Source organism: Primulina tabacum, chromosome 7 (assembly GCF_025594145.1).
Source record: "Primulina tabacum isolate GXHZ01 chromosome 7, ASM2559414v2, whole genome shotgun sequence".
In the NCBI taxonomy this organism is placed as follows: Eukaryota; Viridiplantae; Streptophyta; class Magnoliopsida; order Lamiales; family Gesneriaceae; genus Primulina; species Primulina tabacum.
This window is the reverse complement of record NC_134556.1, coordinates 40,149,318-40,289,847: the sequence shown is the minus strand read 5'-3', so window position 1 is coordinate 40,289,847 and position 140,530 is coordinate 40,149,318. Positions and strand designations below refer to the sequence as shown.

At 34.1% G+C, this 140,530-nt stretch overlaps 20 protein-coding genes, 1 long non-coding RNA gene and 4 pseudogenes across 26 annotated transcripts; 11 read left to right on the top strand and 14 right to left on the bottom strand.

Annotated features, from left to right (window-relative positions):
• LOC142550795 (zeatin O-glucosyltransferase-like) overlaps positions 1-1,096 on the top strand; it is a 3,585-nt pseudogene extending 2,489 nt beyond the window's left edge.
• Positions 1,097-1,784: 688 nt separating this feature from the next.
• Positions 1,785-3,319, top strand: LOC142551016 (zeatin O-xylosyltransferase-like; annotated as a pseudogene).
• Positions 3,320-3,477: 158 nt separating this feature from the next.
• On the bottom strand, positions 3,478-6,889 carry LOC142550794 (cytokinin dehydrogenase 1-like; annotated as a pseudogene).
• A 6,632-nt stretch (positions 6,890-13,521) lies between these two features.
• LOC142552071 (putative inactive purple acid phosphatase 16) lies at positions 13,522-17,013 on the bottom strand. The gene is made up of 5 exons (XM_075661673.1): positions 16,505-17,013; positions 15,457-15,681; positions 14,693-14,984; positions 14,403-14,571; positions 13,522-14,027 (listed from the first exon to the last, which is right to left on the bottom strand). The coding sequence occupies exons 1-5, from the start codon at positions 16,776-16,778 to the stop codon at positions 13,815-13,817; spliced, it is 1,173 nt and encodes a 390-aa protein (XP_075517788.1). The 5' UTR covers positions 16,779-17,013; the 3' UTR covers positions 13,522-13,814.
• Positions 17,014-24,866: 7,853 nt separating this feature from the next.
• Positions 24,867-28,132, bottom strand: LOC142552068 (calmodulin binding protein PICBP-like). Its single transcript, XM_075661670.1, has 2 exons — positions 26,764-28,132; positions 24,867-26,666 (listed from the first exon to the last, which is right to left on the bottom strand). The coding sequence occupies exons 1-2, from the start codon at positions 28,016-28,018 to the stop codon at positions 25,255-25,257; spliced, it is 2,667 nt and encodes an 888-aa protein (XP_075517785.1). The 5' UTR covers positions 28,019-28,132; the 3' UTR covers positions 24,867-25,254.
• Positions 28,133-31,167: 3,035 nt separating this feature from the next.
• Positions 31,168-33,625, top strand: LOC142552070 (uncharacterized). The gene is made up of 3 exons (XM_075661672.1): positions 31,168-31,415; positions 31,585-31,694; positions 32,488-33,625. Exons 2-3 carry the CDS (start codon positions 31,610-31,612, stop codon positions 33,423-33,425), a joined length of 1,023 nt encoding a protein of 340 aa, XP_075517787.1. The 5' UTR covers positions 31,168-31,415; positions 31,585-31,609; the 3' UTR covers positions 33,426-33,625.
• A 1,032-nt stretch (positions 33,626-34,657) lies between these two features.
• LOC142552069 (AAA-ATPase ASD, mitochondrial-like) lies at positions 34,658-36,251 on the top strand. The gene has a single exon (XM_075661671.1). It carries the CDS (start codon positions 34,791-34,793, stop codon positions 36,132-36,134), a length of 1,344 nt encoding a protein of 447 aa, XP_075517786.1. The 5' UTR covers positions 34,658-34,790; the 3' UTR covers positions 36,135-36,251.
• A 2,026-nt stretch (positions 36,252-38,277) lies between these two features.
• On the top strand, positions 38,278-39,090 carry LOC142550793 (putative protein phosphatase 2C 55). Its single transcript, XM_075659848.1, has one exon. It carries the CDS (start codon positions 38,278-38,280, stop codon positions 39,088-39,090), a length of 813 nt encoding a protein of 270 aa, XP_075515963.1.
• A 3,553-nt stretch (positions 39,091-42,643) lies between these two features.
• Positions 42,644-47,089, bottom strand: LOC142552067 (uncharacterized). 2 transcript variants are annotated; one of them, XR_012821681.1, is made up of 4 exons: positions 46,462-47,089; positions 44,333-46,172; positions 42,760-44,235; positions 42,644-42,669 (listed from the first exon to the last, which is right to left on the bottom strand). XR_012821681.1 is itself a non-coding variant. In XM_075661668.1 (3 exons), exons 1-3 carry the CDS (start codon positions 46,534-46,536, stop codon positions 42,824-42,826), a joined length of 3,327 nt encoding a protein of 1,108 aa, XP_075517783.1. In that variant the 5' UTR covers positions 46,537-47,088; the 3' UTR covers positions 42,644-42,823. The 2 variants fall into 2 exon arrangements, 1 of the variants encoding a protein (XP_075517783.1); XM_075661668.1 differs by having other exon boundaries at positions 42,644-44,235; positions 46,462-47,088.
• Positions 47,090-49,590: 2,501 nt separating this feature from the next.
• LOC142552066 (triacylglycerol lipase SDP1-like) lies at positions 49,591-53,750 on the top strand. Its single transcript, XM_075661667.1, is given in 4 exon segments — positions 49,591-51,815; positions 52,207-52,350; positions 52,557-53,117; positions 53,119-53,750. Coding segments are annotated over 4 exon segments (2,547 nt in total). The 5' UTR covers positions 49,591-50,384; the 3' UTR covers positions 53,530-53,750.
• Positions 53,751-56,898: 3,148 nt separating this feature from the next.
• LOC142552063 (putative calcium-binding protein CML35) lies at positions 56,899-57,764 on the top strand. The gene has a single exon (XM_075661666.1). The coding sequence runs from the start codon at positions 56,988-56,990 to the stop codon at positions 57,636-57,638; it is 651 nt and encodes a 216-aa protein (XP_075517781.1). The 5' UTR covers positions 56,899-56,987; the 3' UTR covers positions 57,639-57,764.
• Positions 57,765-58,634: 870 nt separating this feature from the next.
• LOC142552060 (L-2-hydroxyglutarate dehydrogenase, mitochondrial) lies at positions 58,635-62,053 on the bottom strand. 2 transcript variants are annotated; one of them, XM_075661663.1, is made up of 6 exons: positions 61,924-62,053; positions 61,350-61,581; positions 60,122-60,403; positions 59,613-60,049; positions 59,349-59,508; positions 58,635-59,060 (listed from the first exon to the last, which is right to left on the bottom strand). In XM_075661663.1, the coding sequence occupies exons 2-6, from the start codon at positions 61,467-61,469 to the stop codon at positions 58,947-58,949; spliced, it is 1,113 nt and encodes a 370-aa protein (XP_075517778.1). In that variant the 5' UTR covers positions 61,470-61,581; positions 61,924-62,053; the 3' UTR covers positions 58,635-58,946. The 2 variants fall into 2 exon arrangements, with proteins under 2 accessions (XP_075517778.1, XP_075517777.1); XM_075661662.1 differs by lacking the exon at positions 61,924-62,053 and having other exon boundaries at positions 61,350-61,903.
• Positions 62,054-62,628: 575 nt separating this feature from the next.
• On the top strand, positions 62,629-65,869 carry LOC142552065 (uncharacterized). 3 transcript variants are annotated; one of them, XR_012821680.1, is made up of 4 exons: positions 62,629-63,523; positions 64,348-64,533; positions 64,613-64,706; positions 64,898-65,208. It is a non-coding gene; the product is annotated as an uncharacterized LOC142552065 (long non-coding RNA). The 3 variants fall into 3 exon arrangements; XR_012821679.1 differs by having other exon boundaries at positions 63,509-63,523; positions 64,319-64,533; XR_012821678.1 differs by lacking the exon at positions 62,629-63,523 and adding an exon at positions 65,855-65,869 and having other exon boundaries at positions 64,162-64,533; positions 64,898-65,517.
• A 55-nt stretch (positions 65,870-65,924) lies between these two features.
• LOC142552062 (uncharacterized) lies at positions 65,925-68,779 on the bottom strand. The gene is made up of 3 exons (XM_075661665.1): positions 68,036-68,779; positions 66,824-67,088; positions 65,925-66,434 (listed from the first exon to the last, which is right to left on the bottom strand). Exons 1-3 carry the CDS (start codon positions 68,286-68,288, stop codon positions 66,227-66,229), a joined length of 726 nt encoding a protein of 241 aa, XP_075517780.1. The 5' UTR covers positions 68,289-68,779; the 3' UTR covers positions 65,925-66,226.
• Positions 68,780-68,997: 218 nt separating this feature from the next.
• On the bottom strand, positions 68,998-70,626 carry LOC142552061 (uncharacterized protein At5g39865-like). Its single transcript, XM_075661664.1, has one exon. It carries the CDS (start codon positions 70,306-70,308, stop codon positions 69,151-69,153), a length of 1,158 nt encoding a protein of 385 aa, XP_075517779.1. The 5' UTR covers positions 70,309-70,626; the 3' UTR covers positions 68,998-69,150.
• A 1,714-nt stretch (positions 70,627-72,340) lies between these two features.
• Positions 72,341-77,184, top strand: LOC142550792 (cystathionine beta-lyase, chloroplastic-like; the record flags this gene model as incomplete). Its single annotated transcript, XM_075659847.1, is given in 13 exon segments — positions 72,341-72,509; positions 72,611-72,744; positions 73,470-73,540; positions 73,644-73,735; positions 73,908-73,995; positions 74,096-74,207; positions 74,572-74,668; positions 74,750-74,828; positions 75,876-75,993; positions 76,382-76,489; positions 76,659-76,719; positions 76,722-76,760; positions 76,954-77,184. Coding segments are annotated over 13 exon segments (1,344 nt in total), but the record flags the coding sequence as incomplete, so codon positions are not given.
• An 898-nt stretch (positions 77,185-78,082) lies between these two features.
• LOC142552059 (two-component response regulator ARR9-like) lies at positions 78,083-80,008 on the bottom strand. The gene is given in 6 exon segments (XM_075661661.1): positions 78,083-78,477; positions 78,479-78,643; positions 78,782-78,852; positions 78,996-79,073; positions 79,343-79,443; positions 79,560-80,008. Coding segments are annotated over 6 exon segments (696 nt in total). The 5' UTR covers positions 79,666-80,008; the 3' UTR covers positions 78,083-78,302.
• A 9,200-nt stretch (positions 80,009-89,208) lies between these two features.
• Positions 89,209-91,811, bottom strand: LOC142550791 (transcription factor bHLH101-like). The gene is made up of 4 exons (XM_075659846.1): positions 91,639-91,811; positions 90,019-90,310; positions 89,555-89,929; positions 89,209-89,443 (listed from the first exon to the last, which is right to left on the bottom strand). Exons 1-4 carry the CDS (start codon positions 91,809-91,811, stop codon positions 89,363-89,365), a joined length of 921 nt encoding a protein of 306 aa, XP_075515961.1. The 3' UTR covers positions 89,209-89,362.
• Positions 91,812-93,861: 2,050 nt separating this feature from the next.
• LOC142552058 (uncharacterized) lies at positions 93,862-96,979 on the bottom strand. Of its 2 annotated transcripts, none has more exons than XM_075661658.1 (2): positions 96,192-96,979; positions 93,862-95,569 (listed from the first exon to the last, which is right to left on the bottom strand). In XM_075661658.1, exon 1 carries the CDS (start codon positions 96,728-96,730, stop codon positions 96,197-96,199), a length of 534 nt encoding a protein of 177 aa, XP_075517773.1. In that variant the 5' UTR covers positions 96,731-96,979; the 3' UTR covers positions 93,862-95,569; positions 96,192-96,196. The 2 variants fall into 2 exon arrangements, with proteins under 2 accessions (XP_075517773.1, XP_075517775.1); XM_075661660.1 differs by having other exon boundaries at positions 93,873-94,576.
• Positions 96,980-104,632: 7,653 nt separating this feature from the next.
• On the top strand, positions 104,633-110,858 carry LOC142550789 (microtubule-associated protein 70-1-like; annotated as a pseudogene).
• A 1,663-nt stretch (positions 110,859-112,521) lies between these two features.
• Positions 112,522-116,660, bottom strand: LOC142552057 (pentatricopeptide repeat-containing protein At1g80270, mitochondrial-like). Its single transcript, XM_075661657.1, has 3 exons — positions 116,482-116,660; positions 114,714-115,356; positions 112,522-113,936 (listed from the first exon to the last, which is right to left on the bottom strand). The coding sequence occupies exons 1-3, from the start codon at positions 116,514-116,516 to the stop codon at positions 112,689-112,691; spliced, it is 1,926 nt and encodes a 641-aa protein (XP_075517772.1). The 5' UTR covers positions 116,517-116,660; the 3' UTR covers positions 112,522-112,688.
• Positions 116,661-117,266: 606 nt separating this feature from the next.
• LOC142551015 (pyrophosphate--fructose 6-phosphate 1-phosphotransferase subunit beta-like) lies at positions 117,267-123,759 on the top strand. Its single transcript, XM_075660063.1, has 16 exons — positions 117,267-117,523; positions 118,617-118,778; positions 118,870-118,991; positions 119,552-119,605; positions 120,211-120,317; positions 120,402-120,507; positions 121,372-121,435; positions 121,527-121,615; positions 121,777-121,908; positions 122,040-122,210; positions 122,360-122,475; positions 122,641-122,752; positions 122,882-122,966; positions 123,050-123,094; positions 123,199-123,268; positions 123,553-123,759. Exons 1-16 carry the CDS (start codon positions 117,367-117,369, stop codon positions 123,626-123,628), a joined length of 1,668 nt encoding a protein of 555 aa, XP_075516178.1. The 5' UTR covers positions 117,267-117,366; the 3' UTR covers positions 123,629-123,759.
• A 690-nt stretch (positions 123,760-124,449) lies between these two features.
• Positions 124,450-130,748, bottom strand: LOC142552056 (cytochrome P450 98A3-like). The gene is made up of 3 exons (XM_075661656.1): positions 130,204-130,748; positions 125,470-125,867; positions 124,450-125,254 (listed from the first exon to the last, which is right to left on the bottom strand). Exons 1-3 carry the CDS (start codon positions 130,685-130,687, stop codon positions 124,607-124,609), a joined length of 1,530 nt encoding a protein of 509 aa, XP_075517771.1. The 5' UTR covers positions 130,688-130,748; the 3' UTR covers positions 124,450-124,606.
• Positions 130,749-131,961: 1,213 nt separating this feature from the next.
• LOC142552054 (cytochrome P450 98A2-like) lies at positions 131,962-134,246 on the bottom strand. Its single transcript, XM_075661655.1, has 3 exons — positions 133,713-134,246; positions 132,866-133,263; positions 131,962-132,776 (listed from the first exon to the last, which is right to left on the bottom strand). The coding sequence occupies exons 1-3, from the start codon at positions 134,188-134,190 to the stop codon at positions 132,141-132,143; spliced, it is 1,512 nt and encodes a 503-aa protein (XP_075517770.1). The 5' UTR covers positions 134,191-134,246; the 3' UTR covers positions 131,962-132,140.
• Positions 134,247-137,722: 3,476 nt separating this feature from the next.
• LOC142552053 (WAT1-related protein At5g07050-like) lies at positions 137,723-140,249 on the bottom strand. Its single transcript, XM_075661654.1, has 7 exons — positions 139,951-140,249; positions 139,795-139,857; positions 139,569-139,685; positions 138,971-139,226; positions 138,700-138,858; positions 138,399-138,550; positions 137,723-138,308 (listed from the first exon to the last, which is right to left on the bottom strand). The coding sequence occupies exons 1-7, from the start codon at positions 140,151-140,153 to the stop codon at positions 138,068-138,070; spliced, it is 1,191 nt and encodes a 396-aa protein (XP_075517769.1). The 5' UTR covers positions 140,154-140,249; the 3' UTR covers positions 137,723-138,067.
• Positions 140,250-140,530: the final 281 nt, after the last annotated feature.

The window sequence follows — 140,530 nt, the reverse complement described above, 5'->3', positions numbered from 1 at the left end:
ATCTTTTGATTAATCATGAATCAAAAGAAAATTAGTTAAATATAGCAACAAAGACGTCAATCAACACATAAGTAAACAGACCAAAAATAATATTTGATTTCAATGTGCGGTTTTAAGCAAAAACTGTAATTCCACAAAAATTCAATGCATTTAGATATAATTAAATTTAATTAAGAATAATAGGTATGTTAGATTTAAATAGGTTCATTAACTTGATGAATCGTTTAATAAATAATAGGGATTTCATTGTGATTGTCAATAATTAAATAATTAATTAACATGTGTCAGCATAGTAGAGTTCAGTATTGTTATGTGTCTTGGTGCTTTATTTAAAGTTGAATCTCTCGTTGATCTTTGAATTCATCGTTTTTTATTACAATTATTTTATTTAATAGTTTTGATTAATAATTCATTTATCTTTTTTATTTATTTATTTTGTCTAGTTTAAGTTAAGTGACAAAATAAAAATTATAATAATTAAATATTAGTCCTATGTATGATTTATAATTGAACTAATCATCTATTTACTATAGCGTGATCTAAATTTTGTTTGATTTATTTCTTCGACCATCACTCTACAATCTGAGCCTTCGCAGTACAGAGCTGGAGATATATACTCCACCTCCAGGCTAATAGGACCTTACTTGGACGTTATGGTGAATAGAGAGATTGCCAGTGATAGAAAAATTGGGCTATTGGACCAATAATCCCAACCAATTTCCATTCACGTTACATCCCACCGAAATGTTTACAGTGGTTTGATCAACAGAAGCCAAGTTCTGTCATTTACGTCACATTTGGGACAACAACTTCTCTTTCCAATGAAGAGATAAAAGAGTTGGCAATGGGATGAGAACAAAGCGGACAGAAGTTTATTCGGGTTCTAAGAGATGCGGATAAAGGTGACATTTTTGCCGGAGAAGCGATGCGAGCAGAATTGCCAAATTAAAGGTTCGAAGAGAGGGTGGAAAGGGCTGGAATTGTGGTGCGAGATTGAGAGCGCATCCAGCGACAGGTGGATTCATGAATCATGAGCCGTTGCGGATGGAATTCGTGCATCGAAAGTGTTCAATGCACTCAGACCAACCAATCCTAACAAGTAACAATACGCATATACATGGAATTTTGTTGGTCAATCAGTAATAATTTATTACTGATGTTAAGTTGGTATTATACAATTATAACGTTGATATAACGCTGACGTGTATAGCAGTAGTATTTCCAAGAAAAAATGACCAATTGCAAAATATTGAAAGATACAGACTAAAAATGAAATTTAAATTACATAAAACCAAAATCAAAATGAAAAAAATACGTGAACAAAACAAATTTCCCTAATAATAATAACCTGGGCCATTCCTAAACCATCGTGGTCACATGGACGATGATATCTGCAGCTTCGGCAGGAGAAGAAAAATCCAGCTTGCATACATACTTTGCGATAATAACTTCATTGATTTTTTCAATGGAGGGTTCATGCATGAGACACAGTCTGTGCATGTGTATCAAATTAAGAAACAAACAATAATAGCACGGTACCAACGCCGTGCAAAATTCCTCTGTCCCCTTTTCTATATTTAATTAGTTTAATTTAATTTAATGTGAAGTTTATCAGATTGGGTTTGATATCAAAATAATATTTATTATAAGATAAGATATCATATTGAACAACGTTAAAATTTCAAAAATGCTGCAAAAAGAAATTACAAGAAACTCAAAACTAGAACGAGACAAAAAAGAATTTTCCAGGGATATATATAATATGAGTTCCCAGCCATCCCCCACAACTCATTTCATTTCCGGGCATAAAAAAACTAACTTCATCGATCAATTGAAAATGGGAAGCTTGATCAATCGAAATGATGCATCAGCTCGAGTTGCAGTGATAATGGTGCCATTTCCTGCTCAAGGGCATATCAATCAGCTCATGCAACTCTCTTGCTTGCTGTCCAGAGATGGACTTCAAGTATACTACATCGGATCTTCCGTCCACAAGCGCCAGGCCAGAGTTCGGGTCAATGGATTAAGTCCCCAGGATTTATCCGAGATCCGTTTTCATGACATCCCAACTCCTAGTTTTGAATCTCCTTCTCCGAATCCTGATTCTTCCCGCAAATTCCCTGGCCAGCTCCAACCGGCCTGGGATGCCTCGCTGAGCCAACGACAACCGATTTTTGAATTTCTGCGAGAACTCGCCAAGAAATATAAGAGGATTGTTGTCATACACGACCCTATGATGGCTTTAGTAGTCCAGGATGTTGCTTCTATACCAAACGCAGAGTCCTATGTTTTCAACTGTTTCTCTGTCTTTACTCAGGCAACTCATACCCTCGAAAGAATGGGGAAACGGTTTCCGTTAGAGCTGCCGAAAGAGATGCCACCTTTTGAAGGGTGTGCATCAAATGAGGCCATTGATTTTTTAGCTCGACAATCTGAACATTTGAAGTATAGAGCTGGAGATATATACAACTCCTCCAGATTGATGGAAGGACCGTATTTGGACCTTTTGGCGAATATAGAGATTGTTGGTGATCGAAAAAGTTGGGCCATTGGACCAATAATCCCACCCAAATTACCTTCAAGTGACAGCCCACCAAAATGTTTACAGTGGCTTGGATCAACAGGAGTCGAATTCTGTCATCTATGTATCCTTTGGGACTACAACTTCTCTTTCAGATGAAGAGATAAAAGAGCTGGCGTTGGGATTAGAACAAAGCGGACAGAAGTTTATCTGGGTTCTAAGAGATGCGGATAAAGGAGACATATTTTCTGGAGAAATGAGGCAAGCAGAATTGCCAAAAGGGTTTGAAGAGAGGGTGGGCGGGGCTGGAATTGTGGTGCGAGATTGGGCGCCACAGCCAGAAATTCTTGCTCATCGAGCAACAGGCGGGTTTTCATGTGCCACTGCGGGTGGAATTCGTGCATTGAAAGCGTTACAATGGGTGTGCCAATAGCAGCATGGCCAATGCACTCGGACCAACCAAGAAATGCTTTCCTCATAACCGAGATATTGAAAGTGGGGATTGTTGTGAGGGAATGGGATCCAAGTGGAGAAGTGGTGAGGGCTTCTGCTATTGCGGATGTCGTGAAGACATTGATGGCATCAGAAGATGGGGGAGAGATAAGGAAGAGAGCTGAGAAGTTGGGTGCTGCCATGCGACAGTCGACCGAGGAAGGTGGTGTTTCTCGACTCGAGCTCGATTCATTCGTTGCTCATATCAATAGTGTCAAGTAATTGTAGCCAATGAGTAAATGTTTAAGAATTAGTTTGGAGTTAATTGTTATTGTTATCCCTAATAAAAAAAATCGATTTTCCTCTAGACACAAGTAACCTTTATCATCGTATCTGCTATAGCTAAAGATTACTAGCCTCTCCAGCGTTAGATTGACAAATGACATGTCAGGAGGCTGGAATTACATGTTATATGATTTAGACGATAATTAAAATTACATGTCAGGAGGCTGGAATTACAGGACTGCATGACTGCTTTGTTCAAGTTAATATCATTAAAATACGATATTTTTCACCAGGATATCCGCTTGTAACGTCCTACCAAAATAATACATAATATATTTGATTTTCCTCAATTACCTTCATTCTACCACCAAAAAATGTAAGGGGAAGCTCAACTTTGACTCGTCTCCAGTACATCGGTCCGGTAACCTTCTTCCGCAGCCAGTGTTCAATATACGAAACTAGGAAGTTTAGATTGGAGTATCCCCTGTACTGGTTCAGGGAACTGGTGTGATTTGATTCTGGTCTTGAAATACTGGAGGGATAGCTGTAAATGCAGGCTCAATGGTTTCATTTAAGCTCTTTGTTGGTCTTTTCAACCTCTTAGGTCTTTGCTGCTGTAGGGTGTCAATGTTTTGTGTTGGAACATCGTGTTCATAGTCCATTATCATTGAGTTCGGAGAAGATAAGCCAACCGTTTTAGAACTCTATTGTGGCCTTGATTTTTGCTCAGCCTGCTTGTCCGTTGCAGCTTTCCTCCGCATATGCATCTAGGCCTTAAGAAAATATATAAAACACATGCAGAAATTAATCAATTCTGAATTACTCTTAGATATCTCAAGATATCAAGAAAACCGGTAACAAATGGTAACTTAGAAGACGAGAACTTATAAATTACAATAAAAATTCAAAATGATGTTGGATGTCACCTTTTTGTTGGTAGGTTTTGGTTTATCGCACTCAGGAAGCTCAGATTCACTACCATATCCAGGGTTTGTAAAATCCTCAATAGATGCACCACCTCCTTCGGCATCAACTCGTATGCCCTTTGTTCCACCTTTCTTCTTTTGCCTGTCTTTAGCCTGGTCACAGAATAAAGCACGAGTACTTCAATATCATCACAAGTGCTTTTGAATTTAAGCAGAGTAATTTCAAGGCGTTATTTCCCACCTGTTGCGAAACTTCCTTTAATTTTTGTTCGAGTTGAGCATCATCAATCAATAATGATACAACATCTTCAGGAGCCAAAAGATCACCCTGAACATGACCATCTGTCATGACAAGCTGCTGCAACGGCGCGAAAACCCCAAGCCTGTGATGGGCATTTGGGGAGAAAATTTTAACCAAGACAAATTATTGGTGCGGAGAGAATACGGCGGATTATAGAGAGAATACGAAGACAACCCTAACCCTACTGAGAAAATAGAGCGACACTTGAGAGAGGAGAAGAAGTAGAGGGAAGCGTGGACACAGGTACAGTTGTTCACGGGTGCGTGCTAAAATGAGCCTGTGGGTTGCTGTGTTTTAACGTGCGCCAACTGCTACAGTCTGCTTCTACTTCAGATTTTTTTTTAAAAAAATTCTATTTTCTTTTTCCCCTTCTGTTCTTGCTTCAGGTTTGTTGTAGGCTACTGAACTTGTGGTGAGTCTTCCATTCTTCTTGATTGTAATAATGGGGCAAGTACTGTTTGATCCCGAGACGACGCCTTTCACAAAATTGTAGTATTTTGTTATGTTGGGCAAAAATGTGTTCGAGGCCATCCTTCCTGTGGAAGATGGCATTGCTGAAAATAGGAAGGCAACTATGTAGAAAACCTCCTCCTCGGGCGTGATCAGGGACATTCTATTTTTCCATCTGGGATAAAAGAACGAGATTGAATCAGATTATCGTAGGAAAAATGCATTAAAAGAGAGTTATGTTCACGAGATTAAGTACCTCGACTTTTCCATGGGATAGATTAGGACAGGACCATTGCTGGTATCTCTAACAATGTTACCAAAAACTTCCTCTGAAAACTCATGAATCCTGCTTCTTGGAACAAAAAGATTCAGCCATGGGTGCGACACCTCCCACAACCCTTTTTCTCTAAGCTTCATTTCAGATAGATGGCACTCGGTCCAAAAAATCCAGATAAGCGACTTCTGACATGAATACAGTGGACTCGATGTAACTCAATTTTGATAAGAGGGTATCAATGTCCTGCATGACCAGAAACAGGGGTGAAAATGTTCGTAAGTGCAGCAGTTGAAGACATTATGTAGATATTCGAAGTCTCACTTTATCAATGTGTTTGTTTTCTTGGGGATCGAAGTGTTTCGCGACTTCCAGACAAAACAGAATCCTTCCATCAAAGATGAAGTGGTTTGCTCCAACAGGGTCTTTTGGTTTAAAAGTTGATCTCCAAGAATTTAATATACCAGTTCTATTAATAATGGCGAACCCTTCTATGAAATCAAAAGAATCATTTGAAGATATTAGCTTCTCCTGATCTTTGGTGAATGTAGAAATGTCTGAATAAAGTGCTCTGATCCATTTAACCTGTGAAAAGCCAGTAGTCGTCACAACTCGCAAATGGATGTCTGGTGCTGTGACATTAGCTTTTGTAATATGTTAAAAATCTATTGACCTTTTTGGGGGCTCGCTCTAAGGCAATTCTTGCCTCGGTGATGATCCCAAACTGTCCTAATCCTCCAAGAACTGCATGGAAGAGATCAGCGTTACGCTCCTCTGAACAAGTGACAATTTCTCCTCTACCTGCACAGTATGACTAAGATTATTGCCATCTGTCTTTGATTGTTTTGAGGCATTTGATTTTCCAAATGATATCTGGCAAATATTTTTTTTATATGAAGGCCAATTGTTCTTTTCTTCTTAACATATGATGTCCCTAGGCATGCATTACATACATGTCAAAACAAACTTTTAAGTTTTAACCATATTTCCATTAGATTGCGGGATAATGGGAAAATACTCAGAAGTCGAGCTTAAGTATCAAAATGCTTTTCGAGTTGAGCTCCTGCAGTAAGGTTCTACTCAAGCTCAAATCAGCTCGATAGTGTCGGAACTTTTGATAACCAACCTGTGACCACTTTTAGTCGGTGGACGTTGTTGATCTGCGGTCCATGTCGGAATGCTTGGCCACTGATTCCAGCATTTGATAACGTTCCCCCAACTGTGAGATGGGGGTAATCAGTCCAGGATTTTGGTGATAGCCCATGTTTAAGACTCTCATGCAGTATATTTATCCAAAGTTCACCAGCTGATACATCAATGTAGGGCAATGTCCCAGCCTGAATGTTCATTGCCGGCACACTTAGTGATTCCATGTTGATAACAACACCCTGGTATGCCTGTGCTTGACCTTTTAGGGAGTGACCATGGCCTCGTGCAGCAACTGTAAGTTCTGAAGTCGAGCCCATATCAAAAATATATTTTATAGCGGACGAAATATCAAAAACTGATTTTGGGTGTAAAACTGCAGAAGGCATGAGGTGGTATATATTGCCAAAATCCTTAGCTACATGTTGAATGTTGTCAAAGCTTAGGTTCCCATCAAATGTAATATTTGTTAAGGATGAATGCATGATTGATGGAACTGAGTGAGGAGATGCTGTAGGGAGGTTCTCTCTATTGATTGCAAAACAAAGTACAAATTAAAGGCTAAAAGAGACCTCGCTGGTGCGAAGAAACTTTGAGGCTGTTCCGTGATCATCTCTAATGCGTCCGAAGATTAAAATGGATTTTCTGAGTGCGTGCTCCGAGTTCTAGTGACAAAAGAATTTATAGAGAGTGAGTGGATAGAGTTTGAGATCATGATTTCCTTTCCCAACCCTTTAATTAAATTTATGAGTGGATCGAGATATGTACAGAGAAATGAGAATTTTTATTAGTACTCAAATATTATAATCACCCGTTTTTCAGATTCTTGTCGCTGTCCTGTTGATCTTACTACTACTTTTGGACCAACCAACAGAGAGTTCACATTACTTAGCTTCCATATTTTCAGAGCCAAATGTTATCTACAGGTTGTAGTCCATGCACAGGAAACCAACAAAGAGTTTCAACACATCAAACTACGATGGCCAAATTCAAAAATAGGGAAGCAATTTTACCATGTTAATCGAGCTGATGATTTCTACCGTCATTCTACTCAGACCAAAATATTGCTCTAGAGTCTGATCTGCATATTTATCGAGCTAAAATATCTATGCCAAATTATGTTATAAACAACTATATCCTTATATATTGCCTCAAAAATATATATATATATATGCATACAAATACTAGAAACTCTTGACACGCGATGCAAACAATTACTTAATTTTTTTGTTTTTCGAAAATGTTTGTAAATTCAGAAATTATACTAAATTTAGAAAAGTAAAAAATTTTAAAAATATTATATGATATTTTAAATAATAAGTGATATGATAATTTAAGCTTGAATAAGACTTAAATAAGATTAATATAGTTTTAATAATATGGATTTTTTTTCAACACCTAAAATAAGGGTTTTTTGAGTATTAAATAAAACTTTTGTTTCATGTTTCCTTAAGAGCAGTGGTGATGTATCATAAAACTCATCAAGTTCTTAAATTCTCCTTCTATTATCAACACACATATTTCTTGATTAACTAGTTTCTCCATGCACAACATTGTATATAAAAGAAAGAAGACATGAAATGTGAATTTATACACTAAAATGCTAAAGCATCCCAAAAATCGCTCACATAGGATTATGACCAGACACATCTACTTTAAATAATTGCCTACGAATGTTGCGATGTCATATGATCTTTCCAGTTGATGAAATAACATCTTATTGTCCAAGAAATAACGATATTGTCCCTAAAGAAATATTAATATTTCATATATTGGAAACTTTACGAGGGCATCCCTTTTAGATTTTTGAGTTGGATTAGATTGATTGATTGAGTTTTGTTGAAAATTTATTATTTTTAATTAAATAGCTTTTATTTCTTTCTTCTTCGAAAACTATTGAACAAATATCAAAAAAGAAAAATAATAATTCAAAATTTTCATCAACCAAATAGCCATGTGAAATTAGGCAAACCGATCACCACGTGAAAAAAAAAAAGAGGTAATAATTCAAGGTTCACATTAATCACTTTCAAAAAAAGAAAAGAAAGATATTAGAATTGTTACACGCTTTAACTTTAGATAAATATGCTTTATTCATTTACATTCATTTACATACTCTGCTACTATAAATAGGATTTATTGTATGGTGCTTGGATGCGCTGTAATAGCATGGTCATCTCCTGGATCCTTAATTCAGTTTCTCGTGAAATTGCGGATAGTTTAATGTACATTGATACTGCACATGAAATTTGGATTGATTTGCGTGATCGCTTTCATCAAAGTAATGCTCCACGTATATTTCAGATTAATAAACTATTGAACGGTTTGCAGCAAGGATCGATGGATATCAGTGGATATTATACCCGTATGAGAACTCTTGGGATGAATTGAAGGACTTCCAGCCGATTTCTGTATGTACATGTGGCTCGATGAAAGAATGAATGAATTATCAAAATCAGGATTGTGTTTTATAATTCCTGATGGGATTAAATGATTCCTATGCTCAGATACGAGCTCAAATTTTAATGATGGATCCACTTCCCGTCATTTCTAAGATTTTTTCACTTGTGGTACAGGAGAAAAGGCAGAGATCGATACATAAAGAAGCTTATGGTGGTTCTGGTTCTACTAATTCACAATCACCTATACACCAATCTCTTGCCGCAACCTTTGTTAAAGGGTCTTCACATGGTGAAGGGAATAAAAATGATAAACAAATGATTTGTTCCTATTGTCATTATACAGGGCACACAGCAGACAAATGCTATCAACTTCATGGGTATCCACCTAGTCATCCCAAGTACAAGCAAAAGCAAAGTGAAGACCGCAACCGAGTCAATCAAGTTCGAGCTTCCACTTCTGCTTCTACTGATGTTGCTCAAGTCTGTCATTCCAGTGACAAAGGCTCAAGTGTTTTGAGTGATTCACTTAGCCCTGAGCATTGCAAGCAGCTCATTGCCTTCCTTAGTTCTCAACTCCAACTTGGATATGGCCCCAATTCGGCTGCACAACAGCATGAGCCTTCTGTTTCCTGTTTCAGTGGTATAAACCCCTTATCTTTTGCTTTTACTTCAATTCTAAATTGTGATTGAGTGTTGGATACTGGGGCAACACACCATATTTGTTGTTCTCTATCACTTTACTCTTCATATGTCTCTCTTGCTTCCACTGTCACATTGCCAAATAATTCCACTGCCCCAGCCACACATATTGGTTCGGTCACTTTGTCCTGTGATCTTGTTCTGGAAAATGTTTTATTTGTTCCTCAATTTCATTTCAACTTGTTGTCAATTAGTTCACTCACAACTAATCTTCCTTGCTCAGTTTCCTTTACTTCTGACTCTTGTCAAATTCAGGCGCTCAACGAGAACAAGATGATTGGGATGGGTAGAAGAGTTGGCAATCTCTATGTGTTAAGCAACTCCAGGATGGTACCACAGGTTTCTCCACCATTGTCTACTGTTTGTAATGCTTCCGTAACTCAATGTAAACTTTGGCACTTTAGAATGGGTCATCCATCTCCTTCCAGATTATCTGTCATAGGCAAAGATTTAGCTCTTGGGAACTTATGTCCAGCAAAGGAGTTTGAATGTCATGTCTGTCCATTGTCTAAGCAGAAACGTTTGCCTTTTGTCTCAAATAATTCAATTAGTGACAATTTGTTCGATCTAGTACATCTTGATGTTTGGGGTCCTTTTTCCACTTTGAGTATTGAAGGTTATAGGTACTTTCTCACTATTGTGGATGATCATTCACGATTCACTTGGGTTTATTTTCTCAAAGCTAAGTCTGATGTATCTGACATATTCCTTATTTTCTTCAAGATGATTTACACCCAATTTGAATGTAAAATCAAGGTCCGTTCGAACTGACAATGCTCCTGAGCTTGAATTTTCTAATTTCTTTCGTAGCGTAGGCATTATTTCTCAACACTCGTGCGTTGAACGACCACAACAAAATTCAGTTGTGGAAAGAAAACATCAACATATACTCAATGTAGCACGTGCTTTGTTTTTTCAGTCGAGCATTCCCTTGGTTTATTGGAGTGATTGTGTTCAAACTGTTGTGCATTTGATCAATCGAACTCCTTCTCCTCGACTTTCACATAAAACTCCATTTGAACTTTTGCATTTCAAACCACCTTCATATTCTCACTTAAAAGTCTTTGGTTGTTTGTGTTATGGTTCCACCTCTTTGAGCCATCGTACTAAGTTTTCACCTCGTGCCATTAAGTCTGTGTTTTTGGGTTATCCATTGGGTTTCAAGGCATACAAACTCCTTAACCTAGCTACAAATGAGATATACATTTCTCGTGATGTGATTTTCCATGAGACCATTTTTCCTTTTTACAGTGAGTCCTCTCTTTCACATTTGGATTCCTTTTTTGAAAATGTCTTACCAACACAATTTGAATCCTCTCATGTCCTTACTCAACATAACCCGATACATTCAAGTCGTTCTAATAGAATAATCAAACCTCCAAGTCATTTGAGTGATTTTCATTGTTATACCACTACTGCCCTCGTCTTTTAATTGCACAGCTCACCCGATGTCTTCTGTCCTTAGTGATCATCGATTGTCCCCAGCTCACAAAGTTTTTGTTCATGCTATATCATCCATCATCGAACCAAATACCTTCTCTCAGGCTGTTGTGCAACCTGAATGGAGACAAGCCATGTCTGAGGAGTTAAGAGCTTTGGAACGTAATGGAACTTGGTCCATTGTGTCTTTGCCACCTAACAAACGTGTTGTAGGCTGTAGATGGGTGTATAAAGCAAAGTTCTTTGCTGATGGACGTTTAGAACGTTATAAGGCAAGGCTCGTAGCTAAGGGATACATGCAACAAGAGGGAATTGATTATCTTGAGACATTCTCTCCTATCGCAAAGTTGGTAACCGTGAGAACTTTGTTGGCTTTGGCTTCCATTCATGGCTGGTTTTTAATACAGCTGAATGTCAATAATGCATTCTTGCATGGTGACCTATCTGAAGAGGTGTATATGTCGTTGCCTCCGGGATATCAACGACAGGGGGAGACATTGCCTTCGAATGCAGTTTGCAAGTTGCACAAGTCTTTATATGGTTTGAAACAAGCCTCTAGGCAATGGTTTGCCAAGTTCTCTTCTACATTGCTTCGTATTGGTTTTATTCAATCTCATGCAGATAATTCATTGTTTATTCGCAATCGAGGAAATGTGTTTCTGGCTTTAGTAGTATATGTGGACGATATAGTCATCGTCACGAACAATGAAGAAGAAGCCATTTATTTGAAAACATTTCTGGACAATCAATTCAAACTAAAAGACTTGGGTGACCTCAAATATTTTCTTGGAATTGAAGTGGCACGTTCATCACAAGGCATTTCTATATGTCAACGGCAATATGCTCTCCAATTGCTTGCTGATACGGGGCTCACTGGCTGTAAGCCGCGTACTGCACCATTGGATGTGGGCTTGAAGCTCAGTGCAGAAGAGGGTGAATTGCTTTCAGATCCTTCCGTATATAGACGTCTGGTTGGTAGGCTCCTTTACCTTACTGTTACACGTCCTGACTTAGCATACTCAGTTAACAAGCTAAGTCAATTTGTTTCCAAGCCAAGAAACACTCATTTGCAAGCTATACACTCAGTGCTGAAATATGTTAAAGGGACAGTGAGTCAAGGCTTGTTTTACAGCTCCTCATCCAACCTCAAGCTCAGTTTGTTCTCTGATTCTGACTGGGCAGCTTGCCCCGATACAAGACGTTCAATCTCTGGTTTTTGTGTGCTTCTGGAAAAGTCACTGATATCTTGGAAATCGAAGAGAACAACATACTGTTTCCAGGTCGTCTTCCGAAGCAGAGTATCGATCAATGGCGAATGCAACGTGTGAAGTGGTCTGGTTACTTTCACTACTCAATGATTTTCAAGTACGCTGTGATGTTCCAGTACCTTTGTTTTGTGATAACCAGACAGCACTGCATATTGCTTCCAATCCGGTATTTCATGAGCGTACTAAACACATCGAAATAGATTGCCATGTGGTGCGGGAAATGTTACAAGCTGGGATCATCAAAGTATTATATGTGGCCTCAAGTTTGCAGCTTGCTGATTTGTTTACAAAATCTCTCTTCCCCACACAGTTTCGAGATCTCTTGTCCAAGATGGCTATTCACAATATTCATTCTCCATCTTGAGGGAGAGTATTAGAATTGTTACACGCTTTAGCTTTAGAGAAATACGCTTTATTCATTTACATTCATTTACATACTCTGCTACTATAAATAGGACATTTCCCTGTATTCTACAGACACAATTCTTCAATATATTCATTTGAGTTTTTCTGGAGTTTATCTTTCGTTCGTGAAGGTTTGTTCGCTAATAAAAGATAAAACAGTTTTTATATATTTGAACTGTTTGATGGGAACATGAAGAGCCCTGAAGTCGAGAAAAATTGGGGCCCTTTTTATCCCAATAAACAGCCTAAACATAACTTCACATTTCATTAAAATATAAACTTATACAAATAATTCTGATCTCTATGGGAATAATTTTGGGTCAGACTGCATGGTCCATCGATGTATCAGAAACTTGAGTAAAATAATTTTGAAGTACGTCTTTTGAATTTATCATCTTTATCACTGTAGTTTTCATAGGTGAATGCCAGGATTTGTCGGAAGGAACGATTATTTTTCCTGTTTTCACTGTATGTCTTTGTGGCAGTCCGAGACATACATTCGATTTCTGTGAATTACAAATTAAAGAAACTATCAGGGGTGGAATTAATACGGAACAACAATTGAGTCTATTATCTTATATATTCAATAATCGAAATATGACACTTGAGCATTTATAAATGTATGTTAGTAGGTAGAAATTAAAATCAAATAAATATTTTTATTTATTTTTATATATTATATAATATGATAATTATATAAATGAATTCGAGATAATTATATAAATAATTTTTATAAATATCAATAAAATTATTAGTATCACTCGATTAACCTTAAAAATTGATATTTGACTTGATTCACTAAATCAAGGGCTCAATTATCATATTATATATTATATATAAAATTAGATGAAAATAAATAAATCATGCAAGCACTATCGGCGCATGAACAGATAAAAAAAATGAACTCAAGCAACAACTTTGAAATTATAAAATTTATTATGATAAGGTTAATTTTGTCATTACAATCTAATATATAAATTTAATCACTCTTATTAAAATCATACCAAACATTAAATATAATATCATACATCTTATTTAACTTATCCTTATATCATATATCACATGTTTATCATATCATGTGTATCAAATTATGCCATATAGTTTAAATTTATATAATTTAAATTGTATTATTATTATCAACTATAAATTTTGCTTACTAAATATTTGGATTCAACGGCTTTAGAAATATATATCAAACTACACAATTGATTCATGGCCTGTCTTCCTCTTCGTTTGTTCGCCTCGTTGAGTTTCCTCGTATAAAGTCAGGGGCTCAAGATTACTTCACTGTGTGTGTGCCCATCTTCCATCCTAATCCATGATTTTAGAGAGAACGGCTGGTGATTGATCTCAAGAATCCGAGCTCCCCTTGGCCAGTTTCCATATCCACCGTAACCAGTATGCCGAGCGAAGCATAGCCAGAGATTCTTGGAAGGGCAGCACCAGTCCAATCCATGGTTGTGGCCTACAAAAACAGCCTGCTTTCCCCACAAAACATTTCAGAAACAATATATATAATCACTACGGGACCATGATATTTCCTTTGTTCAACGCAAATGAATAGTTGTCTAGGCAGAGGACAATCAATTAGGCCAGTGGCGGAACTTTGGTCTTGGTTTGAGGCTTTGAGCCACATCGGTGTGTGGGTAAAATTTTAAGAAAAAACCTCATCGGAAAAACAGATTCTCAAACATCTGACACCAAAACAACAAGGAGATTGAGGAAATTATTCATGCATTTGAGGAACCACGACTCCAGTGTGATAAATTCATGAAGTGTGAATTTTTTGTTTTTAGAAAATACTACACGACACAACCAAAACTCGTACCGAATACACACCCTTTAGCACTTACCTTGACTGAAAGTCTTTCTTCAAGAACTTTCATGATACCCATTTCAGCTTCTTGTGCAGCAACATCCTCCAAGAAAATCGAGCCAACGCAACGCTTACGTACCAAAAAACTAGGAGCCGCTTTCTTAAATGCTTTGGTTGGAATGTGCCAAAAAATTATTTCAGGCACCCTAGGGAGAAAATAAATAAAATAGTTCTCCATTCAAATTAATAGTCGGAGCAATTAATTCATTGGTAATGCTGTCTTCTTAAAGAAAAAAAATACAAAATAAAATTTTACAAAGTTCTAACCTCGAGTCTGGATTGATCTCTTCAGACTTCTGATTAAACCACTTCACTTGAGCATCAGAGATAACTTGGGGGTACGATCCTCCACCAGAGTCAAAGAAGTACATGAAAGCTGAGGCTTCTTCGGAATTACTTGATGAAGCAAGTTTAAGGACATAGTTGGAAACACTAGGCCATAGACTTTTGGGACCTTTCTTAGAATACGACAATATGTTTTGCTTGATCTCATCACTCATCAACTGCAAACGCGAAGTCCCTTTGAAGCTGCATTCTTCACCACATGATGCAAAAGGTCCTGGAAAAGTATATGAAATGAATTAAGGTGTTGCTTTTATTTTTCTAAATTGTGCCTCCTTAAGTCTTGAAAATGAAATTGAACTGGACTAAATTATTAGAATACTCATCATGCTGAATCTTGACTTTGGAGGCAGAGCAGATTAAAGAAAAGTGACGAGTGACCATTGTTGAAATTAAAAAAAGAATTGACATAAAAGATGTTATGAAGCTGAGAGATACACAAAAAATGGACTCAAAAAAAGGGTAGACGACGAATTAATGTCATCTGCTTCGAAGTTATAGTAGCTGATAACAGTGAAACTCGAATTTTTTAAATCTCACGTAACCAAATGTTACTTGTCAAATATTGCGCAGTATTGACAGCCACACATGACAAGTATAATTGTTGTTCCTCCTAAGAATATGAGAAAGTGAACTTATGTATCTCTCTCTCTCCTCCAATCTATGATAATTTTAATCGCAAGAGTCACCTGCATCAGAGGTATTTGCATCAGGACAATGAAGCTTCGGAATCCCTGTTGCCGTAAACCAGTCCATCGGCCATTCAAATGGAGCATCATCGTGGTTCCCAAAAACACTAGCCCACGGTATTCCACGCGATCTTGTCGGGGACACTGCCTCATCCCAATGTAAGCTTGCATTTTCAATCATTATGTTATTGGCCGTGATCACATCCCCCAGATAAACCACAAAATCTGCAGTAAATTTTCCAGTTAATTGTGATATGCAGTAGACTAGAACACAATATGCTGATCATCATGCGAAATGTTCATATTTTGCTAGTATATCACAACCTTAAGATTAGTGATGTTTTTGTGAGTCATGAATAATGGGACACCCAAATCGAGCCCCATTTTGGATGTGAGATGCCTCAAATATCATCACGTTGATCAATAAAAATTTCCGCATTTCACTATCAACAAACTATAGGATACATCAACACGTGATGATGTAGAAAATTATAGTACTATTAAATTATCTCCAGGTTTACACCAAATGAAAAGTACTCAAACAGTTCTAGAATGGGAGGATTACTAAAATTATATCAATTAGTCCATTAAACTATTAGGTTCATTATACAAACAGAATCACTTGAAAAAGTAACAGTTGCATAAGATTCCGACAGACTATTGACTTGAGATTTTCAACTAAAATTATTCATGTTGACTTCAGATTACAAAAGTACAACGAAAAGAATAATTTTTTTTTGTGAAAATTACGCCATGAAACTGAGCTAACTTCAATCGATACTTTAAAATCCCCTACTCCGCGTGAACAACCCAAATTAGCAAAACAAAAAAGTTGTGAATAAATACAAATTCTGACCACTTAACATAATTATTTTTAAATTCCTGTATATTTGGATTGATCCAGGATTTCGAATTCTATCTCCTTTCAATAACTCTCATTATTATTGATGTATTTGAAATCAAGATCAAATCTTTTCTTTCAAATGATGGAAATGCAACTTTAAAATACCTTACACGAAACTTTGTTTTGGATAACGTCCACACGCACCTGGTTCCTCTTTGTCCAGCACGGTGGACATGACTCTCGCGGAACCAACATCCTGGAGCGGACCCCAATCCGTCCACGCGTCCTCGCCAAAGTGAAGGTCGGCGAAAAGAGCGATCTTGAACGGCGAGCCCTCTCGCACCCGGATAATATTTCCCGACGGCGCTCCACGGAGGATCAGCCCCGGATCATCTGAACGTACGGCTGAGATTAATGATAAACACATGATTACGGCGCATTGGACTGAGTATTGCTTTTGGGTTGAAGAGGTGGACATGAATGAACATCGACTATTAAGTCAAAGCAAATTAGTAACGGGCGGAAGAAGAGATGATCAATGAGCGCTAACAATGTTGCTGTACTATTAAAGTTCCCTCGTTAATGGCCTTTGTGGGTGGTCACAACTCACAAGGTTTTCCATTCACGTACATCCAAAGTTGAGTATATAAACGTCTCTTATTCGAGGATTCGAACTCGAGCTAAAATATTATTGGTATATATGATAAAGATAATTACTAGAAAATCAAGAACGCCAAAATTTGTTTGGTTTCTTTAGTAATTCGGCAAAAGGTATATCTGATGGCATATTTCCGAATACGGGTAGCTTCGATGCTACATGTGTAGCATTGCCCCATGATTTGGATGGACAAGATTCACACACATATGTGATTTTAAAAAAAAATTAATGAACCCCATGTATGTGTGGCTAAATTTGAGCCCTTGATTCTATCATGTGGCAGTGCCCTTACATATATGATTAATCAATCCCGAATACGATGTGGACCATGTAATGTTTAGATAGTTGCAAGTAAGAATAATGTAATATTCCTTACAATATTCCATAACATATAGCAAAAACTGTTACTATTAGATTAAATATTCTAATTTCCATTTTCAGTATCGTTGCTCACTTGCTCTTGATGATTTCGAAATAATAATAATAATAATAATAATAATAATAATAATAATAATAATTTTGGTTATCATATCTTTTATAAAATATTTGTATTTAACTGTTTGCATGCAATTGGTACCATTCAAATCTATCTCGATCAATTTGAATGGTACTGTTTTAAAAATTATAATTAATTTTACATAAAATGAATATTGGGAATCATCTGGAGTATGGGTTTAAAATCAAACCTCTCCGGTGAAAAACTTAATATTTTTTTTACATAAAAACGTATATAAATATAAAGGGTTCATACACTATTAAATAATTTAAAAATTATTAATTTATTTATGTTATCATATCTGTTAAAAATTATTGAAATAGTATAATTTGTTTAATTTAAAATTTTATGTTAGTATGTAAATATTTAGTCATATATTTTATATATGTTTCCAACTAAGGCTGAATTCTTGAATTGCATTAATTGCTATGATATTGTCGATATTTGGATTGGCTTCACGGGATTTGTGCAGGCAACTTTTAGTGCTACACACCAATAAATCAAAATATCAATGTTAAAATCTGAGCCTCTATGATATAATATGGTAACTGATAGTAACATTACAAAATAATATGCTTTGTTCTATAAAATCAAATTGAGAAAATTGAAATTTTGATGTTGTATGTTTGTTTCTCTTTAATTGTAATTTTTATCATATATATTGTCAAATTTCAGTTTTATTGATATATTTGATTTATAATTTTTTTTTTTTTTGCAATTTTAGTCATTTTTTCACATGACAGCAATGTATGTAGTTAATATATCAACACTTCCACAAAAAAAATATTAAAACACAGAACAAATGATTAAATTTGCCGAAATTTTTATAATACATGATCCAATTTCGACAAATATAAATGTGATTCGTCAAACAAAATATGTCATCTCAGTCGTTATACATTTCAAAAATATAAAAATCCTTGTTATTCGTTTTGGTTTGGATTTTTGTGTGCGATATTACGTCAATAGTATTTGTATCTTTTCGAATTCTTTACAAACAAAGACATATCTTGTAGAAGATAAAGATCCTTTTCGTGCTCTAATTTCGGAGGTATGCAATCTTCTTGCGTCTCCTATTTTCATCTCCTTACAACACATATCAAGATCGACTAATGATGTTACCAATACGCTTGCTCGTGAAATTCTTTTGTCCTCAGTCTAGTTTGGAATGGTTGTATAGTAGTTTTCCTAAATGGTTTTCTAATATTGTATTTTGGATTTTCGAAATTTATATTAATGTAAGTTTTTTTATTCAAAAAAAGAAAGTATACGACATTATATTCAGTTTTATAATTGATATAAAAAAAAAATCAATATTACATATTCGATTTCTGAGACTTGGGATCAGAATGAGGAATCTGATACGTGGCTTTGTTTTACCAAACTTTTCCTTAGTGGCTTTCGCACACATGGAGGTTATTGGTTTCCAGCCTATATACCATATTCAACTCTGATTGAGCTAAGAAAATGAAAAATTTAAATCTCAGAATAATAATGAATATAAGATTCATATTTGGAACTTTTACAAAACATAAAAGGATTTATAAAAGATATACCAAATAAATTAAACAACAGAGGATTTTACCGAGGTCCACCTCAGAATCATAAATTCATAAAAATCACCCATGAACGCCTTAAACGCCATCTCTCGGCTAAGCAACTAAAGGGCTACAACATGAATTTATTTTTCCTGGTTAAACTCGAACCTTGTGTTTACCATTTCCTGGTTCATCCTTTTACCTTATGTTCTAACCAAAGACTCTTATATTACATTAAATTCCAAAAATTTAAATAGATATTTTATTATCTCAATCTGATCTCAAGAACAAATAAATATAGATCATGTCATAGTAAGGTAATAATTTAGCACGAATGGTTTAGCCTGTCATACAAGCTCAACTAATGAAATATAAAAATTTAAAACAGTAAATAAAAACAGAAAATAAAAATAGTAAGAACTTACAAATTTGTTACCAGAACTTCAAACTTTTATTGATATAATTCAGAAGGGTTTTTACAAGAGAGAAATGAGATGGGAGCAAACTCAACCGTGTCCTCCTAAAGACACAGAATGAACCTATAAATAGATAGAAGAGCCGGACATGAAACCCCGGATTCCATCTAAAATAAAAACAGTACAATAATTTATTAAAGTAAATAATACAATGCATTATTAATGCAAATAGTAGTCAAAAAGTCTACAGTGATATGATATTTCACCCGATATGCCATGATGTGATATTCCACCAACTGCACCAGCTGCAAATTCTTTTTCTGACGATTTTAATCATCTTTAACATTGTCTTTTAAAGAATTTTTCAAATTCTCAAAAATGTCATCTATCTGAGAAAATTGAGGAATATCATCCTCAGGGTCTTGAGCATCATGCATCTTCATAAGATGAATAAATTGATTTTCACTAGATTCGGACGCCATAGATTTATCTGATTTTGAATCAGCACCTCCAATATTCTGGAAAAGATCTTTTTTCATTTCTTCAATATAGATCTCGATCATTTTTTCTTTTGAATATATTTCAGAATATTTCTGAGTAAGAATCTTGAAAGGACTCATAGAGGCTTTTTCTTTTTTTTGTTGATTATTAATTTCTTTCTGATATAAAGAAATTTTTTCTTCCATTTGATGAAGAGTTTCATAACCATATGGTTTTCCAGTTTCTGGATCATCTCTTAATAATTTGTCCCAAAATTTTGTGGAACTAACCCTCCATATGCAAGGGATGCCTTCATCTGTGTAACCGAATTCTGGCTGCCATCTCCAGATCCATGGGATTCCAAATTCCATGAAAAATAGACATATAGTCTTTCCATCAATCCAATGTTCAGAAAATGATTTTTTAATAATTGGAGAAACATTTAACCAAGTATTCATGGGTTTTATAAAAATCTCTGGCAAAATCTTTGCGGATGGACCAAATATCTTCCACCATATTAAAAACCAATTTGGAACTGGATAGTGAAAAACATTTTCAAAAATTTTTAAAAACCAAGTATGTTTTCTTTTTTCATTTTCATAAAACAAGGTTTTATTAAAACTTTCAATATAATCCCAAAAATTGAATTTAAAACTCATTTATGATTTTCAGAATAAAATTCTTTTTCAACTAATGGAGATATACCCCATTCTTCAATAGATATGATCTTCTTGATGATAAACTTTGAAAAGTTATAACTTCCTTTCTGCTGAGTATTACTGAAAAAGTGAGTTATGTCAACACTTTTTGTAGATATCATAAGATTTTCATAAAATCCTCTTTGCTTATAAGAACCATATACATATGATGTATTGTTTAAATATATTTCCATTATAGTCCATGGAGTTTTTTCCCATTGGGTATCTCTTTCTTCTATAAGAAGAATCAATTCTCGATGTTTTGTCTCTGTATATAGAGCTGAATCATTATCATCCTCTTTGATAATATTAGCATATGATGCTGAAGATTGAGAATATGTATTACTTCTTGCTTTTGTTTCAAGAATTCTTGAAATTCATTGTATAACTCATTATTTTGCTCAGTATTACTGGCTGATGAACTGGATAAGTTCTGGGCTATTAGCCTCTGTTTACCTATGCTGTGCAATGATATTAGGGGGTTTTCCCCTACCACATCGCCCTCTATAAGAGGACTCTCCTCTTCCTCCTCGGGAATACATATTTGTAGATAAAAACATTAGGATAAATATTCTCGAGTTAAGAAATCTGGTAAGTGATTATCTTCACCTTTTTTATAAATTATTTCAAAATCAAAAGGAGCTAAATGAGCCTGCCATCTTGCAAACATTTGTTTAGAAACATCATGTTTAAAATCTTATTAAACATAAATTTTGCAGATTTACAGTCAGTTTTTATAATAAACTTTTGATTATATAAATCATCTTGAAATTTCAAAATACATCTGACAATAGCTAAAATTTCTTTTGCTACTGTGGAGTAATTTTTCTGGGCATTATTCCATTTCCCAGAATAAAATCTAATAAGATATTCTTGTTTATTTTGAGGATCTTTCTGTTTTAAGATTCCTCCAAAACCTATATCTGAGTCATCAGTTTCAACTATTTTATTCCATTGGGGATTAGCAAGCATAAGACAATGAAGATTTTTAACCTTTTTCTTAATATTTTTAACAGCTATTGTATGTCTTTCAGACCAAGGTAAAGGATTTTTCTTTAACCTATCATATAAGATAGCAGAATCTTTAGTAAGATTTTTAATATAGGGAGAAATATAATTTAAACTTCCTAAAAATCTCTGTAACTGAGTTTTATTAGTTATAATATCAGGAAATTTTGAACCAAATTCTATACTTCTCTGTATAGGAATTATTTTTCCTTTCTCAATCATATGACCGAGAAATCTAATATTGGTTTGAAATAAAATCATTTTAGATTTTGAGATAACAAGTCCATTTTGAATAACAATATTTTTAAACATATTTAAATGTTTAAAATGTATTTCAATATCATTAGAAAATACTAAGATATCATCAATATAAACAATTATAAAATTGCTGTAATTATAAAAAAATATCATTCATGATATGTTGAAATTCAGAAGGGGCATTTTTAAGGCCAAATGACATTACTGTCCATTCATAATGTCCTATTGGAACATTAAAAGCAGTTTTATATCTATCAGATTCTTTTACCTGAATCTGCCAAAATCCTGATTTTAAATCAAATTTTGAAAATATGATAGCATTTACAAGTCTATCTAATAAATCTTTTTTATTAGGAATAGGATGTCTAATCCATTTTAAAACCTTATTAAGAGGTTTATAATTTATGATTAATCTTGGAACACCTCTTTCCTGTTCAGAATGTTTATTAACATAAAAAGCAGTACATGACCAAGGAGATTGAGAAGGCTTTATCAAACCTTTTTCTAATAAAGAATGAATTTCATTCTTACATAATTCTAAATATTCAGAATTCATTTGACAAGGACGAGCCTTGGTAGGAATATTTTTTTCATCAAAATTCTCTTCATATGGAAGAGATATAATATGCTTCTTTCTATTCCAAAAAGCATTAGGAAGATCATTACATATTTCTAATGAAAACTTATTATAAATAAGTTTAATTTTTTCCTGTAATTTAGGATTTTGTAATTTATCATCTATAGTTAATATATTAACTTCTTCTTTTAAAGAATTAATCTGAAAAGTTTTCCTATCAATCTTTTCTTGTAATTCATTAAGAATTCTATGAACAGGTTTAGTTATGAATTTAAAGGAAATAGGATTACCTTGAAAAGTTCATATAATACCTGTTTCATCAACATAAGTTAAAGGATAAATTTGATAAATAAAAAGAAGACCAAGTATAAGTTGGCTAGAAATATCTTTTGCTATTAAAAAAACTGGTTTGAATACAGTTTTTATCTTTGCAAATATAAACTTTTGGTAATTTATAATTTATTTCTAATGGTTCTCCTTCTGCATGAGAGAGAGAATGAGTAGTTTTATGAAAATATTTCGTAGGAATTAATCCTTCCTGTATAACATTTAAGTCTGCACCATCAATCATAGCAATGAAATTCTTTTTATAAGAATTTTCAATTAATAAAGTTATATTGGTATACCATTTTTGAGATATAATCATGCTTAAAACAGATAAATGTTTTTTATCTGGATCAGGAAAAGAAATATCTTGTAGATTATCAAAACTATCAGAATTATTAACTGAATTATTATTATTAGTTTCAATGATTGAAACACGATAATTTAAACTATTATTATTGTGTTGTAAAATTTTTACTTGTTCTTTAAGATTTTCTATTTCTTTAACTAAATCATGTATAGTAACTGGATTCTGTTTACTATATTTCTGTTGAAGAAGATTTTTAACTTCTTTCATAGAGTAAGCTTGTTCTTGTTTAACAAAAATATTATTATTATTATTGCTAGTTGAAGCAGTATTCTCCATTTGATCAATAATTGTGGATTTTAATACTGGATCCTTAATCATTTTAAGAAATTCTAAAATATTATTGTTAGTTAACACATTAATATTTAAATCATTGAATTGAGACATTAGTTTATAAAATTCATCATTTTTATCTTCTATATGATTTAAACAAGATTTTTCTTGTATACAATTATTACATTCATTTAAATCATCAGAAATATCTGATTCACTATCTATTATTTCTTCTGAAATATAAGATTCTGAAGAATTCTCAGTTTCACTGTCAGAATTATTATTTGAATCCATTATTATTTTAAATAATGTTTTTTTTAGATTATCATCTATATTTAAATTATTAATTTTATTTTTAGCCCAACATTGATTAGCATAATGTCCTGGCTTTTTACATTTTCTACAAATTATTAATTTATTTTTGTATTTTTCTTCTTTCCGTAAATCACGACTTTCTTTTCTTTTCTTCTTTTTATCTCTTTGTCTATCAGACAAATGTCTTTTCTTTCTATAAAATTTTTCATCTTTTTCTTTAATTTTTTTCTTACCTTTATTAGGTAAGTCCATACCAAATTGATCACAAAATTTACCTAATTGTTTTTTCTCAAGTAAATTCTGTCTTTTAATTTGATTATTTAATTTTAATTCATTACAGAGAGCTAAACCCTCTTTAATGCAAGTATTAATTAAATTTCCATAAGTATAATTATCATATGGAATATTAATCTTATCTTTTCTTAATACTTTTCTAATTCTTTCAGCAAATAGAAAAGGTAAACCATCTATAAATTTAGCTTTCCAGAAACTATTATTACAATCTGGTATCTCATATATACGAGATAAAAAGGTATCTTTATACCATCTAAAATCAGTAAGTGTTTTACATTTTAGATTACTTAATAAAGTACGAATCTTTTCACTATCATCAGCGAATTTACCAGTAAAATGTTCAATCATAGTCATTATTAATGAATATACAACATTTTCTGATTGAATATTATTCTCTATCTTTATAGAATTAATAATATCTTCTTTTTGGAATTGATTTAAATAATTATCCCACCAACCTTTAAGTTGACCAGTAAAACCTGATATAATCATCTTAGCGATATTTTTATTAGTTCATCATTAGATTAGGTTATAAAATAAAGGTATGTAAATAAATAAATGTGTTATCAAGAAGAAGTGTTCTCTTGTGAGATGGTCTCACGAATCTTTAACTGTAAGATCGGTCAACCCTACCGATATTCACAATAAAAAGCAATGCTCTTAGCATAAAAAAGTAATATTATTTCATGGATGACCCAAATAAGAAATCTGTATCACAAAATACGACCCGTGAGACCGTCTCACACAAGTTTTTGCCATCACGAAGAGTTCACAAGGTAAGTCTAATTGTTTTTTTCAAACAGGAACCAATTTGAAGGAATTTCTGAGTACTCTGTTGATTAACAATGAGTAAGAACACAGAAGTCAACATAAAATAATATGGATATATACTTGTTACAATTACATCAAACATCTAAGATACATTCAAATACCAGATTTTATGATATATTTAACATATATTATACATATACAAATATGTTGATTGCATAGAGATTCAAAATCCTCCTTCAGTAAGAACTTCACAAAACATGCACTCCATATATACCAGAAAGATTCAAACAAACACTCATCCTTCGAAAATGATTTGCAATTATTTATCTGGGATTGTAAAATCATAGCTTAAATTTCTTTCCAAATGTAAGCAAGTCTCAAATGAGTAACTGCTTAATCAGATCACAAGAACTTTACGTTGATGAACACAATCTAATGATTTTGACGGACTTGTGTAACTTTGGACGGACCTTCATAGTATTCAGATTTCTGGAAATGGAACCACTGCTTCGAAGGCTTCGACTAGCATGTACACCCTTCTTTTCCGAGCTGGATTGAGTTTCGTGACAATGTGTTGAACAGCATAATCCAGCATCCACTGTTCAGCCTTTTTCTTCTCATCCATTATTTGACGTTTTAAGTCAATTCGCCCTGGTCCTGAATCGGGCTCCTGGGTGAGGAGTTCATGAGCTTGAGTGCGTTTTCTAGCTTTCTCCAATGCCTTGATCGATTTTTTGAGGAGTAATTGCTTTTTCAGCTTCTTCCAGTTTTCAGGTTTTGATTTTTCTTCTTCTCCAGCTTCCCTGATATTTTCCTCAGAGATCTCTTTCTCTGTAGAAACAGATAGAGCATCCGAGGTATTGCCTTGAGTATCAGGAAGAAGAATCTCATCGACCGCCTCTTTTACAAGTTTGAGAGCATCTGATTTAGTGAACCCACTTCCGGGATTGTTGGATACACGATTTTCTTTACTTGTGCCCGGTGATTTATCACCTCCATCGTCTGAACCATCAAGAAGTTGGCTTCCCATTTTTTCGGCAATAACACACAGCACATGCTGATATATCATATGCCACATGTTTATATGATCTTTCCTGTTTACTTGGTCATCTACATCCCCATTTGTATCTTTGTGTTCAGATGTGTTCTCTTCTCGAGGAATTTTGACATCTGGCTCAGCCAGTATCACTTTCTCGGTTACTATTGATTTCCCCATATCGTCGATGATCAGGCTTTTAGTAGCAACAGATGGATCACTATCACCACACTCTGATTTGCTGACATTCTGATTTGAAGTTGAAAGATTACTATACTTCTCGATCAGTGTAGCGCTTCTTTCTTGTCTTGCAGTAACTAGGCCTGAAACTTTATCATTGCCAAGTAGCGTTCCTTTTCCTTCAACGGGTGCTACATTTTTGTCTCTTCGGCGCAGAGATTGATTATCTTCCGGGGGTGGAACAACAGTTTCAAATGCTTTTACAAGCAATGCGACTTTTCTTTTTTGAGTTGGGGCTAGTTCATTCACTGCCTGACGAAGTGCATAATCGAGCATCCATCCTTCTCCTCTTTTCTTCTCATCTAATGCTAGAGGTCTCAGATTGACCTTTTCTGCCTCTAGATCAGGACTTAACGGCAGCTGCCGAGGCTTCCTGGGGTTAAATTTTCTCACTTTCTCCAATTCTCTGATGAATCTTTGAAGTAGAATCCACTTCTTGAGATTACTCCAGTGCTTAGGTGCTTTCTTATCAGATTTTCTTATAGCCGATTCTCCGGCTTTCACCACCTTCATACTAAAAGAATCTTCAGCGATGGGGCCCATCTCTTCGGGGGTCGAGGGCACGCAGCCTTTGCCCTTGTCAGCACACGGATCTCCACAACTTTCTTCAGTGCAATCTGTAGAAAATAAGATGACTCGTATAAAAATAAAATATACATATAATGATATAAATACACACAAACACACACACGCACCCCCACACACATACTCTACCTTCATTTTGCTTCTTTTCAGCGTCTTCTTTTGGAGAGATGTTTTCACTTGTAACAGACAGGTCATCTTGAACCTCTGGAAGAAGAATCTTCTCAATTGCTTCTCGAACTAGCTTGATAGCAAAAAGTTTTCGGATTTCAATCTCCTGAGTTTCTGAGCCATTTTCCGCACCTATATTGGAATCAGAAAAATCCGGGCTTGCAACCCAACTTTCCTTCAGAAGAAATGAAGTTTTATTATCAACAAAATCTTGATCTTCAGCAGATGGAAATGGCTTGTTTACAGCTTCTGTAGCCAACTCTGAGGCCATATGCTGATGTATCAAGTGCCACATGCTCATGTGCCTCGGCTTGCTGAATTGAAGTTTGTTGCCTTCACTTGCAGATGCGTCATTCTCAGAGACTGGAATTTGCACTACTTCACTGGTAATAGAATTTTCGGTGATAGAAGATACAGTTGTAAGCTCTCCTTCAACCTCAGAATTGTTATCACTTAAAGTTGGGCTATCTGAAAGTGATGAGGACACACTTCTGTCTTTGATTCCTTCATCAAAGACAACTGGAGTTTCTGGGAAATCATTGCTGGATGTTCCATTTTCACATTCGCCTGTAATGAAACTTGCATGATCCTCAACGTGAATTTTTAGTTCTCTGGAATTCTCGAAGTGGGCTAATGGGTGTGTATCCAAAACATCAGCATCCCTGTTCGGAAGGATCACATAATTATTGTCCTTGTCAAGATTTGAATTGGTAGCATGATCAGAACCCCTGGGAGTTGACAAACTTTGTTCTGTAATGTTGCCAGAGCACTTCAAACAATACCCGATTTGTTGGTCCTGAGGAGAATACTTCCTCATTATGATCAGATTCTCCTCATAACTTCGCTCGGGAAATGAGGTTTCGCCAAAAGCAATTTCAAGAAAATCAAACTCTTGAATGCCACCATATCCCTCTACATGTGCCTCAGAATTCTGTTCATCATTGAATGGTAGGTAAAGATCCATCCCCTTAACCATTTCCCCCTCTTGAACTGATGATTTTGTAATAGAAACCATTTGGGATTTCTCGTGATTCTTCATTTTCCCATGATGATCTTTCGTTTCACAGCTACATTGACCGGATTTCACTACCTCGTTCTTCGGCTTTATAGAAGGCTGCCTCTTTTTGTGTAGGAATCGTTTAGGAGGTGAAACAGAGTCGTGATCCTCCCGACAATGGCCATGGAGAGAACAACGATGATACCGGCAAACTTTCATCCCCGAGTTCTTTCCGGATTGTGTTTCTCCGAAAGAAATCTCAACTGGCTGGGGAAACTTCGAGTCCTTTACAGTTGAAGAATATGTCGCTCTATCAACAGCAAGATACTCAGAAACAGTAAGTGTTTTACGTTTTAGATTACTTAATAAAGTACGAATTTTTTCACTATCATCAGTGAATTTACCAGTAAAATGTTCAATAATAGTCATTATTAATGAATATACAACATTTTCTGATTGAATATTATTCTCTATCTTTATAAAATTAATAATATCTTCTTTTTGGAATTGATTTAAATAATTATCCCACCAACCTTTAAGTTGACCAGTAAAACCTGATATAATCATCTTAGCGATATTTTTATTAGTATTGCCAGAAGTTTTACACACAGTACTATACATAAGCATTCTGTGAGCAGTATTATAAATTTGTTTATCACTAAAACCATCAATATTCCATTCATAAATACTTTTCCCATTATAACTATTAGCAAATATATATTCTTGTTCTTCAATAAGAACGTCCATGGGAGTAGGTCTATTATAATAATATTTATTTTGGTTAGGTCTATCTGCCCATTTAATTTTATTAATTTCTTCATCAGAATGATTCTCATTATTATCTAACTCTTTATTGAGAGTATTTAAATTAAGATTTCTAAATTTTCCTTCTAGTAATTTTTCTATATCAGAAAAAGAATATTTAAATTTAAAATCCTTTATATCTGGAGGGGATTGAATAGAAGAAGTAGCAATAGAAACAATATTAGTTTCTTCTTCTTTTGTTTGAATATGAACATCTGGTTTAATTTGATTGATGGCCAGAATTATTTTATCAATACGATCCTTAAGAAAAACTATCTCTTCTCCTATTATCGTAAGATACAAATTTGTATAATTCTGTTTTTCAATTATCTGATTAATATGTTTAACAGTTATTTGTAATATATCATTTTCAAATAATTTAGAAAAAGCAGTAAAATTTAAAATTTTATTATTCTTTTCTATAATAAAAGATTGTTGAGGAGGATAAACAGATTTTTGAATCTGTCCAGAAGAAAGTTTATAATTTCTTTCAAGAATAGAAATATAATCTATAATAAATGTTTTAAAAAACCAAGGAACAAAATGAATTAATTTATTCTGGTTTTCACAATATGTATAAAATTTCGAAACAATATACTCAAATTCTTCTTCAGAAAAACTTTTAAAATACCAATTTCTGAAAGATTCCCATTTGGGTAAATAAAATTCTGCATTGATCCTTGCTCTAGCAAGAGATCCTTTAGTAAAATCAATTTTAGATTTACTATCCATTAAATACTAAAATTCATTTCTGAAACGGTATCAGTTTCTCTAACTTTTTGAAAGTTACTTTTATGCACAATATTATTCTGATTAATAATTAATTCATCTACTGTATCTTGTACAGGAGACTCAACATCTTCTCTTATCTGAGAAGTAGAAGCTTTAGAAGTTTGAGGAATATCCACTAAATAATCTAAAGGCGAAATAAAAGAATGACTGGATCTTGATCTAGTATAGATAGAAGATGACAATAATCTTCTTTGTTCATTATTAAACTGTATTTGAACAGATCCTTCATTATTTTGTATAACCTGTTGTAAATCTCTATTTATTATAGGATTTCTAGGAACAGCTTGTTCAATTATCCAGCTTTCTGGAAATTCAATTTCTTCCCATTTTATAGATCTACGGGTTGTAATATTAGATCTATTAAAATTAGTTTCTACAAGAATAGTTTCATTTAATTTTTTATCTCTTCTTTTACACATAGGATTCAGTGTAAATAATGGTTTATAATAAAAATTATTAATAAAAATATTATTTTATGGTCTTATTACGATGATAACATGATATTTTTATTGACATGATCGTAGCTTCAAATAATTGGAAGACATCGTCCATGTTTTTTCACTTGTTAAATGGGTAGCAGTGAATCGATCGTACATATGTAACAACTTGTAATCATATAGTAGAGAATATTCTAAAATAATCATTTCGTCACGATATTGCCAAAATGTAGAAAGAAAGACCCGTTAGTGCTAAAATTGTCAAGATCGGTGGAGTTCCAATTTAGAATGGAAGTTGGGTTTAGTAATTCGAAGTTCTTTATTTGACTTTTGTCGTTGGTCAACCCTCCCAACAAATGAGAATAAGCGGCTTAGTATATCAAATACGATACTACGAGTAGAAGCAAGGGTATCAAGAATAACAAGGAGACCACCAACACTAAAACAATTATATAATTAGGATAAAATTAATGAGTAGGTCTTTTGTGAGACGGTCTCACAAATATTTATATGTGAGACGGATTTACATTACCGATAGTCACAATAGAAAATAATACTTTTTCATGTATGACTAATGACTCAAATAAGAAATCTGTCTCCCAAAATACGATCCGTGAGACCGTCTCACACAAGTTTTTGCCAAAATTAATTTACATTTTTATGAAATTATTTAAATGTTGGGCTATGCCATTAAATTTTAGTCATATAAGTTTGTTATTTTGGGTTTTAATCATATAATTTGTCGGAGTTTAGTTTTCATACAATAACTTGAATTTTTTTGTTTTGATATCTTTCTTTGCCCGAAACCACTTAATTCATCGAATATGATTTATTTGACACTGATTTTCTGCTCTCACATGTTTGGGGATAATTAAGCACATATTACTCAAATTAAAATTCATTTTATCAATTGAAAATAAAAAAAATAAAGCAAAATAACATTTCAATACTTCAAAATAGGAGGAAAAAGGTTTGTTGTTGCTCTCATGGTTTTTGTTTATGTATATTTAATATGTGTAATATAATATTTATTCTTATCATATCAATTTCCAATGAAATTAGTGATTTTGGACACAAAAAAATAAAAAGATTACAAAAACATGGTAAAATATGAAAAGAACACCAAATGCATTTTTGTACATATTAATATATAATATAGATTTACGTAAATTCAAAAAAAAATACTAAATAACGATTTTAAGCGGACCAAACCAGCACAGTAGTTTATGACCAAAACCTGTGGCTGTAATTAAAAAATGAAATTTAACTAACATTTATTTATTTATTTATTTTTCTAACGATTTTAAGGTTTGAACGGTTTAATGAAAACTCTCCCTTTCGAAATCCCCATCCCTTTCCCCTCCTAATAAATTTGCTACACACCGATCACATCATTATAGTCTCTCCTCTGACAACAATTTGCTGCCCTTTTCTTTGATTTTTTCCCTGCTTGGCAAGTTCTTATTCGCCTTCCGTCTTTGTACGGTGTCTTGTGAAGTAGCCACTGCAACAACAAGCAGACAGAAACTCAGCTCCCAAATCTCTCCCGCGACTCTTTTTAGGGATTTTACGCGAAATCTGAGGTGCCCGTTTTTTCTTTTCTCGGTTTCGGCATTGAATTTTCCTTGTTTGTTTCTTGAGGTTATGGGGTTCTTTTTTTTTTTTAAGAAATAAAAGTTTATTTTGGAATTTTTAGGTTTCTTTCTTGGTTGACTTACTTGAACTTTTCGTTGTTTGTATGACTGCTTTTAGTATTTTTTTTTTGGGTGCTGTCATCATGGAGAATGGGAGGAGGCTAAACTGGGATAACTGCAGACAGGAGGTGCCGAGGAGAAGATCGCAGGGTAAAAAGCCACCTCGCGGTACGTTCGATTTTTTTTTTAAATTTCTGATTTATTTGTTGATTTCTCGTTTTTTTTTCGTTGCTGGCACTTTAATTGAAGTGGGTTTCTTGATGTAAATTTTCTATCTTGAAATCGTGTGAATTTTCTTTCTGAGTTGAATGTGAAAATACTGATCTTTAATTGTTTTATGTTCTCGATGATTCCATTATTAAATGGAGGACCCTTTAACTTTGAATACTATATGTATGTATATTTGTAGCTGTAGCTGGAAGAACACGAATTTTCACTTTTTATTAAAACAATAAAAATCGAAGACTTTCTCTTTGAACTGATTTGATATGTGCCCTATCATTCGAAATGTCTCAGCTACGTACATTTTCTTCCTTTCAAATGTTTAGAGTGAAGATCATGAGGTTAAGCGGATCAAATCATGTTGTAAACATTGATGCATAGAGCATGAAGCTGGAAATTCGTACTTGGATTACAACGATCATTCGTTGTCGATCTATTATGCAAGTTGATTGTATTTATTATGTTCGCAAGTTGATTGTATTTATTATGTTCCTGTTTCCATGTCTGTAATTTGATGTTGTATTTCGTTGTCACTGTCTCTCCAACTTTTTGTTCCTGTCTTTGATCAGTCTAATTTTTTGGTCCATGAACCCAATCATTATAAAGACAAGCATTGAAGAAAATATTCCATTGTTGAAGTATCAACTCACTCACACAGAAACAGTTCTTTCAATTCTACCTGTCATGTTTGCAATTTGTTTAATTTAATTTGCACAGATACATTGGTTATTTTCTACAGGCAGTTGGCAGCCGACTGTGCCTTCATGGGAGAAAGAATTTTGCAAAGTCGTTGGTTCCCTGGATTGGGAAACATTACTGCAATTGAAGAAATTTACACACCTCTGTGATAACGTGGTCATGTGGAACGACTCGGCAGGGGAAGAGGCGTTTTGTAATGCTAAAAGACGATTCTGGGCTCAAATAAATGGCTTTCCATGTGAAGTTGAATTACCCAATCCTGACCTCTATATTGACGACATAAAATGGGATATGGAAACTGATCCCGAGCTGTCATTAAACCTTGATACCAAACCTGCAATTCCTTATATCGAAGAAAACATTGGTACTGTCGTATTTTTTGGTGATTCTCTCGTTTCAAACCAAGAATTTTCGCCCTCAGGCTGGGGAGACGAGGAAGAGAATGTTAAAGTACCGGATAACTTATATTCCGCCAATAATGCTAATTCTTGGGAGAATAACTGGGACAATTCATTCAATAACGAAGCTGCAGTTGCATGGTCGGGTTTCTGTGATAACGTGTGGCATTTCAGTAATGGAATTGAGCAAACAGGATACATGCCGCGGGCAAGTGGTTGGGATAACTCGTGGGGATGGAATTATGACAATAATCTTGGCAATTACGAAGTTGGGCATGAAATCTTGCCAGACAATAGAGCTTGTGAAGAACAGCACGACTACAATTTTCCCAGTGTAAATTCTGGTAGAAACTCGTTGAGTAACAAGACGTGGATGGCTACAAAGAACGACCTATGTATGAATGATTTCCCAAAAGACGGGAAGGGTTGGCGTAAACCTGTCCACCGGGGAGAGCAATCTGCAATGGCGGGGAGATCCAACTCAAGAAAGTTGAATCCGTATAATTCATGTGTGCCAGTTACCAATCATACTGGAATCACTTTGGAGCGAACATGGAACAAGGGAAAACATGTCTCCTGAACTCAAAATGGAAAGGTGCAATTTATTTCATTATATTTAATTTGTTCTTTACATTCTGTACACAATATCGAACTTGGGGATGAGTATCATATTTCGTTGAGTTTCGACATCATAATTTATAGTTTCCCCAAAAAATTTACGGCAATGCCTGATATTGGGGTGGTTGTTGTGTTATATATAAGCTAGCATTTTGTGTGTCCGTTCGAATTTTGTCGGAGGTTCTATGTATGTATAGGTATTGTTAGAGTTTCCGGTGTGGCATGTCTTTGTATAAATATTCGTAGTCTTTTTTGTGCTATATACTCATACGTGCCATTTAACGATTCTTGGTTTTACGATCAGAGTTCCCATTCGTCTCCAAGCGTCTGAGACAGTAAAATATCGAAAAACATAAAACCCTCCATTTTAAATTAAAACTATTTTATAAAATAGGCACGTTTATTTCATTTGTGTGGGAATTTATGTCTAATTTTTAAAAATACAGAGACCATTAATTTTTTATAAGCGATTATATATATTTTTTGGGTTTTCAAATCGGTGTTGTATAGTAATATATACCATTTCCTATATAATCTTATTTTCCTGAAACATCCATTAGGAAATGGTATAACTTCTAAATAAGACAATTTAATACCCATACAGCGAGACTGGTTGTGGATCCAAGAAGAATATCCAGCGTTTTAACGGCTTGTTTGGTTGAGATGATGACAAGTCTCAACAAACAAGTGGTATACTTATCGTGTCGATCCACCGCCACATGCACGTACAAATCAGACACGTAATTAATCCGTAATTCTCAAACTATGTTCGGGTTTGATATATTATTGTACAAAAAATTGTTATTCTTGTGAAATTTGTTCGAGGAAGACATTTGTCCTAAATCTATTCATCTCAAATATATAATCTAATTTTTATATTTAATATTATTTTTGTATTATTTTATCAATATACTCTTATCATTAAATATATTAACTAATTTCAGTAAAAAATTATGTTATTAGAACACTCATTAAATTATGACAAAAAATAGAAAACAGAGCACTTGAATTTCTACGGTAGACACAAAAACAGGACCTGATTCATCGCATAAATGTTATCATTGTATCATATTTTAATATAATTTGTTGTACTAAATGATACAGTAATACAATATGTACGTTAAAAAATATCTATTTCTCCGTTATTTTATTATTTAAAAAAAAACACTCACACAGAGACCACAAAAGCACAAAAAATATAGCTCAGTCTGCCTCTACATTTGTCGTAAGAATTTGTTATCCACGTTGCACAAGCCCAACATGACAATGTGGTGCCTCAAATGTTTCGAATGAAGAACTAATCTGGCATTCCAAAAAATTTAAAAAAATGAAGATGGGAGAAATCTTTACACAATTTGGATCCTTAGTTGCAACTCTAATGTTTGCGAGAGCAATTCTTGAACGATATGTCCCTCCCCAACTAAAAGCTTTTCTTGAAAAACATTTCATAAAAGCCTTCAATTTCCTCTCTCCGTACATCCAAGTAACCTTCAATGAATTCACCGGCGAACGTCTGATGCGCAGCGAGGCTTACTCTGCCATCGAGACCTACCTGAGCTCCATTTCATCCTCCCAGGCCCGGCGGATGAAGGCGGATGTCCTGAAAAACAGCAGCCACCCACTGGTGCTCACCATGGACGATAATGAAGAAGTGGCTGATGCCTACGAAGGAGTCCAGATTTGGTGGGCTTCAGGTAAAAATATTTCCAAGGTTCAGACCTTGTCTTTCCAACATATTAACGATGAAAAGAGGTATTACAAGCTGAAATTTCACAAAAAAGACAGGGATTTCGTCGTAAATTTTTACTTGGATCATGTGATGAAAGAGGGCAAGGCCATAAGAGTGAAAAACAGGCAGAGAAAGCTTTACACCAACAGTGGTCCTTCTTGGAGCCATGTTTTATTTGAGCATCCAGCAACTTTTCAAACATTAGCAATGGATTTGGATAAGAAAAGGGGCATTATAGATGATTTATTGGCATTTAGTAATGGTGAAAGTTTCTATTCAAGGATCGGAAGGGCCTGGAAAAGGGGCTATCTTCTTTATGGTCCTCCGGGGACTGGAAAATCCACTATGATAGCTGCAATGGCTAATCTCTTAAGATATGATGTATATGATCTTGAGTTAACTTCCATAAAAGATAACACAGAGCTTAAGAAGCTACTGATTGCTACTTCCAGTAAGTCGATTATCGTGATCGAAGATATTGATTGTTCCGTAGATTTAACAGCCCAGAGAGGGAAGAAAAGAGCCAAAAAAGAACATGAGCAAGAGGAACCAGCTGATAACTCAAGGAACATGAGTAATGTTACTCTTTCAGGGCTTTTGAATTTCATAGATGGGATTTGGTCAGCTTGTGGAGGTGAAAGACTCATTGTTTTCACGACAAATCATGTGGATAAATTGGATCCAGCTTTGATCAGAAGAGGGCGAATGGATAAACATATTGAGCTTTCATATTGCAGCTTTGAAGGGTTCAAAATTTTGGCTAAGAATTATCTTGGCTTGGAGGATCATGATTTGTTTGGGAGGATTGAGGTTCTGTTAGGAGAAATCAAGATTACTCCAGCTGATGTTGCCGAGAATTTGATGCCGAAAGGTGTGGGTGGAAATGTAGAAACTTGCTTGAAGAGTTTGATTTATGTTCTTGAGCAAGAAAGGATTGCGTGATCCTGAGGTGAATCCAAAAAGATTAATGTGCTGTATTAATTCATGAACTTGCAATTTGCGCATTGTATATACATACATTTTTTACGCCAGTTACCACTTACATTTTCTAGCAGAAGCCATCTCTTTTGATTTTTTTATAAGCTATAATTAATCTAATCTTGCTTCTTTATTGAATTCCTTGTGTATTTTATTATGGTTATTTAGTAAGATACATGATTTGAGTAATTTTATTGTAACTTTATGGATTTCCAGTCCTACACATATTTCAAAATAATATAATAATATGTTAAAAGTGAGACTTGGTGTAATTAATTTTATCTACACTTTCTTGCACATATGCGCTAAGTTACATATTAGATGACAAAAGAAAATGTGTCGAGTACGGTCCTAAGAACCTCATCAACGCACGCATATCTCCGACTCACTATACTCAAGATCATATTCTCCACCACCTTCCCGCCACTCTCCCGGATCCCCACCCTCAACTCCACCACCAACACGTTGGCGCCGCCGCCTGAGCAACACGCCCTTCCAATCCAATTACGAAGCTACCCTCTCCCTCATAATCCATCATTAAAAAGAAAATTTACAAACTCGGATCGCAATGCACACTGGAAAACGAAAAATAGAGGGACAAAAATCTGAAATTGAGTGGATTCGAGTCCATAAACATCAGCTTGCAGACACTATACCGTCCTATGGGATCGAATGTTATATTATATGCTTTTGTTTTTTAATTTTTAATTTCAAGTCTTTTCCAACCAAACATTTGTTAAGAAATTTACTTTTTTTAAAAAAATAATAATTGGATTAATTTAAGAGTACACATAATTAATTAGGTTTTAAAAACTAGCTATCCTGTACACATGATACATATTTTTCCAGGCAATTGATTAATTTTTTTTAAGAAAATATATTTTATTTAAAAAGATAGAGGCAACAACTCTGTATTTGGACCACGTGAATTAGATAGAAGGAAAGATGGCAACAACCACTGTAGTATCATCATATTTGCCTCCGAAGTGCTGAACCCCAGCTTCGCGGGCTCTTATCTCAAATGGTGGGCGCCTATTTTTAATCCAAGGAGTTCAGCCGGGCAACCGTAGCCAAATCGAAAGCCACCAGATTTGGCTTATTCCTTTCCTCCGGCTCCAAACTCTGCTTTACCACGGCTTCTATATCTTCATGAAACATATATATTATCGAAAAGCCCATCGGTCCCGGCGATAACTATGTCATAAAACTCTGCCGACATCATGATCACCTCTGCTTTCTCCAGCATATCGCCACCCTACATTTTGTGCTGCTGTACGGGTGAAGTGTACACAATCTTTCCTCTCCTCATAACCATGAAACCACTGTCACCCAATTTTGCCGCGCGGATGTCACCAAACTATTTATATATAATTATATATAGATTATATACACATAAATCATGATTTTAGTGTGTTAGATAATTAATCGGTTATATCAAAACCATAAAATCTGCGATCCTAGATAAGATTTAAAATATTATTTTATTTTAATAAAGTTCAATATAGTTTGAATTTTAATATAATCGGGTTATAGAGCTAATTTATATAGCATAATTTGTTATAGTTAAATCACATTATATTGTTATATGAATTGATTTTGTAAAGATTCTACGATTATTTTTTTTAAATGTAAAAATAATTAATAATCAGTACATTAATAGATATCAAGTGAATGGCTAAAAGAATCTCCGCTGTTCCGAGCAGGATATGTGTAGATCTTGAGAAAGAAATGGGAAAAAATGTATATATAATTTCTTTTTGGATTCTGATGGAAAACAACAAAATATTTAAAAAAGAATTTATTTGGGTTTTGATTTAATTGAAGTGGCGCATCAACTAAACAAATACGTTTCTAACTTTAATAAAAAATAATCCGAATTGTGGATAAAAAATAATCTGAATTATGTGCTCATTCAGTAACTGTGAAAACGTGATTGGTACGAACTGATCAGGGTTTTCCAAGATACGGGGGATCCTTGATATTACCTACCTTTTGTAGGCATGTAGAATCATATATGTGTGTGTGTATATATATATATATGGTCAAATTATATCTTATAATCATACACAAACCTATAATTTTTCATTAGAATATTAGAGAAAACACAATGATGATCGACGAGAAACGCAAATTCAGGAGGTTCGTCTGTAAACATGATCCCATGATGTCGATGATCGCCGGATCCTTCTGCTTACCCAAAGAAAACAACTCAAAACCCCTGGGCGAAGATGCTCACTTCATCTTGGAGGAGGCCAACGCCATTGGAGTGGCGGACGGCGTGGGCGGATGGTCAAAGAGAGGCATCGACTCAGGAGAGTACTCGAGAGAACTGATGCGCAACGTCATCACGGCAATCAAGAACCGCCGCCGCAGGGGGGCCGTGGACCCCAAGTGCGTTCTTAATGAAGCTTTCTTGAAGACGCAGGCGAAGGGTTCTTCCACCGCCTGCATCCTCACCCTCGCCGGCAGAACGCTCCGCGCGGTGAACGTGGGCGATAGTGGATTCTTGGTTATAAGGGGAGGAAAGATTGTGTACAGTTCACCCACACAGCAGCGCAAATTCAACCATCCTTATCAGTTGGGGAAGAGTTCTCGGTGCGATACCCCGGACGTGGCGGAAGAGATAACGATGACCGTAGAGAGTCACGATGTCATAATCGCGGCGACCGACGGGCTTTTTGATAACGTGTTTGCTGAGGATATAGAGGAAGTGGCGAGGCTGTGTCTGGAGAATGAGCCGGAGTTGGTGGCTTGGGCATTGGCTAAGGTGGCGCGCCACAAGTCTTTGGATAAAAATAGTTGCACCCCATTCGAGATTGCTGCCCAAGAGGCCGGGGTTCAGCACTTTGGTGGGAAATACGATGATGTTACAGTCGCCGTTGCCTACGTTGTCCCAGCTGTCATTAGAATATCAATGTAGTTCACTTCTCTCTGATTACTATATATGTTTTCAAGAATCTTTTATTTGTTGATTCACTACATATATTTGTGTATCATTTGTAGGAAAACTAAATTTGAAACAATTTTATGAATTGAATTTTGGTCTTATGTTCGCATAACTTTTTTCCTGGGGTTACCATGGCAAGAAAAAGTTTGATGTATATCTTGAGATTCATCAATATTTGTCAGTAGCTCTTAAGATTTTCTTGATTCAAGATTAATGGATGCATGTGAAAGTTGTTCATAGGTTAATTTGGTTTTATTAATATTCTCTCATATGGTTGATTATTGTAACCGAATGAGTTTCTTCGAAGAGAAAATCCAAGTCCATCTACACAATTTTCAAAAACTTAATTTTACCGATGTGTGACATTAACGTGGTCTAAATATCTAAATAATTATCAAAAGGTAGGTATGGTATTTATTATTTTCTCGGCTTAATCTATCTTCTAGAAACTCCTTCAAAAAGTTAGTTCAATCAAAATTTATTTAATTGGGTAATATTGGTTTAACATTATAAAACATTAAATGGCATAAATATTAAAAAATTGTTAAATAACAAAATTTGCTTTTGAAACTAACTAATAACAGAATTTTAAAAAATAAATTTTAATTTAATAACATGCATGATGAAAATGTCAATTTAATTATTTTAAATAGAAATTTTTTTCTAAAAATGATCGATAAATATAATTCATGCCACGATGTGGGCGTCTTCAATTTCTATTATGACAAGGTTTTTTCAACAAACAAGATTAATTTCGGGAAAATATTTATAAACATCATATGAGAACTACTAATATAAAATATAGTAATTCATTTAAACAATTTAGATTGGTTATTTTTAATATATTAATATTATTTTAAAATGATTGAAATAAAAAATCATGTGCGAACACAATTGAAGCACGGTTACAATGTGTGCATTAATTGGAGTTAGAGAAAGCCTTGGACAAGTCAATATTGACAGCTCGAGGAACATAAAATAATCAACAAGAGAACCATCAAATAAATAATTTTCTTGTCAAATTAATACAAAAAAGGATATTTGCTAATTAATTAATACTATATTTAATTTTTAAACATTGAAATTGCAAAAGTGAAGATGAAAAAACATACAGAGGTCTGTTTATGCTGATCTGAAGCCTCCACAAAATTCTCAAAAGGAAAAAAACATGGAAAAATGGGTTCGATCCGTGCATATGACTATTTCCATATAACATCGATCAGCTCTGGTTGATTTATTGAGCATCTATATATACAGGATTCGAGTGTAACGAAAAGCTCTATATATATATTACTGTGATATATAATCTAACTCATGGCTCAATATGCTTGTTTTTTCTTGTGACTTTTTGTTGTCGGTGATGATGGGATTGGCTTCACAATCTTGCCGTTGGTCATGGCTATGGAATTAGGCTGCTTCGACCCTTCGGACAAGTCGATATCTCGTGTTGATCTGACCGGCGAAACAGCGTGGGACGAGCCGTCTCCTCCGCCAGTGGCCGCCGCCGCCTGACTGTTGGAGAGGGAAGAAGAAGTCCGTTGGAAAGAATTTGTATTGCATCCCTGCCATTGAAACTTTGGAAAGATACTTTGGTGTGACATAAGTGCACTAGCTCTTCATATTTATAGAGGAAATAATAGGTTTTAATTTGGTGAGGTTTGGTCAAATTTAATTTTCCTTTCGCCTTTTATTTTCTTTTGTTTTTTTCTAGCTTTGTGGTTTGCTATTTTTTGTGCAAGGGAATATTCTATTTTTTGGCCCGAGATATGCAATGTAGGTAACCAGAAGGCGGCGATATATTTAATATATATACAGTTAGTCTTATTGAATTTCTGCGCGTGTGAATCTTTTTCATGGCTCATTTAACACATTTTCTATTCTAGAATCCAGAGTAGGTCTCACAAGATTAGGTCTTAGGTCTTCTGTGAGACGATCTCACCAATCTTTATATGTGATATGGGTCAACCATACCGATATTCACAATAAAAAATAATACTCTTAGCATAAAAAGTAATATTTTTTCATGAATGATCCAAATAAGAGATCTGTCTCACAAAATACGATCCGTGAGACAGTCTCACACAAGTTTTTACCCCAGAATCAATGTATATATTTGAATTAAGGTTTTGAGATAATACTGTTAATTCATGATTATTGTCGTTAAATTAACTAGCTACTTTCAACAAATGTTTTATATCATTATTATTTATCGAAACGCTCACAAGACATTTGTTTATATAATTTGTTTTCCAACGAATTTCTTAACTCAAGTGGTAAAAGAAACAACTCTACATAATTGAGAAATTCGTTCATATTAGATTTTTATTATTTTCAGATCCTTCGGTTCCTGAAACTAAATTGCTCCGAATTAGTCCAGAATCGAGTCGGGTTTGACCCATTATGGGAGAAAATTAGATCTCTCAAATATTGATTATCAACGTGACCTTTAATTTGACCTTGATTCAGCAAACATTTGAGATTCAAAGGTAAAAAAAATTTGTGATTTACCCGAATATTTTTCAAGAAAATTACATTAATTAAGAGATGATATATCTTCATGTACAAAATCTAGATATCAAACTATACATCGAAATTTGGATTTAAATGGTTTAGAACTTGTATTATATTTATATTATTTTATGTTATATATCATTCTCATTTTAATAAAATAAAAATTAGAGGTGCTGGTGGTTAAATTATCTAAATAGAAATTATCTAAATAAATTTTTTTTCTATTGAACATCAATGGACAGGGGAGATCCTAGCGTGAAAATTAAGTTAACCAAGTAAATCGCACTAGGTAAAATTTGTACAATAGACTCGTAAGAGATTGTATAGGTAGGGAAATGAAATAAATAAGATTTTTTTTTATGTGTATAACCCAAAAACTGAACTTATAAAAAAAACATAAAAATAATAGAAAATGAACTTAAAAAGGAAAGAAAATATTTTTTAATCAACACTAGTTCATCATTAGATTAGGTTATAAAATAAAGGTATGTAAATAAATAAATGTGTTATCAAGAAGAAGTGTTCTCTTGTGAGATGGTATCACGAATCTTTAACTGTAAGATCGGTCAACCCTACCGATATTCACAATAAAAAGCAATGCTCTTAGCATAAAAAAGTAATATTATTTCATGGATGACCCAAATAAGAAATCTGTATCACAAAATACGACCCGTGAGACCGTCTCACACAAGTTTTTGCCATCGCGAAGAGTTCACAAGGTAAGTCTAATTGTTTTTTTCAAACAGGAACCAATTTGAAGGAATTTCTGAGTACTCTGTTGATTAACAATGAGTAAGAACACAGAAGTCAACATAAAATAATATGGATATATACTTGTTACAATTACATCAAACATCTAAGATACATTCAAATACCAGATTTTATGATATATTTAACATATTTTATACATATACAAATATGTTGATTGCATAGAGATTCAAAATCCTCCTTCAGTAAGAACTTCACAAAACATGCACTCCATATATACCAGAAAGATTCAAACAAACACTCATCCTTCGAAAATGATTTGCAATTATTTATCTGGGATTGTAAAATCATAGCTTAAATTTCTTTCCAAATGTAAGCAAGTCTCAAATGAGTAACTGCTTAATCAGATCACAAGAACTTTACGTTGATGAACACAATCTAATGATTTTGACGGACTTGTGTAACTTTGGACGGACCTTCATAGTATTCAGATTTCTGGAAATGGAACCACTGCTTCGAAGGCTTCGACTAGCATGTACACCCTTCTTTTCCGAGCTGGATTGAGTTTCGTGACAATGTGTTGAACAGCATAATCCAGCATCCACTGTTCAGCCTTTTTCTTCTCATCCATTATTTGACGTTTTAAGTCAATTCGCCCTGGTCCTGAATCGGGCTCCTGGGTGAGGAGTTCATGAGCTTGAGTGCGTTTTCTAGCTTTCTCCAATGCCTTGATCGATTTTTTGAGGAGTAATTGCTTTTTCAGCTTCTTCCAGTTTTCAGGTTTTGATTTTTCTTCTTCTCCAGCTTCCCTGATATTTTCCTCAGAGATCTCTTTCTCTGTAGAAACAGATAGAGCATCCGAGGTATTGCCTTGAGTATCAGGAAGAAGAATCTCATCGACCGCCTCTTTTACAAGTTTGAGAGCATCTGATTTAGTGAACCCACTTCCGGGATTGTTGGATACACGATTTTCTTTACTTGTGCCCGGTGATTTATCACCTCCATCGTCTGAACCATCAAGAAGTTGGCTTCCCATTTTTTCGGCAATAACACACAGCACATGCTGATATATCATATGCCACATGTTTATATGATCTTTCCTGTTTACTTGGTCATCTACATCCCCATTTGTATCTTTGTGTTCAGATGTGTTCTCTTCTCGAGGAATTTTGACATCTGGCTCAGCCAGTATCACTTTCTCGGTTACTATTGATTTCCCCATATCGTCGATGATCAGGCTTTTAGTAGCAACAGATGGATCACTATCACCACACTCTGATTTGCTGACATTCTGATTAGAAGTTAAAAGATTACTATACTTCTCGATCAGTGTAGCGCTTCTTTCTTGTCTTGCAGTAACTAGGCCTGAAACTTTATCATTGCCAAGTAGCGTTCCTTTTCCTTCAACGGGTGCTACATTTTTGTCTCTTCGGCGCAGAGATTGATTATCTTCCGGGGGTGGAACAACAGTTTCAAATGCTTTTACAAGCAATGCGACTTTTCTTTTTTGAGTTGGGGCTAGTTCATTCACTGCCTGACGAAGTGCATAATCGAGCATCCATCCTTCTCCTCTTTTCTTCTCATCTAATGCTAGAGGTCTCAGATTGACCTTTTCTGCCTCTAGATCAGGACTTAACGGCAGCTGCCGAGGCTTCCTGGGGTTAAATTTTCTCACTTTCTCCAATTCTCTGATGAATCTTTGAAGTAGAATCCACTTCTTGAGATTACTCCAGTGCTTAGGTGCTTTCTTATCAGATTTTCTTATAGCCGATTCTCCGGCTTTCACCACCTTCATACTAAAAGAATCTTCAGCGATGGGGCCCATCTCTTCGGGGGTCGAGGGCACGCAGCCTTTGCCCTTGTCAGCACACGGATCTCCACAACTTTCTTCAGTGCAATCTGTAGAAAATAAGATGACTCGTATAAAAATAAAATATACATATAATGATATAAATACACACAAACACACACACGCACCCCCACACACATACTCTACCTTCATTTTGCTTCTTTTCAGCGTCTTCTTTTGGAGAGATGTTTTCACTTGTAACAGACAGGTCATCTTGAACCTCTGGAAGAAGAATCTTCTCAATTGCTTCTCGAACTAGCTTGATAGCAAAAAGTTTTCGGATTTCAATCTCCTGAGTTTCTGAGCCATTTTCCGCACCTATATTGGAATCAGAAAAATCCGGGCTTGCAACCAAACTTTCCTTCAGAAGAAATGAAGTTTTATCATCAACAAAATCTTGATCTTCAGCAGATGGAAATGGCTTGTTTACAGCTTCTGTAGCCAACTCTGAGGCCATATGCTGATGTATCAAGTGCCACATGCTCATGTGCCTCGGCTTGCTGAATTGAAGTTTGTTGCCTTCACTTGCAGATGCGTCATTCTCAGAGACTGGAATTTGCACTACTTCACTGGTAATAAAATTTTCGGTGATAGAAGATACAGTTGTAAGCTCTCCTTCAACCTCAGAATTGTTATCACTTAAAGTTGGGCTATCTGAAAGTGATGAGGACACACTTCTGTCTTTGATTCCTTCATCAAAGACAACTGGAGTTTCTGGGAAATCATTGCTGGATGTTCCATTTTCACATTCGCCTGTAATGAAACTTGCATGATCCTCAACGTGAATTTTTAGTTCTCTGGAATTCTCGAAGTGGGCTAATGGGTGTGTATCCAAAACATCAGCATCCCTGTTCGGAAGGATCACATAATTATTGTCCTTGTCAAGATTTGAATTGGTAGCATGATCAGAACCCCTGGGAGTTGACAAACTTTGTTCTGTAATGTTGCCAGAGCACTTCAAACAATACCCGATTTGTTGGTCCTGAGGAGAATACTTCCTCATTATGATCAGATTCTCCTCATAACTTCGCTCGGGAAATGAGGTTTCGCCAAAAGCAATTTCAAGAAAATCAAACTCTTGAATGCCACCATATCCCTCTACATGTGCCTCAGAATTCTGTTCATCATTGAATGGTAGGTAAAGATCCATCCCCTTAACCATTTCCCCCTCTTGAACTGATGATTTTGTAATAGAAACCATTTGGGATTTCTCGTGATTCTTCATTTTCCCATGATGATCTTTCGTTTCACAGCTACATTGACCAGATTTCACTACCTCGTTCTTCGGCTTTATAGAAGGCTGCCTCTTTTTGTGTAGGAATCGTTTAGGAGGTGAAACAGAGTCGTGATCCTCCCGACAATGGCCATGGAGAGAACAACGATGATACCGGCAAACTTTCATCCCCGAGTTCTTTCCGGATTGTGTTTCTCCGAAAGAAATCTCAACTGGCTGGGGAAACTTCGAGTCCTTTACAGTTGAAGAATATGTCGCTCTATCAACAGCAAGATCCTCAGAAACAGTGTCATCGAACAAAGGCCTCCTCGGTTTAAAGCAAGTTTTCTTTATCAAAATCCCCACATTTTTAATGCTTGATGTTCTTGACATAGTTTTAAATGCTCTACGACGAGAAGAAGGCAACTTTGATCCCAAAAAAGTCGAACAGCTTCCATCAGTACTTGATCGAGAATTCATTTTCATGCCTTGGGAACAGCTTGTTGACTTCAAATAATGAGTTGACGCTTCAGATGCATCAACTAAAGATTCGCGGCAAGAGGCTGAAGTATTATCAGGCATTTCAATAGGCTGAAGAATTCTTGATTTCGCCCTTCTCCGGAGTGACTTCGCATTGCCTAAACTTTTCGGCGTCTTCTTATTGTTAGTTCTGTAGTGGATTCCATATTTAACCCGTGGAGCATATTGTCCATTAATTGGTGATCCAACAGTTGAAGAACTGACTGAAAAGGTGTCCTCGAGTTCAGTTTCTCCCTGTAATAAATAGAATAGAAAATTCCAAACCTTTGAGCTTCTCCTTAAACTACGCATAATTTCTCAAGATTTGCAATTCACTGAAGAAATATCAAAACAGAAAAACAAACAAAACTGACAAGTTTTTTTATTTAATTACAACTTTAGCTTCCCTATACATGAAACTTAGTTATTTCGAGTCGGTCCATACCAGTCGGTAAATCTATAAAAAAATATATGGGGAAAATATAGTAATAAATATATTATTATGTAAGAAAATGAAATTCATACTGAATAGTCGGAAACTCACCGGAGAGTTTTCTTTCTTCGTATGAGAACTGCTTGTAGCCTTCATATAATTCAGCGATGAATCAGAAAACTCCATTGAATCTACCTTCCGCTACTTCTGAATAATATCACTGAAATGGACAGAACAACCCAAAAAAATCAAACTGGGATTTCAAAATTAAGTTTGATCGACCACTGATTTCAGAATTCTCTGCTTCTCATTCAAGTCCAACTCCTCTGTTTTCTGCCAAAATCTTTTAAAAAAAAAAAAAAACAAAAGAATCCGAGGAGTCAACTGCACTCAAAGCCTCCCCAGATTACATACATTTCAACAGATCACAATAGCCAACTCAGTAGATATTTTCCAAAGCAAACTACTGGACAATTTTTTTAACAGATTCAAGAAACAGGGGATTTGCTGAATCTGGTGGGATTTGCTAAGTCTGAAGTGGCAAAAGATTTGTTAGTATTTGGAGTAAAAATTTTGAGTTGTCCTTGTTTGACAAAGCTATAGGAATTTAACAAAAGAAATGGCAATAATTACTGCGAAATTACAGATAGATTCCAAAACTTTGGTCTCGTGTTTACGAAGACCAGCCAGCAGCTTACTTTCTAGATTAATATGAAGGTGGGCAAAACCGGTGCCTTGACTTGGCCTTGTTTTCTTCCCTTGACTTTGTCTTAACAAATACTACCATAAATAATATTTATGATCATTTTGATTTTGTAAATACTAAATATGCCGACAAATGAATTGTACGTAGCCATTTTCGAAGGAAAAAAATAAAAGATTGAAAGTAATTATTATGGAATGAATAATAAGTACGTCCCCACGAGTAAGTCTTTTGTGAGACGGTCACACGAATCTTTATCTGTGAGACGGGTCAACTCTACCGATATTCACAATAAAAAGTAATACTCTTAGCATAAAAGGTTAAACTTTTTTTATGGATGACTTAAATAAGAGATCTGTCTCACGAAATACGACCTGTGAGATCGTCTCACACAAATTTTTATCACGTCCCACCTGGATATGCATTTCGTGTAACATGAAGTAGCTCAGAAAAACGTGTGGACCAACAGTTCGCTCTTTACAGTAAGATCGGTGTTGCTATTTTCTTCGATAGACGAGCTTGAATTTGAGCTCGAGTTTGCAAGGAAGTGTTGTATTTTTTAGAAGGAAAAACCGAATATTGATATAATATTTAGGAAGACCCACATCTATGTAATTGTAAATTCGAACTATTTTACTAATATTTATTTATTTATAGAAAAAAAATATTATAGTTGTTGAACTGAGTCTGAGCCGAGTTTGGATAGAAACTTGTTTCTATATATGAAAGTTTATTTGCACGAACCTGACTTTCTTGCATTTCAGTCCTAATTAATTTGACTTTCATGAAATTTCATAAATTTGATTTGATTTGATTTTTAAAACTTTAAGTTTGACAGGTAACTCCATATGGTTGTGTGTTAATGAACCTGCATATAAAAAATAAAAACATTTTATCTGTAATATATTGAACGAGAGAGGAAATCATATTTAAAACTCGAACTTAGATTTAGTTCAAGGTAACCGGAAGAAGAAAAAAAAATCTCCATGATCTTTCTTCTCTAAAAAAACTGAGTTTTATTAAAATATATAATATTTAGGAGATAATTTTAATTTTATTTATTTTAGTTCAATTTTATATCATATGCTAAATAATAATAATAAAACGAGTTTTCTCCAAAAAGAATTATGATTAAAATTATAGGGCTAAAAAACCATAAATTTTGACTAATTTCGAGAGTGAACAGAAAGCCTTATACCGTTATTTGAAAGTTATTGGGCTCTCTCTAAAAAAGGTCATTGGGCATATCCAATAGCCTAAAGTCCAAGAGCCATTTCCTTTTCTTTTCTTTTCAAAAAGGTAAAAAGTCACCGTAAAAAATACAAACAAAAAAAAATTTGCGTAAGACGATTTCACATGTCGTATTTTGTGAGATTGATATCTTATTTGGGTCATCTATGAAAAAATATTATTTTTTATGTTAAAAATATTATTTATTGTCAATATCGATAGGATTGACCGTCTCACAAATAAAAATTAGTGCGACCATCTTACCATAGACTTACTCATAAATTTATACATTGCTTTGGAAAAGTTGACTTGTACAAACCCCACGTTTTTAATGCCAACGATTGCAACTTAAGATAACAAATCCACGCGCTATAAATTTATTTTTTCGCGTGCTCATGCGTTTTGGAACACACGATTTTATATATTTGTCAAATCTATTAATGGAGCTTTTAAAAGTGATTTATTCGATAAATTGTTAGAATCAATTGTTTTTTTGTGCTCTATTAGTTTATTACCGGATGCTTAATTTTATTTCCGTATGGTCCGGACAATACAAAACCTCATGCTAAACAATAAACATACATGTTATTTGTGTTAAGATTGGAACTTATACCTAACTCAAGTCCATATATACAACTCCAAGGTTATTTATTCAACCGACGTGGGACAATTAACACACCCTTCTCACGCCCAGGAATGAACATATGGAGCGTGCAGTTTACAAATGACCCAATTATGGGCAGAACGGGTGGCCTAATTATATATAGGCAATCCAACGCATAACGGTGGAATCCGGACTCTGAAATAATGTTAAGATTGGAATTTGAACATAACTCAACCCCAAAAGCTAGCTCAAGGAAGGAGGATTGTCCAAGCCCATATATACAACTCCAAGGTTATCTATCCAACCGATATGAGACAATTAACAGTTGTATATACTTGGGCATCAATTGGTTGGATTATTTGAGACGCACGAGTCCGGAGAAAAGTGTGTTTTATTTGTCTTGTAATACTTAAATATCAGTCTTATTATTTCTTATTGTTGACGTCATATTCTTCATATATTGATTTTACTCTGATGTATTTTTGTTTATCGTTCATACAACCAATCAAATCATACAACAATATCATTAACTAAAAAACAGCTTATTATATGGATTTTCTCAAAGATCACTCGTCTCAAAACTTCATGTTTAACCCAACCGAAATTAATTTTATAATAAGTCCAAGATTGGTCTTTGAATTAATATTAAATGGGAAATAGAAACCAAAATAATTACGTGTCTAACAAAATAAAATAAAATAAAAAATTTAAGACGAAGACATAAATCACAAGAAAAAGAATGGTAATGCTGGAGGTAAACATCAAACCAAGAACGAAGGTCGTGATGGTATATGTTTAATCTCGATTCCGCAATTATCAATCGCCAGACGTCACCTTGTAACCGCAAAACGGTGTCGTGATCGGATCTTATCCAGACTCAGATTTTGCAAATCCCTATGCTTTGGTTGGATTATCATTTATTGTTCCATCTTCCGCGTTGGCTTTGACCGTACGCATTTAATTCGTTGTTGATTCTTCGGGTTGCTGCTTCATAATTCACCTTTCTCGGGAACAAAGGATAATCGTGTTCCGGGAAATTTGTTTTCATTGGGGTTGAAGTTTTTGTAGCTTATTAATTTGACTCGTGGGTTTTCCGCGGAATGGTTGTGGAAAGTCGTTTGACAATTAATTAGTTTAGAAGAATTCAAAATCGGATTGAGACGTCTTTTCATTTATATTTTTGATGATTCTGTGTATAGAGCTGGATTTTCCCCCCTAAATTTGTTATCCAAGATTTGAAATTTGGAGGTTCTGATATTGCTTTCTTCAGCTTGTTTTTCGTTTCTTAAGCTGTTGATTATTTTTATTTCTCGTTTTTTTGTTGCACATCGAGATTTCTCTGTATGGGATTGTTTATGAGTTGTAGTTATCTTGATCACTTTTTCCGAGAGAAGAGCAAGTGGCTTCTTGCATAATACTGATATTAGCTAGGAAATTGTCAATCCAATCTTGAGGTTCCCAAAATATAGTTTACACTAAAATTTGACACTGCACGACATGGATATAAGTAATGATGCAAGTGTTGATCCATTCTCGATCGGACCTTCGACTCTGTTTGGTCGAATGATTGCTTTCAGAATTCTCTTTTGCAAGTCTCTATCACATTTTAGGCACCAAATCTTTCAAACGCTGTTAATATGCTTTTACAAATCGAGGAACATTTTGAGGGAGTTTCTAGCACCGGTAGTCTCATGGTTTCATCCTCGAAATCCACAAGGGATTTTAGTTATGGTGACGGTGATTGCTTTTTCGTTGAAGCGATACACTAATCTGAAAATGAGGGCGGAAATGGCCTATAAGAGGAAGTTTTGGAGGAATATGATGAGATCTGCTTTGACCTATGACGAGTGGGCGCATGCTGCTAAGATGCTTGATAAGGAGACGTTTAGAATGAACGAATCGGATCTCTATGATGAGGAGCTTGTAAGAAATAAACTTCAAGAGCTCCGCCACCGTCGTCAAGATGGTTCCCTTCGAGATATTATGTTTTGTATGAGGGCTGACCTCGTGCGAAATCTTGGTAATATGTGCAACCCCGAGCTTCACAAGGAGAGGCTACAGGTACCGAGACTCATAAAGGAGTATATAGATGAGGTCACAACCCAATTAAGAATGGTCTGTGACTTTGATTCAGAAGAGCTTCTATTGGAGGAGAAGCTTGCTTTTATGCATGAGACTAGACATGCCTTTGGTAGAACCGCTTTGCTATTAAGTGGTGGGGCTTCTTTGGGAGCTTTTCATGTGGGGGTTGTCAAAACTTTGGTAGAGCACAAACTTTTGCCTCGGATAATTGCCGGCTCTAGTGTGGGATCGGTGATGTGTTCTGTTGTTGCCACTAGATCTTGGCCAGAGCTTCAAAGTTTCTTTGAGGATTCTTGGCATTCTATTCAATTTTTTGACCAGTTGGGTGGGATTTTTACGGTTTCCAAAAGGATTGTGACGCAAGGTGCTGTTCATGAGATTAGGCAATTGCAGATGATGCTGAGGCATCTTACAAACAATCTAACTTTTCAAGAAGCTTATGACCTGACAGGGAGGATCTTGGGCATTACAGTTTGCTCCCCCAGAAAGCATGAACCACCGAGATGCCTCAATTACTTGACTTCACCTCATGTCGTTATATGGAGTGCAGTGACAGCTTCTTGTGCTTTTCCTGGTCTATTTGAAGCTCAAGAACTAATGGCCAAGGATAGGTCTGGTGAAATTGTGCCTTACCATCCACCCTTTCATTTGGAACCTGATGTGGCTTCTGGTGCAGCATCGCGTCGCTGGCGGGATGGTAGCTTGGAGATTGATTTGCCGATGATGCAGTTGAAAGAACTCTTCAATGTCAATCATTTTATTGTGAGTCAGGCAAATCCTCATATCGCACCTTTACTGAGGGTGAAAGAGATTGTTAGAGCTTATGGAGGCAACTTTGCTGCAAAGGTATATTTGATTGGTTTCCGATGTGCATATCTAATCAATTAAATGATTTAACCTGCATACATGGAAGCTATTGTAATATGCTTGATTTGTTTTTGTTTATGATGTTGTTTAAAGGAACAATGAGCTCGGTTGTATTAGTATAATCTGTATGCCACTATTGGATAACTTGTCGCTAGTTTGGGTCAGATTCTTGATGTTACTTGAATACTGTTGCCGCTTACATTTTTGAAATAAACAAAGATGGAAGCTAGGCAGATGGTTGTTTGATGCTCAGGTTGATTAATGATTATAGGGGATGTCAATCCTTCTATTCACCTAGAATTTCCTTCATGTTTGCATTATCTTTTATGTGAATGAGTAACTGACAGATGGAGTTATTTTACCCTCGCAGTTTGCCCAACTAGTTGAGATGGAGGTGAAACACAGATGCAATCAAATATTGGAGCTTGGTTTTCCATTGGGGGGAATTGCCAAGCTTTTTGCTCAGGACTGGGAGGGTGATGTAACTGTTGTAATGCCTGTAACTCTTGCTCAGGTATATGCTGGATTAAACTCTTATCATCTCATTTAGTCAAATTAAATCTCATAGTTCAGGATAATAGCTCGATATTATTTCTTCACTTTTTTTCTGCTAATAAAGATATAGTCTTGAATCACATATAGTAGAGGAAGCTCCTTTTACGTGAATTTGTAGTTTGTTTAGTTGTCCGGCTTCTCAAATTCTTTGCATTGTGATTGCAGTTAGCAAAAATTATACAGAACCCATCGTACGTTGAACTTCAAAAGGCAGCAAACCAAGGCAGAAGATGCGTCTGGGAGAAGCTGTCAGCGATAAAAGCCAACTGTGCAATCGAGCTTGCTCTTGACGAGTGTGTTGCCATACTTAACCATATGCGAAGGTTGAAGAGAAGTGCTGAAAGAGCAGCTGCCGCTTCTCATGGTCTAGCCAGCACAGTCCGATTCAATGCATCCAAAAGAATCCCTTCTTGGAACGTCATTGCTCGAGAAAATTCAACGGGCTCCCTGGAAGATGACCTTCTGGCAGATGTCGAGTCATCTTTTCACCAAGTAGTTGGCACAAGCAGAAACGTGGCTGCACACCATAGCACCCATGACGGAAGTGACAGTGAATCTGAAAGCATTGATCTCAACACTTGGACACGATCTGGCGGTCCCTTGATGAGAACAACTTCGGCAGACAAGTTTGTCGACTTTGTACAGAATCTTGAGACTGATTCAAGGATGAACAGAAACTACCTTCGAGTCCAGATTTCGGGAAGAGATCAAATTCCATCTATGCTCGAGTGTTACAACACCGGATAGAACATCTGATACGGAATTTGATCAAATAGATTTGAATAACCGAGCTCTTCCTGGCACCGGTACTTCAAGCATTATGGTGGCCGAAGGAGATTTTTTGCAGCCTGAAAGAATTCACAACGGTATAGTGTTCAATGTCGTGAGAAAGGAATCCTTGACACCATCAAATAAGAGTAGTCATGATTCAGACCATAATAGCTCGCCACACGATTCAGTTGCAGAGTGTGTGCAACTCGACTCTCCGGAAAAGGAGATGGATATTAGCTCGGTTTCTGAAAATGAGGACGATGTAAGAGAAGGCCACCTTTATGTAGATGATGTTGATTCGAGCGGTATCCCAAATGATCATAATTCCAGTGGCAGTATCTGTGATAAGCATGCTATGGATGGTTGAGGTTGTATAACACCCCCTCCCCCCCTGTTCTTGTTGTTTACTATGTAAAAATCACAATTTGGTCCATACGGTTACGACTCCCTGATTAGAAAGGAGTTGTCTATCGCGAAAAAATAGAATAATAGACACAAACAAGCACTGATACATTTTCTTCTATGAATCTGTTGTAGTAAGCATATTTGGATGAAGGGCAACCATTTTTCTTTTTTAAGTCATCTCAAGGGAATATCTTGTGGCAACTTTTGGATCATATTTGAAGATTTTTATTTATGTATCTAACAATTTTCAGAAAACGACAAACTAAAATAACCAAGTTTTATGTTTGGATGGAATGATTGGGATTTGAGAAAAAAATTGATCGAATTATTTAAAATAATTTTATGTCGTGATACATTTAAAATTCATCGTAATTACATGAAAAATAGTTGCTTGTTATTTTAAATTCATTGTAAAATTGATTGGCAAAAATTTGTGTGAGACTATCTCACGTACTTTGTGATACAGATATCTTATTTGTGTCATCTATGAAAAATTATTATTTTTTATGCCAAGAGTATTACTTTTTATTGTGAATATCGATAGGTTTGAACTGTCTAATAGATAAAGATTTGTGAGACAATCTCACAATAGACTTATTCAAATTGAATTTATCAAACAAACCAAATATGAAATTTCTAGATTCAGTCATGAATCCAAATTTAAAAGAATTACGTGGATTTTGTTGAGAAATTTCTTTATTATAAATAAGCAACGACACAGGCCTCGACGATGACGTGTCCATGATGAAAAGCCAAGGAAATTTCGAAGAAAAGTAGTAGTTGATACTGAAACATTAATAATGGAGGCAACCACAATTGAATTTGCAAATTTTTTTTTTTTTACAAAAAAAAAACCCAAAAGGGAAAATGACAATGGAAGTCGGTATTTCTCAAGTGGTATATTGGATGGGCGGCCGGGCACGGATCTAGTCGAGTCGAGTCGAGTCGAGCCGAGCCGAACTCTTGAATGTTTGAGCTTGGTTCGTTTATAATCGAGCCGAGCTCCAGCTTTATTTAACGAATATATGCATGGCTCACGAGCTTATTCAAGCCTTTATCGAGCCTAAACAAGCTTAATAAATATGAATTATACATTTAAATTTTCATTAAATTAATTAAAAAGTAAATTATATATTTAAAGAAAAATATATTATTCTTATTAAAATTTGTAAATTTATTATAATAAATAAATTTAATAGATTTTTCTATATATTTCATAAATAATATGCAAAATCAATAAATCAAATATCAAAACTATTATTTTTTCGTCTAAAAGATTACTCATGAACTTACCAACGAACATGTTCACGAGCTAACGAGCCGAATACTGTAAAGTTTGAGTTTGATTTGTTTATCTTAACGAGCCTCATTAAACGAGCTCAAACGAGCTTTTATCGAATCGAGCTTCGAATAGCTCACGAACAGTTTGGTTCGTTTACATCCCTATGGATGGCCCTATATGAGCCAACTTGAGCTACACCACACATATAAATTATATAAGGCAAAAACTTGTGTAAGACGATCTCACAGGTCGTATTTTGTGAGACGAATATCTTATTTGGGTCATCCATGAAAAATATTACTTTTTATGCTAAGGGTATTACTTTTTATTGTGACTATCGATAGGGTTGACCCGTCTCACAGATAAAAATTCGTGAGATCGTCTCACAAGAGACCTACTCATTATAATATTTTTAAATATTACACATTAAAAAATTGTATTTTCTCTGTATAGACTGTAGTTAATAAATTGAATGTTTTTTCAAATATTTTATTTCTTATATAATTGTGTTTTGGATATTTCAGATCAAGTATTCGTTGACATATACCATTTTGATGATTAAATAAATACATTGTTAATAATTTTTATAAATTTAAAGTATGAGGCATAAACTTTTATATGTTATTTTCACTAATTTCAACACTAACAAATTAATTTGGCTGTTTACCATAATTATCGTAATATTTGATTGATTGGCCGATATGATATTTATACCTATTTATTATTTATAAATAATGAGAAACAAAAAACACCGATATTTTTTCAACCAATCAAAACATGAGAAAAATGGGGTCTCATATACCTTTCGAATATACATGAGCTCAAGTCATTTGTCAAATATACCGTGGAAATAATTTAATTAGTATACGATATTGGATATTAATTTCTCTCAAATAAAATAAAAAAATATTTTTGATATAAAAAATAATATTTTAAAATTTGATTTATATTTAAAATAAAAATATTTTTGATATAAAAAATAATATTTTAAATAAAACGGATAAGATAATAGATATATCTTATAAAATTAATATATTTATAGTATCTATATTTTTTTATTAAATTTGAGTCCATTAGAGTAACTATGGTAGATGACATCGAAATATTTAATTCTATAATTATCTTTTTGGCAAAAATTTGTGTGAGACGGTCTCATGGGTCGTATTTTGTGAGACGGATATCTTATTTGGGTCATCCAAGAAAAAATATCACTTTTTATTGTGAATATCGGTAGAGTTGACACGTCTCACATATAAAGATTCGTGAGACCGTCTCACAAAAGACTTACTCTTTTTGTGACAAAAATTTGTATGAGACGGTCTCACGGATCGTATTTTGTGAGACGGATCTCTTATTTGGGTCATCCATGAAAAAATATTATTTTTTATGTTAAGCGTATTACTTTTTATTGTGAGACGGTCTCACGAATCTTTATCCGTGAGACGAGTCAACCCTATCGCTATTCACAATAAAAAGTAATACTCTTAGCATAAAAAATAATATTTTTTCATGGATTACCCAAATAAGAGATCCGTCTCACAAAGTACGACCCGTGAGACCGTCTCACACAAGTTTTTGCTTACTTTTTATTGTGAATATCGGTAGGATTGACCCGTGTCACATACAAAGATTCGTGAGATCCTCTTAAAAAAAACCTAATCATTTTTGTAAGATAACACTGTTTGAATTTCGAAAAAGTACAAATTTAAATGGTATTTTATTGGAATAAACTGTAATTTTACTCTTTGAAACGTAAAGAAGAAACAAAAGAGAAGTAATGAACACTATAAAAGCTGTAACCAACGGGGTTAGGTCCGATGATTGATAACAATTTTGTCAAAAATATTTTAAAAATATGTTTCGACGAATATATATTAATTATGATATAAAATATTAATAATTATATTTTAAAATAATAAATTATGGAATAAAACGGATTCAACCGACTTTAAACTATAACCTATTTCCACGTAAAACCGAACTACCCATTCTCGACTCGCCGCCCTTTCTCTCTCTAGGAAACTTCCTGGAAGCTTACGCATGGATTTGGTTATAAGCCCCGCAAGCTCCCTCTTCCCCTTCAAATCACAAGACCTTTCTCTTCGCAATTCTTGTTATTTCTTGTTCCAGTTTCCATCATGAAACTCACCAAGATCATCCCCACCAAGATTTTCAAGAGACACAAGAAATCTCGCTCCGTTTCCAGATCCGAAACGGACCCGTCATCTTTCGGATCCTCTTCATCCGACGACGACGGATCATTCAAGAAGCCCCGCGGATTATCCACATCCACGAGCGTTATCCCATTATCGTCACCGGAGATCCAATCCAGCGAGTGGTTTGAGGGCTCACCTGATGTTTACCTCGAACTCAAACAAGCGTTCGAGATGATCGACAGAGGCCGGGAAGGGAAGGTGAAGAAGGAGCAGCTGGTGGCCTTGCTCAGCCGTCTGGGAGCCGAGCCGCCGAGCGACGAGGAGCTGGACATGATGTTGAGTGAGGTGGATAGAGATGGGGATGGGTGCATCTCTTTGGAGGAGTTCTACGCGATCGGCTCGGCTTTTGCGAAGCCGGCTTGCGACTTGGAGCTGAGGGAGGTATTCGCTTTTTTCGACTCCGATGGAGATGGGCAGATATCTGCAGAGGAGCTTTACAAAGTCTTCGAAATAATCGGCGACGCGCGGTGCACTGTGGAAGACTGCCGACGGATGATCGGAGATGTGGACCGGAACAGGGACGGATTTGTGTGCTTCGAGGATTTCAGCCGTATGATGGAGCAGCAAAGATGAATCTCAATTTTCTTTGTTTTATCAAAAAATTTAGCAAAATTACAAGAAGTATTCTATCATTGGCTTGTTTCGATGCTCAAGAAATGAAAGCATTTATATTTTTATTTGAAATATTTGGTTTCTTGATTTTTGGATTCGATGTCATTCTCTTGAAGTTTAGATTGGAAATAAAGATTGAATTTTTAATTTAGAATTTAAAGATCAAATTTTTTAACAAAAACAAAAATAAAAAGCCTAACTACTTCTAAGTAACATTGTCGCTTAAGCTGGCTGACTCGAAAACAATTGATGATCGATAACTGCAATGTCGTCATTAATTAGATTAATTTTGTCATTAAGCAGATTAAATATGAAGCGCGAAGAAATCACAACTTAATAACTGAAAGAGAAAACCGCATATATATATTTAGTTTTAATACTATATTAAATATTATTTAATAAAATAAGATATTTTATTCCTGTCGATTTCCAGTTGGGTTTCGAACTCGAGCATGTATTTTCGTTGGGCTGCCCAACTGGAGCTCCAAGGGTCTCGGTCTTCGCGTGGGTGGTGGCATGGCATTACTTTTTACAGTAATTCATTAATGGTTCACGTTTTCTTTTTTAATTATTCTGACTTGTGCCAAAGTTATGCGACGGCCGTGTGCGTTTTGGACTTGCGACGATATTATAATCAAATAGTGTAATTTCGTCGAAGTTTCAGAGGATTTCAGCTTCTACGGACAAGTATAAAGCCGCATTCTTTAAATTTCGATGCATTATCAAAAAGATAGTGCAACTTATCTTTACTAAAAGTCGTTGCCTGTGGCGTCTAACTTGTTTGAAACATAGATGGAGTTGAAAAAAAATTGAATATTAGTACTCTCCTTGACAGTAACAACTATTACTTATCAACCATCAAGCAACTCCTCGTACCAATCATAGAATTGAGCGTCTGCTCCAGTCGGCCACCATCTCCTTTATCCTCCGATACTACGTGGACATGACAAATTTAAATTATAAAATATAAGCAATAGATTCCAAACACCAGTTTTGATATCCGATGAACATGATAAGAAATAATCGTGTCCCTGTCTTCTACACCTTTCTCACAATAAAAGCGAAAAAATATCCATCCATATCACAATAATATCAACTTTGGTGCCACTTTCCTCACACGTAAATCCAACATCTCCATACATTCAATTTAGAAGCAACGTCGGTGAAAAGGGTGTGATTGGATATACCACATAGCTCCTTTCGGTCCTATGCAATTGCCTCTCAAACTGTCGGGTGTCGTCTCCTCCCATGAACCATGTGAGAGAAGATTTATTTTGATAATGTGGCAGTGATATGGTCTGCAATGGCCATACTTGAAGTGAGCCCAGGTGATTCTATACCAAGAAGGTTAATGAGACCTGGTATACCATGAATCTCCTCTCCCTGTAGAAAAGACGAATGAATGCTTATGAGGGATTTGCAATAACTCAAAACTGATCAAAAGTTATATTACTTTGTCGAATGAAACAGCAAAATGGTAATTTTCATGGCCACTTTGGTCATTTATCTGTGCTACTCTCATTTTTATTCATGGAAGTATATGTAACTAGAGTTGCTACCACAAGAAGTTGGAGAGGGGAAACCAATTTTGAAGATGAAGATTGCATTTAAAGTCAAGTTAAATGCAATGTACTGGCAACAAAAGAAGAAATTGGCATATATTATTATCACCTGTATCACAAAATCAGTGGGACTCTGTCCCGGCCCACAAAGTTTTGGTCGAATGCCAGCATAGCCTGGTTCCAATGATCCATCCTTCAAACTAGGGTAGTACCTTCTTATCTCAGAACAAAATCGGTTTGCACGATCTCTGGGCACTGAATAATCAAACCTTTGTAGACAGAAACACGAGAGGAGCTTTATTTTCTTGAACTAAAACCTGTAAAAGAGAAGTTAAATCTTCGCCATATAACACATTAACTTGAGATATCTTACAAGTTAAAGAAGCTTGAGACATCATCTGCACCATTAATCCATTCAACATTGGGACCGAATTTGACCTGTCCGTTCAAATCCAATGTAACATGGATGCCAATGCCACCATCTTCTGGGATGGGATAGATCAAATGTTGAAACGGGGGAGTTTTAACATTTGATAGTGTGAAATAGCAACCACGAGCAAAATAGGGTCTGGGAATGGTTCCTTCGTTTATGCCTTGCATTCTCTTACAAAGAGCCAAGGCACCAAGGCCAGCACAGTTCACGACAAGCCTGGGCGTGAGAATGAGATCTGGCTTTAGCCTAGATTTTTTATCCCAGTTTTGAAGGGATTTGCTCTCGGAAATGTGCAGATTGATACCATCATCTCCACGGTGACCGCCAATTACAGTGGTACTGTAAGAGAAAATTGTGCCATGGGTTTCAGCTTCCCCCTAGATTGACACGATAAATTCTTGATTTTTATGAGATCCAGTTAAATGGATGTCACAAGATAAGATATATACCAATAACGATAGCATAAATGAATGGCTGTCGACTATCCCAGAAACGGGTGATAGTAAGGCTTTCATGCATTGTAATTCAGGTTCCATTCTTGCAGCTTCGTGACCTTCCATCATCCTTAGTCCTTCAACCCCATTTTCAACTCCTCGAGTCATCAACAAGTTCAACTTTGGAATTTCTGACGGGCTTGTAGCAACAATAAGCTTGCCAATTTGCCGATGGGGAATTTCATGCTCTTTACAGTATTTGTACATCAGTTGTCTTCCTCTGACACAGAAAAGTGCCTGCAAATATCATTTACACTAAACGATTTATACATTTACTATACTTAGGCGTGTATGTTTTTTTCATCCTCTTCTTCGTATCAAACTTGTGCAACAATATATAAGATTTGTTGGAAGCATGATCTTTTTACAAATATAGCCAGCAAAGCATGTCAACCATATCATGGTGCAAATATTAAGACCACAAACTTTCGTTTTAACCTTTGATCTTTCGGAGATGTTTCGGGAAACTGAAATCTGAAACTAAATCATCTCTTACTGTAAACGAAACAACATCTAAAGTATGTTTTTGAGACGATGCAAATATCATTTCTTACATGTCGCATTAAGTTTCAGCAGCGAAGAAGCACCACAGAGAGTTGATACTCCTCGGATAAAACACTTTAACTTGTAAAAATGGACTAAAAATTATCTGGCTGTGAGATGGTTGTCCCCTGCGACTGACGTATGCTTTTGCAAATGCATAAAAATTCATTCAGGTTGTATTTGGGAATATGAATTAAAAATTCATGAATTTTGATTATAGTCGTTAACGGTGCAACAATAAATCAAATTTTAAATTCATATATTCCTTATTTACACAAAGTCGAATAGATTTCAAATGACATTATTTGTTGAATTTGAAATTCATCATAATTAAACATTCAAAGACTATATTTGAACATCATGACGTTAGTTATCTAAAACAACAAAAATACATTCAAATCGATTTCAAATCCAAATTCAACCTCAATTCCAGACATCAACTTTAGACTGTTGCTTCACATTAATTTCATCAAAAGTCATAACAAACCTCAATCTTGCCTAATTCAAGAAATCCAACACCAGTGTTTCAGCCATGGCAACATAAGCATCAAAATAACAATTGTTCAGAGACATTAAACTCGAAGCAAACTCACGGGAGAATAAAAAAAGGAAGTTCGATGGTGTTCAAGAAAGCAAGAACCTTAAGTGAATTCCGAGGATAGTAAATCCCAGCGTGAATAACTTCACTGTTTCGAGAGCTTGTGCCTGTCCCAAAAGTGGGAGCAGACTCTATCACTACAACATCTCTCCCGTGTCTCATGGCAAGCGCACGCGCCACCGCTATGCCCACCACGCCGGCACCGATGACCACCGCATCCGCCTTTTCCTTGGGTATCGAATCGTATTGTCCCGTGGAAAATGATCTGGGATTTCTGCATGATGACGCAAGGGTCCGTAAAATCTTAGCTGAGACACTGTATTTCATCATCTTTTTCAAGAAAATGAAGAGTTCTGCACATAAATAAAAATCTGAAAATGCCAAGAATTAGCTGACACGAATCATTCTAAGCTGGACTGTAATATATATTTTTATTTTTTTTCAAAAAATTAACTTTATCTTCGTTCTCACTGGATATCGATGGAATTATTTGTGTGGTATAAAATAAAGAATAATCCAAAAAGGGTGTCTTCGGGTTGAAATCTACGGTGCCAAAATTAGATTCCAGGGGTTAGATTTCAGATGGGAAGCCAAAAAAGTACAGAAGCCTACTCACCACTCAACCGAAATAACTAATGCTTGCAGATAGCAATCAGGAATCCTTTTCTGAATTTGCTTTTGAACACACAGTAGATGATTTTCTGATTAATAAACAGTAGATGATTTTGGGAATTATGAATTTTTTATTTTTCTCCTTAAATTTGAATAAAAGATTCTATAATAATCTAAAAAAAAAAGAAGCCAAAAGGTTAAAGAAATCTGTGATGACAAAATTTACAATTTTGAAAAAATTACAAGGGAAATTCAAAAGTCGACTTTGCTAGTTGCTTATAAATAGTTTTTTCATCATTGGGCATTCAATTTAAGTTTGCTTATTTGAAGTAGGAGAAATTTTGCATGGAGTTTTGTCGTACTTATTAAAATTTAAAACCCCAATTTAATGTGATTCATTTTTTTATTGTTAAAATTAATTAATTTTGGTTCACACGATGTGTTTCATAAAAAATATAAATAGAATTATCTTTCTTTCTGATTTTTAAAATTAAAATATTAAAAAAATAATATTACACTAAAATAAAATCATAGTTAATTTGATAAAATTATACCAACTTTATATAATCAGTATTGAATGAGTGATTAACACAAAGCAGCTCCAAATTAAAATTTATTTATTTGTGGAGATATAGAAATAAAAAATAAATAATTGCTTTTTTTTTTTTTTTTGCGTCTTCTGTTCGTCATCACCACCACTCTGGTTTATTCCAGACTTCCAGTGAATCCACCGACGCAATAGCTTTCTCAGTCAAGATTGCCGGCCATCCTCTCTCTCTCTCTCTCACAGAACTGGCACACATTTCACGCACCCCATCTCTCGATCTACCGCTGCACAACTATTTCATTCAGAATTCAGCTCTCTTCAACCGATTAATTTATCTTCATATTGATGCCGGAGTGATTACCGAGGTAGGAAAAATGGTGGGATTTTTCAACGCGGGAGCCTGTTATTGGAAGACGGGCCAACGCATAATGTTCATCCTTTTAACAATGGTTGCTTCTTTCTATATCGGCACACTCTTCGGAAACAGCTCCACGTCTCCCTATGTACCATTTGAACAGCCGGCCGTGCAACAGGACGAAACATCTGTATCAATCTCCAATGATTCAGTTAACTCTGGTTAATGCATTAGTATTTCATATTAACGAATTCACTAATTACTGCTAATTAGTTGATGGAACAGCAGAATTGCCATTTGTTTAGAAAATGGATTATTGGATTTTTAACTGGCGTGAGATTATGCTGACTGTGTGGTATCTGAAATTAGAGTTTGTCGGGCTTGGTGACTTATTTCTTGCCACGACGTTCTTACACCAAAGAGTTACTACCAAAGTTAGATCTTTCCAGAAAAGAGGAGCTAGAGAGGCATTGCTCCTCCACTCAGGAGGCGCTTATTTTGTTTGGTGCCGCCACCAGCTAACTATAAGATACCGATAATTTGGCCTACTAGCAGGGACTATGTCTGGCAAAACAATGTGAATCATACGCATCTTGCTGAGGTGAAAGGAGGGCAAAACTGGGTGCACGAGAAGGGTCAATTGTGGTGGTTTCCTGGTGGGGGTACTCATTTCAAGAATGGAGCTTCTGAATACATTGAGAGGTACTTTTGATTTCAACTTGTTCTGAATGATAGAGAACCGAAATGTTAATTTTGAGCATATGCTGTTTCTTCATTATATAAATGTTCATCTAATACGATCTAATGAAATTTTCTGTCGTGTGTATTAGTGTTTGCCTTGTGGAGCCATTATAAAACGAGTATACGACTACATCTCATGTGTTATCCTGTATAGAAATTCAGACATGTAAAAGATTACCTACAGTAATCATGAACATCCAATATGCACAATTTTATATTTATGGCTTGATGAAATGTAATATATTCCATGAAATGTAATATATTTATGAGGTAATTACGATATCACTAGCAAATCTCTCATGTAATATATCTTTTAAAAAAAATTCAATAGTAAAACCATGGGTTGCGTGATATTAAGTTAATGATTTATATTTTGTAAAATTAAATTTAGAAATAATTTATTATCTCAAGACACACATAATATAGAATATCGATCATTTGAAAGGTTCGAATTTTTAACTATATAAACATTTCATGGAAAACTCGTAAACTCCCAGTTCTTTAATAACCTGTTTTGCTTTAATATATTCATTCGTCTATAGGAAATGAAGAATATATTCTCAATTAAAGTAAATTCCACCAAAGTTACTTTCGTGTATTCTATTGACTTTGGCAATGTGATCAAGTACTTTTTTTGCCTTTTATTCTTCAATCTACACCAAGCAAGGAATCCAACAATTGAAAAAATCATTATATCAGATATAAAGTTTAAATCTTGAGACCCCAATTGTTGCCATTTGATTCAAACTTGATTAGATGATTCATCACTTTTCCATCAAATGAAGTGGGAACGCATGCTAATCTGCACAAATGCTTCCAAAAGTACATTCCAAGATTGACCGTGTTATATATAGAGAGGCTCTTGTGTGCCCAAAGCATCACTAAAATCCTCAATAAATCTGACATACATTGAAACTTCGCCTATTCCTTTTCCAAAATGCAGAACCAAACAACACAACCTCCTGCTCCAGGTCTCTCTCTCTCTCACATACACACAAAAGCACAGAACTTCTGTACAATAACTAACCTTTCTGAAACTTTTGCATGAAGGTTATCCTATGGAAAATCTCCCAGCATATAAGAAGAGGATGAAGTGCTGGTCACAAACAAAAGCCAAAGGAGACAAGGGATTCATTGAGGGATGGTAAAGACCTTAACTCATATTCATCTCAAACTACTTTTAAGAAACAATACCTGCAATTATATGTTGAATTTTTGATAAGACACCAAATCGCAAACTTCCACCGTTTTTATTTAAAGTCCAACAAATCTTGCCAAAAAGCAACGAGTTTGAAGCCTCCTGCTAACTATAGTGACCCACCTTGTTTTGTGCAGCCTCTTCGCGTTATGTTGCTGCTGGATGTGTGAAGTATGCTTCTGATTGAACACTGAGATATAAGGGACACAAGTATCTATTAAATTGATTGGCGTTGTTTTACTCACCTTGATGACTGCTGCGTCTTTCAGATGTATGTTTTTATTGGCATTACTTTGTTTGATGATTTTGTTTTCATAGATATGCAACTATGTATGCAGATATCTTGTGCTCTCCCTGGCTATATGTGTCATCACATAAAGGTCTTTTCTTGACATAATTTTCTCACTCAACTGTAACTCATCAAGATCTAGCAGAAGTGTTTTTTGCATTTGTTTCCCAATTATATATCATGTTATCAGCTCCCATATAATTAACAAAAATGTCATTCATTAACGCGGGCGCCCCTTTCAAAAACATGCAAACGTTGGACCAAGTGTCCATCACTGTGCCAAAAGTTCCTATCGCTACAATTCAAAATTTCTAAACCTTACAACAAACTAAACACTACTTTTCATTATGATGCCACATAAACACTCACATAAGATAAATGATGCAATTGCCGCTTACAGACAAAACAACCTCCTCCTAATCACTGATACTGCGACTTACGCAAATTGAACACGAAACTTTCGTTCAGGTATCAACTTTTTGTTCTGGATGTCTACCGTTGTATAATAAGTTATGGTTGTTAGCAATTATGCAACTCAATCTTTTATATATTGTATAAAGAGTCATGATTGTTAGTAATAATGCAACTCAATCTTTTATTTTGAAAAATAAACGCTCGACATATTTTAATTGTTGAGCCACAAACGAAGCCAATAAACGTTGGCAGTTACAGTTTATATAGACCCAACTCAAGCAGTTTAAAACACCAAATTTAGCTTCTTCTCATTCTGTATAATCCTGAGACATATTTTTCTGCAAAATGCTATCTTCCCAACATGATTTTTTGATTATATTAAGATTATCAGTTATGCAGAATTTAATAGATTACAGGCAACGTCAAAGAAAAAAGATGATTTAGACCTGAATTCAAGCAGCTAATCCATCGGAAATCCATTTTTTCCATTAAAACACCACATAAGATACTGTTACGGGAGGCAATACATGAGATAATCTATGCTTAAATACCATTGCAGCCCTCTAGAAGAAGTATTTGCTTGCAGCGGATATGTGCAAATGGTCATTATTTATAGCTCACCACACCATTTTACCGCATACAGTGAACCATGACCAAACTAGTGCAGCAGGTATGTGCAAATGGTCATTATTTATAGCACACACCGTTACACTGTATACAGTGAACCATGACCAAACTAGGACATGTATTCTCGAGATGATCATCATGGTTCATATCTTCCAAATGAATAGGATGTTGAAGGCACCTCGGTCAAATGAAAGGGATAAGGTTCAATCCCATAATCTGTAAGGGGCCTGTGCTCCAGGATCTTGTCATGCTCTTCAACAAATTCTGGAATCTCTATATCTTCCTTCTTTATATCTTGCCAGAGATATCGAAGCCGACTGATATACTTGATTTTCCAATATAAACTATAACAAGAGAAGAAGGGGGGGGGGGGGGGGGGGGGGTGTTAGCATAAACTATAGATACTCTAAGCTTTAGATTCCATGGACTGGTTAAATAGAAATTAAAATAGACATTCAAAAGACATATAATGATCGAGGAAACTCAAAGTTGAAGAGCAGCTTCGAAGATGCAAAAGCCACATTTGGAGAATTTGGACATCCTGGACACATCAGGGATCCTTGCATAGATGCAACGATAAACATTAAGATGTAGATTGTAGTAGCACAAATCTGATTTATCCTTTCAAATCATAGGAGGTGGATAATGAGATAATTTACTTTCACCGAGGACGATAATAAATTGGCACACAATGTTGACATTTCTCATGAAAAAAATGAGAAAAACAACTAACCCTTTGCTTAAAAGGAATCTCCCAAGTGTAGCAAAGACAAGCCTTGACCGAAGTCCCGGATGAATAAAGTACACAACCTGAAGTCTGTCTTTACAATCATCGGGTAGTTCTTCATAGATCCACCTCAGGATTGTAATGCCAGGGGAATTGTCATCTTTCTGCACAGTACTATGGATGTATACAATGCAAAATGGCCCATCTGGCATTTCAATTAAAATTTTGTGAAACACATACTTCTTCAGCCTCTCTCCAGGGATCACGTGAGCTGAAAGGATATAAAGACAATCAATACAAACTTCACGTGCAAACAGTGAACCATAAGCTCACTACATAGTTTTTCATGTATAAAATTGAATGTTGGTCCCAAGGCTATAAATACGTTACAATGGAAGACTAAGACTCGAAACAGAGCTATTATTTATCAACTAGAAATTTTGGCCTTTCATTTTAGTGGTACATACATTTCATAAAATGTTCTGAACGGGCCAACACCAAGTTACCAACTGGAATATAAAATAGGAAGGGATTCAACCAAGAGAAATACTTATTATAATTATTTTTATAAATGATCTTTTCATTCCAATTGTACTTCAACAAAGCCTTATTTTACATTTATGTCAATTCAACTCTACATTACCATTAAGTAAAATACAAAACCCACTTCAAAGACAAATTTTCAAAATTTACAACTAGCAAAATCACTATGAATCTATTTCCGACCTCCAGCAGTGATCACATGTTCAGCCTCACTATTAACAAAACTGATGCAATTACAAAATCAAAGCGAATGAATTGGAGTCTCTGCAATCAGTTTAATCTCTAGAATCCTTATACATGTGACTGCCAAATTTTCCTATAAAAGTATAAAACACTCCCACCTAGAGAAAATATTCTGGAAAACACTAAATTAAATTTAAAAATTAAGAACCCTACCTACTGTAATTTCCACTTCACTTGTTTCATCTTTAACATCAGTACATCGTAATTCATTTCATAATTTCCCAGAAGCGCAAAAAAAAAAAAAAACACTTCTTTTGTCCGAGTGTCAGGTATACTATTGTAAATATCAGAAAATAATGAGCCTGATCATCACGGGAACAAACACAAAAAGACACAGAAAGTATTTTTCTGACTCTTCCATCATGATTTTTCAAGAACAGAGTAGCACATTACAAAGAAAAGTCCTTTACAATTGAGAAGCAAAAACTTTACCCGGAAAGTACTTTCCGACGATGCGAAAAATAGGGTAGCCCGATTTATCGCAGCCGCTTTCCAGGCGAAAGAATTGGAGGACGTCGAGGTCAGAGAAATAATCGGCGGAGGGTAGAAGAGAAGGGCAGTCGTTCCTGTTCTCCTTCTCAGCCTTCGCCGCCTCCGGTAGAGATAAAAAGGGTCTAGCGTCTATACCGAGATCCGAAGCTAAAACGACAACTGAGAAGGCCTTCGATGCTGAAGAACTCGCCATTTGGTAGCGCGTGTGGTGGACGGTGGAAAATGTATCAGAAGCCTCCGAGACAGCAAAAATAAGAGAAAATTGTACGGCGTCCTTCAAAACGTTTTAATTATATTTTCCTCCCTCGGTAAAACTAAATTGGAAATTATACCCATAATAAAATATTCCTTTTTGTGCCAATAATTCATTTGATATACATGTGCAGCAAAATCATGGCGAGTTCCTTGCAAAAAATTTGGTTTTCATACATATGCATGTTTATGAACAGTGGCATCATCTTGTACTGTATCATAAATTTTTTAAGGATATATTTGTCGTGCCATGTTCATATCCCGGCAATGTATCCACTTATTATAGATAAGGATAAAACAACAGCAACAAATTTTTCACTCACAAGTCGGATAACATAGCAAAGCATACAATCTCTCTAGTTCCATAGCTTTAATTTTAACCTTCAATATTGGTATCAACTCCTCTGTCACCATTCTGCCTTCAAAATAAATAAAGTCCTAAATCATTCTAATGCAGTCTACTTCTATGGTTGACTATCTAGTTTGATCTCAATGATCACTTTCTCATAGACAAAAAGAATTAAAGAAGCAATTGATTAGCAACATAAAACCAGCATATTTACACTCGGGGCCATTAAAATAAGGAGGCTAGCATATGGTATTATATAAAATCGTCTCATTGTTTAGGAGACAACGAACACGAATACCTAGTGATGGAACAATCCAAGCATTTGAATAAGTTACATAAACAAAAAACCTACACCAATAGCCATAGGTACATGACTCATTAGCATAATCCTTTCAACAAACAACCTCACATAGAGATACCGATATATTTGCATTGAGATCAATATACAATCTACTCAACGGCAACAGCCAGAGCATCGAACCAACCCATTCTCGTTGCAATCAGGGCACCTTCTCAATATCCCTTCTTCTTCATAAACCTTACGACTCCCGTTGCAATTCGGGCAAGGCAAAAACCTTGCATCCCCACAATTCTTGCATACAAATCCTAAGTCCATTAGAGGGAAACCTTCCAAAAGATTGGCCAGTTCCCCTGTCTCATTGAGTAGCTTGATCTCCTCCACTCCGCCAATGTGCTTCCCCTTGATAAATACTTGTGGCAAGCTCGGTGTCTTCCCTTTCAACGCGCCCTGCAACTCCTTCCTATATGACTGATCCATTGAGATGTCCCTTTCATCTACACACACTCTAAAACTCCTGAGAATCACTCGAACCGAGCAACAATCCTCATAAGTCTTTCTAATTCCCCTCAAACTAGTATAATAAAATACAATCCTATCATCAGCTCCGACCAAATGACAAAAATCATCAACAACGGACAGCAGACAACATGAATCATTTGACTCCAAAGATTCGATCTTTTGGGATCGACTTGAAACGTTTTTAAACCTTTCATATCCATGTCGTTTAGTTAGCAATGCCTTTCGATAACTCGACACCACATTCAAGTCCAATTTTGCAAGCAAAGATTCCTCAGACAAATGCTTCCACAAAGGCTTAGATTCCTCATTCTCCACAAAATCACAAGATTTCACCATGTCACTCGCATCCATCTCTCTTTTATGGGAATCCACTACTTGGAAATTAAACTCATCGTCATCTAGCCCTTCCATGAGCTCCCACGTATTGACAACCGAGTCTGGGGAAAAAGAGTCCTCAGATTCACCTAAATCTCGAATCTTTTTCATCTGGGCCGTCGATTTTGAAAAATCTTGCCCGCTAAAACCAGGGTTTTGGGGCTCCATTAGCCCAAGGTAACCATAAGTAGTAGAAGTGAGGGAAACAAAGTGGTGTGAGTCCCCTTTCCTTGATGGCGGGTGATGTATTAGAGGGGTAACAATGGAAACAGTTCTTGAAACCGGAGTAGTAGAAGGGTCAGAAAACGAGTAACAAGGGGACTGGAACTGTGAATTTGAACGTGAAGAAGATGAATTTGAGGTGGGATTTTGATGTTGAGATATGAAATTACAGGAACGAGAAGCAGAGCAACCCATGAGGATTATCGAGAGGTTCTAAAAATCAACAAATAAATCAAACCAAAAAAAATAAAAGAAAATGAAGTGGGTCTATCTTCTTTACCTCCCTTCTCTTGAAAAGTACAATGATTAGGTTTCGTGGTCACTTTTTCTTAATTTCCTTGGCGACCAACTTCTGATATGAATGTGCAGATAGGGATTGGAAGGCTGTGTAGAAAGTTGTGGTGTTAAATGTTAACGGAGGACAGAAGTAGGAAAGGAAACAAGGGGATTAAATGCAGCTGTGGTGTGGATTACAAGTGAGGGAAGCAACCTGGCTTGAAAGGAAACACGATGATTCATAATAGTGGAGGCAAAAAGACATCAATTATTATATTGTTAGGTTGGATTTAGGATTATGATATACAGTTCCATTTAATCCAATTCAACTTCTACTGTACCCTCTTCATTTTAGGCTTTATCTTTCAAGTAATTTTCTTGCGTTCTTTCTAATTTTAAATATGTTTATTTATTTAAACTTTACTTTGAATATTTTTTTCTATAAAAAAATCAACTATTATGAATTCAGATGAATTTCAATTAAAATTCGAGCTTGAACTTGATTAAAATTATGGCTCGAATGCGTTAGTTTGTTTTTTTATTTTAAAATGTGCTAATGTAATGTTATATATATATATAAAAATAGGACAAAATCGAATAATGAATAAAAATAAAGTTGTAATTAGATTAATGAATTTCACCATATATTTTAAATATATTCAAGTGTATTTTTGTAATTTTATATGAGAGATATCGTAAATTTCAAATTCATTGCTTTGATAGTTAAGTAGTGTTTCATGTTAATCAGAATGAATTTCAAATTAATCCAATAATAATATTGAGGGTATTTGAAATTCATTATATTTTGTGAAACTATAATATAAATCCACATATTTAAATCCATTACCTCAAATGCAAACATAAGGGTTTTTATAGTTTAATTTGAGCATAGAATAAAATAGTATGATTTACACATTCAAACAGTCTATTGTTGACAGTCAAGTTAATGTCAATGACTCTTTCAATATTATTTTAAAAGTTTTAGGGACTAAATCGATAAATGAATATATCGAGGGATAAATTCCAGAATGGACACAAACTACAGGGACCATTTGATGATTATCAGTGTGATTTATTAAAAAAAATTGATTATTGACTAAAAAAATCATGAACAAGAAATAACTGCTGCTTATTTTTGTAACCCCTTCCCACGAATATACGCGCCGGTGGGCCGACCTAATTTTACAGACCCACCACCGAGCCCCGCCCGGCGATACATCTGTCGGCGGCAACAAGCCAAGTCTTTTTCCCCACCTAGATTCAGGGTTATTTGCCAAACGAGCTGATGTGCTCGATTTGAACTAGTGGGGGGTGGGTGGCGGGAAGGACGTTGATTAATTTCATAGAACTGAAACTACCTGACGAACATACCGAAGTGTAACACCGTATATATATTTATTCTTGTAATTTATTTGGACGTTTTGTAGGTATTTGTTCGCCCGTTTTGTTCAACCTCGTCTGTCTCATTGCTGAAAATTAACGATGGCAGCTTCTGCTTTGTCCCTCGGATCACTCTTTTCACATATTTCAACGAACTCAATTGACCGTGGGGTAAGTATTATTTTCTTCGCATGGAAGTACACTTGCGCCTGATTCTATGCGTTTGCCATTATAGCAAATGAAAGCTTTGAGTATCCATCAATTGCTGTGATACCTAAATGAAGTTTTATTACTCTATGGGATGGTGATGGTATTAGGAGTTTTGAGGTAAATTATCAGATATATGCTCATATTAGCTGGCTGTGGTTATTTTAACATGGGACTGTTGGCATTTCCCGGTGTCAAGACCAAAAGTGATGTGCTTTTTGTTTGTTTTCCCTTGTTTTCATAATTTTTTTCACTGGCTTCTTAAAGCCTTAAAAGGGTTTCTTGAACGTGTAGGATATTGGCAGAGAAGGGAAGAAATTTCAAGCATTTGGGTCAGTCTTCCGTTTGTTTATAGACTTTTTAAAACGTGGTTTTCCCTTGTTTTCATAATTTTTATGCTTGCAAACCAACTGTGGTCGAGAAGGGCAAGTGTTCTTCGAGTCACCAGAATTTCAAATTAAACTGCATGAGAGACAAAGAGATGGATGTCAGCGCATCAGCTTTGGTTGACGGGATCGCGGAATGTTCAAATGGTAGTTTTTTTTCCCATAGCATTTAGCCTTCGATAGATAGTTTCCTGTGTTGGGGTAATTTTTACATTATATATGTTTGAGAGATCCATGCATTGTCTCAGCAGAAAAGGAGACCATGGACATGAGGGAGCAAAGTGAGCTGAGTATTTCTACTCTTTTGATGCACTTTGCGAATGAATTTGATCCTTATGGCGCATTAAGCACACCTCTCTATCAAACGGCTACTTTCAAGCAGGTAGATTTTCAATGTTGCATGTTCTGACTCATAAGGCTAACCAAACTATATTTAATCGTTTAAGGATCTGTTGAGGATATATATTCAAATTTTCCAAGTTTGGATAATATTAATATTTTCGTCTACACCAATTATGATTTGTAATCATCACCAAGTATCTTTGAAGATAAGCGTATATGCACACACCTTTTAAATGCTTCAGCATTATGATAAAAAATGCAGCTGCTACCAAAAGATTTTTCCTGAAAAAAGAATATTGGTTTATACCAATATTTTTTAATTTGAAAAAGGTTTATACTAATTTAGTAGATATTTTTTTCTAAATAATATCCCTGCTGAGCAGATGCCACATTTATTATACTTCGATTCATATTTTCTGGTGTCAATCCATATTCTTTTATCATAGAAATTCAATCACTTGCCAGTGGTCTGCAGATGACTTCCAAGGCTGTGAATCTTTCTCCGATTTGTGAAAAATAGGATTGTAAGACATACATCTTCATTTATAAATTCTGTGTAAAGTTATCTGTCTTCAGTAGTTTTTGTGTTATAGTGCCCCCCTTTGAAGAATTAAGTCGATACATATGTTAGGCATGTGATATCGGCCATTCTTTTTCTAGAACCTTCAGTTTTTGCTTGTATGTTGTGTAATCTGTGTGTATTTCTTGGAATAATGTGATGTTAACATTTGAGTTCTATCAATGGTCAACTTGATTGTTCTGCAGCCTTCTGCGACAGAATACGGGCCTTACGATTATACAAGAAGTGGAAATCCTACTCGAGATGTTTTAGAAAGGTCCGTACATTTCTCGAGCCATTAATTTTGTTGTTTTTTCCATGTTCTCAGTTAATATGCACTTTCTTATGTTGTTTTCATCAATTATTTGCCTACTCAAAAGACTTCTTGCAAAGCTTGACAAGGCCGATCAAGCATTGTGCTTCACTAGTGGAATGGCTGCTCTGTCAGCAGTTACTCATCTTGTTGGAACTGGTATTTTCACTGTATTTATCATCAATTCCTTTGCGTAGATTATTGGTTTTTCTCTGTGGCAAACATCAATTGATCATCACCATCTGAGACAGCTTGATCTGAAACTGTGTGAGATCATGAAGTTGTTGTTTGACCAGTCCAAGTCGACAAGGTTCTCTTCTTTTAATAACAGGTGAGGAGATCGTCGCTGGTGATGACATGTATGGTGGATCTGACCGTTTATTGTCGCAAGTAACTCCTAAATCAGGGGTTGTGGTTAAGTTCGTATTGTTTATCTTCATAATTTTACTTCATAACAGTTTTCATACCACAGCCTCCTAAATTGGGTTGCAAGATTAGTTATTATCATGTCTGGTATAGGCGTGTTGATACAACTAATTTGGATGATGTTGCATCTGCAATTGGCCCCTGGACAAAGCTTGTGTGGTTGGAGAGTCCAACAAACCCACGACAACAAATTTCTGATATCCGTGTAGGTGACCTTTTATTGCCAAATCTTTAGTGTAGCACATCGGGTTTCCACCTTCTTTGTGTTCATTGTATTTAGGGCATTTTTATGTGTTTGTGTGTTTGGATTGAGGAGCAATTCCTGAAAATTAGTTTCTTAAATCTCGATGTTTGATGATGTACACATATATAGATAAAATCTTTTCTCTGTATCTGGTGGGACATCCTTCAATACCCATGTATTTATCTTTATCATAGTAGCATGGGTGGATAAATTGTTGGATGGGTCTTCGCAGAATATTTACTCTCTTTCCCACCCTCCCTATTCATTTTGGAATTTCTATTTCCTGCTGCCATAATGACCTGTTCTTTTTCTTCTTGTTTTTCAGAAAATAGCTGAGATTGCTCATGCTCATGGGGCTCTTTTGTTGGTAGATAATAGCATCATGTCTCCCGTTTTGTGTCAACCCTTGGAACTTGGAGCCGGTAATTGTTTCTACTACCAAAAATATATTTGTTGTATGGTTGAGTAACCTTTGAGCAACTTGGGATTGTCTCATTTTTCAGATATTGTGATGCACTCTGCAACTAAATTCATATCTGGTCACAGTGATCTCATGGCGGGCATACTTTCTAAAGGAGAAAGGTACTGTCATCTACTTCTGAATTCATAGATTTTTTACCTATATTTGACTTCTGCCTTAATTCCATGTTTTCATAGCTATCTTCTTATTTACAATGTTCTACTATTCTGATATTCTCAACTTTAAAGTTAAAAGATATCCCTCCTTAACCTTCCCATCTTGTTCCTGTTTGTTGATCTTGGTTGAAGATAAACACGGTCATCAATTTGTTGACCATATTTTTAGGAAATACATAAAGACTCTGAGTGTGTTCGGTTCATTTTTCTAGCCCCTTTTTTCCATTTCTAGAAAATGAACCATTACCAAACATAACTCTCTCTTCCCCAAAAATATATTTCACTCTTTCGCTTTAATTTTACTTTTCAACGTGCTCTAAAAGTACTCCGATATTATAGTATTCTAACACATAAAAGCTATATTTTTTATTTAAAAACATCCAACACCATTAAAAAATTATATACCCCACTTAGTATCACTGGAATAATCAAGACATTCTCATATAATATATCTACAGCGAAAAATGTCCCTGCCAGGACTAAAACAAGATATACGTCATATTCTATAGTATAATTTCTAAATATCAAAACCAAATCCAAACATCACCCTTTTGTTTGATCTGAAGGTTAAGCGGTGTAGTTATTCTAACACTAACATTTGAAAATAACGATAACATATGGTGATGAATCATCAATCAGTTCATCTTTCATCCATTAGAAAAGAAAATGATAAAATCTACTGATGTGCGGTTTTATATATATTAGAAAACCATCATGTAGAACGTTGAATGGAAGCATTTGAAATTCACTTGCATCTCACATGCTACTTGCGTGTTTAGTGTTTGATTTTTTTCCTAATATTCTAATTTGCTTAAGTTACTGCTTTCACCATTTTGTTGTGCTTGATCAGATCTCAATAATAAAGCATGCCCCTTTCTAATTGTTATTGTGCTAATTAAATTTTTTACGAACTTTAGGATAAATGAATTCGCTATCTGCTGGTACAAACATTGTTTATTAATTGGCAGTTGCCTCTTTTTTAATGCTCATTAGCTTGGCGAAAGAACTCTATTTCCTACAGAATGCAGAAGGCTCGGGGCTAGCTCCATTTGATTGTTGGCTTTGTTTAAGAGGCATTAAAACTATGGCCCTGCGGGTTGAGAAGCAACAGGTATTTTCGGATATTTCCTAGTCTCTCTGTTGGATTATTACTTTTTTCCTTTTTTTCGGAGGGGGGTAGGGATTAATGTCAGTAATCACTTGCTTCTCCGCGCATTGTTCCTCTCTTTTGGTTCATCTCCCATTTAAAAAATGATTGTGTTGAACTATTAATATCTCGCTGTTGAGAATTTTCTTCTTTGCATCACTGACACCTATTAATATCTCAAATTAAAAAATATTTGTAGCACCTTAAATGGAATGCTGGTGGGATCGTGATTTTAGTGTTTTATATTGACACCTCATGTAATTGGTATTTGTCAATGATTCTGAGCCAAGATTCTTTGTCGATGTATTTGTTGGTTTTTCTGTCTCTTGATTCAATAAACTTCAATGAACAGGAAAATGCGCAAAAAATTGCCGAATTCCTCTCCTCTCATCCGTTGGTCAAAAAGGTTAATTATGCCGGTCTTCCTGGTCATCCCGGGCGATCTTTACATTACTCTCAGGTACAAAATCAACTGAAATGCACGATTAATGTTATTATCTTGCAAACACCAACACAAGGCAGCCATCTCCTGGACCATAAAAAGAAAACAAAATTGAGAATAAAAATGCACCCGGAGATTGGAAATTTAACCTTGTACATCAATTGGTTCCATTATTCACTTGATGCAGGCGAAGGGCGCTGGATCTGTATTCAGTTTCTTGACGGGGTCACTGGCACTTTCTAAGCATATAGCCAGACAACCAAGTATTTCAGCATAACCGTCAGTTTTGGTAACTCCTTGTTCTATAATTATTTTCTTGAATCCCCCCACAATCTAAAATTTTTTTTAGTCTCTTGCCAGGCAAGCGTGCGCTCACACAGTCGAGCACGTGCACAATCATTTGGTGCAGCAGCACTATTTCTTACTAGTTGATGGTGATACTTAAAGCTCTTTAGTTTAACTCAAGACACCAATTTTTGCAGGAAGTGTGAAGTCCCTTATCAGTTTGCCTTGCTTTATGTCTCATGCAAGCATACCCGCTGCCGTACGTGAGGCCAGAGGTTTAACTGAGGATCTTGTGCGCATCTCTGTTGGAATCGAGGATGTTAATGACTTGATTGCTGATTTAGACAATGCTCTTAGAACTGGACCGGTTTAGGCCCTTTCGTATACACATCCTTGGGCTAATTTATTAAAAAAAATAAAAAAAACCATGATCTTGAATCGTTTCGCAGACGAGGATCTGATTTGAAATTCTCAGGCTCCAAAGTTATTTGACAAGGATGTGATTTCCAGAATTTTGATAGTAGAAATGAATAAATATGCCAATGTGCTTCAATGTTGCATTCAATTCGTGTGCAAGCAAAGGTGTGATGATTGAGATGAGACGAGAAATTGAAATATTAGTACTTAATATCGTTTCCAAAGATGCCTTTTTTTAAAAAAATTGATTCTTTTATAATTTCATGTTAATAACAAAGGTAAATAGGACTGACGAGATTATCTCACGTAAGTTTTTGTATTCAAGGTGAAGCTGTAATTTTTTGGCCTAAAATTATATTGTTAAAAAATACAATAATAATAATTATTATTATTATTTTTAAAAAACAAAATTGTCGGGATACGTGTATCTGTGCATGACATTGGAAAGAAAGGCCATGTGCAACTGTTTCCTACTAATTCTACGACTTTGATACAACTAATTTTAGTTGGCACTCAAATTGGCTGTCTTCCGCTTAAACAAACTATTCAATCAAACACTTTAATTTTTACATTTATCTGTGTTTTTTGAAGAAGAAATTGAGTCAAAATTAATTTTGTGGGATATATGATTGGATTTGTTACTTGGGAAGATAAATTTTATAGATTTTTTTTTTGCCCTTGAAATTTTACTAAATTATATTTTATTCGAATTTTTTGTTTACCTGTCAAAAAAATATTAGGTCTTGATAGGTTTCCCGATCCAAAAATACTCCCTCAAATAAAAAGAAAACCGTCACCCTAAAACCATATTTAAAAAAAAATCATATATATAACATAAAGTCAATAAATATATACAATCATTTAATAGTAAGAGCACGTGTCAACTGTGTACACATTTCTTCATAATAATTTCTTACTCTCAATAAAATATCTTCGTAGTAGTTTTGTGTACAAAGCTATCAAAATAAGAAAGAAAAAAATACAAATTTACAATAAAAATAATATTTTTTTACAAATCATTCCAATAAAATATATGCCTTATAAAATTTACTAATAAAATCACCTAATAAGAGTTTTTTGTGGGACAAAAACGATAATAATCAATCAATAAGAAAAAGGGAATACTGATTTAATTTGACACCCCAGTGATATCATTATATCTCGGCCTTATTCTCTCCGGTGATGAAAGCCCTTCATCCATCGATTTTCTCTTATTATTGTTGTTATTATTACTAGATTGTGTTTTTTGATCGTAATGTGGTTGTGATTGTGCCGATATCTGTAACGAGGTTCCTTCCGATGACGGCGACGGCGAAGACGGGCGGTGGTGAATCTTGTTTCTCATTTTTTTCAGTGTCTTCTTCAGTATCATTCCAACTTCTGGTTTTCATAATATGTGGCCTTAGCTTATTTACATCAGATAATCTCACTGGCTTCAAAAGAAATTCTTCTGCTCCTTCTTCCAAGCATCTGTGTCATTTTCCAGCATAAAAATTCTTTAATTTCAATTTTGCACATAATAATATTTTTTTCTCTATTTTCTCATTTATTTTATAATATTTTAATTGTATATCATACATGGATGGGTGATTCATAAATTATTTTTACCTTGTAATTCTTGAAGGAACATTCTCGGATGACATGATAATTACTGGTATGTTTCTTAGAGATGACGATTCCTGTAAAATTGAAGGGAAATTGAAAACTTTAATCATTTACGAATATATTCATATACTACTTATGTCAAATTCTAGTTTTATATAGAGAACAAATAGACAGATTGTTGAATTTTCTTCTCATATTGAATGAGTTAATTTTATACCTTTATTTTCTTGAGCAAATCATAGCCGGTCATTCCAGGCATACAGTAGTCTGTAATAACAAGGTTCACTTCCACCAACTGTGAATTCTAGCAAAAAAAAAAAATATTGAATTTAAACATTTCAACCGAAAAATATATATACAATAACCATACGCGTCGATTTTAAACTTTTGAGGAAATGATTTTAAAATAATAGTAAAAATTTGGGAACTCGATTTTAGATTTAAAACATTGCAAGATAAATTACCATAATGGAGTTAAAAAAAAAACCATTTTGGAGATATATTAAAAAAAGAAAAAAATTCCGATTAGTCTATGAAACAGGGGAATAAAAGAAGAAAAAGTACCTGATTTTTAGGAAATGGGGAGGTTGAACTTAAGTTGTTGATTTCATCTTCATGCCAACCGAGAAATTCTAAAGCTTTGCTACCAGAATCAACTGTAGTAACTGCCAAAGCCAAAATGCACCATAATTTAAGCGCAAACCAAGCTCAGAAATCAAAATCAAAGCATTAACGTTAACAAAACCAAAAACCCATTTACTTAATCAAATAAAAAAAGAACCTTGATAGGAAGAAGTCTTTAATAATCTCTCGATAAGTTTTCTGTCAATCAAGCTATCATCAACAGCAAGAACATGGAACTGAGAATCAGCTGCGGCCATACCCATTGCGCCAACTCTTGATCTCCAAAAGTTATCAAGAAAAACGGGATTCAAAGCTCAAAATTTGATCAAAAAAGGTTATTATTCGAACAAGAAGAAGAAAAGATGGGTGGGAAGGAGAGAAGTTGGATAGTATTTTTGTACATGTAGTGGGATTCGTTTGGTATACGTTGGTTTCTGTGTGAGTTGTAGGGGAAGACGAGATCTGTAATGAGGCAACAAGTACACAAGAAAATCCACAAAGCAAGATCTGACCAAATATCATCCAAAGATTTGCCCAATATTAATTCCTACTTTGAATTGAATTCCAAGACAAGCAATACGAAGTTAATAATAAAATGGTGGCATCTAATGTTTTAAGTATTTATATATAAAAAACAAACAAATCTTGAACATGGAGGCTCAAATATTTGGAGGCATTATAAATTAAGTGGCTTGGTTGGTTGGTTTTTTTTTTTTTTTTTTTTTTTTTTTTTTTTTATTCTAAAGGGTAGAGGGCATTGGCTGGAGTTGATGGTAAATATTTAAAAAGTGAAAAATTTTATCTAAAAGAATTTTTTTTTGTTTTATTTTCTTTCTCATTTTAAAAATGTCGTCAAATTTTTTTTTTCTATGGACAAGTGAGAGGTCTCATGTACCATAGGGATGTAAATAATTCAATCCAAACCAAACAGTATCAGGCTTGAGTTTGGTTCGTTTAGGATTGCCGAGCTCGATTCGAGCTTCTATTATCAGGCTCGAGCTCGGTTTGTATTGAAATTACTAAGCTCGAAAAAAGCTCGACCTCGGCTCGTTAAAAGCTCGTTTATCATGTTATTCAAGCCGGGCTCGAGCTTGATTCATTAATAGCTCATTTATCATGTTTAACAAGCCTGATTTGAGCTCGGCTCGTTTTCGAGCTCGTAAAACATATAATTGAGCTCGAGTTTGAGCTTGATTTGAGCTTTTTAAAAATTAAATATATCTATGAACTAATTTTAAATCAGACATAAAAATATAAATTCATTTATAAATAACCAAAACGACAAAAAGAACAACTAAAAAAACATAAACTCATTATATTATTGAACATCCCAAAATAATACATCCAACATACAGATAACAAATATTCGTCATACACTGATATCACTATATAAATAACATTGCAATAATTTCACTCCTTTAATACTCCATTTGCTGTGTTCCAAATAAATTTTATTTTTTAATCAATATAAATTCATTATATTCAATTTAATATAATATTTTAGGATAATAATTTTTAAAATACTCAACGTGTATATGACTTGGTGATGTAAATTTTTTGGGGAAAAAAAGAATAAGTTGATGAATTTCTGTTAATTTATTATGTTTTAAATAACATTTTAGTATAATGATATGCAAATAAGATAAAAAATATATAATTGTGACTATGTGGTGTAAATTAATCTTTTTTTCAACTATGTTTTGTGTTTAATTCCTTCCATTTACATTATTACTAATATTTTTATTTGTCAACTCAACAAATGAGCCAAGTTCGAGCTGACGAGCCACCTAAACAAATCGAGCTCGCGAGCCTATTATCAAACATGTTTGCGAGCCTATTATCAAACATGTTTGCGAGCTCAAGAGCCTAATATCCTTAGGCTTGAGTTTGGTTTGATTAAATTTTCGAGCTCGAAATCGAGCTTGAGTTTGGCTTGATATGATTAATAAACGAACTCAAACGAGTTTTTTATCGAGCCGAGCTTCGAATAGCTCGCAAACGATTTGGTTCATTTTTATCCCTATGTCCCTAGTATATTGGTTCAAATTTCAATGCAGTCAAATGTTTGAGGTGGTATAAGTGATCAAGGGATTATATATGAGGAATTCGAACTGATTCTATTCGAATTCAAACTCAATTTGAAACTCGAAATTTTAAATTTTTTTGCTTGAATTCATATTGAATTAAGCTCGAGTTCTAGTATATCTCAAAAAATTCGAACATGTTCGCGAACTAATCAGACTATTGCTCGAAAACAAGTACTCAAAAATATTAAGATTTGAATTTTATTTATTTTATATAATTATATTATATTAATAAATATTAATACTAGCAAACAGCTCACAAATTATCGAACAAAATAATTTGAGCCCGAGTTCTGCTCGAAAAAAAGGTCGAACATGTTTGATTCAAATTCGATAAACTTAAATACGAATCAAATGTTTTTCGAGTCATCTCGAAAAACTTGTGAACTGAATCGATTTTTTACTACCCTTAAATAGATATAGATGATGTCAACATCGGTGGCTTCGTGGTGGAGCTGGTGGTGCAAAGAGAGCACGATTTCCTTTTTATGCCCTTTTAAGATAATATTAAATGTATAACAAATATTTCATTTATCCACATTACAATAATTACATCGTAAGATTTTGTTATTATCTATTTTTTTCATGGATATTTTGATAAATTATATTTTGTGTCTAATTTTTTGTATCTTGAAAATTGTTGTACAAATTTTAGTACACAACAATGAATGCAATTAGATGTTTGCGAGAATATCTTATCTGACGTCACATCGATTGTATTCTTACACATTTTTTCAAATTAAAAAGATCGTGTTACATTTAATTCATTCAAGCGTTGGCATAAACAACTCACGAAACTCGTGAGGTGTTTAATAACAAGTGTGTGTATTTATATATATATATATATATATATATAAAAGAGTTGGAGCTAGGTGACCAATGGTTGAGCCCCACCCGACGAAATGAAATGTGTCCAATTCACAGAAACCTTACATGTTTGTCATTAAATTTTCATGATTTAGCAGGACCCATCATCCATTTCCCACATGATCCATCCACAAATCTCATGGTTTCTGTGCTTGTCTATCGAATAGGATATGACACCCAAGATATATACACTTTAATATATATATATATATATATAAACATAATAATAAAAATACTTGGTTATAATAATAATAATATACACTTTGTAAAATGAAAAACAATTAGATAGAGATGTAAAAAGACCGATTGGGAAGCGGTTCAATTAGTTTTTATTCAATATTAATTATTTGAGTAGGTATGCATTTGAAATTGATTCAAATTGTTTACTTCGTCTAAACTCATATTTCAAGTTTATTTTTTTGAAAAAAAAAATAAACTTATGTTAGTCACTTAATTTTGCATTTATTTAGTCAATATCTCATCCAATCTTGAAATTAATTAAGCGGAAAGTTCGATGTTATCTTGGTCTTGAGGGCACATTCAATCCGATGATGGGTATTTATTTTTACATTTGAGGTACGCTATTTTTTCATTGGACCTCACGTCTTAGAATAAATATCAATAATCATGTATATGCTTAAAATATTACCCTAGATGGTTAGACACATATTCATGTTGAACGTGCATATATGAAATTCCTTTCGTAGACTAGGTTTCATTTCTAGGAACATTTTTACCAAAATTTGTTAAAAAAGTAACAAATTCAGAGTGGTGAAGTTGGACTTTTTCGCCTACTAATAGGAAGAAAGTCAGCCCCTATTTTATTTTATTTTTTCTATTTGTTAAATGAAAAAGTATGTATGCAAAAAGATTTTTTTTTTAAAAAAAAAAGGGGGAAAGATGCATCGAACTTTGTTTCGAAGAATCAAAAGAAAATCTTTTGACTTGATTCATAACCCAAAAAAAAAAGAATAAATTATACACGAAGAATGTATACCCATCCATTTTCTACTTACTGATATTTTTGTAAGTACTAGTGCACGTATATATAGAATAGGTAAGAGTATTTAGCTACCAATAATAAATCATATTAAATAAGGTCGATTTCATTTTTAATCTTGATCAAGATGTATCACAAACTCGATATATTATATTTGACTAAAACTTATGTGAGATGGTCCTATATGTCGTATTTTGTGAGATTGATATCTTATTTTGGTCATCCATGAAAAAATATTACTTTATATGCTAAGAGTATTACTTTTTACTGTGAATATCGGTAAAGTTGATACGTTTCGCAGATAAAGATTCTTGAAATCGTCGCACAAGAGACCTACTCATTATATTTTATATGGATTCAAGTTGGAGATATTCGATCATCTAAATATCACAATTAATTAAATTCATTTGTCGCACACTGCTGAAAACGTATAGATCCTATGTATGTAGTCCCAAATTACATTCAATTTGACTTCTACGAGGTGAATAATAATTTGGTTAAATATATTTAAATTAAGCGTCTTGTTAATTTTTTATTTGATTTCCTAAAAATTTCAATTGGCATAATAAGAAAATTACTCAGACACGTTGGACTGGCACTATAGCACCATAGAAAAGCCTAACAAGTATCGGAATTAAATTGGATATTAATTGTTAGAGGCCAGAGAAAAGATATACATGATATGTTGGTATGATCACCAAAAAACAAAAACTCCGATTCCAAGAAAGGATTTGGTGTTAAAAATGTGGGGTTTTCGAATCATGATTCTTTGCCGGGTATTGTGGGTCACGTCGGCTTCTCATAAAGAACATGGGTAGGGGGCTCTTCTCTACCTTCCTCTACTACACAGATGTCTTCTATTATTGAATTCTTGGATTGGTGTTGCCGACGACCTAGATATATGGCTTTGCACTGTGCAAAGTTGGGGTCTGTGTGTGTGTTTTTTTGGATTATTATTTTGAAACTTAGTTAGCTTTTATTCAAAGTTACGTTGAAAATAGCGATTATTTTTGAATCTGTTCGGACCAAAATTATGCAAGTCCAACAAAATAAGTTTGTCAAAAAAAATGAAATCTGAAAGCTCATTGTTTGGACTAAATTTTAATTGAGCATATATAAATTTGACCAATAAACCCAGAAATAGGAAGTAGCTGACAGAAAGATACATAAAGCCCGATAGAATTTAAGCCAAGCCCATCGTTTGTCTCAGGAAGAACTTGAATGGGTCATTGAGAAAATCGTGGGGAAGATAACGGGGAAAGTGGGAATAAGAACAACTCCCGGAGAATAAAAACAAAATTCAATAGCTCTACTTTCAAGCAATTTTGGTTTCATACTTTGGTTTTCAGCATTCATTTTCATCAATGTTATTATATTTTTATGATTTGCAAATTCATAATAATTATTGTAAATACAAGTCATGTCGGAAGTTTATTTTCTTCAATTTCAAGAATCATTTCCTTTGTTTTAGCGTAATATTCTATTAGGATGTTAGAACCAACAATAAAATTAGGGAGTTTCAACAATTTGTTTATAGAACTTAGATAGTTTCACGTTTATTTCATACAAATTGGTGCTTTGCGCACCTTACACGCTCGCCTTCCAAAAAATTGGGCAAATAAAAAGTGGGATCATAAATATTGTTGGAAATTTTAATTAAATTTAGAGTTTGAATAAAAATTATGTCTCATGAATGTGAGAGTGTCTTTTGGCTCTCCACATTCTTGAGTTAATTGATGACTCTTCATATTCTTTAGTTAATGGAAGATTAATTGAGTTAATTAATCTTTCATGACTCATGGTGTACATTTTGGGGCTTATAAATAGTGTGTTCATTTCATCAATTCACACACATAAAATTTTTATCTCTTTCAAGCACTCTCTTGCATTACATATTTTTATCTTACCATTTGACCTCCGTTAAATCTCGGTGATAAAGTAAAGGTACGTTTTCAGTTCGCCGTAGTAGTGCATCGTGCTGAGTCACTACTGGTTATTCCGTTGTATCCTGGGAAACAGACGTCCAAGACGATCCTCGAAGCATATACAAGATGGGACGAATCTATTTTAAGGAAATTGTACATGTTACAGGCCTCGGTTTAGGTTTTGTTTTCTTTTACACGATAGTCATACTGTAAACATCACACTTGTTTATGTTATTGCTTTATTTCTACAAGTTGGTTTCTACGCTACTATTTTTAGCAATTTTTCTGACAAATATATCGTCGTCAGCAGAAGAAAGAATGTCAATCCAGGAAGTGGGGAGCTTCAGCTAAACCAAGATGACACCCAAATTCCACCACAGGAACAACCTGTTATTGAACAACCGAATGAAGAATTAGGTATTCATCAAGATCATATATATTCCTGAGATATATGCTCAAATTTCAAGCATGCTGGTAGAAAGAGTTGACTGCTAGGAGATGTACAAGCAATGCCTGATTACTTAAATACATTCATAGGAAACCATAATCGATCCACCCAGGGAGAGAAAAACACAAGTGACAAGGAACTAATCCAGTGAGGATCGAATGAGGAATTCAAAGGCAAAGTGATTGTCACCGTCCAGTGTTTACACTCCCCAACCAACCTGAAAAAGGTATACATAGCCACATAGAAGGAAATAACTTGTTGGTCAGAGAGTTCAATCATATCCACACAATAGTGGGATATCAACAACCCATGTCCTATAGGTTATAGAGTACTGAATTTTAGTTCGCTGGAGAAGACAATCAATATAGCATTGAACATATATCTATATTCACTATACAATGTCGGGAGTTGGCAAACTTGGATAATTTCACGGCCAATTTGAAGTTGTTGTTTCCCAATTCGCTCATTGGCTCGTTGGTATTGTTTTTCCATGGTATGCATGACTCCCACATAAATTCAATTATAAGTTGGCAAAAGATGGAAAATCAATTTCACAATCAATCTTAAACGTAGTTCACCTAAAGATTAATTTTTGAATGAGTAATAGAATTCATAATTTCTGGTGTACGTATTAAATAATAATTTTATATTTTGACGACATAGATTATAATTTATACAGTTTGAAAATAAAATATTATATTGATTGACGTCGTTCTCAGTCGCAGTAAGATGATAGAGGCTGCGCACTTTGTTTTTTTTTTCAAATTCCAAGCTGGTTGGCAACTTGTCTGATGCGACGAACAACGTATCTTTTTATTCTTCAAAATATTATAAACAAAATATTATAAAGGGATACTTTGCTTTTCCATGTATCTAGCTATCTGTGGTGGAATGTACCATACTATAATCTGTTTCTGCATGGACTGGATGCTTAACCAATATTTAAACACAAAACTCGTGAGATCGTCTCACTGATAAGTTTTGTGTGACGAATATGTCATTCGATATGACTAATAAAAAAGTATTATTTTTCAATCTACGTAGGAAACGAATCGATTCATCTAATAGATTTAGATATATATGAGACTCACTCAATTATATTATCTATTCTATCTATTAAGGTTGAGAGTATGATAGTAATCACCTAGGAAGGACACCAATTTTTTCTTACAACTTTACCCTTATATGATACTAATATTACAATTTTGTTTTTTGTTTTGTTTTGTTTTTTTAATTTCAACACACACTTTTTTATTATTATTTAAAAAATTCAAATATCAATTTAGTTCCTCCATAATTTGTCAAATTTCACTTTAGTCCATCGATGATAATAAAAAAATTGTACGCACACGTATCGCTTGTGCAGAATAACTAGTATAGATAATCATATAGGATGTCATTTAACAACTAACTTGGCAGTCCGCATAAATGATAATGTTTGGAAAATAATTTTTTGATAATTTTATTGTAGATCATGTAATCTTATTTTATTTTCTGATCGATATTTTGTTTTCGACATCAAGAAGATTTTTAATATATTCCCTTTCTAATACGATTTTATATGTTTTTTTTCATGCAAAGCATGCCTTGCTTGATTGTGAAAATAAGTAAAATAGGAATTCGAGTTTCTATTAATTATCGACTAAATTATCTCTAGAACTATATTAAATTACTATCTAATCTAACCGGTCCAGTTCGAATTTTAATTACCGAATCTGCAGGTTGGGTTCGATAAATTATAAATGGATTCAAAATAAAAATAAAAGTGATTATTTTATATTCCATTTGTACATTTTTATAATCTTGTATATTCAAGAAAGTGAAAACAAATTGCTCCAAAAAATAAATAAATTACCGATTTAGTATTTTATTCATAAAAATAACTTTTATTTTATTTTTAAAAAAACTAATAATAAATGTAAAAAAAGGGGGGTAATTCCATTTATTCTGATTTTATGTAAGAAAAGCATAAGTATTTAAATGTAGCTTTTAATATTAATTTGTATAGCCTAAAATAAGTTCATTGCTTAATTATAAAGAAAATGGATCTACAAAATTTGTTTTGACATACATCCCAAATCCTTGTAACTTAAATAGATCCAAACACAATACCCACTTTAATACCTCCAGATCGATCGAGTCTTTAATTTCCAAGTTAATTTTGCTGCGATGAGCGAAAATCAAAATCTCAAGATAAAAGGTATATTATTCCCCCTCTCTAATCACCTCAGCAAGAACACGAATATATGTGGGCACGAATACGCAACACATAACATGTTTGTGATATTCAAATTTGATAGGAAAAGTAAGAAGAAAACAATGAAAATGGCTTGTAGAGGTAAGTGTTGAACGTTTTCTCCTTAAGAAGAATTTGTCCCCTCACAATGTGCTAGAGGTTTGTGGCAACCTTTTCCCAAGATACAACTACAACTCTTGAATACTGAGCACTCAAATATTCAAGTTCTATCACAAGGAAATGAATGAACTCTCTCTTGTTGAAGAATGAAGAAGAACAATATGCAAATGATTTGTTTTTGTGTATGTATTTTTGGTTTTCAATAAATAAAACATTTAATGTTTTTTCATGTGAAAAGACATGATCTTTCATTTATAGTGGTGTCCCTTTGCTATTGTAACTGACCACAATCATCAAACAATGCCAAGAAAATGAAAAAATACCAGAAAAATCCGAAGGGACACGAAAACCACGAAGGGGCGCGTGCAGACGCCCCCGCGCGCACACTGCCGAGCGCGCTCGGCAGCGCCTGTCGAGAGCTCTCGACAGCGTCTCTCGGCAGGCGCGGGCACATGCGCACAGCGCACCTGCTACTATTCACGATCAAATTTTTTTTCCTTCGGTTTCCATCCCTTACATGTTCCCACTATTTTTTTGAATTTCTTTCAATATTTGATTAACTCGTTTCGAGTTTAATTCAGAACCATCAAACTTAATATTCGTTCATTAAACTTCGTTCTTCGTTTCGAATTTTTTCAATCAAACACGTTGATTTATTTGCTTAATTTCATTCATTAAGCATCAATTATCCAAAATAACATACATTATTCGACCAAGTTCAGTTATGAATTCAAAATATTTATAATGATGATATAATAATAATAATGCTAAAAATGTTTGATTTGTAGGAAACGATGATGCCAAAAATAATGAAATCGGACAATGTCACGACCAATATTGGACAATGCCACGACCTAATACTGGTGCAAAAAAAATTATTATTCCGAAGTCCCTGCCGCCACCCTATTCTTTAAGCAACGCTTCACTCCAAAGCTTCTTCCTAATGAAGTTTTTTCATCCTTGCAAAACTTAACAAGATATAATAATATTCATTATTTTATATATTCAATATATATATATATATATATATATATATATATATATATAAAGGATCCGGAGTATTCACACTTATGCAATGTTTAATGCATTAATTAATTGGTTTGCTCTAATTGATAATATTTAGGTAAGTTGCATAGTAATTGATGTAACACAAGTCGAATTTGTTGTTTTGTCCTTTCTGATCTTGAATTTCATCCGATCCATATGACGAAAAAAATATATATATTGTTCATCCTTGGATACAATCGAACTAATCGTCTAAAACTTAGTTACAATTTCATCTAAGTTCTTCTCCCTTGTCGTAAAATGACCAAAGCCTTTTCCTTCAAAATCGAAACATCCGTGATCTGACATCCTTGTCCCTGCTAAGTTCAAGCAAAAACATTAGGAAATCTTCTTTCAAAAAAATAAATAAATAAACAAGAGATCGACTATAAGATGAACTGATATTTTCTAAGATATAATTAGAGTACCTGAATATGTGCGTTGTAGAAAACCCTCCCTCCAGAAGACTGAAAACATGATGCACTTAGCACGAGAAACCCTTCTTTCTCCAAACACCATAAAGCATTAGAAAATGAACCCTTTTCGAATTTAGCCACCGAAATCTGAAGAACTATTTCTTGATCGCTTATTCGTGTTGCAGATAATGCTGACGATGAATTATCACATATCGGTTTCCTCGATCTTTGCCTCCTAAAATCAATGGTCGAATCTTCTTGAAATACCATCTTACTTTTCTTTGACATGAGATTCTCTTTCTTTTGAATCAATGTCCCCATTTCTTTCTGAAGCTCAGGGATGTACTTCAGCACTCTTGAAATTGTAGCAGGAATACTCATTTTTCTCTGTATACATTTAAATATTGAGAAATGGTCCCAAGTCATACAAATACTAACAAAAATATATTACAACATATATATAAGAAAATCCTTACAGACACATCTTCGGGTGGAAGCAGCTGTCGGAGAGTAGAATACATGGTGTTCATCTTTTTCCGGCGATCCCTTTCACTGGCATTATGATTCAACTTCTCGAAGATCTTATTCGTGTCGCCAAATTCTCTAGTCATATGACAATGGAGATCAATGGATTCTGAGTTCTGATCAGAATATTTTTCCCCGGAAACATAATCATTATGGCCGATGGGATTCTCCAACGGCCATCCGAAAGCGTAGTAATGAGAAGAAACGTCGATCCATTTTTTGATGTGGTTTGAAGACACGAAACTTGAGTGTATTTATATATCCTTAATCTTAGGTTAGTCAATTTTGTATATATCAGCACCTATTATTTTAGTGTGTGTCCCTTTCTATCCTCTAGTTATATATACAATAAATTAAATAAAATGCTAGATGTGCATTTTAAGGTAAAAACTTGCGTGAGACGGTCTCACGGGTCGTATTTTGTGAGATAGATCTCTTATTTTGGTCATCCATGAGAAAATATTATTTTTTATACTAAGAGTATTATTTTTTATTGTGAATATCGGTAGGGTTGATCCGTCGCACAAATAACGACTCGTGAGACTGTCTCACAAGACCTACTCGTATTTTAAAATATACATCTTGGCTTACATTGACTTACATTTTCTTTATGAGATACAGAACTACCCATAAAAAGAAGTAAATATTTTGTTAGACAAGGATAGTTTTGTAATTATCGAGGAAAAATGTGAGTAAGTGTATACTAAAGTGTATATGTGGCATCACTCATAAAATAATATGTGGTTTGAAAAAATATTTTATGTTGTGATTTGTAATTTTGATTTATCCGTTAATTATTGATTTAATTCATTAGAATTATATGTTTTATGAGAAAGTTTATTTATTAATGATATTTGAAATTATTCACGTGCCATTTTACTGAAAGTTTACATTTGGTGTTTTATATATAGGGGAAATATATTTAGAAATTCATTTATGAAAAGAAGTTACTAATTAAAATTTATTAAATGTTTCATTATTTTAAAATAAAGAATCCAAAAATTTGTAATTATTCTTTTTTTTTTTTTTTAACTCCACGGGAAGGACACGCGATTGGCTTTAGCTAATCATGGTTTAGTTTGATGGTAAACACGGTTCGCGTAAGACGTGTCGCTGTGGCACACGCTTTCCTGAGAAAAATGTTGTCTGGCCCGTGCCATGATTCCGACGACAAAAAAACAATTGAAAATTAGGGTCGTACAAAATATATATAGTAAAAAATTATCTATATATTTATATATTGTAATGTAATATAATATAATTGTGAGACCTAATCCAATATTGTTGCAATTTTACAAAAATATCTTATATTTTTTTTGTTAAATAAATACCATAACAATCTATTTTAATAAATGTATGTCTATACTACAATATCCACTTTCCAAAAGTTTTTGTGACTATTAAATATTTGTTTATTTTTACTGTATTTTAACATTACTTAAAAAATAAGATATATAATATCTCATCCACTTTCGTGTGTTGTTTTATTTTATTTTTATCAGATCTAATTATAAAAAATATAGGATTTATTTTCAAGAGACATTCGAGAGCTTATTTATCTCTATTTTTACCATGCTTGATTGAAGCCTCGAGGAGGCTGATTTATTCCTCTTATTTCTAAACCACTTTCTCTGAAAACTGTGTATGCTATGTGTAAGGAGGGCAGCTGAGCCTGCAATTCCATCTTTTCATTAGCTGCTGCATCAGCACAGTGGCCATGGACGGACGTGCCACCACTCACCATTAATAGATGGATCCGTGGGGGCCCACTGCGGTCCCAAGGCCCAAGTTTTGTCAATAAGCTTGAACCTGAGATGTTTAGCCCGTTTGGTTTTGGGTCTCAGATACTGAAGGTCCAAATATTGTACGGTCTTCGGCCTCTTGGCTCGTTTGAGAATATTTGTCTCATTTTATTTATATGAGCAAACTAATCTATGAAGGACCCATTTGCCTCAACATCCTTCTCAAGGACACAACTCGTTGCGTAAATAAATTGTTCAATAATAATTTTTCAAAAACAGTTGTGATAATAGCTAAAACATGCCCACCAAAATATCATCAGATCTTAAATTTCGAATGCTAATATATATATATATATATATTAAATACTTGTCTTTTTGCATGCACTAAAATTTAACAGGGACTGCTCAATTAAGTAAATACAAACAAAACCAAAAACAAGAAACCTTTAGCTACAAGTTGAGGTTTTTTTTTTCAATTTAATTTTAGAAAAAAATAATTTCAAAATATTGACATATTCAAAACCAATTGTAAAATTAAGACAAAACAACACCATCGATGACAAATTTATTTTGCAGCGTCCGTCACTAATAGCAAAGGACAATGCAAAAAATTGAAGCCTACACATGGCGGCTGCCAACATGGACACTGCTTTCTTTATTTTTTTTAAAAAAATTTTTGTTTTTTTTTATTTTAATTGAATTTGAACACATATCTTATTAATAAAATAAAAAGACTACATGCAAAAAATGAGATTGAAACTCAAGTTTAATGATTTAGAAATAGTTCACTTTAAGTATTGAGTAAGTAAAAGAAATATTTAAAAAAATTTCTTTATTTGTAAAATTTTATTTAATTTATTTTTAAAGAAATTGAACTTTTTTTGTTTGAAAAAAACTGTTTATTTGTTTAAATATGTATTGTTATTGTTTTCGGAAAAAAAATGTAAAGTATTTATCAACTTATTTTTTTATTTTATTATAACTAGTAATATTATTAAATAATAATAATAATATTTAGTTGTAATATAGAAAATTCTTGAATTTTCGTAGGCAAAATTTTTCAATTTGTATTTTTTTATATTTTTTAACAAAATCTTTTATTTATTTAAATATGCATTGATTTAATTTTTTTTTAAAAAAAAATTTGTGTATGTGTGTCGACCAATTTATTTTTATTTTTAAAATTAGTGGATTTGAGATTCAAATTCTATTTTTGGACTAATTTGAAACACACAGTATTTTTTGTTCGTAGGAATTTTTTTTGAATTTTTGCAAAATTTTCGAAAGATAAATTTCTTAATATTTTTAGCATTGAGGTTTTTTCTAAATAGTTGATCAACTCAAATTCATTAATTAAAAACAAAAATTGCAGATCAAACACATATACACATCTTTTTTATTTTTAAAAATACTAAATCATGATATTCATTCTCCAAATAGTAGAGTTGTTCATCAGTCGATTCGATTAGGTTTTCGGTGTTACAAATATATAATCTGATATCCGAACCATTTTTCTTCGATTTGGTTTTGTTTTCTACCGAAATGGTTCGATTATTTCGGTTTTTATACAATTATTTAAATTAATAAGAAAAATATATTGTAAAATATAACATGTTATCTTTTTACATGATTTCTTAGTAAAATATTTATATATAAATTCTAAATGAATTACATAAACAACAATCAACTAAATATTATTCAAAATAATTCATCATTCACTAATATCATCTCAAAAAATATATAATAAAAATAAAATTATTAATTTAATGAAATTTCGTTTTTTTCGGTCGGTTCGGTTTTGACATATACAATTCGAAACCGAACCAAATAAATTTCGATTTTAACATTTATACTCAAACTATAAAATTCAATTTTCGGTTCGATTCAGTGTTCGGTTTTTTCGGTTTGGATTTTCGGTTTTTTCGTTTTTATCCGAAGTTTGAACACCCCTACCAACTAGGCAATACACTAGAAAAATGAACAAATCTCAAATGCTATAGAAAAAAAAAATGTAACTTAAATACCTAAAAATACAAATTTACAGTCAACATGATCAAAAATGAAAAAAAAAAAAAAAAAGTACAAATTACATAACCAAAAATGTATTTTCCATAAAACAATGTAATTAATAAGCGTTTATTAACGAGGAAGTGACTGTTACCATAGTAGTTAATTATCGTTTTAAAAAATATCAAAGTACAGTGTACACCACATCAAGTATTCATATCCGGGGAAGCCACGTCAACAATCCCAAATCATAAACATGATAATTAGAAAATCGAAAAATATGACTATCAAAATATACATCGACGATAGCTAAAATAATATTGATCAGACAGAGTTTCCAAAGCACATCAATTCTCAAGCTGAAGCTCATATATCATAAAATTATTGCAGGAGAAAAAAATATTATGAAGAACAGTCCGAGCTTCACTAAATTAGAGTCATGTGATTAGAATTGTTACCACTGACTCTCAAGCAAAAGAAGAGAGAAGCACGTTTTAAAACCTCTATAAATCAATCTGTATAGAATGCCTTCTGCAAATGTATATCATGAGTATATCATTCCGCATATTCATCTTCATTTGTTGCTTTTTTCTGATAATCACAATTTTTTTTTTTAAATCAAGAATACAGAGCAACTACAACTCTATCGCAAGCCACGGAACACGAATTCCGAATCGGCTGTCAAATTTTTGAAAATTTGCTACGGTCCATTGATATTCTGTCCTCCCCCGGCCTCAAGATAAATGCAATGCCATAAAAACTGGGGAAATAGAATAGCGTGGATGAGGAAAAGCTAAAAGTAAAAACTAATTGAGCTATTAATTTTGCATTCGAATATAATAATCTAAGGATAATATTTCAATTGGAAAACTCAACAGACCGAGCAACTCGCACGACATCAGTAGTCTATATAGATTAATCATCTAAAATCCTGGACCAATACGAATTATTAAAAGATAACAAAAATGCCACATGAAAGCTAAAAATAAGATCTCATTTTACATGCTTTGACATTGGCAAGCATAAATATCACCAAGTTCTGGGATAAAGTTATCCTCAATATGATTAACTTCATCGAAATAACGATCTTTACCAAGAAACCTCTTACGCTACCATTAGTTAATCAGCAAATTCGTCCAAGTAATTAATATCAGCATATATAAATCAATATGTGTACTTCATTAGTATTCAGAGAGAGTGAAATCTATATATAATTAGTTAATGAGAAAATTAATATTTAATGTGTGTAATATAAACTTTATTGTTGACATATGAGTCACGTAGAAAAATATCAGTGTCAAATATGCAATATCCGATGGATTTATTAGTTCCGGGCAAACAAAGATAAAACAAAAAAATCCAAGTTATTAGATGAAAACGAAACTTTCATGAGTTAAAAGAAAATTGCAATCTTCTCTAAGAATATTAATCACCACGAATTCAAAGAACAATTCATACGAGTGTAGAAGCTAGAATGGTGAATTGGTGATCACTTAACATTAATACTAGATATTCCAAGGTACGGATATAATCCAAAAATCAAATCATGATTTATAAGCTTAAGCTATCACTAATTATCAGTATTAGACATTATCCCATTTTAATGGCAAATGATGTACTATATTATATATTATTAAACAAACTGATATTATTTTTGTTTCACATTATATATATGTTGCCCTTGTACTCTAGCAATACAATGTATATCAACAATTGCCAGTCAATATCAGCCTAGTTGCATGAACAATAATATCTGTGAACACCGAGTTAAGAGTATGATTTAATGTGTATATAAATAATAAGAAAAGTAAAGGAAAGTTCTCGTAACAAGTTCAAAATAGTAAATCACAAGATCAATCACAAGTTGCAACATATATATAATCTAGGTTGGTATATTTTTATCTTGATTAATTATTTCTTAGATTAATAGTGATAAGGTTGATCAAATGTATCAGGAAAAGTGTAAATTTTCGATCGATTATTTTAGAATAATTCCAACGAAAACTAGATCCATTTTCAACTTCGAAATTTTTTTATAGTAGCAAACTTAAATTGAATCCCATCTTAAGGGGAAAAATACATCTATCTTGACTAATTTATCATTTGAATTTGACGCATTTCAATTTTCTTTCGTAAAAATTATAGATTTATATATATATAATTTGGATTGAATTAGTTAATCTTCTTGCTTTAGCTACAAGCCTATGGCTATAAAATTAATTTTATAAGCAAACTCTAATTGAAGGGTTTTGTTAATTAAGAATCAAAGCTAGCACTACAAGTCTTGAAATTTCCCAAACAAATGTAGATAAAATCAACAAATGAATAACAAACTATCATAAATCATAAAGGGTTACGTGCCAAATTAAGCATACCTAGTTTACTCGGAATCTAGCCTCTTGAAAACATCAAAATGCGGAGATTCTTGGCTCAAGTTTGAATCCACTATCCCTTGAAATTCCTCAACCAATTGTGGAGAATACATTTCATCAACAAATGACACAAACGACGATGAATCCAGCCCTTTCGGTACACCACCGAACGACCAGAATGACGCTGGATCGGATACTTGTGACACAGCACCATGAATTGTCCCATTGTGTTGCCCTATTTTCCTCGTATCTTCGAGTACTGCATGAACAGTATTTCTGCTCTCCTCCAGTACTGTATTCGCAGCCTCGGCCTTCTCTGGTTGGCCGCCGCCAGAGCCATCAGCAAAACCATCCGCCGCAAACTTAGAGGAGGATTCGGGCAGATCGGAATCTTGCCCGGTGAGCTCTTGCACTAGGGACCTGAACTCTGAAGCGCTGGTTTTGAACTTGATAGGGTTTGTTATGTAAACAACTTTAAGTGGCTGCTTTTTCTTGATTTTGGGCTGTTTGTTTCCCTTTTTCTGATTCACATCTTTGTCCATCCTTTTGGGCTTAAATCTCGAATGGATTTAGCACTCCTACTACAGGAAAAAGAATAGATTTTTCCTTTTTTGGGAGGAAAAAGAGAAAGCAAAAGAAATGGAAAATGGTGAAATCAAGAAAATCTATGGAAATGGTTTTCTCTAGGCACAAAAGGCAACTAATATACTCTTTAAGATTGAGAATCAATGAACAATAAATGAAAGGAGAAAGTGAGAGCTCACTGCTCAACAAGATAAGCCGGTAGATATTCGTACCTTATGCATCTTAAATAAATATTGTTAATAAAATGTACGTATATACATCGTCCCCATAATCTAATTTAATACATAATTTCTATATAAAAAAATGGTTGTTAGTATTTTAATTAATTACTTAATTTCTCCAAATGCAATGTTTTTATATTCTTTAATTTGACTTTGCTATTGTTGTTTACCACAGACACTTTTGGCGTATATATATCTCGGTCGTCAGCTGCTTTCTGATATTTCTTCGGCTTTTCAATCTGTATAGTTTCCTTAAATTGCATAATATGAATCCTTAATTTACTTGTCTTAAATACGACAACGTTTATGAGAAGTGAGATTCCATATGCACTAATTCATTAAACTGACCTTATATATTAAAACTTTCCCTGTTACCGGTTTCACAGGAATCTTGAGTAGCTAGCATAATTTACGTACATTTTATAAATTATATTATTATTCAATGAAATTAAAAATTTTCCATTATATATATATATATATATATATATGTTGCTTTCAGATAAAAGCTTAATTGACGGGTTTGTTATAAAAATCCTCTTCTAAATTTCATCCCATGTATATAAGTCAATTTAGGTGTTTTTCAGATCAGAAATTATGAAAATTTCAATTATAGCATCAAAAATTATGCAGGGATATGTAAAATTAGTTAAAATGTCGAGTTAGTTAAAAGATATAGTAAAACATTTTGACCACAAATATGGATCACAATTGAGCCTTCATGATTTTAGGAATTTTTTTAAAAAAAAACTATGCATGCATGTCACCAGTTAACAGGAAAAAATTTCATTGAAATTGGAAGTTTAATTTATTTATTGTGATTACATTATAAATTTTTAGAATAAACTGAAATATTCAATTCTTCAATATTCGAAGATATATCATCGAATTACACCATATATGCTTGTTCCTACTGTCACGTTCCTTATCGGATAATATGATAAATTAAGAACAACAAAAGAATTACACCACGCTTGCTCTGGTGGTGAACTTTCTAGTGTAGTGATTGACTTCTCTTCTTCTCTTCTCTTCTTAGTAGTTTACTTTTCTAAGACGTAATATCAACAAAAGAATCAAAAGGTGCGATTTAATAAATAGTTTCATTACGAAAATATAATATAAATTCTCGCCCTTTATTTTTGAGTAAAAAATGTATTTAGATTTTAAAAAACGTCAAAATGGGAGACGAAATGATTGTTCATATGAAGTTAAAATGATAATGAAGTAGATTTTTTTCCTAGCCTCCAAATGATAAAAATATAAATTAATGGATCAAACACGATATATGTCACATAATATCCCAATGATTTTTAAGCAATAAAAATTATAATAATAATTAAATAAAATATCAAGTATTTAGATTAAACATGATGATTTTGGGGGAAAAATTATAATTTTTGTGTGTGGTTTAAAAGGTAAAACCCAATAAATTGTAAATAATTAAGAAATGGCTTAATCCACGTGAGCTGTCCCCACCGGACACGTGATGTACAGAAATATTTCGAGAGGCTTGGATCCGATGCTCCGACTTCACGTAATCTTGGCCAGGTGTCGATCATCCAGTGTAGGGTACATCAAATTAGATCCAGTACGGCTACATTTCGAAATAACTTGTCGGCACAGTGTGATCGACGCTCTAAATGTACGCGTGAAGCACTGAAGAGGAAGCCACGCTCCTTCTCAGCATCAACCTCTTGTTTTGCTACACCTGTTTCATGACGTCATCGAGACAAAAGTCAGTAGGTTTCGCATCGCTATCTACGACACGCTGGGATCTGCGCTTTGGCATCCATATTATTATTATTATTATGAAAAAATCGATGTTCTTTTGAGAATATAATATTATATAATATAACAGCAGCAACAAGTAAAAAGTACAAATTTACCACATAAAAACAAAAAACATTATAGAGGAACCCAAAATAAATAAAATAATGCAAATTATAAGATTAAAAATATAAATTAATATTTAAAAATATTAAAAATTTCAAATTGTATGCCCAAAAATATATATCTTTTTCTATTTTTAAATGGTTACGGTCACTCATAATTATAAAAAAAAAATATTGTAAAAAGTTTTTAATTTTAATAATATATATATATTTTTCATACAATTTTTTTTTTTTTAACACGGAATGCTTGTCGATAAATAATCACACGTCCTTTCATTTTTTTTCCCATTTCCATATTCTTGACCAGAACTCATAATAATCGGATCCTTAAATTTTGTGTTGCTATTTGCATTATAATGTATTCTTTTGAGTGCTTTTTATATGCCATTATTTTTTCAATTTATTTTGATGAAGTGTACAGAATTCTTCTATAATAGAGGCATTGAGTCGATGAGCTCAAATAATATTTCTCTGCATGCAGAAGAGAAGGCCTTCATCATTTTGGTAGTTGTGATGTGTCATTGCTTATGGCATTAACCAGATGGCAAAAATTTTGTGTGAAACAGTTTTACGGGTCATCTCACAGGTAAAAATTCGTGAGATCGTCTTACAAGAGACCAACTCTAACCTGATATATAAGTTATTGGATACTTGAGAATTTCTTTTTTGGACCGATTAATCTCGTAATTAAATATATTCAACGACACCAATTAAATTTACAATTTTAACTGTAAAAAAATTCAAAGCTTGGTGTGAATGATAGAAATATTAATTTATCACATATCTTAGTTTTATCCCACTATCGATTCAAGTTATGCACATAACTAGATTTATGTTATTCTTATATTCGTAATTGTATCATACATCAACTCATTGTATGCGGTTTTTAAGATTTCCATGTCATGACTTGTATTTTAATTAATTACTGCACATATATATGTAAAATTACTAATGACCAAGTAGATAAGTGGTGTATAGCCGACATAATTGTTGGTATTTGAAAGCCTCGTGGCCGGCCACTTGCATACGTTTTCATAATTAGATCGTATGGAGTTGGGAGCAAAATTCATGAACCTGCAGGCCACCAGTACATAGATAGCTAGAGAATGGCCATTTACGGACCAGAATCCACCACAAATACTATTTTCCAGTATTTTTTTTTATATATAGTTTCTCAAATCTTCGCGGGATTTTTAATTATAATTTTTTTTTACCAAAATAATATGGTTGAGACCAATAAAAAATTACATTTATATGAATACGACGATTTTTTTTCAAAAAACTCTTGCGAGATCGTCTCATTTATTAATTTTGTGAGATGATATCTAACCCGTTCAAATCATGAAAAAATATTATTTTTTATTTTCATAATAGATAAGAGAGCTGGGTTGACTGATATCACTGATATAGATACGTAAACCGTCTCATGTTACTTTGTGTGATGTATATATTTTTCAAAAAAAATTGAAGAAAAGCAGACATGGTTGGTTAAGTGTTGGGCCTTGGACTCATGAATTGTGCCCTTCAGTGTATCTAACATTTAAAACAGACCAAACAAATGAAGGAGTGCAAAAATCTTCTATTTAAAAGACAAACCTACATGTATGATAGAATTTGTTAGACTGATGATTTCAAATAGATAGACACATAGTTAAAAGATTAACTTATTAGATGATATAATCTCTTGATTATATTTATATGATACTCCATAATTACTACATAGATAGATATATGTTGAATCATAATTCGCTCATTTAGTTCCTCTATACTGTAATGCCCGAGATTTAATATCGTGTTAAATCACGATTATTGATTTTAATCGAGACGATTATGAGAGGGGCTAACCGAGACACAAAAGGAGATTTTATGTGGAAATTGTTGGTGCGAGGACCGAAGGTCTCGCGCATATGCGCGAAGAGTAGGCGCGCATATGCGCGAGCTGTGCGGAAGCCATAATGAGAGACCGAGCATTGGGCGCACATGCGCGACCTCAATACGCGCACATGCGCGAGAGGTCCAGAGAGTTGGGCGCACATGCGCGACTTAGATTCGCGCATATGCGCGAGGGTACCCGAGAGTTGGGTAAATTGAACAATGGCCTCGCGCATATGCGCCGAGTAGGGGCGCGCATATGCGCGAGGTGCTTTGGATGAATTTTGAGAGAAATCCGTCCGTCCGATTTTAAATCCGACTTCAGTACTGTGTTCCTATCGACGTAGGCTACAACTGGACGTAAGTTTTACTACGTTTTGATATGTTTTGAAATTATGATATTGTCAGAATTGAATGGAATTCATATATGATGTTCTTGACATGTTAGACATCATAGAATCGAAGTCAGATTAAGAAACGGACTGATTATGGAATTGTTATGATTTTCTGATTATATTGATATGAAATCGGACAGATTTGGATTATGGATGGATTACAAATTGTATCGGATATGAGTTATGATTTGTAATTGATGTCTGTTGATATGGTATTGACGGGGATACTGAGATTGTGCCGTTATGCTGTGATTTGAATTAAATCCGGATTAATCAGATTCAGTGTTGAATTGAGAATGGAATATTGATATTATGATTCTCAATATGTCGTTTCAGATTTACAGAGACAGTCTTGAGTTCAGAACTGATATTGCTGCAGACCGAGACTACAAACGAAAGGTATAAGTCAATGTGGTATTGGGAGATCGACTTGAGTCGGTTCAGACTTGAGTTTCCCTAAATCACATACTTTACTTTATTGCATTGATATTTGCATTAATTTGATTGATGTACTTGTTCTCTTGAATTATAGATAGCAGGTATTAGACGAGTAATCTTGTGACAGAAGTGCCTGATAGTGGCGGGATCGCCACGGACACATTGCACGATGTCACAATATAGTATAGAAATCTTGGGACAGATGTGCCTGATAGTGGCGGGATCGCCACGGGCACATTGCACGATGTCACAAGATAGGATATTGGCGATAGGGCCACAGTCCATGACGGTTAGGTCAGGACACTGGATGTTTGGTTATATCGACGTGGATAGAACTGGAAGTCTTTTCTATTACTGTTGGTCGATATAGGAATACCCACATCTGGAAACCGGGATCCCTAGACTAGGATTGAGTCTAGTCTGAATTGTAGAGTTACGAGCATTGTCGACAGTTTGATATTGATTATATTTCAGCTTTTGATATATATTGCTGTCACCTATCCATGCTTTTATGTTTATCATATGATTGCATGTTTCGTTGATTTATACTGGGATTATATTCTCACCGGAATTATCCGGATGTTGTCTTGTTTGTATGTGTACATGACAACAGGTGGGACAGGATCAGGGTCCAGAAGATGAGGAGATATCGTGATAGAGTGGAGACTTCGGACTTTGATGTATATAGGGTTTTGACACTTGATAATTAGATGTTGAACCTTAGTTTTTACTGATTTGTAGACGGTACAGGACTTGTACTTTATTTTATACTGAGTTGTATATTTATTTGATTTCACTACATTCCGCATTAAAAAGAAAAAATTTTATGACCATAATTACTTATTAGTAAATTGATCCTGATGACGATTAAGAACTGATTAGCGTCCGGGTCTATGTATAGGAAGTGTATATATTGGATCAAGATCCCCACAGCAGAGGGTGCCATGCATTATTAAAAAAAACTTATTTTTTTTAAAAATATGTATTTTTATATTTTAATTATTTCAAAATCAAAATTATATTTTTTATGTTAAAATATGTGATTAATAATCCAATTTATAGTTACAATTTCATTTTTGGTTACAAATATATATTGTCGGGGTAAAATGACGTGTCTCTTATTACTTTTTCTTTTATAATATTTTCAACTCTTTTTTTAAAAAAATGTTAATACAAATTTAAGTTTTTTGTTACAAATATGTGATTCCGAACGAACAAGAAAAAACGACGGTACATTCAATTTTTTTAAAATATTATAGTTCATTAAAAAAAACTATTTTCTCCTTTTTTATCTTGTTAATTTTTTATTTATAAGTTAAAATTTTATTAATCACATGTTTGTAACAAAAATAATAATTTTGTTGGCTTTTTTATATTATAATTCTTTTGAAAAATTATTTTCTCCTTTTTCGCATTGTTAATTTTTCTCATTCCTTTTAAAGTTTTAAATACAAAAAATATTTTTTTCTTTCTTAGAGATTTAAGAAATAATCTGATTTTCTGTCTTATTTGTCAAATATATAAACATTATTATGATGTTTTTTGTTACATAGCGCTGTCTTTATTGTGAATTATGCAGATGCAAGTATATTATATGTGTCGGATTCACTCGGAGACATATCTTATTCTTAAACAATTTATTTATTTACGAATATTGTAGCCGTTATTTAAAAATTTTGTAAACCGAAAGATATCTCTTTCTAATTCATTTAGATTTGATAAAAAAATTTTAATTATGTTAGGATTTAATCAAGATCAGCTTAACATATTATATATTATAGATACTAGCATTTTTTGATATTTTTTTACATTAAATAATGTGTGTTTATAGATGATATTAAAATATAAAAAATTTAAACTAAATTTTTACGTATTTTTTTATATATAATTATTTAAAAATTCGAAAGATAGTTTATACATAAACAAAAAATTGACTAAAATAGGTTTTCATGATATTATTTTATTAAATAAATATGAAGTATTTTTATAATTTTATAGTAAAAAATATATTATGACCTCAAAATTAGTCCCCATATATTATAATATGGTATAGATACAAAAACAAAGGTTGATTATTTATTTATTTTATTTCTCCTCGAGTACACTGACTTTTTTGAATATTATTATTAATTTAGTTTAGTTTATTGTTTCTGTCTTATTACTTGGCCTTGTGAATTTTTATTGTCTTACATGGATATTAAATTTCAGTCCAGTCGATGTCATTCTAGCTAATGTCCACATTCATTGTTGTATAATGGAATCGACATTCTTAGGGGCCGGGGCTATGCATGGTGGACACATAACGCGTTGCTTGATGTACGAAAAATGACCATTTTGATTTGTAAATTTACTTTTTTGTGAATTTGGTTGTTCGTATTGTTAAAATGAGAGGGAAAAAAATTAAAATTACTCCAAAAAAAAAAAAACGAAAGATATAAAGAGTAAAAACCAAATATAGATGACGAAAATTACAATTTTATACATTCGAGGTGAGACTGATGTCTGTTATTATTGAATTATTGTATTACGTTTTTTAAAAGGCAGGAAAAAAAATATCAAATTAAGGAGTTAAGGATAAGTAGATGGATATGTAAATCAAAGGACCCATTGGGAAGTAGAAATGACGTTCTAAAGGCATTTGCATGTGCACTCTCGCGCTTTCTCGTTTCCCCCACTTGGCATGTGCTAATGTCGCTTTTATCTTTCTCCATCTACTACTATTTTTCAAACACGCTTTCTATCTTCTAATACAAAAGTGGGTTGATTCTATGTTTCCTGCCTCTAACTAAACCCCCATCCTAAACCCCCTTGGCATTCCCTATATAAACTCCATTAACGCTTGCACCTTCATTTCTCTCTCTTCTCTATCTGTACATACATATGCTGATCATATGTTTACGATTGGAATGATTCTTGTATGTTGACACATATATATTCAATGTAAAAACACACACCTTCGATAGCATTCTTCAGGAAACTAGACAGTTTCTATTAGTTTTTATATATTTGTTCCTGGTTTTTCGGTTTCATGGTGTTTGTATCAAATGGGAAGTTATAAGAATTGTACTAATGGCAGTGGGATCGAGCCACGAAGGATGACATCACTGGGCTCGTTTAAGGGTAAGAAAACAAAGTCGGCGGCTATGTATAGTATAGAGCTGGGTCGGAGGTGGATGGAATCTTCAATCTGATGCATGGCTCTGATCCTGTGCGAATCGAGCTCGCTCGTCTCGGAAACGAAGTTCGAGGTTTGTCGTCATTCCGTGCATGGATTTTTGGTTTTTTTTCCCTTCTCAAAACTGTGATTTTTCCACAAATCTGGATTTTTGTTTGTTGATTAATTTTTTTGTTTTGGGGAGTTAATGCATGCATTTCCTTTTGTTTTGCAATATACGGGTCGAACAAGAAGCCAATCCATTTTCTAATCATTATGATGGACCACAAGTCCACAACGTTTGGGTTATGTAAAAGAATTGAATTTTCATCCACCAGAATTCGTGTGTTGCCAAATGTGAAATGCCAATGATTTTTTTATTTAATAGAAGTGGTCTGATTAAGAAGCCTCTACAAGAAACTTACGCGAATCCATGCAATTATGTTTTCTCAGGTTTGGTTTTCTATCAATGAATAATGTAGATCGCTCGATCCAGACAGTTCATTTGCATTGTTTTGGTTTTTATAACAAAAACTAAGTTTTGAGGTGCAATTAAATTTTGGGAAATTTTTGGATACAGAGTGTATATGTCAAAATTTCTGGTCTTGGACCAAATCATGCACCATTAATATTCTATATGAAAAATCTTATCTTATCTTATCTTAGTGATTTATAGCCATTTAAACACTCGAATCACAACTACATTTGGCATTTGAATTTTCTAGTTCAAGAAAATTGTATATAATTGGTTGCTTTCTAAATGATCTAAGCAATAGAATTTTAACCACGGATTATATATGAATGTTGTGCATTCTGAATATAATAAAGCTTTTTTAGATGCAACCTGGACTATGATCAAATGCAGATCATTCCTGGCTTGTTAATTTGTGGTAAACATCATGATAAATGCATGGCCATTTAAAACCTTTTGAAAGTTTGTAAAAATGGAAATCTTTTCATTCCTCCATTTTTTTACATGTTTATATTTTCATTTTTCGAAAAAAAAACCCAAAGAAAGAAACATAGAAAGAAACCAGTGAAGGTAGAACCCAACCTTTTCTTGATTTCTCTTTACCTTTTGCCGCTAAGACAAGAAGTAGTATTGATATTTTAGAATTCTTACCAAAAAAATGTTGCATAAATTGCAGAGAAAGAGAGAGAGCTAGGAGAGGCAAATGTGGAAATCAAGGCTTTAAAGCACTCCGAACGTCTTCAAAGAGAAGGCAGTCGTGGAGGTACATATTATCATAATACAGCCATAATTGTTTTTTATGCTTCTTGCCAAGGGAAGATTTTGCAGATCCTCCGATTGTCTCCTTTCAAATTCATGCAATGATGAATAACTGCAGGATGTCAACTAAAAAATATCTTCACCGCATGCTCTGCATTTACCACTATTTGTTAGGATACTTAAGACATTTTTATGTTTGATTTAGCTTACTGACAAGCTTCGAGAAGTAGATGATAAGTCAAAAGCCACAGAAGCTCTGCTCGAAACGAAGGTACATATCTGGTTGTTTGAACTTCCACTATTTTGTTTTTCATCTCTTAATATCCTAGTTTCTATCATCTACTGTACACATGGGAGCTTTTGATGTATAACCCGGAAAAAAAAAAACACGTGACATTACATTGTTACTTGTGAATTTCAGAACCTAGAAATCAAGAAAATTAATGAAGAGAAAAAATCATCTCTCACTGCACAATTTGCTGCAGAAGCCACACTTCGAAGACTGCATGCCGCACAAAAAGACGATGAGATGCCTCCCATTGAGGCAATCATCACACCTTTGGAGGCCGAGTTGAAGTTGACACGGTTGGAGGTACACGTAAACTTCAGCAAATTGATTTTTAAAACAAAGACTACATTATGAAATCAAATTTGATTTTATTAAGATTGAGATGTATCTTAAGTATGGTTTTATTGTAATTTAGTAATGAGAAAGATATTTACCATACTAATCTGTAGATATATATATTATGTGTATAATTAAAGGGCTGATGATTTTCTTCTCAAAATGACCGTATTTTGACATTAGTGGATATTTAGAGCCCTCTTGGCATTTTATCCATGTCAAGGACTTGGTCCTTTTTGGCCAAACCACGTAAATCCCGTGAAATGTTTTCTCCTCAAAATATATTTACTGTTCAGGATTCAACAAATCTATCTAACGTTTTCGGTTGACATGCATGTATCTTTTTTGTCTTAGGTAGCGAAACTACAGGACGAAAATAGAGTACTTGACAGGCTCGCTAAATCTAAAGAGAATGCTCTCCTGGAAGCAGAACATTCGGTTCAGAGCGTGCTGCCAAGTCAGAAGCACAGTTGAAGGTAACGAAATAAATTACTCTTTCAGTTTACTGGCTATGTTGTTTCAGATGTATGCTAATCTTGATTCTCTTATTGACATATGCGTAGGATAAATACCAGTTACGTTTCAAAATATTAGAGGAAAGGCTTAAATCATATTCAAAATGTGCAGTCCATGCTTCATCCGTCAGACGAAGTATGAGCAATTCAAGAACAGGAGGGATCTCAATTGGAGGACCAGAGAACCTGTCCAGATCAGCCTCTATTGGATCTTTATCAAGAAAAGATAACTATTACAGATCATCGAAGATTGGTGATGCGAGTTTGCTGTCAAAGCAAGCAAAGAATTTGTCTATTTCTTCCTGTGGTGATTGCAGATTATCAATCAGTGGCAATATGCATTCAGATATAAATGGGACAGACGAGAACCAAAATAACGGAGTGATTACTAGTCTCCTTGAAAATGCTGATGTTGGGGCTTTGATGAAGAACCCAAATACAAAAGAAGAAGATTATGTTTCGGGAACATTGTATGATATGTTGCAGAAAGAGGTCATAACGTTGCGGAAGGCAAGCCATGAGAAAGATCAAAGCCTGAAAGATAAAAATGGTGCAATAGAGGTTTGACGATGCATTTCTTGTTGTTGTTGTTTGTAGTGTTAATCCTCTCCCTTTTGTTCCCTTCATCCATTTTGATTGAGTGTTGGATTGTTGGCATGGAAATATCTCAGATGTTAGCAAAAAAGGTTGAGACGTTAAACAAAGCGATGGAAGTCGAGTCCAAGAAAATGCGTAGAGAAGTAGCAGCCATGGAAAAAGAATTTTCGGTCATGCGAAATGGGAATGATCAAGATCGAAGGAAGATTAATACGGTTCTATCTAAGTAGGTGGACATTAAATTCATTTTCGTCATCTTTAAGTCTTCTTATTACTGAAAAATTGAAATATTTCTTGTTTGAAGATAGAGCAGTGTTAGTAGCTGATGAGTTGTTCTTGATTTTAGCAGGAATGGGCGGTAGCGATACTAGGATAGATGTTTGGTTACCGAAAGGTCATGGATTATTTGTTCAAGAATTGATTCTGAAATACTACTTCTACTTGTTACGGTAGTGAAATTGTTAATTTTCTCCACATAAATGTAATATGAATACCTGGTTTATTTCATCCTGCCATGTGCACATTGTCCCATGATAGGATAGATGGTCAAGAGTTGCCCATGCATATATGAGACCCACTTTTTTTTTTGAAATTGTATGTGTGGCAAGATCTTACCCGTTGAAATGAAATGAAGGTAATGCCCACATAAGTAGGATCTCATTAACCTGAATATCTCGAGTATTTATGTTGTTTTGCTATAACAGAGGAGAATAGGGAGTTGATTCCATCCTATATGTAGAAGCACTATTCCATGATAGAATCAAGGGCCCAAATTTAGCAACACATACATGTGGTCCACTAATTTTTTTAAAATCACATATGTGTGTGAATCTTGTCCATCCAAACCATGTGAGAGCAGTACCCCTTATCTCATCGAAGCTACCAGAATGGGGAGCATATTTTTACGAAAATCATTATTACTTTATGTTTCATTAATGTATTTGTTTGGAATATGATGATGAAGTAAAAAGTGGATTTAAATGACTACGTGGTTCAACTTTATTACAATAATTGAATTGTACTGTAATCCTTTTTATTTAGTAAAAATTACCAAAACGAATTGAATTTTAAGATCTTTGCTTGGTCCGCGTGGTTAACAAGACAGACCGTAATATTGATTTTCTTTTAAAACAAATAGAATTCCATTCATGTAAAATCGTGTTATGAAAACTCCATAAAACACGCTATCTTTCTAAAACCGCCCTTACCTTCCAAGACTCCACTTTTCTTTCAGTAAGCCCTGTAAAAATGTGGTAAATTTCCGACTTCAATTTCTTAGCCTAATCTTCATGGGTAGGATTATGGGTTATTGTTTGTAATTTCATATCGATTTGCGAACTTATATGCGGGTCTGCCTCGCTTTTCTTGAAGGTTAAGTAGGGTGTTATTCTAGATTTTTCTCCCCTCTCCTTGTACAATACTTTGTACTTTCATTTAGAATATGAAATCATACAGAAAATAGTCTCAATTTACCTCTGATTTTGATTTGGAGCTTCCATTTGTGATTTGACCTAATATTTGTTTGCATGTGAAATGGGAATTTATTAAAGTTGTATAAGAATTTGGGTTTTCTTCTGTTTTTTTACTAGAATTGAAATAAGTTGAAGTACAGTACGTCTTCCCAAAATGTTCTGTTGAAGCGTTACCGGAGGGTTTTTGTGTAGTCACAATTTTCAAGGGTAGAATTTTGGAAATCGTAAATGTTTCTGCTTAGGCCGGATTTTGAATTTTTTGTAGCTTTTGATTAGACGTTCTTTTGTCGTTTCTTGATCTTAGTTCTTGTTAATGCGTGGCTTAATTTTGGCCATCTTTTGATTGCAGAGTTAGACCAAGTCGTTAAACAAAATGCCTCATAGAACTCGACCTATGACTGCACTTTTACTCTTTACTGGGCTTAATGCTGTTTTAATCTCAACAATATCCCCGGTATATGATTTCGTTTGCTTCCTTCCATACTGGGAAAGAAGGGTATGATTCTCAGTTTTATATTTCGCGTGTCTTACTATTGTGGTTCAAATGTTGAAGGGGTAGTAAATTGTTGAGTAATTATTTTCTCTTCAAGTTCAAAGCGTAAAATCATCTTTAATAGAAGTTCTGACGGCCCTATTTAATGTGATTGTTAGGCAATTCAGTCCCTTTATTATTTGCATTGTTATTATACGCTGCACAATGATTCCATGGATATTGTAAAGTGCTGATAAGCTTGAGAGCCTGGAGAAGGCTAATACTCTGTTTGGGATTCTCTTCTTGATTTTAGTTTAATATTTCGTATTCTCGTGGAGATTGTTGCAGTGTATGGGGACGAAGAGGATTGTACTACCACTGGTCAATGTCGATAATGTTGCCCGAGTTTGCGTTAGGGGTTGGATTATTAGCGTCTAAAAATGAGCTGCCATAAAAGTTGGCTTCCCAGAAGTGGGCAATGTCACGTGTCTCAAATTGACTTTCCAACGAAAGTGGGGCGGCTAATTCGTTTTAGGAGCTCTTTCGTTGGCTAGTCTGTTCTGTTGGGTTTGAGCTTTTCTTTTGATTATGATCCAGTCCTTGCCTCACTACCGGATTTTGTGAACTGGATTTAGTTAGCTACATATGGTGTACACCAACTGATAATGAGCCAGTGACATATGCTGTACACCAGTTACTTTAATGTTGTCTTTTCCACGATTGGATAAGGAAAAGGATGCAGCTCGTGAATTTTGATCGTAGCAGGATTTTTTGTACTTTATGGTGTGCATTAAGTGTGGCTATATTTAAAGAGGCTAGGGCGACATCTGTTGTTCTGATTGTATATGCAATGTTGATATTCCTTCTATAGTGGTAGAAAACGCATTCCACCTTGCTAATATTGGCTAGATTTACTGTATAGCCATCTTCTTGTTCCTAAGCACTCACTTTTTTATGCTGAATTTTCCCAGAGGGAATGTCGGCGCCATGAACGCGAAGCTGTGTTAGATGCTAAGGGTTCTGGATCAGTATAGAATCAATGCAGGTTTGGTTCAAAGGATGTGTTCCATTTTTTTTTTGTAATGCTACTAAAGATGGGGAATTTTTGTATAAAATATTATTTTTTACTCTAAATATAGATCAGATCGATTCGCTTGTGGATATAGACCTTTTTCATAAGGGATCTAATCATTTTTATAGAGAATTTTAAGTGTTTTTGTTTTAAGAAAATATTTACTTTCTAGCTCATTACAAGACAGATTTTTACACGACTAAGCTAAATGGTTATCTATTTTGATAAAAAAATCAAGGAAAAAAGATGCACCATATCCAAATCCAAAATGAGATTGTGTTTAGATTGAATGATTTGGGTGAATTTGATTTTAAATTCACACTTCAAAAGTAAAAAAGGGTTCATAATTAGAATGAACAATTTAAAATATCTTATGTTAGCTGAACATATTTTTTTTTCTTCAATTTCAAATTTATTTCTCAATCTAATAATTTCAAATCCATATATTTCAATTGTTTTAATTTGAAGTTTTTTTACAAATCCAAATCTATCAATTCAAACACAACCATGATAGTGACAATTAGTTTTTTCACGGATCGAAAACAGAACCAGGCAACTAAAATTGTACTAAATCCATAATGTCATTTTCTAAGGATAGTAACGATGTGCAAGAGAAAGAAGAATCAGGAAAAGAATATTAAGAACAGTTTGATTTATAAAATTTTAGATTTTAGCATTCTCGGAAAATATGAATTTTACATAAGTTTGTGCGTTGATTGATGGATTTATTCAATTAGTTTTTCATTTTTTTAATTTATCAAATTCAAGTGGATTTCCAATATTTTAATAACCAAGTTATATATATTTAATAGATATTGTGATGTAGTCCATATACATCAAAGAAGTAAAATAAATGTCGTTTGAAATTTATTTATCTAACTTCTTATCAAATCATTCTATCTAAATACGTATTTTATGGGTACTACAACAATGCATGCAGTGAATAATTATTTGCTTGCCAATATTGAAATAGTTTTTTTTTTTAATATATAATAAGTTCATTACACTGTATTCGGAATTTTTATAAATTTTAATACGGTATTCATAAATTTTTTTATTGAAAATAATTTTTTTTAAAAAAAAAAATTGTCACTTTTAATGTTTTATTAAAGCTTCATTACAGCAGTTTAATTATTTATGAAATACACATGATTAATTTCATTACACACACAATAAAATCATTGAAATATCATTAAAAATTAATAATTATTTAAATGCATTAATACAAAACATTATTGGAGGTGGAAACTTTCCCCATTTTAAGAATTTGGTTACCATGCTGTACTACCATGTATGAAGACATCATCGTGTCTAGATTAGGGTCGGTTCGCGAGTTTTTCGAGCCGGCTCGAAAAAAATTTCATTTGTATTTGAATTTATTGAATTCGATCCAATCTCGAACATGTTCGAAAATTTTCGAGGCCAAACTCAAGCCTAAATTATTTTATTTGATAGTTCGCGAGACTTAATATTTTATTAATATAATATAATTATATTAAATAAATAAATTTCTACTCTTTCGAATATTTATTTTCGAACAATAGTACGAATAAAGCGGAACTCGAGTTCGTATGTAACATGATTAGTCTCATTTTTGGATTTATTTATCTGTTTTTTGGGAAAATCATGGGAATTTGATTTAATAGTAAGACGGGTGAGGAGGATTTCCAAATTTAATTTATACAGACCGGTCCCGTTTGGAAAGCTTTAAAAATTAAACTTTCTTCTTCTAAATCTCCGAAAAGGAAAAGGAAAGATATATAATTTTAAAAAAAAATTATACTAGACCCGATCCCCGATCAAAATTTATGGTTCCATTCTGAAATATAGGTAGTGATAAAACTGAATTCAAAAGGCACAATTAAATAAGGCCATGAACGAGTACATATGAAAATTCACGTTTCAAGAAGCTATCTCTGCCAGACCAGACCTGCAAATAGCCTAAAAAAACATACATGATCCTCATCCCAGCAACTCATCCACCTCTGTCTTTCGAAATGGATCGACTTGAGTAAGCAGATTAGACATCACCTTATCTGGGTAAATGTTGTCAGCCTTCATCCTCTCAGTGAAGCCATATGCTGGGGACTTGGCATTTGTGTATGCCCGAACAAGGGACTGATACGGTTGGAGTCTTGAGAAATAGCCAGCTTGTCTCATCTTTTGGAATATCTTCTCAGCGTTGTGTATATCTCCCCTGTTCGCATATTGATCCATTACAGCTAAGAAAGAAGTGAACATTGGTCTCCCTTTGTTCCTTACATGAGCTGCATCAAGAATTTTCTCCGCTTTTTCCACTTCTCCTGCGTCAATATACAGTCTTACAAGTGAATCCAAAGTCGATGGCCAAATACTGGGACAAGTTTCCGCCATTCGCCGCACCAGTTCCTTTCCTTTCTCTATCATTTTACGATCCATGTAAACCTTGAGTAGAACAGAAAAATGTTTCGAAGCTGGCTTCTTCAACATTTTCAACATTTTCTCAAAAGTTTCCTCGGCATCTGCAATCCTATCGAGCTTTCCCCAAGCTACAATAGCGGCCATGCACTCTTCCAATCCAGGGTTAGACTTACAAACTTCCCAGAGCCGATCAACTTCATCACCCCTTCTGAGAGAAGCATAAATAGGGAGAAGTGTTTTACACACCCAACGGTTTTTTTGAATGTTTTCTCCTTCCATCTCTTTTAACACAGCCTCAGCTTTGTTTTTCAGCCCGTTAGCAGCATAGTGCCGTGCAAGAGATGCTTGAATTCGAGTATCGACTTCCAGGCCTTCGGCCTTCATTGTCTCGAGAACCTGTTCCATACCAGCTATATCTTTAGATAACCCCTTGACATCAATCAGAAGTTGGTATGTGAAAAGGGATGGCTTAATATTTTCTTTCTCCATCAACAACAGAACATCGGCAATTTTTTTCTTATTGGTTCTCTTGTACAGAATAAGCAGCTGGTTGCAAGTAAAGGTTGTCAAGGGGAATTTCAAATCCTTCATTCTATTGAAGACTTCCTCGGACTTCTTCACATGTGTTGTTGCGACACAGTTAGCCAATAATGTACGGTAGACGTGTTCTCCTCTGAAGGATTCGGGTATCTTATTAATGTAGTCATCTGCTTGAAAAATACTACTTGCTTTGGCAATGAAATCAACATGAGAAGCATGATCTCTCTCCAGAAAATCGAGATGCTTTGTTGACTTCAACCATTCTGAAAGCTGTACAAAACGAGTTTAGATGTCAGCACCAGTAGAACAGGAAAAAAAAAAGAATAGAATCAAAGTACCAACACAATAACCAAGAAAAAAGCACGCATTTCAAGAAGGTAAAAGTATAACATCACCCATAGATGCAAAACGTTATTTTGCAAACAAATTAGGAACAAAGAAGAAAGAAGAGTAGCTTTAGATTCATATAGACAACTAAGTCTTCAAAAACAGTTAATACAATGTGACAGCAAGTACAAAAGCGAGAAAGGTATAATATACTTTTGACATGAACTTCCTTTACTGTGGAAGTTTTTGGATCTTATATAGGAGTAAAATAACCCTTAATCCAATAAACATATTGAATGTTAAGACTCGACTAAGGCCAGATTTCCTTTAACTGCTTCCAGCCATTCCAGCTTTATGTAGCGAACCAAAAAACTAAACTACAATCTCGTCATAGCATGTGACAGTATAAGTTCACTAGTTTAGTATGGTTATATTTATCATGAATGAGATTTTTCTGAGCATGCATTGGCTGTAGGGGAATGGATAACAAAGAAGCAGGCCTATAATCTTTCAAGAGGTCTAACAAAGAAGCAGGCCTATAATCTTTCAAGAGGTCTAACTCAAATCAATAGATCGAGTACAGCAAGTAATAACACAGAAAAGGCTACTACCTTGCTCATCATCATGCAATATCTTTGCATCAAAGCGTACAAAAATTAACAAGAGCGAGATGATGGTTACACAAAGGAAAATGAGGCAACAGAAGAATTAAAATAAAACCTTCAAGGCCTTTAAGAACAATTTCCTTTTTCGAAGATGAAGAAAGGTCGATGTCACTTCTTTTCTCGTCACTTCTTTTCCTTCCTCAACCCATTTATCCAGAACCTTGTGAATAGTTAAAGGAGGGGCAGCTAGAATAGCCTCAGTCATAGGCGATGTAGCTCTTGTTTTTGAATATTTTTTCTCTCCACCATCAACCTCAGTACCTATTTCCAAAAACGCATTATTCGTATAAGTAGCAGCAGAATCCTCTTCAGATATCAACTGATCATCAATGTTTTCATCGCCAGATAAAGCTTCTTGAGTAGCATCAGTAGGACCTTCAAGTTCAGAAAAACCATCCTCCAAGTCATCACCGTTTTCTCCACCACTCTCAGTACCGGCCTGTGAAGAAAATGTGTGTACAGCCGTGTATAACTTTGAACTGGATGATGTGCTACAGAATTTAGTAGAAGATAAGGTGTGTACAGCCATGTATAACTTTGAACTGGATGATGTGCTATAGAATTTAGTAGAAGATAACAGCCCATCAATTAATACTTCAGACTCAGCAAATACAGGATTGTAATGGCCCAGAGAACAACTTGCAATTTCTGATTTTGTGAAGAAAATTTGTGTTCCCCGTACGATGAATACACGATTCCTGAATCACAAACACTGCGTATCATAAACAACACTAAAACAAGAGGATTAAAAAGAACACAAGCAATTATAAACAACACCAGGAACAAAAAAAGATAGTTACAACAATCCAGACAGAAGCTGTAGTATTATATAAGATCAATTATGTCACAACAAATGGAATTCAGCCAGGTTCGAAAAGTCATGCCAAGAAAAGTAGCACGTTGGTGAAGTGAATGTAACATCATTAATTATGTGTTCATAAGAAGAAACAGATTCCAAACAGCAGCACCATATCCATGGTGCCAAAGTGCATACTGCCCTCGGTTTTTCTAAGTTAATCCTTCCCTTGGCTACCATTTATGATAGAGAGAACATTCAGGAAACAGTAGTTTCTCCTTTCGTACTAGGTTTCCACAGTAACAAATCTTACATTTCAAACAATATCCTCGTAGGAATTTCACCAACGAATTTCACATACAGTAAGTAAATATATCCAAAATTATATATATGAAGAACGGTTTCAATTAGGGGAAGGGGGTAGATGACCTCCAGGACAGAACAATCACTAAATAGGTGATACTAAAACGTGCATTTGAAACTTTCTTTCTGCTATTGTTTTTTCCTACTGGAAAAAAATACAACTCAACTAACTGACAATATAACCTGACAAGATCACACAGGAACACTCCAAGTTAGCTTTTTTTACCTGTCTAACTTAATCATCAAATGGAAAAAAAAATTCACCATAACTAACCTTCCAGATACAAAAATACTACATCATACACGCGATTCTGTAAGCACAACAAAAGTATTTGCACAGCAGATGCATGATAAAAATCTAACATGTGCAGCATATAGCACAAACAGTAAAATGGCACCACAAACTTTGAAGTCAACCAAGAAAGGTCAAGCTCAAAACAATAGTTCACATAACTTTTCTTTGCTACCTTTAATAGCCACTACAACACCAACGCGCAGTTATCAAATAAGAAAACCCAATCACCATAACTGAAATCCATCACAAATATATCTAAAAATTAACTCCCGTGGATAAGAAATGCAGAAAGATGCAGAAATTAAAAAAACATAAATTTTCACTAACACAAAAACACTGATCAAAGCAATAGAAAGTAAAATGAATTACTTGAGATGAATGGAGGCTCTGCGAAGTGCCCACATACTATATTCCGATGTTCTGAACTTGGCTCTGAAATAGAACAATAACTGAAATGGAAATGGTAATGGTACTGGGATTGGGTCCGGAGAGAAATTTCTAAACCCTAAACCCTTGGCAAACAGACCACCTCGTAATTTGGATTCAAAGGGAGTGAAATTTTCTTTGAGACTCTCTTAATTTCAAATAATATCAAATTGACCCCTGACGTTTGTAGAACTGCAATATGACCTCTCCTTATTTTTTCAGCTTTACATATAACACGGTTCAATTTATTGTTTTTCCCAAGTTTAAATTAAAATAAATCAACATATTAAATTATTTAAAGGGGATTTCATTTATTCTATTTTGACAAAAACTCGTGGCAGACGGTCTCACGGGTCGTATTTTGTGAGATATATATCTTATTTGAGTTATTCATTAAAAATATTATTTTTATGCTAATAGTATTACTTTATATTGTGAATAGGGTTTGACCCGTCTCACAGATAAAGATTCGTGAAATCGTCTCATAAGAGACCTGCTCTTTTATTTTATATGTCTATGCAAAAGAAATTCACATAATTTCCTATAATGAATATTTGTCATAATAAATTATCGTTTATTTAATTTGTAATGATTCTTGACCTCCTAAGATATCATCAAAATGATTTTTCTTCAAACATTTTTTTTTATTTATGATTTTTATTCAAAAAAAATTTCAATAAGATTTGAACGCTTCTCCCAACAGACCTCCCGCAATCTAAGGCCTCTCCATCTTCCTTGCATCGCAATCCACCACACACGCTCACATCGCCCACTCTTGTTTATTCATACTTCTACATCTAACAAACCTCCATCTCATTCTCTGATTCAATGGCTTCTTCAGGTGCAACGCTGCCGGGGAGATCAGCTTCCGATTATAGCGAAGTACAGGCCAGCCGCCTAGAAGTCTCACTCCCATTGCCGGAGGTTCTCAGGAAGCCCTTCAATGTCGTCGATGGTCCTCCAAGTTCAGCCGCAGGAAATCCAGGTTATTATTTTTTGTTGAAACCGTGCTTGTGAAGTAACTTTAAATGCTATCTGCTTTTACCAAATAACAGTTTTAGTAGTATATATTGTGATGTTTAGGATAGTGGTGATTGAAGTCGGGAATCGTTTGTGTTTATGGAATAAATAAGCTATTGTCGTCAATTTCCAAAAATAAAGATGATCCGCTGTGCGCTATGCATATGATGGTTGTGCATGATGAGGCATGAGTGCATGAGTTCTGTTTTTATAATTTTGAAGTTTTAGAAACTCCCGCTGCTCGTATTTTGATTTTTAATCAAGTTCTAGGTAACTCTTGATTCATCTCACTAGTGTTGTTTACCACAAAACATTGTTAATCAAAAGCCTAAACGGCATGCAAGTAGCCTTGAGGCTCGGCCTTGCTTCTTAAATCTCAACACAAACCATGTTTTGACCCTTCAATGAACCACTGGCATTGACCATGAAACCTAGACATGGTTCACTTGTTTAGCGAGAAAAATTGTAATTTTGATTTGGTATTTTTTTTTTTTTTTGAATTGATCATCTAGATTGTAAAATTTCAGTATCAGAAGTACGCTTTTTGCTTGCACTTTGTCATTTTTCCATAGATTGGTAAGACTGACTTCACTTGAAAAATAATTAGTTAGCTCGCAGAATTAATGTGCATCAAAGACATGCATGAAACCTTGTGGGCTGTGTTAATGAATAGTATAACCTAAAATCATTTTTCATTATTAAAAGAACACGTATGTATTTGATTATTAGAGATGACTTAAAGAGCAACTAATATCTGCATGTCAGCATACAGCTCTTTGTCTCAAGAAGATTAAACAAATGTTTACAAACCCAACATGTAACTAAAGAAATTCACTAACATTCTGCAATTCATATGCTTTAAGAAATTCGGCATTTACCTCTGGAGCCGAGGTGTCAATCAACTATAATGAATTAAATTAGAGAATGAAGATTTTGATTTTTAGGTTATAAATGCATGAGAATAATTAAAGAAGTGTCTATCTAGAAGTTGATGTTAAAAATATTTTTTTAATTTTTTCTTGAGAAATATTGATGCGTCGACTTCACTGTTTCTATAGACGAAATTGCGAAGCTTTTCCCTAATCTCTTTGGACAACCATCAGCAATGCTTGTTTCCGGTGATTCATCTAACACTCCTTCCGACTTAAGCTTAAAGATTGGTGTTGTCCTCTCTGGAGGACAAGCTCCTGGTGGGCATAATGTGATATCTGGTCTCTTTGGTGAGCTTCTTAATTTCTGAAGTTAAAAATTATTGATAACTTATGTCATAAAATAGGTTACTTTAAGATTTTGTGAAGTTCTTTTTCTTAGATTATTTGCAGGATAGGACAAAAGGTAGCAAATTGTACGGTTTTAAGGGTGGTCCAGCAGGGATTATGAAGTGTAAATATGTCCAACTGACCACCGACTTTGTTTATCCTTATCGAAACCAAGTAAGAATCGTTACCATTTGATTTTATTGAGGTATAATAAATCATTTTAAGTAAATTTTCCTTGTCCCTTTGATTTTATCAATTTTCATCCACGGTAAGACAATATCTCAACAGCTATCTTTTTTGGATTTCTATCTTCTTACGAAACAAAATTATGTCACATGTGCATGAACTCCTTCCTATGAGATTTTTCTTGATTTATTTTCCACTGTCGTTATATTTCATATCTCGACATTTACTCCATTTGCAACTTTGACGTTCATGAAACAGGCTTTATATAGTATTCTGGTATGCATTTTGATTTTATAATGTTAGTTCTATTTAACTGTTGAACTAAAACAACTCATGCTCATGGTTAATGAGAAAATTCTACGTAAATCATTGTCACAAGGAAAATATACATGTAAATCTGTGAGGTTGGACCATGCTTTTACATGCGATGATTAGACTTACAGTTAAATATCTTCTTGCTATATTTATTATTTTAGTTTTCTTTTGTTGGAGGATGTCTAGATCATGCAAATTTAAGCATTTTAACAATGTATTGTTTTCTCTTGCAGGGTGGCTTTGACATGATTTGTAGCGGGAGAGACAAAATAGAAACCCCTGAACAAGTAGATAATCAGTATCCCATTTTATTTACATAAATTTTGTTTGTATATTTCATAAACCATCAAGGGTACTTTTTACATCAGCGATGACACAAATATTGGAGCTAGCATTCTATAAAATCGCCGATGGTTGTAGTAAGGCACATGGAAATATATGTAGGGCAGCCACATTGAGTTTATGGAACCAAAAAAAAAAAAACTCATATTGCCAACAATCAAGTTACATCAAGTCGTGTCTGCATGATATAATATATGTAACACAATTGCTTTATAAACCTTGTCGTTGCGGAGTCCTGACGAGCCTATGTAAATGTTGTCCCCAAAATCATCGGTTTAACCATCTTAGAGAGATTCTAAATATTGTTATTGTTAGGTGGAATTTTTTTAAAGACGTTTGATGATTAAATAAAGAGTAAGGTAAATGATTAAAACTGTGGACCTTATTAATTACACACTTTGTCATTTGCACCTTATGCCTACTGTTAAAGAATTTCCTATTTCAGTTTGTTCAATCGACATTCATTCATAAGTGCCTTTGATTGCGTCATATCTCTAAATCCTTGTGGCCAAGTAACCAGCAGCCTAACACCTACCTTATGTTTCCTCAGTTCAGCCAGGCAGAAGACACAGCAAAGAAGCTTGATTTAGATGGACTTGTAGTCATAGGAGGAGATGACTCAAACACTAATGCCTGTCTTCTTGCTGAAAATTTTAGGTCGGAATTATTGTCCTGGATAATTATTTTTATTTCTGCTGCATGCAGCTCTGTTCAAGTCTAGTAGTTGAATAAACATTTCAGGGGGAGGAAACTGAAAACTCGAGTTATTGGATGTCCTAAGACAATAGATGGTGACCTGAAATGTAAAGAAGTTCCCACAAGCTTTGGATTTGACACAGCATGCAAGGTAAACATTATGTTGCAACAATTTCCGTACTTCTGATTCTTTTTGCTGCCCATAGAGGTGTACTACCTATCATCTCAGTGAGCATAGGAGTAGCTTTACGTGCATACAAGTCCTTGTTGGGAAAGTATAAGCCATTGAGTTGTAACTACCATTTTGCCTTTTGATGTGAAACTCTAATGAAACTGAATGCATTTGCACATCTTTCCGAAATCCCTATGGGATGTGATTTAGGTTTCGACATCCCTGAGAGGGACAATCACTTAGCCTTCTGATACATTTATAAAAGACTCTTCCAGTTCCGGGAATTGTAAATTAATATTCTCTTAATTTGAACAACCGAGTCTAAAATTAACTAGTATCGTTCAATTGCAACATACCAGCTTGATGGCTATTCTAGTAATTTGAATGATGAGTGAGTGCTTTTCCACATGCTAACATTACGATTCATTGGCCTCTGTAGTTCCAAGTGCAAAACTGATTTCAGATTAATCGATCTTCAGTTTGAGCCCGGATGTGATAATTAAGTTACTTTGGATTTTAGAAAATTTTGAACATTTTGAATATGCTTAAATTTGTTCCTTCAGTGTTCTCTTTTGCCATCGTGAGTAAGTACCCTTTTTGAAGTGTTTTAAGTCACATTCTCCATTTATTCATGGATTACCAAATATATCAAAATGATCTGTTTTTTAGCTTTGCCTTATTTAACTACATCTTGAAGTGCGTGAATTTTATTTGATATTCTTTTAATTCACCAAACTCACGGTTTTTTCAAATGATGAAATGCTACTTAGACATGAATTCTCTCATCCAGATACCCTTCTATTTTTTTCCAACCCCATGCTTGTTATTGTTTTCTGGTATTAGATATATGCAGAAATGATTGGAAATGTCATGCTAGATGCTCGTTCAACTGGAAAATATTACCATTGTAAGTTCTTTAATTGTGTTTAGTTCAACTGGAAAATTATTCTGTAATTTGTGCCACAATTACAGTCTTATTTATGAAATGTCATGCATAGTTGTGAGGCTTATGGGCCGTGCTGCTTCTCACATAACACTGGAGTGCGCTTTGCAGACTCATCCCAATATAACTATAATTGGTGAAGAGGTATTCTTCGGTTAAACTTTTTGATATTTTATATTTGATTGGCAACTGGCATTTTCGGAGTCGTACAAATGGAATGAAAGCCAAAAAATCGAGTGGAGGGTGGTTAGGGAATTAATCAAAGGATTCTTGTGAAATTCATAAACATTTTCTTCTTCTTGCAGGTTGCAGCAAAGAAACAGACTTTGAAGAATGTTACAGATTATATTACTGATGTGATCAGTAAACGTGCCGAAGTTGGCTACAACTATGGGGTCATACTCATACCAGAAGGCTTGATTGATTTTATCCCAGAGGTTTGACTCCTGTTAGAGGCATATATATTGTCATCTTTAATAACTTTTTCAACTTGATGTACCATCTAAAAACTATTGAGTCATTGAGGAAAAGTTATTATTTGCCAACATCACATTTTCTTATGTATCAGGTGCAACAACTGATTGCAGAGTTGAATGAAATTCTCGCTAATGATGTTGTTGATGAAGGTGGAATGTGGAAGAAGAAACTCAGGAGTCAATCTCACAGCCTTTTTGAACTTCTACCACCAGCAATTCAGGAGCAACTGCTGCTAGAAAGAGATCCACATGGAAATGTGCAGGTATTCATTGCTTTAATTATTGTCCCTTAATTTTACTCTAGTTCTCGACTTATTTCCAAAACTTATTTGATAGATCTTGAGAGAATAACATGATAGTACTTCAGGCTATTTGTTCTTTATCATTTCACTGCTTTAACATTTCATTTTAGGTTGCTAAAATAGAAACAGAGAAAATGCTTATCCAGATGGTTGAAACTGAATTAGAATCCAGAAAGAAGCAGGGTTTATACAATAAAGAGTTTAAGGGACAATCTCATTTTTTCGGGTAAGTAATAACTTTGTGCAATTGAGCTTATAAATTTTCGAAGTTTCATAGAATAACCATCATGCTGGGACTTTACTGTTTTATCTCTCTGGGAATATTGTCAGAAAATAACAAGGAACAGCGGCTATTTTACTTCTTGGTTTCATTTTTACTTTTCTTTTCCAGTTATGAAGGTAGATGTGGTTTACCTTCTAACTTCGACTCCAACTACTGCTATGCATTGGGTTATGCTGCTGGAGTACTACTGCATTCTGGCAAGACTGGTCTGATTTCCTCGGTTAGTTTTTCCCTCTTCCATTTACTTCTCATTTTTCTCACGTTCGAATGGTATCTCTATTTCAACACCACTAATCAGATAATGCATAGTTTCATAGAGCCTTATGTCGTCACTTTGCATATGATTCAGGTGGGGAACTTGAGTGCTCCAGTTGAGAAATGGAGTGTAGGTGGAACAGCTTTGACTGCTTTGATGGATGTGGAAAGGAGGCACGGTATCATGCCTCCCATGAACTTGTATCTTGCAACATCTTGAGTTTTCTTTTCTGTTTTATGATGATTATTGATCTTCCTCCAGGAAAGTTTAAACCCGTGATTAAGAAGGCAATGGTCGAACTCGAAGGTAAATTTTATTGGATGTCATACATTTTTAACTGCTGTTATGCATCTTCCTGAGACTCGTGTGTCGAACTTGGAGTAATTTAACACACCTCTGTGTTGCACCAGGAGCTCCTTTCAAAAAATTTGAATCCATGCGTGACGAATGGGCTACGAAGAATCGATATGTCAATCCAGGTATTCCAATCACAAATCATAATTCAATTCATTTTTAACACCTTCTTCATTTGTGCATTTAGCCAAGAAACATGAATTTTCTCTCACTCGTCGAAAATTTTAAGTCCATTTGTGCCATTGATCGATTGATTATTTATTTATTTCTACACATCAAATGCTAAGTATAAAATACAGGCATGTTTTAGCAATCTGCACCATATTATTATCAAATAATGATTAAAAACTTGAATAATATGGAAATTTATATAATGCATTTGAACCTTGTATCTGGAATATGTAACAGGTCCCCGTTCAGTTTTCTGGTCCAACAGCAAATAACATCAATCACACTCTGATGCTGGAGCTCGGTACAAAGGCTTAGAATTCTCATATATATGATTCCTTATGGCTCACAGGAATATAAATAACTTGTTTGTTGAATTTTAGAGTGTCTCATCGTTTTCTGAGAATGTGTGACCAACCATTTTTGTTTATTTTGGGATTCTTGGCAAATGCATTTTCATTTTTTTTTCGAACACCAACCATTTTTGTTTATTGGGATTCTTGGCAAATGCATTTTCATTTTTTTGTCAAACAAAAAATACTGATGTAGCTCGAATTCAATCTCTCTTTCAACGTGTCCTGAGTTTGTCCATTCGTTTTATGAGCCATGCGCGCCTATGTCTCACACTGAATTTGCGCAGTAATTCATTGTGAATAGAATGTTGGAACAATGATTTGAAATGGAGACTTTTTTGTAGATTCGATAACCTGGTTTTATGAGACGGTTAGTAAGATGAAACATAATTATTCAACTTTAGAGATTCTAAAACTCTTGATGAAATTTCATGGCCGTGCCAACACATTAATTAATACATAATTTACGTATGCAAGTCATAATGTTCGTGCTCATCTAGATTGTGTGGCGACACAAACAACTTGAGAAAAATATGCAGAACGATGGGTTTTTTTTTGTCTGATCTCTCTAGAAAGAAAATTTCAACACTACAGAACTGTCTTCTCATCTATTCTATTCTATTCTATTTTTGGGAACGCAGAAAGAGTTTTTCTAGAAAATGACATCGCAATTGGCGTACCTCAATGCATGCCAAAGGCGATTAAAAGAAACCGGAGTTCTTTTAGGCCTGAGAATATAAGTGGTTGATTAATATAATCAGCTTGAAGCTGCCAACTGAAACTAAGTGAAGAAAAAAATCACAAGTCTCAAAAATTGATGGGAATGCATGCATAAATCTCAGTACAATCAATGACTTTCATGAAGAATGACATTATTATATGGTAAAACAACGTCCTGCTGCCATAGAAAATGATAATATCAAATCCAAACGGTTGCCAAGACTCAAACATTTCCCACGGCGACACGCTTGCACAAATCGCCAGACAATCTTGAAGTTGGAACAGCTTTCAAAGGCGTTTTCATGTAGATAACCAATCCCGGTTGCTCATTCATGTCTATATCTTCAGGCCCCATTCCTTCCGGCATAGTCCAAGTGAAATGGTGCAGCATGTGCCCCAACATGGACGTCACGAAGTTGATGGCGAGTTGCGCACCGGGGCAGATACGTCTCCCTGACCCGAATGGGAGTAACCGATAATCAGTGCCCTTCATGTCAATGTCCTCCTCAAGGAACCTCTCAGGCCTGAATTCGAGGGGGTCCTTCCATACCTCAGGATCCCGAGCGAGGGACCAGAGGTTGACGTTCACGGTGGCTCCTTTGGGGATGTCGTAACCGCCAATCTTGACATTGGAATTTGCCCGGTGAGGGAGTAATAAAGGTGTCGGAGGGTGCACCCGAAAGCACTCCTTCACCACGCATTGTAGGTAGGGGAGATTCGGGATGTCGGCTTCTGTCATGATACGATCCTGACCGATTACACGATCGAGTTCTTCTTGAATTTTTTGTTGAACTCTTGGGTTCCTCACCAACTCCGCCATCCCCCATTCCACAGTGATAGTGACAGTGTCCATTCCCGCTGACACCATATCCTGCATGATTTGATGCGCACATTTACAATGTCAATGTGTAAATATCATAGTCTTAATTACATAAGAATGCTATGGCATATCTCACACAGACTTCAGCAAAAGTGCTACTAAAACCTTTAAAACCGTTAAGTAGCTCAAACGCTAAATTACGATCACAGTGTTTTCCATATAAACAGCTACGCAGGGTAATTGTTGATTTCTAAACGTAAACTTACCCAAAGGAGAGAAATAATGGTGTCGTCGCTGAGTTCATACTCCTTTTGAAGAGTTAGCAATGCATCCACGAAATGGCTCTTGGTGCTCCCGGTCTTCTTGCGTGCAAGAGTGTGTTCCTCCATTATCTTAATGGTGAAGTTATTCGCTATAGTGTCATGCTCGTCCAGTGCAGCGTTTTCAGACTTGAACAAGAACCTAAACCATGGGAGAAAGTCTGAAAATGATTTCTTGGACCCCAACTTAATCGAATTGTCCAAAATGTATTTCAATTCTTGCCCCTGTTTGTCAACTACCCCATTTGAGTCCATAAACCTCTTTCCGAAACTCAATCTTGTAACGTGCAGGAATGCTGCCATTCCCATGTACTCGCGCAGCTCCAAAGCCTCTCCCTTATTTTCTGCAATAAGACACTGAGGAATAACTAAATTGGCAACCATTTGTGAGAAAATATAACAACTCATTCACACGAAGAGGCTGACAATATTCTGATTAAATCTATAAGATCTCCCGCCGCGCGCATCCATATAACGTGTGTATCACAATATAGAAATAGATCCAGTGGGATCATTCTACTCGTTACATCTAAAAATTAAAGTGTTGCCCACTGAAATATGTTAAATTTCCAATTTCTACATCCAAGAATTTAAATCCAGGTTTCACAGTCCTGAATGTCGGTAGAAGACATGCAATAAATGCACGTCGGGTGGAATAATCAAAGTTTGACAAATTTGGTTTGCATACTTTGAAGAATTGAAAACGTGTGTTGGCTGCAGGGATTTCAGACGGAATTTGAATTCGCGTTTTTAAAGCGTATTCACATGGTCAAGAGGCCTTCATTCTAAAATCATCCCTTCATCGAGTTTTTTTTCTCTTATAAGCATTTGAGTGCTTATTTTTATAATATTTGTGAGGTGTTTTGTTCTCCTGTATTAAGAGAGTGTGTTCTCTTTAAAAACACAGTGAGTGAGTTGTACACCATAAAATATTATAGTGTAATTCTTTTCATCTTGCCCGTATTTTTTACCCTAATAATTTTTAGGGGTTTTCCACGTAAATCTCGGTGTCCAGTTTATTCTTTATTTTCAGATTTTATTATCTCAAATTCCGCACGTGGGACCAACAGTGAAAACATATAATCCCTTGAGGTAGCCCGATATCAATAGACCTTCTAAAGAATCTATGGATATTTTGGCTTGTCGTGCACCGAGAAATAAAAAATACACCACCTTTCATGAACCACTAAGCCCTCAATCATACCAAATCTACACAAAAAGAAGAAAAAAAATCCAAGAGAGATAATCAAACCATCAAATTTCACAAGGATTCCTAAAGTTTTCACCTCACTCTATGTACATTATAGTCCCACCTACAAAAACACCTCCATTTAATAGCTCAAACCCCTTCAAGCAAATACGAGACACAATCTATAAAAGTTGAGTTTTTACTTTAATTTTGTAAGTTCACGTCAAAATGATAATTTAAAAAAATATATCATGAATCTCGAAATAGATGTACTACAATAAATTATTGAAAACATCTAATTTTATGTAATTTTTATTGATATTTTTTTACAAAGACTTCTCTATTTTTTTTTATAAAAATCAAATGTGAATTGAATATATTTGAAAACATAAACTTCAATTATTGATTGCATTGATTATATTAATTCGTTTAAATTTGAATTTAATTCATTTTTATATCAATTCAAATGTAACTTATGAATTATATGTTTTTTATTTTCTTTATTCAAATTGAAACTGAATTCCATTGAAAACGTAAGCTACTTTAAAATTTTACAATTATTATGTCAATTCATTTAATTTGGGATATTGTTTTGTGTTACTAAGATATATTTAGTTTTTATTATAAATTGTCTAACTAATTCATTCTGATATATGCATCATATTCAGACAATCAATTTTTAATCAGAATAAAAATAAAAAAATGAGTGCAATGTTCAGTATCACCGGTAAGATAAATTATTGAAAAATATATTTGACGCTTAAACTCTAATTAGTTCGTTGATACTATTTACCCACGTAGAAAATAAATACGTAATTAAATGTGAATTATTTTCAATTTATTTTTTAAAATTCAAATTTAAATTTGATAAACCTTGAAAATATAAATATATTTAAGTATTTGCATTGATTATATCATTATATTTAATTTCGATTATGATTTTAAGTTGTGTGTTACTTTTATATAATATTATGTTTTTCAACTTTTTAAAAGAGTGTTCGTAAATTGTTGTTATTATTATTATGTATCTTAATAAAACTTTAAAAATATGTATCTTAATATTTAATATGAATGTATAGAAAGTAGGTATTAGTCGAGTGATCTTGTGACAGAAGTACCTGATAGTGGCGGGATCGTCACGAGCACATTGCACGATGTCACAAGATAGTAAATTGGCGAAAGTGCCAATGTTATCACCGGACGATTGGCAATCGATGTGGATAGAATTGGAGTTTCTTCTATTACTGGTGATCGATACCATATCAATGTGGATATAATTGGAGTTTCTTCTATTACTGGTGATTGATATGGAATGCCAACGTCTGGAAACCGGGATCCCTAGACTAGGATTGAGTCTAGTCTGAGTTTAAGAGTTACGGATATTGATTCATTGATTGATGTTGATTTCTGTTCCTGATTATGGTTCATGTTCAAAATATGATTTATACTGATTTATGTTCCTGATTATGGTACAGGTTTAGAGTAAAGGTTATTGTTGATATTAATTCATGTTTCGGATTATGATACACGCTACGAATATTTGATTCATGTTCTGATTTTGATACATGTTAAGAATATCTGTTATATGCTTTTATATTGTTTATATGATTGCATGTATACATGAATTATACTGGGAATGTAATTCTCACCGGAGTTATCCGGCTGTTGTTTTGTTTGTATGTGTGCATGACAACAGGTGAGACATGATCAGGGTCAAAAAGAGAACGAGGCTGGACTAGATAGCGTGGAGATCCGGGCTCAAAAGTAAATTAGGAGTCAGCACTGATATGTAGTTGAACCTAGTTGAATTATTGTAGACAATACAAGACTTGTATGTTTATATTTAATAATATGTAATTCAGATTGATTTACATAACATTTTCGCTTTGTATTTTTTTTAAAAAAAAATTAGACCCTGTTTATTATAATTGATTGATTAATTCTAAGAACGATTAAAAACTTTAATAGCGTCCGGGTCCCACAGTTGTCTAACTAATTCATTTTGATATATGCATCATGTTTAGACAATCAATTTTTAATCAGAATAAAAATAAAAAAAAGGAGTGCAATGTTCAGTATCACCGGTAAGATAAATTATTGAAAAATATATTTGACGCTTAAACTATAATTAGTTCGTTGATACTATTTACCCACGTAGAAAATAAATACGTAATTAAATGTGAATTATTTTTAATTTATTTTTTAAAATTCAAATTTAAATTTGATGTACCTTGAAAATATAAATATACTTAAGTATTTGCATTGATTATACCATTATATTTAATTTCGATTATGATTTTAAGTTGTGTGTTACTTTTATATAATATTATGTTTTTCAACTTTTTAAAAGAGTGTTCGTAAATTGTTGTTATTATTATTATGTATCTTAATAAAACTTTAAAAATATGTATCTTAATATTTAATATAAATATTTTTAATATGTCGAAAAAATAATTACATTTTTAATCAAAATTTATTCATCTAATAAATGACAAAAAAATTATTTATTGTTTAAAATTTTGATAAACAATATAATATATGATTTTTTTAAAATATTTTTCTATTTTTTATTATAACAGTTTCATTTAACTAAGATAAATAAGTCAACTTAACGACAAAATATTATTATCATCATTTAAATATTATATCAAATGACATTAATATTTTGATATAATAATTTTTTATGATATTATATTAAAATTTCAATATATTCGTTATATTATATCAATAATTTTAAATAATTATTCAAAAATTAATATTTATTAATTTTAATCATTAATTAAATCAAATAATACTTTTTAGATCGCACATATAAATACTAGTTTCACATAATATTTCAATATATTCGTTATATTAGTGACGACTTTATAGAAACCGTCGTCGATTTGCTGACATGCGGACCCCACGTGTTTTGAATTATTTATGAAAATTGGACATTTAACGACTGCTTTGAAAAAACCGTCGTATATATATATATATATATATAAAATTATTATTAATATAAAATAATAATTTAAATTTCTTAAAAAATTTGAAATTGAATTTATTTAATGTAAAATAAGAATAAGATGAATGAATGGACAGCGGGACCTACAAATAATGAGTGTGAATGTGAGAATAGATGTGTTAATGTAATATGTATGTGACATGTAGACCCCACGATTTTTGATGAGGTGCTGTAACACCCACGCACCAATGCGGGTGCCCCAACGATATTTATAAAAAAAAAAACAGACCGTCCACCACAAAAAAGAAAAACTAGAGCATTATTGAATCATGATGACAAAACAAGCTGAACGGAGGAAAAGCCACGACCACGTCATGTGTGGATCAGTTTCAGTCTTTCAGAGGCATAAAGCTCAGACCAATATGCTTCAAAAAGGTTTTAAAAAAAAAAGGATAATTCATTTCGCCCCTAGCTAGCTAAATCTTTCATGATTAAAGCATTACCCAGACCGTAAACAGAGACCATAGAAAATAAAATGATTTACCAGGCTTAATGCTGTCTTTGTAAATGGACTCGATCATGAAGGTAACCTCATCTTCTCTGATGGGCCTCAAAGCCTCAACCCTCTTCATCGAGAAAAGCTCAAGAGTACACAATTTCCTAACCTTTACATAGTGAGGACCATAATCAGCCCATATCAAGTCCATGCCATTCTTGCTGAACCTTGAAATCGTTCTAGTCCTGTTCCTATAAGCCAGCTGCTGATCGTTGTCTTTCAAGACTTGTTTGGCTAACTCTGCCGAGTTAACCACAACATTTAGATGGGATCCGAGGTACACAGAAAAAATGGGGCCGTAGACTTGAGCCCACTCGGTGAAGCAGCGCACGAAGACGGGTTTGATGTCGTAAAGGTTCCCGACGATGGGGCGAGGACGTGGGCCGGGTGGGAGCTTGAAACGAAGGCGTTTGTTGAGTTTGTAACCTATAAAAATTATGAGACATGCGATGAATATCAGTGGGAGAGCCATGGATGGATTGACTAAGGATTCTAAGGTTCAGGCTGAGGCTGTGTAAAACGACATGGGTTGATTGAATATATTATATTGGAAGTCAAAGCCACCTACTTCAAAATGGGTAGCTGAAGGCTAACGTTTTATTTATTTTTATTACAAATTTTAATTATTATTTATTTATTAATTTTATTTCTCAAATAATAACTTCTCAATTAGTTTTCATTTTCTTTGGGTGAAAATTAACTATTAAAACAAGCAACTCAACGATCGATAATCACATGGAGTTTTTCTTTAGGGTATTTATATCGAAGTTTTGAATATATGTAATGAAAACGTTGAATAGTTAGAAAACAGAAAAAGTCCAATACGGAACCTCAACTTTGAATTTTAAACTCTAGTTTTTATTGCCCTAAACGTGTTATTTCAAGATAGGTATTGGGGAGAAAAAATCAAAAGAAAATGATGTTTGAAATAAAAATTAAAATCTCAAAAAAATTAACTTGAATGTTAGATAAATAAATTATTTTTTAATAAAATATAAAAATATAATTTATTTGGATCTCTACAGAATGTTACACATTCGTTTGTATTGAACTAGTTGCATTCCCTTGACTATATCTACCTAAAAATATTTTAAAAGAAATGTTTCCATCCACCACCTCTCCAAATATTAAATATTTAATATGTTATAGAATTCCCATTTATTGTTTTTATTACTCGCAGCCATTGGTCGATTGGTTCTTAGTGTTTTCCGACGACCAACTAATTTGTTATTTTATTGAATAATAATATAAATATTATTATTTTATGATGTAATGTAAATGGACATAATTCAGTTGAATTTGTCGAATGTTTACGAGTTCCGACTTGGTAGTCAAAGTTCTTAGTTTATTAATAATACTTTGGTGTGATCGCAAGTTTTAAGTTCTTATTGGTGGGATTTGTTGATTTTAATTTATCTTACTATTTAATTAAAGTTGACCTCTATATATAAATATTTTATCACCCTTAATAAAAAAATATGAAAAATTGTCCAAAGTGGTCATTAAAGTTGTCAAATTCGGTATGATCTGAAGATTTACGTAACCTATCAACAAATTGTACGGTGCTTAATTTCTTAGTTACAAAAAATTTAATTAATGAATATGAAGGGAGCGAGGTGAAAACATGGCGGCCTAATAATTTATTCTCTCCAATTAATTAACTATCTATAAGTGAAAATACCATACAAATTATAAATAAGTGACAGATAAAATAGTATTTTTTTAAGGAAAAAAAAACCATGTAAATAAGATTACCAAGAATCAAAGATAACACAACATTTATACGTAAACATGCATGAATATGTTACCAAATCAACTATCAATTCTCAACAAAAAATAAACTTCAATAACAATCTGCATCAAACTCGGATAGACAGATGCCTCCGTGTTCGATTAGTATTACCGAACTCGATTCGTTTACAACTCTATGTCACACGTTTGTATAAATTATCAGACAATCTTGGTGTGGCAATAGCTTGAATAGGAGTTCTCATGTAAGTGACAGTCCCAGGTTGCTCCATCATGTCCATATCTTCAGGCTTCATTCCCGTTGGTGGAGTCCAGGTGAAATGGTGCATCATATGTCCTACCATAGAGCTCACCAAAAATATAGCAAGCTGTGCGCCAGGGCAGATACGCCTACCCGAACCGAAGGGAAGTAGCCGAAAATCGGTTCCCTTCATGTCTACATCCTCCTCAACAAACCGCTCGGGTCTGAACTCCAGAGGGTCTTTCCACACTGAAGGATCCCTAGCAAGGGCCCACACGTTGACACTAACAGTGGCTCCTTTCGGGACATCATAGCCACCGATCTTTACATTGGTACTGGCCTTGTGAGGGAGCATCAGTGGCGTTGGAGGGTGCATCCTAAAGCATTCCTTTATCGTGCATTGCAAGTAAGGGAGATTGGCTATATCCGATTCCGTCATGATACGGTCTGTACCAACCACACGGTCGAGCTCCTCCTGAATCTTGTGTTGAACCCTCGGGTTTCTAACCATCTCGGCCATCGCCCATTCCACGGTGATAGAAGTGGTATCCATGCCAGCGGAGATCATATCCTGCACAATTCGACATGGCATGTTAGGGCCAAAATTCGAGACATGTATAATAACTCATAACAAGTAGACAATCTTGGACTAATGCCTACCCAAAGGAGACTGATAATGGTGTCTTCACTAAGTTCATATTCCTTTTGCAGCGTTAGCAACGCATCGACGAAATGACTCTTGGTATTCCCCGTCTTCTGTCGTGCAAGAGTGTGTTCTTCCATGATCATTTTTGTAAATTTGTCAGTGCGAGCATTAACGTTCGCGAGTGCCTCATTGTCTTTGTTCAAGAACCGTAACAAAGGGATGAACTCTGCGAAGAAAGATTTTCTTGAGCTCAACCTAATCCCCTCGTGAAGAATTTCCTTCAATTCTTGTCCCTGTTCGTCAACGACACCATTTTCGTCCATGAATCTTTTCCCGAAAGTGAGTCGCGTTATGTGAAGAAACGCCATCATTCCCAAGTACTCGCGCAACACCAAAGGTTTGCCCTTGTTTTCTGCAAGTAATAAAGCAGACGCATTTTAGCAGAGTATAATTTGTATCCATCCGTTGTAACACTTCAGCGAACGTATCTACTGGGATCTGTCCGACTAAAATAGCGATCATAGAAATCCTACCGTTTTCAGTGACATTTAAATATAATATATTCATGTTTTCAATCAGATCCTAATACCATTCTCAATTTTGAAAAATTAATTTCAAAGTATAAGCTTCTACAAGTAGTGTGAGCCACAAAAACAGTCCACAAGTTATACTCTGCTCGCCAATCTGACATTTTGTAATTTATCCATACAACAATTAACCATATGAGAACTATGTCCGAAATCGAGTAAGATCCATCAACTCAGATGCAACAAGAATGGAAAAACACCAACCGAGCAAAATCAAGAAAGTGTCAAGGGTCAACTGCAAAACAAAACATATAAAAAGGTATCAAAGCTATACCAGTACAGTCCTTGAAAATGGATTCAATCATGGCAGTGACCTCATCTTCTCTAATGGGTCTCAAGGCATCAATCCTTTTCATCGAGAAAAGCTCAAGCGTACACAGCTTCCTAACTTTTACATAGTGAGGCCCATAATCTGACCAAATCAAATCCATCCCATTTCTGCTGACCTTCGCAATCTGCCTCGTCCTGTTCCTGTACGCCAGCTGTAGATCATTATCTTTCAAAACTTGTTTTGCCAGCTCAGGGGTGTGGACTATAACGCTGTGCTGCGACCCGAAGAACACGGAGACGATGGGTCCGTATACTTTGGACCAATCTTGGAAGCAGCGTACGAGAACTGGCTTGAAGTCGTACAGGTTCCCAACGATTGGGAGAGGGCGGGGGCCGGGAGGAAGCTTGAATTGGAAGCGTTGGTAGAGTTTGTAGGCCACGAAAACGGTGAGAAATGCGAGGATGAGAAGTGGTAGCGCCATTGATTGACTTTGGACGCAGAGCTTGAAGCTAAAGAGAGAGAAGATCCATTTATATATAAATTTAATTTCATTTTGATATTAACAATAAAAAATAAAAATTTTAATATAAAAATAATATTTTTTTTTTTTTTTTTATAGATGACTCAAATAAAATACATGTTTCATAAAATACGACTCGTGAGATCGTCTCACATAAATTTTTGTTTTTTTTTTAATATTTGTTCATCCTATCAAAACATTTTGTAAATTATTTATCCCTCGTCTCTATTTTTTTGCTCTCATGTTCAGGCCACGTGAAATATCATCATAAGAAAAATAAAAGGCACCAATATTTAAGAATTAATAAAACATTAATGAAATGCTGAAATAAATAACCAAAGAACATCTTAGTTATCTTCTTCTTTTTTAAAAAAAAAAAAAAAGACATCTCAGCTATCATCACTTGAATAATATCGTGGATTTTTATTTTTTGTATACGTAGATTTAAATTAAAATTTAATATAATAAAGTATATAGATTTTTAAAATATATAAAAATAAAATCGATCACATCCAAGTTGGCACTAATCCGGAGTTTCGTTCACATTGGAATTATTCAAATTATTATAATACGAGTTATGTTTGCTTTTGCAAGCTGCCAGTGTCTGATTTCAAGTTTCACCTACTTCCGTCCTCAAAATTAAGACTTTTCAAATTACAGTATCCGAAATAATTTGTTTTTCCTTATGCAAAATGTTTTACTGATTATTACATAATATATATAATATTTTATCATAAAATTATTTATGTTTTTAATTTAAATAAATAATTACGTTAACTGAATTTAATTTAATATATTCGTATTCGAATATAAAAATTGAAATAGATTATCCTAGAATATGATGAAGTCCACGTGCTCGCCAACAACTTTAGTAGATATGGGGGTTAGGTATATGAATGAATTGCATTGCACAAATGTCAGCAGAAAATTTTGCTTATTTTTCTAAGAAGATTATGTTCCCGTGCGATCTTCATTCATATATCAATGACGGCCGGTTCTCCATAAACGACCGAGGAGCTTCCGAATTTTCTCCTCAAAAGCTATTATTGGTTGGTTTTCATTGTTTCGTATCACTCCTCTTATAGAAAAGTTGTTCAGATTCTTAATATAAGATGTACCAACATTCTAACTTTAACTCATTAAAATGTGATGTCATCCATCTTCGGTAAGTTCCATGAATTATATTTTTTTCAGCCAACATGCTTAAACGTTGGGCCTCTAGCAAGTCTCGCAACAGTGTTTCACTCCAATTCACATTAAGTCTTCGGTGATATATTTAATTAAATAAAGGGAACTTTGAATTGTCAATGATTTTCTTTAGGTTTGTTAGGTGACATTGCTTAAAAATCTCAAGTGCCATTTGAATATAAATAATAAAATTCCCTATATTTTTCACGAAATTTTTTTTTCTATTGTAACGCCGCCACGTTCTTGGGAGTTGGACATGCAAAATTTATCGACCCCATCAAATATTTGATTCTTGATTGAGCAAAAAATAAATTATTGTTAGTAAACCGATTTTGGTTGATTTGATTAGGAAGAATTTTCTATTCTATTTTGTCAATTACAATAACATTGGGCCGGGGTTGGGATCTATTACTGTGAAGATTCAGAAAGGGGAGACCCATTGGGCCTAATTTTGCTAATATTTTGGGACCCGCCCGACCCAATTATATAATGGATAGTCCCAAGACGGCCTGTATTATTTTTATCCAATATTTCGGTTTAGCTTCAAAATGAACAGGAAAATGCAATTCGATTCATGGAATATCTCACATCAGAATCGTAACTTTAAGTTTGAGAGGAATGTGGAACCCCGATGACGTATAATTCATCTGATACTAACATATCAAGCTTAAGACAATGTCTCAAATTCGAAACTCAACCGTGCTAAACATCTCCACAACTAAAAAAAGATGAGCATATAACTGGATTCATCTATGACAGTCACAAAAGCGAATCTTATGCTTAAATCAATTATTAAGACGTGGTGCTAATTAAAAAGATAGTGGGACTGGATTGAAATGTTGATTTATGCCTCGTACAGTGTCTGTTATCAATGGGACAAAAGCTCTTAATAATAATATAAGAATAGTTGGCCAGCAAAAAAGAAGAAAACAACGTTTTTAAACATATATATGGCAAAGTTATGTGGAGAATCGATGTCGCATGAATATTTGTCGGCTCGAGTGACATCCATGCAGATTATGCACATCCCAAGTGCAATTTTGCTGTAGTACTCATGTATGGTCATACTTTGAAATATTTATAATAATAAATTGCTCCGTCACACCGCTACAACGAGCCAAGACAAAAACTTATATAAAATGTCTCACAAAATTAGTTAATACTACGAATCAAGACAAAAACTATTATAAAATCGTTTCACAAAATTATTTAAAAAATATTTTGTGAGACGGATCTCCAACTCGACATCCACCCATGCATTTTAATATTTTATAGATTCATCGAGTTATATAACAAATCTAAAAGTGTCCGGCATTTGTTTCACGACTCTTCCAAAGGAAAAAAGAAAAGGTTTTTCATAAGCTTAGAACTTTTACATAAATATATTCAATCACCCAAAAACTCAAATCTACTTTTTTAAATTTTTTTTAATTATGCGAGACCTGTAGCCGCTATCCAAAAATATATTTTCATTTTATATTACAAACCTTATAAATTAATATCGAAACCCGTTTTTTCAATCACTCAAAAAACATCCATTATTATATTATGTGTATGCACGTGTGTATGGTGTGGTTCCTATAGTCTTGTCTCTTACAGGCTTAAAGACAATAGGACAATGATTAGAAGTGGACATTATAACCAACACAAAAACTTATATACATCGCATGAGTCAATTTTGTGAGATGTATCTTATATTTGACTGAACCAAATTTTTTTTATTTTTTATGCTAAAAATATTATTTTTCACTATAAGAAACGTACTCGGTAAGCAAAATGCTATCATCAATATTTGATTAATAAGTTTAGGGATGTAATCGAGCCGAGCCGAGCCGAACTCTTGAATGTTTGAGCTTGGTTCGTTTATAATCGAGCCGAACTCGAGCTTTATTTAATGAATATATGCATGGCTCACGAGCTTATTCAAGACTTTATCGAGTCTAAACAAGCTTAATAAATATGAATTATACATTTAAATTTTTATTAAATTAATTAAAAAGTAAATTATATATATAAAGAAAAATATATTATTCTTATTAAAATTTGTAAATTTAATAGATTTTTCTATATATTTCATAAATAATAGGCAAAATCAATAAATCAAATACCAAAACTATTATTTTTTCATCTAAAAGATTACTCATGAACTTACCAACGAACATATTCACGAGCTAACGAGCCGAATACTGTAAAGCTTGAGTTTGGTTTGTTTATCTTAACGAGCCTCATTAAACGAGCTCAAACGTGCTTTTATCGAATCGAGCTTCGAATAGCTTACAAACGGTTTGGTTCGTTTACATCCCTAAATAAGTTCACTTCATCAAATTCTCTTCGGAAACCTTTAATTACCTCGAAGGAAAAAAGGTTACAAGCTCCGTAATCTAATCAGTCAAAAGAACAAATCACTACATATGGTTGAGGGAAAAACAAAAACAAAAACAAAACCAAAATGAATGCATGAAAAAAGTGAATGGACGAGTATACGTCTCCTCTATTGCCACCATTTCATGTCCTTTTCCTTATTATATATTTTCCCGATCATGCAGCCGATTTGAAGCATTTATAAATTTTCCTATATCGTTATATTCTCGTTATACTAGATCTCTCTTTTCTTTTTTTCACTTATTTTTCCTCGCCTCGTTTGGGTGCTTCAATGGCAATTCATGGGAGGCTGTGGCATCGGAGCACTAACTGATAAAGCGCACAATTTTTTAGCTCCATTTTTCTCCGCTTCTACAAAATTTGCTTCAATATCTTCCATCTCGGTGGCATTTTGATTGTTTTCAGTTGTACCCTTTTCTGGTTCAAGAATTTCACATCCTCCTTTTTCTTTTTGTTTCCCCCATAGAACTGCGTACAGTCCAATCACAATCAGCACTGCTCCGAGAACACTGAACCAAGCCGGATTACTTTAAATTAGTTATACATAATACTAAAAATCTTAAATATTTCTTCGGGAATTTTTAGGATGTTGAAATTACCCTCCGACAAATATTTTTTCAGCCAAGATGAAAGAGCCCATGATTGCTACGATAATCATCATCAATGGACTGAAAGCGGTGACAAAAACTGGCCCTCTTTTTTGCATCACCAAGCCTTGCACGTAATATGCAATGCCCGAAGAGACAATACCCTAAAGCATTACAAGATAAAGATCCATATATTTATTATTTGCGTAACCTTTTTAAGTAGAAAATTCGCATGTAAATATTTATAAGATTTATATCAGCAAGTTTATAATTTATATTATAATTGAAAAAAAAAAGTTTAAAAAAAACTTACAGCATATGCAGCAGCTAACAGGTTCATGTCCCAACCAATGACCCAAGCATCTGTTTTGTGCTCCATCACCAAAGTCACAACAATGGATTGCAATGTTCCCAAAAAGCACACAAGGGCTGTGAGTGAAAGTTGTGCTGTGTATTTCCTCAATGTGATAGCCTGTTGAATTTTTTTTAAAAAAAAACTATATAAAAAAACAGAGAAAAGGGTAATATTAAAAATATATGTCTTAGTAAAATCTATATATATATATATATATATATATATATACCTGAAGAATGAAGAAAGAAGCCCAGGCCAGAGTGGCAATGATAAGAAGAATTGAACCCTTAATCCAATCTTCTTGAGTGGCATGAGCAGAAGTAGCTTCAGGAGCATAGGACTGCTTAGGATGTATGTATTTTGACCATACCATGTTTATGACATCTCCTTTATATAATGTCATGAGCATGGCTCCACAAACTGTTATCAGTGTTCCCACCACCTTTGCTTGGCACCTTATTTTCTTCAAATTAAGTTTCTCCATCCTGTATGATCAACACAACTCTTCATTTATTATTAGCTCAAATCGTTTGTTTTTTCGAACTATTTCTGTTTATGGGCAAGGAGTGCACTGACAGAACTTGGGCAGTAGATTTTCTACATTTTCTTGATTTCAACAGCTTAAAAATTATGGCAGAAACAACTGATTTTCTTCTTCATTTATGAGTTGTGCTAAAAGGGTATTTATATGAAAATTCAAGCTTATAGAAAGTTTTTTGTCCTTGTTTTCAAATGAGATTGTTTTCAAATGAGATTTTAGTTAAGTTTTGCTTTAAATGAAAAATACTCAGAATTGCTAAAGAGCGTGTTTCCTTGATTTAGTTTACCTGCATATGACTGCCATAACAAAGGTCATTGCAGGTAGCATGTTGCTCATGGCGCATGAATACGTTGGCGAAGTAAATTTAAGACCAGCGTAGTACAAGTTTTGATCAATCACGGGCCTGCAAAATTTAAATCCCGACACGAAACCAGTCAGAATAAGATGGAAAATATGCTTGTAAGTGACGTGCAGCATATATACATGAGCTTATATTTTATACATATTCTCACCCCAGAAGTCCCAAGACAAACAGCTGCAGGAAAATCGTAAATGTAATCTTTGGCCTCACTTTCCTACGTGACAAAACCAAAAAACAAAAGATTAATATCATTCAATTTTGCAGTTATCTAATCAGAAATTATAGAATTTTGCGGCATATTCAGTACCTTTCGAGTAGAATAGCAAAGGGGGCAATAACTGCAGTAGCAAAGGCATGTCTATAGACCACAAGCACATAATGGCTCATTCCTCTGTTAAGAGAAACTTTCGTAATGATATTCATTCCAGCATACCCGAATTGTAAACAAATCATGGCTATGTAAGGCTTTGCCTTGTCAAGAAATCTGCCAAACCATCCTTTTCCTTCCATTTTTTCAGGTATAATAAATATATTAATAATGTGTATTAGAGAGGCAAACACTTGATTCTTGAATGTGGTTTGTGTTTTGTATTAGGGGAATATGGTTTGAGGCTTGAATACTTATAAGCGATTGGGGTGGTGGTGACAGGGGTTTCTTCAGAACTTTGGTCTAACATATGTTGTTAAAGTGGATCTAATTAATGGAACATGACGATAAAAACATGAATAGCCTGCAAATTACGTTAGTCAGGTATACTGCACTACGCAAATCATGTAGGATAAACTCGTCCGAAAAAGTGTTGACAGTAAGAATCGAACTCATATCTTTCTTAATGAATAATTGTTCGCTTAGTCTACCAACTCATATACCTTATTGAAATATTCAT

Bases quoted from the DNA above. Each gene is read 5' to 3' on its own strand.
- LOC142552071 (XM_075661673.1), bottom strand. From the start codon at position 16,778: ATGTCCACCTCTTCAACCCAAAAGCAATACTCAGTCCAATGCGCCGTA. The intron at 14,985-15,456 runs GTGACTCTTGCG...ATACTTTTCCAG, and splicing joins TGCAAATACCTCTGATGCAG to GACCTTTTGCATCATGTGGT. The intron at 14,572-14,692 runs GTTAGAACTTTG...TTTTCTCCCTAG, and splicing joins GAGATCAATCCAGACTCGAG to GGTGCCTGAAATAATTTTTT.
- LOC142552068 (XM_075661670.1), bottom strand. From the start codon at position 28,018: ATGAAAGTTTGCCGGTATCATCGTTGTTCTCTCCATGGCCATTGTCGG. The intron at 26,667-26,763 runs GTAGAGTATGTG...TATTTTCTACAG, and splicing joins TGAAAAGAAGCAAAATGAAG to ATTGCACTGAAGAAAGTTGT.
- LOC142552070 (XM_075661672.1), top strand. From the start codon at position 31,610: ATGGAGAATGGGAGGAGGCTAAACTGGGATAACTGCAGACAGGAGGTG. The intron at 31,695-32,487 runs GTACGTTCGATT...TATTTTCTACAG, and splicing joins GGGTAAAAAGCCACCTCGCG to GCAGTTGGCAGCCGACTGTG.
- LOC142552069 (XM_075661671.1), top strand. From the start codon at position 34,791: ATGAAGATGGGAGAAATCTTTACACAATTTGGATCCTTAGTTGCAACT.
- LOC142550793 (XM_075659848.1), top strand. From the start codon at position 38,278: ATGATGATCGACGAGAAACGCAAATTCAGGAGGTTCGTCTGTAAACAT.
- LOC142552067 (XM_075661668.1), bottom strand. From the start codon at position 46,536: ATGGAGTTTTCTGATTCATCGCTGAATTATATGAAGGCTACAAGCAGT. The intron at 46,173-46,461 runs GTGAGTTTCCGA...TATTTATTACAG, and splicing joins CGAAGAAAGAAAACTCTCCG to GGAGAAACTGAACTCGAGGA. The intron at 44,236-44,332 runs GTAGAGTATGTG...TATTTTCTACAG, and splicing joins TGAAAAGAAGCAAAATGAAG to ATTGCACTGAAGAAAGTTGT.
- LOC142552063 (XM_075661666.1), top strand. From the start codon at position 56,988: ATGAAACTCACCAAGATCATCCCCACCAAGATTTTCAAGAGACACAAG.
- LOC142552060 (XM_075661662.1), bottom strand. From the start codon at position 61,637: ATGATGAAATACAGTGTCTCAGCTAAGATTTTACGGACCCTTGCGTCA. The intron at 60,050-60,121 runs GTATATATCTTA...GTGTCAATCTAG, and splicing joins CATTTATGCTATCGTTATTG to GGGGAAGCTGAAACCCATGG. The intron at 59,061-59,348 runs GTGATAATAATA...TCTTTTCTACAG, and splicing joins CCACTGATTTTGTGATACAG to GGAGAGGAGATTCATGGTAT.
- LOC142552062 (XM_075661665.1), bottom strand. From the start codon at position 68,288: ATGGCGAGTTCTTCAGCATCGAAGGCCTTCTCAGTTGTCGTTTTAGCT. The intron at 67,089-68,035 runs GTAAAGTTTTTG...ATATCCTTTCAG, and splicing joins CGTCGGAAAGTACTTTCCGG to CTCACGTGATCCCTGGAGAG. The intron at 66,435-66,823 runs GTTAGTTGTTTT...CTCTTGTTATAG, and splicing joins AGATTCCTTTTAAGCAAAGG to TTTATATTGGAAAATCAAGT.
- LOC142552061 (XM_075661664.1), bottom strand. From the start codon at position 70,308: ATGGGTTGCTCTGCTTCTCGTTCCTGTAATTTCATATCTCAACATCAA.
- LOC142550791 (XM_075659846.1), bottom strand. From the start codon at position 91,811: ATGGTGAGTGGTGGCACGTCCGTCCATGGCCACTGTGCTGATGCAGCA. The intron at 90,311-91,638 runs GTAAAAATAGAG...AATACACTCAAG, and splicing joins CGAGGCTTCAATCAAGCATG to TTTCGTGTCTTCAAACCACA. The intron at 89,444-89,554 runs GTACTCTAATTA...TGAACTTAGCAG, and splicing joins TCTACAACGCACATATTCAG to GGACAAGGATGTCAGATCAC.
- LOC142552058 (XM_075661658.1), bottom strand. From the start codon at position 96,730: ATGGACAAAGATGTGAATCAGAAAAAGGGAAACAAACAGCCCAAAATC.
- LOC142552057 (XM_075661657.1), bottom strand. From the start codon at position 116,516: ATGTGGGCACTTCGCAGAGCCTCCATTCATCTCAA. The intron at 115,357-116,481 runs GTAATTCATTTT...TTTGTGATTCAG, and splicing joins AGAGCCTCCATTCATCTCAA to GAATCGTGTATTCATCGTAC. The intron at 113,937-114,713 runs GTTTTATTTTAA...CGTTTTGTACAG, and splicing joins TGTTCTTAAAGGCCTTGAAG to CTTTCAGAATGGTTGAAGTC.
- LOC142551015 (XM_075660063.1), top strand. From the start codon at position 117,367: ATGGCTTCTTCAGGTGCAACGCTGCCGGGGAGATCAGCTTCCGATTAT. The intron at 121,909-122,039 runs GTTTGACTCCTG...CTTATGTATCAG, and splicing joins TGATTGATTTTATCCCAGAG to GTGCAACAACTGATTGCAGA. The intron at 123,269-123,552 runs TATTCCAATCAC...TATGTAACAGGT, and splicing joins AATCGATATGTCAATCCAGG to CCCCGTTCAGTTTTCTGGTC.
- LOC142552056 (XM_075661656.1), bottom strand. From the start codon at position 130,687: ATGGCTCTCCCACTGATATTCATCGCATGTCTCATAATTTTTATAGGT. The intron at 125,868-130,203 runs GTAAATCATTTT...GTCTTATTGCAG, and splicing joins CAAAGACAGCATTAAGCCTG to AAAATAAGGGAGAGGCTTTG. The intron at 125,255-125,469 runs GTAAGTTTACGT...CAAATCATGCAG, and splicing joins CCATTATTTCTCTCCTTTGG to GATATGGTGTCAGCGGGAAT.
- LOC142552054 (XM_075661655.1), bottom strand. From the start codon at position 134,190: ATGGCGCTACCACTTCTCATCCTCGCATTTCTCACCGTTTTCGTGGCC. The intron at 133,264-133,712 runs GTATAGCTTTGA...TATTACTTGCAG, and splicing joins CATTTTCAAGGACTGTACTG to AAAACAAGGGCAAACCTTTG. The intron at 132,777-132,865 runs GTAGGCATTAGT...CGAATTGTGCAG, and splicing joins CCATTATCAGTCTCCTTTGG to GATATGATCTCCGCTGGCAT.
- LOC142552053 (XM_075661654.1), bottom strand. From the start codon at position 140,153: ATGGAAGGAAAAGGATGGTTTGGCAGATTTCTTGACAAGGCAAAGCCT. The intron at 139,858-139,950 runs GTACTGAATATG...TTTGTCACGTAG, and splicing joins TTTGCTATTCTACTCGAAAG to GAAAGTGAGGCCAAAGATTA. The intron at 138,309-138,398 runs GTAATTTCAACA...GGCTTGGTTCAG, and splicing joins GAAAAAATATTTGTCGGAGG to TGTTCTCGGAGCAGTGCTGA.